At 43.6% G+C, this 124886-nt stretch overlaps 1 protein-coding gene across 2 annotated transcripts; it reads left to right on the forward strand.

The window, feature by feature from the left end:
- The first annotated feature begins 12666 nt into the window (after nucleotides 1-12666).
- On the forward strand, nucleotides 12667-75004 carry LOC126234530 (brachyurin-like). 2 transcript variants are annotated; one of them, XM_049943224.1, is made up of 7 exons: nucleotides 12667-12714; nucleotides 19154-19229; nucleotides 30135-30276; nucleotides 36087-36265; nucleotides 50129-50227; nucleotides 58003-58145; nucleotides 73897-74203. In XM_049943224.1, exons 1-7 carry the CDS (start codon nucleotides 12670-12672, stop codon nucleotides 74068-74070), a joined length of 858 nt encoding a protein of 285 aa, XP_049799181.1. In that variant the 5' UTR covers nucleotides 12667-12669; the 3' UTR covers nucleotides 74071-74203. The 2 variants fall into 2 exon arrangements, with proteins under 2 accessions (XP_049799181.1, XP_049799182.1); XM_049943225.1 differs by lacking the exon at nucleotides 58003-58145 and having other exon boundaries at nucleotides 73897-75004.
- The last annotated feature ends 49882 nt before the right edge of the window (nucleotides 75005-124886 follow it).

Consider the following 124886-nt stretch of genomic DNA (forward strand, 5'->3'; position numbering starts at 1 on the left):
TTTACTTTACCTCTGGTAACCTCAAGAGAAAGACGTTATAATTCAGAATCCGCATTAAACATCACGTTCCAGCCAGCCGGAGTGGCCGAGCGGTTCTAGGCGTTACAGTCTGGAACCGCGCGTCCGCTACAGTCGCGGGTTCAAATCCTGCCTCGGGTATGGATGTGTGTGATGTCTTTAGGTTAGTTAGGTTTAAGTAGTTCTAAGTTCTAGGGGACTGATGACATCAGAAGCTAAGTCCCATAGTGTTCAGAACATTTGAAACATTTTTGGAAACATCACGTTCCTTCATTACCAACTGGGCAGAGCCGGTTTACGTTGGGAAATGACGTAGGCGGAAGTCATGGTAAACAGAAATACTGTCTCCACTAAACTTACTTACATTACAAAATTTTATTTTATTTGATGAACCGATAGCCATTTAAAGGAACAGGGCTATTATTTTACTTGTGCTTGATTAAACTACGGACGTTGAAAAATTTGGGGCTGGACTGTGATGTCAACTCGTATCTCCTCTCTCGAAGATCCGAATCTCTCGGAACAGTTTAGTTCAGTCATTTCGTTCCTTTTCCCAAGACTGCAGTCTCCTCTAGGTCTCCTCCAAAGGAACGTATGTGGGTCCGAATCCTGATCCAGTACGAAAAAAATTCATAATTTCATTTCGAGCCCTATCACGGGCACACCGGCCTGCTAATGAAAATTAACATGCATTTTTAATGTCTGTTTATGTGTTGCCATCATTTGCAATAGGTGTCGTTATTTGTGGTCAAACACGCACACATGTTACTGTTGGTGAGTAACCAATCGATACTTAAGCTATATTCGTGGATGATAAAGAAAGACGGTAGGTGTGCGGTTCGATTGTCGCTCAGCCACAAAAATTTGTATCCTTATATTAGATTCAAACACCTAGCAGCTGGTAAGAAAAACCGGTACATAACATTTGATTTTAATTAGTTAACAATCCGATTACGCGTTGGGTTCGTATCTCCGTCACAGAACTTCACATCATGCACTTCATCTTTAAATGCATGCACACTTTGTTACTTCTGAATGGAGGTATATCAGACATCTTTCGTGGTTAGTTAACAGACGCGAAAGGATCTTGATAGGAGACACGGTTTATTACAAAAACTGTGGTCTTTAATTTCAAATTTAGATTAAGTTACTGATATTGGCGAAAATTTCGGTAATTCATGACTCTTCATGGCTAGTCAGCAACATGATTAGATTAGATTAGATTAATATTTGTTCCATAGATCATGAATACGACTTTTCATAATGATGTGGAACGTGTCATTTTAATGAACGATTTCTTTATGTACCATGATGCAATTTCTTTACAACAATTATTTACTCTCTCTCTCATTCTTTTCTATATTTATCTCTCTGTCTCTCTCTCTCTCTCTCTCTCTCTCTCTCTCTCTCTCTCTTCTCACATCCCCCCCCCCCACACACACACACACAATTTTTTATTTTATTTTTTTGTTTGTTGTGCTCGACTATCGACCAGGCACGAAAACGTCCATGAATGAGTTTTTTAGTTTTGAGTACACTTACGAAAGAAATGTAAAAACCACTATGAGAGCTATTGATTTATGATGCTTAGTTTACAGTCAGTTCTGAGTACTATTTATAGCTACGCCCCAGTTCCTAAGCCTAGTAACAGAAATTCAAATCAGACGCATTCCAGGCCGTGCCAGCCGCGTCTTTGAGATGCCAGCTATGGTCACTTCCCAGCCCTCTGCAGGAACACATCGGTTCGTCTTCTTCCTGCTGGTACTGTAACTGAGATTTGGCAACAAGGCAAGGTATGTTTGGCAACTCTGTGACCGACGAGTTACGTCCTGGTGTGTACGGAATTAAGCCTCAAAGTTCGCTTGATTTTTCCTGTCATTTCCATTGAATAATCTGAGTTATTATCGCTTGAGGTGTAGCAAAAGATTGTAAATTTACGATTTTCAGCCCAGGAAAGTCGTGGAAATCGCAACTAATCTTCTCCTTTAAATAGCGATTTACGAGTTCTAGTCACTATTGGCCTCGTAATAGGAATCCCAGATACATACTGCTTCGCTAGCTCTGTGGTAAGGCTGATCTATGAAAAAGTGTCTGTTCTTGTTTGCAGTTCCAGTCTCGCTGACTGTGACGTTTTTATCCCTTCTGTGAAAGAGCTACAAGCAGTCAGATCAAACATCGATAAGGAAAACGCTAGAAAATACTTTCGGCACATAGTGCAATGGTGAAAAACTTAGAATGCTGCACAACAGGTAATGCCTCTTTCCGTTGCTGACATTCAAATTTTGGGTTTCTAGGAATACATAACTTCATTTATGAAATGCTACATTTGCATACCTCTTCAGTATGACACAGCATACCAATTAAACACAGACGCAATCGAAATCTAAGCGAATAGTATTTTACTAATTAGGTTCGATAGAGGCACCCTTGTGTACAGATACTCAGCTTGATTAAAACAGACTTTCGTCGGAAGGTTATTGTGGGTAGTTTTATTTCATTTCTTATAATACAGTGCACAATTTTCATTGGGTTTCTTTTAGTATTGATTAAACAATAGTAAATATGAGAGAGAAATTAACCATCAACGACATATGTGAATTCCCTGATGTTATGTATAACAGTCTGACAATGCACACGTAGGTTATTGATTACATGCATGTAGAAAACTTGTTCTGAGTTATAGCTGTCAAACAAAGTTTGAAGAAGAATAAAATTTCACTACCACACGACAGCTAACGTAGAAAATACTTTTCTGACGTATTTTGGCACGATGCGCTTTTGCCATACATAACACAAAAGTTTCGAGGTGCAGCTTTTTGTTGCCTGGGTGTCCATTAAACCTGAAAAGAACAAAATGTCACAGTAGTTGGTCCTTTTTCCACATGCGACTATTTTGGGTTGAGAAGTGAAGGGAATTCAAATTTCCCTTAGATTGATAACTTCAGCAGACAGCAGAATTGCGTTTTAAAAAACGTATCAGTGAATGTATCTTAGCTCGTGACGTTTTCTTTACGCTGCACTACACTTGTCGTTACACTACTAGCTGAACCGTAGCTACACCACCTCCAGAAGTCAACAACAATTCCTCCAGAACTTCCGCATTCCACAGTGTTGTGAGATAACGCATGTGGTCGGATGTAGACTTTGAGAAACAGACAGTTACAGCTTATCTTTTACACTGCAAGACGTTTTCAACAAACAGATAGATCAATAGAGTAGCTGAAGTGGAAAGGAACACTTCCTATTTAAGTTTCTGCATCCTACACTGTTGGCAATTCTGTGTAGGTGGCACTTACCTGATTTTATTGCGGTGATTACAAAATAGAGTCGAATGTATGCACTGGGTAGCCAAGGCAGCTAGTTCATGGCTATTCGGTCAATCAAGATAATTAATGTACTGCAACCCACTACAGGGAGCCTGTGTGTCAGAATTCTTATCCAGAGTGGCGCAACGGCGTTACAAAAGAAAAGTGAGTCACATAGGAGAGAAATTTGGTGGTCTGTTGGATTGCTGGTAGATTCATATACCCATAGTCTAGGTTCGATTCCGACTTCTGTTGATGATTTTTGATAGGGAGAGACAGATTCTATTCTCTTCTGGCTACGCTATGTGAAGAAGGTATAATGGCATTGTGGTCTGAAATTCAGATTAAACATGATATTCCTTCTCTACCAAGCAGACATTAGGTTGAACCACAATAAAGGCAGGAGTGGCAAAATGTAGAAACTCTATCACCAGTAACCTTTCTTATACCAGTTATTTATTTCTAGTGACGAAACAAACGCTATGTAGGGTCACAGCACACTTATTCCATCTTTTATTTGAGCTTCTGTAAGTCGATAAAATTGGTTCTGAACTGGGAATGCAACTCAGACTGCCCTTAACGTGGAATTTCATCCCTTCGTGACAATAAAGCTCGACCACAATTTGTTGTTTGTTAAAAACTGCAGCTTCCTCAACATCTCCACATATTGCGCGTGAATGGGTTCGAAACCTGGCCCAGTACTAAAGTTTTCATTATGTATTATCAAGCTCTAGCATGAGAACACCTATATACTGGTGGATAATAATTTTAATTTTTAATGTCTTTTCATTCGTTGGCAACACTAACGATATCTGACGTTGTTGACTCCCAGTGAGACACACAACTATTTGCGAGATCGCTGTAAGTTCAAGGATGTTATTCCGAGCTGCTGGTGGAGAAAAATTCGGTAGCTGACGTCTCTTTGTGTGTAGTCAACAACGGTATGTCTGGGGTTCAATTACCAGTCAGCACTGAACTCTTCGTCGTAGTATTTCTAGTTCAAACATGCTCACATGTCGCTGCTGGTGTAACAAACCCATGCTTAACGTTCGTGTTCTCTAGAATATAAGAGCGATAGCTGCCAGGTTGGAGTCCTGGGAAGTAAAAAATTAATGTTTCGTCTCGTCATTTCAGTTAAAACATCTTGCTACTGCCGAGAAAGTCCGAAATGTCACAGTTGATTGTGCTTCGATAACAATCCGATTAGGTTCTGGGTTCGAATTCCTGTCCAACACAAAGCTTTACCTCACGGAATTTCAAGTACGTTACTTGTGAAGAAGCAATATTTAACATCTCTCGTAGTTCGTTGACAGGGACAATAGACGCTGGGTTGGAATTCACGTCCGTTAAAAATGTTTACGTTATGTAATTTAAAGTTTATATTTATTAACTGATACTGTCTAAAATCGAGATATATCACTCTCTGTATGCCTAGTCAGGAATGACTGTTAGTTTCCGTCAGTCACTAAATCTTTGCTTAGTGTGCATGACCTTGGTTTGAATCCACATGCAGAACGAGACAGTTCGTCGTGTCATTTGGAGTTCATAGATATTCACAACTAGCAGCTCTTGAAAAACTTAAATTTTTAATGTCATTTTGTGTTAAATAATAAGTACGGTATGTTACCTTGAAGAGCAAATCATGAGTACGACGAACTTACTACGTGCGTTACCTACCTGACGTCATAATGAGAGTGGTAACATTTTAGGTACGTCATTTATTGTAATAAATGTGAGCTTACAAGCCTTAAGGACAGTCTTATCTGTGATGAGGTGTTCCCTGATATTTGTAGTATCGTGGTATTACTTTACATCTTGAGTTATTGCGATACAGGGCAGTGTTTTCTAGTGGTGATTTCTTTGAACCATTTTCAGTGGTCAAACGACTGTACCGAGGAGCGATTAGAGGACCTGCTTGACAGCTTCGTTGTGAGGGTTGTATGCGAATCAGGCGAAATGCAATTCAGGTCGTTCGGATACTTTTGAGCACGACTGTACATACAGGGTCCGGCAAAATGACCTCCCTTGTTTGCAGAGGCCATTGTGTGTCTTATGACAGAGGTACTGGTTTGAAGGGGGTACCGATCGAAAGCGGTGTAGATGCTATTTTCAGTAGGTGCAATGGTTTTGCTAGATGAGCATCGTGCATTTGCTGTGGAGGAGGACAATCGTAATGGTGGTTCTGTGAAAACTACCCAGCGAGCATTTCACATTCGGTTCGAACTTGGCTGACATTATTCTGTTCCTGATAGAAAAACTATTATAGGCTGAGTATGAAACTTAGCAGCTTCTAGGTCTACACTGCAAAGAAAATCTACTGGACGACATCGGACTTTACCAACGCCGGAAAATGTGGTGCGTGTGAGAGTGTCCGTCCAACAGTCTCCAAACCGTTCAGCACTTAAACTGAAGCTGCCCTGGGATTGCTTGATAGTAGTGCAAGAAGAATACTGTGCAGAGATCTTCATATGCACCCATGCAAAATGGCTGTTACCCATGAATTAAGTGAGAGAGATTTTGAAACTCGCAGAGTTGTGTGGAGGAAATTCTTCAGAACATTCCCCTTGGTGCTCTTTTGACTTCTTCTGATGAGGCCCACTGCTACTGTAAATAAATAAAACTCCGCTGCGAGGGACAGAAAGCCCTCAGGAGTCCCGCGAACGACCACTTCACATCTACGGTGTGACCGTTTGGTGTGGCGTTGCTGAAAACTGTTTGTGGCATTATTTTTTGCAGAAGATGGCGTAACGATAACGGTTACTTCAGATCATTACTGTCACATGATAGAGACCTTCCTCGGACCTAATTCAGACCAGTTTGTTAGGGACTAGAAGTCTGGTTCCAACAAGATGGAGTCACGGGTACACTTTTCGGCGTTCTCTGGAAACTTTGAGGGAACTGTTTCTTGGACGTTTCCTCTCGTTAAGAGGAGGGAAACTTAAACGGACCAGTGTACAAAGATTGCACCACAGCCCTGGAAGCACTTAAGCAGGAAGCCACCCACGAAGCGGCTGTCACTTCATCGGAAACGACACGAAGAACTATGGGCAACTCCACGGAAAGGCTTTGTCATTCTGTCACCATTGGAAGACACCATTTACCGGACATAAGATTTAAAACGAACTAACGTAAAATGGTACAGTATTTTCTGTTCACAAGTAAAAATATATTCTCTGTATCTTTCTTTGTTTGCTTGTAACTACCTTTGGAAATACGGGAGGCCTTTTTGCCGGACCCTGTATATGTTTGTACGGTGAATGTGTATACACATAGCATTAAAGACTATAGCGCTACGTATGCTTTTCAGGTTACGGGCTAGAGGGACATGTTGGCAGTTCAAAGGCTCCGTTGAGCGACGCACCGCAGGTCCAAGTTGGTCGGATTAGCACTGCTTCAGCTTCATTACCTGCTGATTACGCTTCAGCTTCAAGCATTAATTACGCAAACGACGCTGGCCTACATACTGGAGCTAAACTTTCAGGCAAAGGACTTGACACCATACTTCAGAGTCAGTGGGAACCTCCTGCTGAATACAAAGTTTCCACATTCATATCGCAACAAGGAAGGGAAAGTTTAAAAGCGATATTCGGAAAAAGAGCACATAAATACATAGAAATCATGGTTAGCTTTGTCACCGTCACACAAGGATTAGTTTGCAATGCATGTTGTTACTTTCGCGCCTGCTCTTACTCATCACGGAGGAATGAAGCTGAACACACTAGTGATCGTACTGCCGACAAAATTCTCTAAGGTTATTAGGAAAAGACGGTGACTTGAAACAAATACCATAGCAAAATGCTTTATCCTCGACAAGCATTTGAACGTGCTGACGAACTTATGATTTCTTAAAAAAAAAAAAAAAAAAAAAAAAGGACACCCACAGAGTGAAAAGAGCAAAACGAAACCGAAAAAAGTTGTAATTTTCTTTGCAAATCGTTATTTTCTTGGGAGGCAGAACATACCTTTTAGATAGCATCGTGACGATGACGCTGTTTTCTCAAAATAAATCTAGTGAAGGTAACATAAAGAAACTGATGAAACTACGTGTCGAAGAACGTGAAAATACGACATTAGCGACACAGTATAACAATGATAGCAAAGGATGTATATTTCTTAGTAAAACTGCACAAAATGGCTTGATTGAACGCCTTGGGGAACAAATTGTTACGCAAATACAACCCTAGAAAACGGATTCTACAATGTTGGGATTGATGGCACCAGTAGTCACAAAACTCTGCGACAACTTTTCTGGGATATATTTGCCAAGATATGATTAGAGAAGATTTCATAGGTTTTATCAGTACAACAGAGCCAGAAAAAAAATTGTGTAAACAAACTCCCAAAGTTCACCACAAACGAAAAGTAGGCAAAGGACTTCTAGTGACAGTGATCAACAGGAGTCTGTTGAATATGACAAAGATGGCAATATTTGTGACAAATAGAAAACAGACGAAGAACATAAAAGTCCCTGAAAGGCTGGAGTAAAATTAGGTAAAGCTGTGTTAAACTCTCTGAGACGTCTTGACCTTAGTAACTGCATTGGTATTGCAACAGATGAATGCTCTGTCATTAGTTCCGAAGTTGTGGGAGCAGTTCCTATAGCGAGGAAAGAATGCAACAATGCTGAACGAAAACCTTGTTTTTTTTATCATTCTTTAAACCTTTATATTTTCAAGTGCTCTGACATGTAGTTTGTGCAAGTATTGCGAAACTCAGAAGAAGGAGGTTAGTGTTTAAGGTCCCGTCGACAACGAGGTCATTAGAGACTGAGCACAAGCTCGGATTGGGAAAGGATGGGAAAGGAAATTGGCCGTGCCTTTTCAAAGGTAACATCCAGGCATTTGCCTGAAATGATTTAGGGAAAGCACGGAATACCTAAATCAGGATGGCCGGAGACGGGTTTGAACTGTCGTCCTCCCGAATGCGAGTTCAGTGTGCTAACCACTACACCAGCTCGCTCGGTAATAAACTTAGCTGGGATGATTACAGAGGTTATCCCTTCATGTATGGCTTCGCGAAAAAGAAATGCTGCACTCGCCAAGCATGTAGGGAACCAGCTAGTGAAACAAGATGAGTAGAAAGGCATCTGTATGTAGACAGAGTTGAAAAAATCGTGCCACGCCTTGAGGAAATTTCGCAATGGTCACATTTTTTTCAAGTAACAGCTCAAGCTTAGTACCCTTTATATTCAATTAGTAATTGGGAATTCATCGTAATTTTCGTGTGCCCTGCTGATATGCTCAGCCCAACATTAACTCTCGACGGGTTATCAAAACAACTGAGATTCCGACAGATACTTCCTTGGTTTGGAAATCAAAGCAAGAAAATGCGGCTGGCGAATTCATCCTGTTGTACGATCAAGCTAAAAAACCGAAAGCACCACTCAAACACCCAGAATCACATCTCGACAAGTTAAAAGGCCTAACGCTGCCCTATCAAGTACGGAAATTTATTTTAGAATTAATGTTTTTATCCCTGTTCTTGACACAATAAACATCGATCTAGAAAATAGACTCTCTAAAGATATCTTACAGTCTCAACACATTTCTACTAAAATTCAACCCATCTTCAGAAAGGCCCATGGAGTCAGTGATTAGCGACGCAAAAGCTCTGGCTACGAAGTACTACAGCGTTATTTCGGGGGGTGAACGTGACAGCATTTCTAAACAGAGGGCAGAGAACAAGCTGTGGTTGGTAAAAGGAAAATGGAAGATGTAAACAAACACGTCCGCCAGGTTATGCAGTTGAGTCTTTGCAGTTTTGCTTTCCAGAAATTTACCCTTCAATTAGATTTTCAATGTCGATCATTTCTTCCCTTTCTATGTCAGCTGCAACAGCAGAAATTTCTTTCTCGACAGTGAAACTCGTTAAGACTTGGTTGAGAAACTGTTGGGGCAAAACTGCTTCACAAGACTTGCTTTGTTGTATATCCATGGAGACATCACTATTAATAAACAAAACAATATGTGCATATAGGTGTTTATATTGAGAAGGGCAGAAAGAACAGAAAAGATATTATTTCTTAATTACAGGTAACATAATGCCAATTGATCTTCCGTGATTTGAAAGATAGATTAATTAACATTCACACTCTTAAATTACTCTTCAATTTTTTTAAAAAATTAAGAAAGTGTAAATCATATGGTAATATGCATGAAACACCTCTAATATATACTGTACGACTAGATAGTTAGAGAGAAAAATATAAACACTATAATTGTTTTGTAAAAGTATTCTTTATGCCAGATTTTAACCACACATTGTGTTAAAAACAAAGAGTATCACATTAAAATAACTGTTTTATGCATCTTCAATTAAGCTTTGAGTTAATTTAACGGTGTAATGTCATTCACACTCTTTACATTCTCCTTCTTTCGAGATATTAAATTTATTAAATTTTTGTTTGCACTAGGTTTCAAGATGAGTACATGGGGACTACATAGTAGGCCTCAGACCACACAAAACGCTAACTTGACTGAACACTACTGAACTTTGGACATTAGCTCTGCCGTCAGAATGGGGAGCGAACCTTGTTTTTACGTTAGTCGAGAAATCCAGGATGATCTGGAGACCGTGGAAAAACACGTGCTCCGTAAAATGAACACGAGAACTAATGGGTTGCAAACTTGCTCTACAAAAGATTAGGAACTTAACAAGTGAAAGTAAAATGCAAAACATCTGCATCACAGACAATCGAGGGAAACTTTTGTTCATAGGAAAAACAAAAGAACGATGATGAACACCGCAGTGCAGTTAGTATATGTTGTTGCAGAAGCGGTGCTGGTCCAAGAAGTCCGTTTGGATCGGGAAATTGGAAGATTGCCTTTGTTCCGTGCCCTAGAGCCAGTCCTTCACAGTTAAGGGAACGTTTGGGGCGAGTGTTATTTGTCAGTGCTACCAACCCCTAAACTGAAGCTACGCTGCTTATTAGCGAAAATATATCGCACGTTCGGTGCACCAGGATACGAAATGCACTGGCAAGCATACTACGCTTGCGTCAAATTGCGTGAAATGAAAGCTACTGGGCACCAAATTTCGTTTGGTGTCCTGGGTATTCCGTAGAACATTTCTACGAACAAAGATTCCACTCGATTGTTTGTTATGTAGATGTTTTGTATTTTCCTTTTACTTATTAAGTCACTAAAGTTTTTTAGAGCAAGTTTCCAACCCATGACTTCTCTTGTTCAGTTTACGGAGCACGTGTTTTTCCACGCTCTTCAGATCATTCTGGGTTTCTCGACTAATCTTCAAAACAAGGTTCGCTCCCCATTCTCACCTCAGAGCTAATATCCGAAATTCACTAATGTTCAATGAAGTTAGCGTTTTGTGTGGTCTGAGGTCTACTATGTTGTGCCCATGCACTCATCTTGAAACATAGTGCGAATAAAAATGTAATATCTCGAAGAAAGTACAATGTAAACAGTGAGAATGACATTACACCGTTACAATAACTCAAACACGTAAATCCACTTCATTTAGTGGATATTTCGTGGAGTGTCCCTAATGGACAAGTTTCAGGGTCATCCAACTGCGTCAGCGTTGTAGGAAACCAACGCCTGTCGCCAGGCTGCACCCTCGGCAGCAATGTTGAATTTTTACGCTGATGTGAGGTTAGAGAAACTTTTCACAGTGGGCATGACGGCGTTCAGGACATTAGATGCTGTCCAGAGTGTCTGCACCTGTTTCAGAGATGGTGCTGTGACACCTCTTACCCGGTAAAGCGAACTGCAAACCGGGTCAGTGTAGGAATACCGTCGTGTTTATCCACGAAAACACTGGGGAGGAGTTGTAATAGAGCACATTCCAACACTCATCCAGTAATAGCCACACTACACGTCTATACGACAGTGCCCTGCATCCACAATAATTAAACACCGAGACGTTCTTCTTTTGCAACATTTTTCATAGTGTAATGTTTATGAGTCCACGTTTTGTCTGAATAAACCACTGTTTCTTTATTTCTGATGCTTCATGTCTTCGAAGACGTTGAATGTAGTATGCATTTTGGAAACTGGCTCTAACCACTATGGGACTTAACATCTGAGGTCATCAGTCCCCTAGACTTAGAACTACTTAAACCTAACTAACCTAAGGACATCACACTCATCCATGCCCGAGGCAGGATTCGAACCTGCGACCGTACCAGTAGCGCGGTTCCGGACTGAAGCACCTAGAACCGCTAGAACACATTTTGGAAACTGTATTGTCTTTTACGCACACATGGCATCTCTCATCTTTAGACCTTAAAAACTAAATCTTGTAAACAGAATCTTCTCTTTTTTTCTCTCTCCGAGTAACCTTACTACGAGGAGACTTCGAAATGTGAGATACGCATGTCCTCCCACGCTAAGTGGGAGGACATGGGTGGCGCATTGTCAGAAGAGAGTGTTTCATGCAAACACAATTCTGCAATTGCAGATTTTCCAACAACGAGGACATTTACACACACTTTCTCGAATAGATCAGTGACCAACGATCAGATTTCTGTCGTCGAGGAACTGAAAGATTGGTGGAACGCTCCAATTGTTGTTTACCGAGAGTGGGTGGTTATATGAAAAGTAGTGTCATGTATCTATGTGTCACTTTAAAGTCTAGTGCACCTTTCAACAGAAGTTACTTGGTCTGCGACAATAATGTGTAACTTACTTTTAAAGAAACCACGTAACTTTAAAGTCCAGTTCTCACAAAGTTATTATTTCTTCGTATTATTGGTAATCGCAGAAATTTCTGCCTAGTAACATAATTGTTCATATCCTTAATGGAATATTTGCACTATATGGAACATCTCGTACAAGTTTCTGAGTTTCATGCCATTTTTTAAACAATGTACCTAGTAGTCAGGAGAGGGGACAACGGGGATTAGGCCTACTGAGACGCTAGTAACGAAAGTTCATCTATGCCATGTGTGTAGCTCCGAGTACTGGTTCAAATAATCTAAATTTTAGTTGGTTGTGATAAATCTGATCTTCAAAATGGTGAGTAAGGTAAACGTTTAACTGAAATAATGCAGTATGGACTTAATTTGACGCTTTACTTGTATCTCAACATTTTTGTTGTGCGACTGGCACACCTTACAGAAAGAGCGTCATGTGCTTGTCATAGGAATGTGCAAATGAACCTTTGGTCTTTCTTATCATGTGTTGCAACATCGGTGTAACTAATCGATGTGTCAAGATGCGTGAAGACGTTTTCAAGATCCTCGTATTTCTCAAGTACCTACTCAATAGTATCTGTTGTTGTTGGCGGGTTTTTACCGAAGGCCAGCCATCTGTGTAAAGAGATTTGCGATTCGCCGCACACGTATATAAAGCTAACAGCGCGCCCGACCCGCGCAGTCGCCGCAGCCATGAAGACGACGCCTGTTCTCGCACTCGCGGCAGCTCTTGTCCTGGTGAGTGCGGCGACAACAAGCCCGTCATGTCTAACTGTTCTGCAGTCGCTGTCTGCTGAGGACGGCAAATGAAGTGTTTAATGCACAGTTTATTTTGCTCTTAAATCAAACAGTCCTCATATACAATGAAGAGCCAAAAAACTAGTTCACCTGCCTAATAACGCGTAGGGCCCACGCGAGCAAGCATAACTGCCGCAACACGTCGTGTAATGGACACAACTAATGTCTGAAGTAGTGCTGGAAGGAAATGACACCGTGAATCTTGCAGCGCTGTCCATAAATCCGTAAGAGTACGAAGGGGTGAACAGCACGATGCAAGGCATCCCAGATATGCTCAATAATGTTAATGTCTGTGGTGTTTGGTGGCCAGCGGAAGTTTTTAAACTCAGGAAAGTGTTCCTGGAGCTATTCTGTAGCGATCCTGGACGTGTGGGATGTCGCATTGTCCTCCTGCAATTGCCCAAGTCCGTCGAAATGCACAATGGACATGAATAGATACAGGTGATCAGACTGGAGGCTTACGTACTTGTCACCTGTCAGAGTCGCATCTAGACTTATCATGGGTCCCATATCACTCCAACTACAAACGCCCTACACCATTACAGAGCCTCCACCAAATTGAACAGATCCTGCAGACATGCATGGAGTCATGAGGTTGTCTCCATGCCCGTGCAAGTCCATCCGCTCCATAAAATTTGAAACGAGATCCGTCCGACCAGGTAACACGTTTCCAATCATCAACGGTCCAGTGTCGGTGCTGACGGGCCCGGGTGAGGCGTAAAGACTTGAGTCGTGCAGTCATCAAGGGTCAAGTGTGGGACGTCGGCTCCGAAAGCCCATATCAGTGATGGTTCGTTGAATGGTTCGCATGCTGACTCTTGTTGATGGCCCAGCATTGAAATCTGCAGCAATCTGCGAAAGACTTGCACCTCTGTGACACTGAACGATTTTCTTCAGTCCTCGTTGGTCACGTTCTTGCAGTATCTTTTTCCGGCCGTAGCGATGTCCGAGATTTGATGTTTTACAGGATTCCTGATATTCACTGTAAACTCTTGAAATGATTGTAAGCGGAAGTGCCCATTTCATCGCTACCTCGGAGATGCTGTGTCCCATCGCTGGTGCGCCGACTATAACACCATGTTCAAACTCACTTAAATCTTGATAACCCGCCACTTTAGCAGCAGTAACCGATCTAACAACTGCGCCAGGCACTTGTCTTACATTGTATTTTCGTACTGAACCCACATGAAACAATTACCCTGATATCCAGAACAGGGAAATATGCTCTCTAGTAATTACTTTCAGACACAAATATTGTAGTCTGCATGAGAAACCAAATGTTTTATTCTTGAAACGTAAAAACATCTGCATATGTAAAATAGGAAAAGGCCTAAAAAGTATTTTCCTCACTACAACAACACAAAGGCGAAGTTTTAAACGTACCAAATATATCATTTATTTTTGTTAATCGTAGTTCAGTCCATCAGCCCCAAAAAGAATGAGAATCAGAAACTCCGTCTGAGCAGGAAGGTCTAACGGTACCGACGACTGCCGTGTCATCCTCAGACAACAGGCGCCACAGGATGCGAATATGGATGGGCGTGTGGTTAGCACACCTCTCTCCCGGCTGTTGTCAGTTTCCGTGACCAGAACCGCTACTTCTAAGCCAAGTAGCTCCTCAACTGGCCTCACAAGGGCTGAGCGCACCACGCTGGCCAACTGGACGCGGCAGACCCGGACAGTCACCCGTTTAAGTTGTAGCCCAACTCCACAGCGCTTAGCTTCCACGATCTGATAGGAACTGGTGTCACCACTGCGGCAAGGCCATTGATATAAGAATCAGAGCAACATATTACACTAATCGCCATTAAAATTGCTACACCACGAAGAAATGCAGATGATAAACGGGTATTCATTGGAGAAATATATTACACTAGAACTGATATGTGATTACATTTTCACGCAATTTGGGTGCATAGATACTGAGAAATCAGTACCCAGAACAACCACCTCTGGCCTTAATAACGGCCTTGATACGCCTGGACATTGAGTCAAAGAGCGCTTGGATGGCGTGTACAGGTACAGCTGCCCATGCAGCTTCAACACAGTTCATCAAGAGTAGTGACTGGCGTATTGTGACGAGCCAGTTGCTCGACCACCATTGACCAGACGTTTTCAATTGGTGAGAGATCTGAAGAATGTGCTGGCCAGGGTAGTAGTCGAACATTTTCTGTATCCAGAAAGGCCCGTACAGGACCTGCAACATGCGGTCGTGCATTATTCTGCTGAAATGTAGGGATTCGCTCGAATGAAGGGTAGAGCAACGGGTCGTAACACATCTGAAATGTAACGTCCACTGTTCAAAGTGCGGTCAATGTGAACAAGAGGTGACCGAGACATGTAACCAATGGCACCCCATACTGTCACGCCGGATGATACGCCAGTATGGCGATGACGAATACACGCTTCCTATGTGCATTCACCGCGATGTCGCCAAACACGGATGCGACCATCATGATGCTGTAAACAGAACCTGGATTCATCCGCAAAAATTACGTTTTGCCTTTCGTGCGCCCAGGTTCATCGTTGAGTACTCCATCGCAGGCGCTACTGTCTGTGATGCAGCGTCAAGTGTAACCACAGCCATGGTCTCCGAGCTGATTGACAGTCCATGCTGCTACAAACGTCGTCGAACTGTTCGTGCAGATGGTTGTTGCCTTGCAAACGTCCCCATCTGTTGACTCAGGGATCGAGACGTGGCTGCACGATTCGTTACAGCCATGCGGATAAGACTGCTAGTGATACGAGGCAGTTGGGATCCAGCACGGCGTTCCGTATTACCCTTCAGAACCCACCGATTCCATTTTCTGCTAACAGTCTTTGGATCTTGAGCAACGCGAACAGCAATGTCGCGATACGATAAAGCGCAATCGCAATAGGCTACAATCCGACCTTTATCAAAGTCGGAAACGTGATTGTACGCATTTCTGCTCCTTACACGAGGCATCATAACAACGTTTCACCAGGCAACGCCGGTCTATTGCTGTTTTTCTATGAGAAATCGGTTGGAAACTTTCCTCATGTCAGCACGTTGTAGGTGTCGCCACCGGCGCCAGCCTTGTGCTCTGAAAAGCTAATCATTTGCATATCACAGCATCTTCTTCCTGTCGGTTAAATTTCGCGTCTGTAGCATGTCATCTTCGTGGTGTAACAATTTTAATGACCAGTAGTGTAAAAAGCATTGTCGCCAAACAAAGTGCTGTTATGAGATAGTAGCTTCGCACCACGGCGGTACACACTGTTGCACAGTTACACACACACAGATATATATGCTGTGAGTATTCCTAGTTCCTTTAATAAGTGCCTGCAAGATGATTTTGGCTGGGTTCCAGCTATTATTCTGATTGCAAACTTTTGTTCAATGAACACTATTTTTCCTTACTGATGAATAATCTTAAAATGTGATGCCATAAGAAAGTAGCAAGTGAAACCTGGCATAGTAAACTAATTTACTGATACGTTTCTCACCAAAATTTCCAATAACCCTAACTACGTAAGTAGGTAAACTCAAATGTTTCAGTAGATCATCAGTCTGTTTCTTCCAGTTCAATCTCTCATCAATGCACACATCCTAAAATTTTGGATTGCATTGCCTAACCTACAGACTTCTGGTCTCGCTCTGTATTTGTTAATGGTGTTACGCCATTTACTTTACAGAACTGTACGTACTGTTTTTCATTAAAATTTAATGAAAGTCAATTTGCAAAGAATCACTTAATAATTTTCTGAAATACATTAATTACAATGTCCTTGGCTGATTCTGGTATCTGACTGTGATTACTATACTTGTACCATTACCAAAAGGAACTAGCTTTCCACCTTCATGAATACAGAGCGGCAAGTCATTAATGTATATTAGTTAGCAGGAAAGGGGTAATAAATTAAAACGACATACATGATGTGCTAGTTTTTTCACGCGTCTCAGTATTTGGCGTCGTATCTCCTGAAGAATGTGTCGTACAATGACATATTTTTGTAGGTATATTTAGTGGTATATGTAAATACTGTTTGCATAATTTGTCGCTAATACAGTCAGCAGTAAAGAATTAGTAGCTTAAAAGTAAGGCTCAATGCGATAGTTTCACTTTATGAACAGCGCATATTTAGTAAGCGATAAATGTTTTTTTTTTCTTTCTAACGCGCTACCACTCGTTTCTTGTGTGTGTTTTGTTCAAGTGTGGTTTTCGCGAGTACTTTTCAACCTCTCAATGTGGAGTTTCGAGGTAAGCGGGTAGGGAGACCTATCAGTGTTAATGTGTGCAACGGAGTGACTCATAAATACCCCCTGTGGCTAGTGTTAGAGCACAAATTAAAACAATCATCCTATCAGTAAAAGAAGGAACAAGGATAAACTATAAAGCTACTTTAATTTAAGACGACCTTGAAATCTGGCCCTGTCTTCTATAAATAACCCCTGTGGTTAATACTAGAGCACAAATTAAAACAATCATCATATCAGGAAAAGAAGGAACAAGGGTAAACTTTCGCATTTATTATATATATAAGATTTACTCTATGAAACTGATATTGTAATGTACAAGGGCGATCAAAAAGTTTTCGTTCTAAGGCCACAATAACACGTTGTCTATATGTCGGTGCTCATATATCCATATGAGTCACATTGGGTTACATACCGATTGCAGCGAAGTGCTCAGACGGAAAGTTATGGCATTAGATCAAGGTGGCTATTTAGTTTCCTTTAACTAAGAACACGAATAATTCATACGATCTACACCTACATCCATACTCTCCAAACCACCGCCAGGTGCATGGTACAGGATATGTAACGTTGTACTTGGTAATTCGGTCTCTGCTCGTTCCATTTATGGATGGTGCACGGGAAGAGTGACTTCTGAAATCCCCCTGTGCACTCTATAGTATGTCGGGTGCTTTGGTACGTTCCTAGATTCCTCAAGCAATACTGGTCCATGAAATATTGTAATGGAAGCTTTCTGGGGACAACTGGCATCTAAACTGAAGCATCTACGAGATCAAGTTTTACAGCGTTTTCATGACGCTCTCAATCGAGTAAAACAAACCCTTGACTATTCGGCGAAGCGGGGTGGGGTGGGAGGGGGGGGGGGTGAGGACTGATTCCCTATAGTTTATGTACCTACAATGTTTCCGCCGTTTTCTCTAAGGTATCCAGCTTGCTTGAATAGTGGCCTCTCATTTAGATCTGCACGAAATTCGACATAGGAAATTGTATTCGAGGTAGTTAAGTATTGGTAATCACTGAAACTGACTCACATTTCATTATTCAGTGGGGATTAATTTATTCCGAATAGACATAATTTTACCTAAGTTTGGAAATGAAGGTCGCTTAACAATATGTGTTATAAAGTACTGAACATATTACTGTCTTAAATTCTAGTGTCCTTACCGAAACATTCCACATTTAGAACCAGTAACTATAATTTGCTAACAACTTTTGTAAATTACAGAAGGCATTGGACCATATCTGCGTCTGATGTGGCGTCAATCTTGAAATCTCTCTCTGTATTATTTCGTCGAATAACTAATATTTCTTGATTGGCGACTCCATGGCGTGTTGTGTGCATCACGACCAAATAGTGGATAGAACTGGAAGGAAAATCAGCATTGGCCGTATTTTGTTGTTTTATTGTCAGCAAAATCGATTTTTGGTCAATTAGTGACCATCCTCAGTGTTGTAATGTACAATAAAAATTGGTAGGCACTGGTATAAAGCTATAACCACAAGCTTAGAGCGATCACATAAACATAATGTGATCGCTCTAAGCTTGTGGTTGTAGCTTGGTACCAGTGCCTACCAACTTCAATTGTATATTACAGCACTGAGGATGGTCACTAAGTGACCGAAAATCGATTTTGCTGACAATAAAACAACAAAATACGGCCAATGCTGATTTTCCTTCCAACTAATATTTCGTTATTTGACTAAGTTGATTTTTGAACAGTCTCCTCTCACAGTATCTCCTCTCACAGTACCAACTGCCACTGTACTTTCAAACTATCTGCTATGTACAAATAAGGGAAGATGTTGCCAAGATGCTGGTTTGCATGAAGTAATTTCTTGGAACCGTATCGCAGAAACTACCATTTTCGCCTCAGTTGTCTTCATTTCTTCTGAGCTATTTGCGCTTAATGATGTCATGGAAAACAGAGTAGCCTCTTATGAATTCGACCTCAAGATATTGGAACACTCGTAAGTTAGTTACTTGCGAAAGACTGCTAATGAACAACGTGTTTGCACCTGTTACGAACAGACGAAGATCACATTGCACAGTGAGAGAGAGAAGATTGTTTTTGTGGATTATTTGCACAGCGAGAGAGAGAAGATTGTTTTTTGTGGATTACCTGCAGTGTCCTGTGCTGACCGACAACTCTTGCGTTGCAGGCCTCCGACGCCAGGAGACTGGAGGCAAATGCACGTCCCAGGAAGCTCCCGTTTTCTGCTGCCAGGAAGGCCCCAGGTAACAACACACTTTTCGCACATAACATGGTTCACACCTTGTCTCGTGCAGTTATCTCTAGACATCTAGATACGCTGCCTCACAGCTGTTAAAAATTATTTCTGCAAGATTTAATCATGTACTTGGAGGCATATTTGATTATTTCATCGAAGTCGAGGTTTCTAGAGAACTGGCGCTCTGCCTAAAGTGATTTGTGGAAATCACAGAAGCCAAAACTCACTTCGGCCAGACGATGATTCGAATACCGCTTCTACCTGATACGAGTTCGCTTTTCCAACTACTCCAACATATTCAGATCACAGCACCTATAGAATTCAAACGTCTCTCGTTCTTTCTGTGAAAAACCATTTCTTGCTCATTTTTTTCAGGGAACAACGTGAAATTTACAATGATGTCTTTTCCTTATAATGGCCGACCTTAGGCCAGCAGTGTATGTATTGTAATTTCTTATAGGCCTGCCCTTGAACCTTACTAAATATTTTACTTTTAATCAGTCTTTATAAAAACAATGTATGTATTAAATAGGCCATGAATATGTATTATTTCTTCCCAGACTAAAACCTAGCTTCCACTGCTCCCTCGTCAACACGAACGTCAGTAACTGTTGTCTGTATTATTCAGAAAAAACGGGAATTGTAAATTATTGAAAACGCGCTGCATTTGATATCTGCAACTGAGAAAGAAAACTGGATGCGAAAGAACCAGTTCGGATGCGCGGGAATGCATTAGAAGAAGAGAATAAATGAAAAGACTTAAGGAACGTAAGTTCCAGGTTAGGAAAACGAATGACGAAAAATGTGTTACAGCGTCACGTGCGATAAGATAAAGTAGTAACAAATTTTATTTCATTTTACACAATTACAAATAATCATTCTCGAAGGTGTTTTTTTATGTAAGAGGGCGTACTGGAAAGTCTCTGAATTTTTTATGGGAAAACTCTTAAAAACATTTAAAGAAAACAAATCGTACTAACATTGTACAATGTTGTTCATGGCTACGAATTTGTTTCTCAACATAGTCACCCTAGCGACGAAAACATTTCTCTCAACGAGAGGCCTGTTGACCCCGTCAGTGTAGTGTTTGACTTTCATAACGGAACCGTAACCTCACGTCTGGGTGCACCACTTCATCACTATCAAAGTGAAGTCCTCTAAGGTGTGCTTTAAGATTGGCAAACAGAAGAAAATTGGATGAGGTCAAGTCGGAGCTGCAAGGGGGACGATCGATTACAGTGAATGCCGGACATTTGCCACACTTGCCCCTTCGCCAGGTAGCTTGAGTAGCGATCCCTCAGGTAAGGGACGCCCATCCCCGCACTACCTCTGTCCGCTTTCAAACCGCAGTCTCCTCATCTTACTCGATACAACCAGTACGTAAGGGACCTTCTTACTCGACATCTTGGCCAAATATAGAGCTTCCTTTCCGAAATCGAAATATTTATAACTTTTGGAAAGCGAAAGCAATAACGGCGATTATGTCAGTATGTAATTAGTTCTGCCAACTATGAATATAGATTCTTCTGTCTGTACGGTAGCTTCCGTTAACGCTTACTGATTGCAATAGAAACAGCCCATCGGCATGGGAGCAACAAGAAAGGAACGATGTAACGAGAATGCGAATGAACGCTAATCATTTCTTTTTCATCACTGCATTTGTGCCTACTTTAATTACTACAACTGCATACCCAAAAGACAATAGGGGAAGAATAAATGGGTATGTGAATGTTTGAAAAGAAGAACGACATACTCCATATTAATTTACTCTCTAAAAACATTAGTTAACAACGTGTATGTTCAAAACATAACTGAAAACACGTTCACTAATTAGAGATAAGAACATCTGTGATTGACATATCATATAAAGTCTACTTACAATTTTAAAATGTTAGAAATAAGGAAATGAAGTAATACAGAATGCTACGCTTGTAACGTACGTTGTTGTTCTACATTATTTAGCTCTGGTATTTACAGGGTCACAAAGAAAGCGTCTTAGCCTCTGGAGGGAAAAGCCGTAATTGTAATTATCTGCACTACTACAGAAACAAGAAGGACAACTTAAGGAAAAATAATGTAAACTCACAATCGACTTTGAAGCAGATAGTTCCTGTGACTTAGTATGGGCAGAGGTTATATTCGACAACCGGAATAAAGTAATAACTGGCTCCTTTTACCGACCACCTGTGTCACATGAAATAGTTGCTGAACAGTTGCTGAACTTGAATCTCATCACAAATAAGTACCCTACTCACACAATTATAGTTGGCAGTTACTTCAATCTACCTTCTGCATGTTGACAAAAATACATTGCCGGCCGCGGTGGTCTAGCGGTTCTAGGCGCTCAGTCAGGAACCGCGCGACTGCTACGGTCGCAGGTTCGAATCCTGCCTCGGGCATGGATGTGTGTGATGTCCTTAGGTTAGTTATGTTTAAGTAGTTCTAAGTTCTAGGGGACTTATGACCACAGATGTTGAGTCCCATAGTGCTCAGAGCCATTTGAACAAAAATACATTTTCATACCCTATTGTAAATAGAAAACAACTTCCGTAATTGTTCTAAATGCTTTTTCAAAAATTATTTTTAACAATTAGTTCACGAGACCATTCAAATTGTAAATAGTTACGAAAACACACTTGACCTCTTAGCCACAAATAATCCTGAGCATCACGACGGATACAGGGATTAGTGAACATGCAGTCGTACCGAGGCTCACGTCCGTAACAGAGAAATTCACCAAAACTAAACGCGAAATATATCTATTTATAAAAGCAGCTAAAAATTCGGGTGACGTCTGTCTAAGAGATAGTCTCCAATCCTTCCAAACTATGTAAATGAAGACCATATGTGGCTTTAGTTCAAAGAAATAGTATCAACAGCACTCGAGATATTCATACCAAATAAATTAATAAGAAACGGAACTGATCCCCCATGGTACACAAAACACGACAGAAAGCTGTTGCAGGAGCACCGCAAAAGGCACGTATAATTTAGACGAACGCAAAATCTCCAAGATTGGTGAAGTTTTACTAAGGCTAGAAATTTGGTGTGGATTTCAATGCGAGATGCAGTTAATAGTTTCCACAACGAAACTCGCTCTAGAAATGTGGCAGAAAATCCAAAGTTATACTGGTCCCATGTTAAGCAAACCAGCGGAAAGGCTCAGTAAGTACCTTCACTGCGCGACAGCGACGGTAATGTTACTGATGACGGTGCCACTAAAGTAGAGTTAGTAAATACATTTTCCGAAATTCCTTCACCAAAGAAGATGAAGTAAATATTCCAGAATTCTAAATGAGAACAGCTGCAAACATAATTTAGAAGTAGATACCCGTGGTGTTGCAAAGCAACTGAAATTACACTGTCAGTGACAGAGGAAATGATCAAATATCTTTTCAAAAAGTCTCTAATGTATAAGAAAAGTAGGTCTAATACATTTGTTTCTGATGTTCTTTAGTAACAATTAATTTTCAGTAGTAAGCGCCTTACTTTTACTGACCTCTTTAAAGCCAATCAACAATTTAGTAAGAAATTTTAATTTTTAAAAGACTTTATCTAAATGTACTTAAGCAGATTACATCTACTATAAATGTTAGCAGCTAAACTTAAATAAAAAATATTTGAGGTGCCAAAATTGTCAACCTTAGGATCAGATCAGTTTTGGGATGTCAATTTAGGTGCAATTCAAAGGTTCAGTGCCCATTTTCTTTTACAAAAGCGTATACTATCAGTTTAACAAACCATGATATTTTAGGTGATAGTTGCGATTCTAAAGCTTCAGAAAATTATTTTAGAACTCACAATTATTTAATAGTATGGCCATAATATTGGAAGGTAGAAAAAAATTATCTTAACATGACAACAATAGGGATACTTTTGTGAGGCTTGAAACACTTTTTAATTTTTACATTAAAGGCTGATTCTCATCACACTTTGCACAGGCTTTGGACCGTGAAAATGATAAATGACGATTTACCATTCTGGCGTGTGTAAAATCAGCCTAAACACGCTGAACTAATGTACACTCTATTTACAATTACAACTTAATATTAGCTCCCATAATGCTGCTTCAGTGTTTTGATAATTTTATCTCAGTAATCTGCGAGGACTCAGTGGTCTTCATAGTTTTTTAAAACATTATTTTTAACATATTTTAGTCCAGTTTCTGAATATGGGCAATGGCTTTCAAGCAAGGGCTAATGTTGCCAGTCTCTTCATAATTCTTTATGATTCTATCCTGTCGTCCAGCTTCAAGTACTTCTTCTTCCTCTTCTTACCTTCAAGATTCATTTCCAGTGTCATGTACATGCAGTTTGTGAGCTCTGCATCCTTTTTCAAGCACTCCACCAAATAGTTGATTCCATGGTGAGGGTTTCCAATAATACTATTTATTTTGTTGTGCCACCCTTCAACAGCATTCGTCGTTCGGTGCCTTTTTCTGTAACAGTCCCACATTTCTATTGCGATATCCTCATTCTCTAGCCAGTTATCCACAAAGTAGTCAAAAAATTGAGAGAATCTTCCGTTATCAGGAGCTTCTGCATGAATCTCAATCCATCCATTGCTTATGTCCTCCAGTTTTACAACTGCCAGCGCTGCACACGTGCTGACGTTAAGTCTTAAATCCTCGTTCTAGCGGTACTCCTCAGTTAGACCGAGAACTCGAATTCTTCTCCATAAACTCTTCTTCATATGGGCCGGCCGCGGTGGTCTCGCGGTTCTAGGCACGCAGTCCGGAACCGCGTGACTGCTACGGTCGCAGGTTCGAATCCTGCCTCGGGCATGGATGTGTGTGATGTCCTTAGGTTAGTTAGGTTTAAGTAGTTCTAAGTTCTAGGGGACTGATGACCACAGCTGTTAAGTCCCGTAGTGCTCAGAGCCATTTGAGCCATTTTTTTTTCTTCATATGGAAATAGAATCCATTTATTTCAGTTGTGGGAAAAACTTGACGAATGGCCAATATTGCAGCTGCCTCAAAGTCCACTTTTACTTGTTTAGGACACCACTCAGAGACTGCCTATTTTATCAGACGAAACAAACGAACATACGTGTCTTTCTTCTTATTAGGGAGCAGTGCAAATACAGTAGGAAGAATGTTTGTTTCTTGAATTGGGCCTCCTAAGTCTAAATGTATGGTGTATATCTGTGCAAACTGCTTGCTGCATCTCTTAAATGTTCCATCCATAAAAAAATGGGAACATGTTTTTAAATTTTCTTTTCCTTTGCTTCCACTAAAAATCATTATTCTCACCTCTAATCTATCGTCTTCCAGAAGAAAACTACTGCCATCTCCATTTTTAATAGATCTTCAAGAAGATCAATTTCATAAGAGTTCTTAGGCTCTTGTTGGTTCCCTCGCTCTTGACTCCATCGACGACGCATGGTTCTCTTCATAGATTCTGAATTAGGCATCAGTGTAACAAAGTCATAAACTTTATTATGTAGATTTCCCATTTCATCCTCGTGTATCTCCGATAAGTGTGTAGTTTCTTCTCGAGACCTTCTCTTCGCCCTTTCCTCCTGCTTTCTCACATTCAGAGCCGCATCGTCAGGTGGTCCACAGAGATGTTCTAATACGTTCAACACTTCTCCGTTCCTCGAAAGCAGCTTTCCCTTGCAATGATCCGCTTTTCGGCGTAAGCACATCCATGTAACAACACCTTCTTTAGATTCCCTCTGTTTAAGATACGTGTAACCTTTGTAATGAGCAGGAGGCCTGCCCTTGTTCGTTGTAATAACTTCCATACTGATGGTCACGTTAGGAACTTCGAAAGCAAACTGGGCGGGCGGGTGAGGAGCAGGAGGAAGAGGACGAGGAGGGGGGGGGGGGGGGGAGAGACAAGGGACCCAACCCTCCGGAGCAGGTATAATCGTGACAAATGTCCGGACACCATTACAGTGACCCCAAGGCGTCGTCTGCTGCAGATGTCACAGGGCTCTTGTGCGCTCTGGCTTAAGAAGACGGTGCTCCACGTGTGGACGAACCCTTCGAATTCGTATTTCCCTTTTCTGGGTGTCACGTAGTACACCACTTACATAGTTGCTTTACACACCGCCATGTTACACGCTACAATTCGGAGCCCTCTATCAGTAGTGGGTTGCATCTTGTCAACGAACCGGGAAAGTTCATCGAGCAATATTCATGACACGCGATACCTCAACTGATACTGAGAACACAGCAAAAAAGTCGGAGTCATTAGTATTTACCGCACTTACTAATAGTAACAAGCTTTTCATTACGTATTAGCAATGCTCTCAGAAACAAAGCAAACAAAGTTCTATTCGCTTAGCATCGACAATATCTACATGTTTTTTAAGAAAGTCGAACTGATTACTGGCATATCTTCAATGTAGATGAATCTCGTGACGTGGAGCACTTAGTAAGGCACTGGATTCGCACTCGCGAAAACCAGTATTCACATCTACACACATCGAAAAAAGTTACGAGAGTTCCGGAACCTGTACAGAAAATTGGAATAGAGATCGACATAAACATCATTTCCGCCCTTTTTATTGCTCATGAAAACCACACATTCCATGTTGTACCACCATACAGCGAGACCTTCAGAGGTGGTGGTCCAGATTTCTGTACACATCGATACCTGTAATACCCAGTAACACGTCCTCTTGCATTGATGCATGCCTGTATTCGTCGTGGTATACTATCCACAAGTTCATAAAGGCACTGTTGGTCCCGATTGTCCCACTTCTCAACGGCGATTCGGCGTAGATCCCTCAGAGTGGTTGGTGTGTCACGTCGTCCATAAACCTTTTCAATCTACCCCAGGCATGTTCGATAGGGCTTATGTTTGGAGAACATGCTGGCCACTCTAGTCGAGCGACATCGTTATCCTGAAGGAAGTGACTCACAAGATGTGCACGATGGGGGCGCGAATTGTCGTCCATGAAGACGAATGCCTCTCCAATACGCTGCCGATATGGTTGCATTGTCGGTCGGAGGATGGCATTCTCTTATCGTACAGCCGTTACGGCGGCTTCCATGACCACCAGCAGCGTACGTCGGCCCCACATAATGCCACCCCAAAACAGCAGGGAACCTTCACCTTGCTGCACTTACTGGACGGTGTGTCTAAGGCGTTCAGCCCGACCGGGTTGCCTCCAAACACGTCTACGACGATTATCTGGTTGAAAGCATATGCGACACTCATCGTTGAAGAGAACATGATGTCAATCCTGAGCGGTTCATTCGGTATGTTGTTGGACCCACCTGTACCGCGCTGCATGGTGGCTGCAAAGATGAACCTCGCCCTGGACATTGGGAGTGAAGTTGCACGTCATGCAGACATTGCGCACAGTTTGAGTCATAACACGACGTCCCAAGGCTGCACAAAAAGCGTTATTCAAGATGGTGGCATTGCTGTCAAGGTTCCTCGGAGCCATAATCCGTAGGCAGCGGTCATCCACTGCAGTAATAGCCCTAGGGCGGCCTGAGCGAGGCATGTCATTGGCAGTTGCTGTCTCTCTGTAGCTCCTCCATGTCCGAACAACATCGCTTTGGTTCACTCAAAGATGCCTGGACATTTCCCTTGTTGAGAGCCCTTCCTGGCACAAAGTAACAATGCGGACGCTATCGAACCACGGTGTTGACCATCTAGGCATGGTTGAACTACAGACAACACGAGCCGTGTACCTCCTTCCTGGTGGAGTGACTGGAACTGATCGGCTGTCTAACCCCCTGCGTCGAAAAGGCGCTGCTAAGGCATGGTTTCTTACATCTTTGGGAGGGTTTAGTGACATCTCCGAACAATCAAAGGGACTGTGTCTGTGATACAGTATCAACAGTCAAAGTCCATCTTCAGGGTTTCTGAGAACCAGGGTGATGAAATATTTTTTGATGTGTGTATGAATTACTCTGCTTGAATTTAGGGGTTATTCGGTAGTTGCACCGCAGAATTCCTTATTTCTCTCTACAGTTATATTCTACCCCTAAAGCCCAATGTGTCTAGTGCAACTTAAACTCGAACTTTCATTCCATCGTCCGTCCAGTAATCAAATTCAACTGGCACTGAGAGATGCTTCCGTAGGCGCTGTGGTATCAGATGGGATGAAATGAGCTACCATCAAAGCGTTTGCCCAATTCTGGTAGTTAGTGCCTTAAACACTAATATTACGATTGCCTTAGTAGCGTGGTGGTCACTACTAAAAAATGAAGTAGCTGTGTTCGGTGCCGTATCGTTGACTAAACCTTCAGTGACGTGTTTGCGAACAAGCGTGACACCTTGTCTACATCTACATCTACATGGATACTCTGCAAATCACATTTAAGTGCCTGGCAGAGGGTTCATCTAACCACCTTCACAATTCTCTATTATTCCAGTCTCGTATAGCGCGCGGAAAGAATCAATACCTATATTTTTCCGTACGAGCTCTGATTTCCGTTATTTTATAGTAGTGATCGTTCCGCCCTATGTAGGTCGGTGTCAATAAAATATTTTTGCATTCGGAGGAGAAAGATGGTGATTGGAATCTCGTGAGAAGATTCTGTCGCAACGAAAAAAGCCTTTCTTTTAATGATTTCCAGCCCAAATCTTGTATCATTTCTGTGACACCCTCTCCCATATTTCGCGATAATACAAAACGTGCTACCTTTCTTTGAACGTTTTCGATGTACTCCGTCAGTCCTACCCGGTAAGAATCCCACACCGCGCAGCGGTATTCCAAAAGAGGACGGACAAGTGTAGTGTAGGCAGTTTCCTTAGTAAGTCTGTTATATTTTCTAAGTGTCCTGCCAATAAAACGCAGTCTTTGGTTAGCCTTCCGCACAACATTTTCTATATGTTCTTTCCAATTTACGTTATTCGTAATTGTAATAACTAGGTATTTAGTTGAATTTACGGCTTTTAGATTAGACTGATTTATCGTGTAACCGAAGTTTAACGAGTTCCTTTTAGCACTCATGTGAATGACCTCACACTTTTCGTTATATAGGGTCAACTGCCACTTTTCGCACCATGCAGATATTTTTACTAAATCGTTTTGCAGTTTGTTTTGATCTTCTGATGACTTTATTAGTCGATAAACGAAAGTGTCATCTGCAAACAACCGAAGACGGCTGCTCAGATTGTCTCCCAAATCGTTTATATACACTACTGGCCATTAAAATTGCTACACCAAGAAGAAATGCAGATGATAAACGGGTATTCTTTGGACAAATATATTACACTGGCACTGACATATGATTACATTTTCACGCAATTTGGGTGCATAGACCCTGAGAAATCAGTACCCAGAACAACCACCTCTCGCCGTAAAAACGGCCTTGATATGCCTGGGCATTGAGTCAAACAGAGCTTGGATGGCGTGTACAGGTTCAGCTGTCCATGCAGTGCCAACACGATACCACAGTTCATCAAGAGTAGTGACGCGTATTGTGACGCGCCAGTTGCTCGGCCACCATTGACCAGACGTTTCCAATTGGTGAGAGATCTGGAGAACGTGGTGGCCAGGGCAGCAGTCGAACATTTTCTGTATCCAGAAAGGCCTGTACAGGACCTGCAACATGCGGTCGTGCATTATCCTGCTGAAATATAAGGTTTCGCAGGTATCGAATGAAGGGTAGAGCCACGGGTCGTAACACATCTGAAATGTAACGTCCACTGTTCAAAGTGCCGTCAATGCGAACAGGAGGTGACCGACGGGTGATACGCCAGTATGGCGATGACGAATACACGCTTCCAATGTGCGCTCACCGCGATGTCACCAAACACCCATGCGACCATCATGATGCTGTAAATAGAACCTGGATGCATCCGAAAAAATGAGGTTCTGCCATTCGTGCACCCAGATTCGTCGTTGAGTACACCATTGCAGGCGCTCCTGTCTGTGATACAGCGTTAAGGGTAACCGCAGCCATGGTCTCCAAGCTGATAGTCCATACTGCTGCAAACGTCGTCGAACTGTTCGTGCAGATGTATTGCGAAGTCCCCATCTGTTGACTCAGGGATCGAGACGTGGCTGCACGATCCGTTACACCCATGCGGATAAAATGCCTGTCTTCTCGACTGCTAATGATACGAGGCCGTTGGGATCCAGCACGGCCTTCCGTATAACCCTCCTGAACCCACCGACTCTGCTAACAGTCATTGGATCTCGACCAACGCGAACAGCAATGTCGCGATACGATAAACCGCAATCGCGATAGGCTACAATCCGACCTTTATCAAAGTCGGAAACGTGATGGTACGCATTTCTCCTCCTTACACGAGGCATCACAACAACGTTTCACCAGGCAACGCCGGTCAAGTGCTGTTTGTGTATGAGAAATCGGTTGAAAACTTTCCTCATGTCACCATGTTGTAGGTGTCGCCACCGGTGCAGAACTTGTGTGAATGCTCTAAAAAGCTAATCATTTGTATATTCCAACATCTTCTTCCTGTCTGTTAAATTTCGAGTCTGTAGCATGTCATCTTCGTGGTGTAGCAATTTTAATGGCCAGTAGTGTAGTTACGTAATTGTGGCAAATCAGTAAACTCCCATGCTACCCAATCGTTGACAATCAATCGAGCAGATAATTCTTACAAGACCGAAAGGTAGGGTAAATGTTGATACGCATCGTGATCATTGTAGTCATTATAGGCTGCAACGTATCATATTGACGAAACAAGCACTACGAAATTGCAGTGCCTGTGTTGTGAAGAAGTTCGATGCGATATTCTTTCGAACATGTGGTGGGGCTAGCCATTGGCCGTGGTCGGGTAGCTGAGGTTAAAGCGACCGCGACTGCTCGCGTAAAGCGGGAAATCCGGTTTCGACTCCCGGACCAGTACAATTTTTCACTGCTGGAGGTGGCTCATACTCGCAACTGCTAGTACATTTCAGACGGGTTACAAGGTCTTGCTATGTACTGCACTGACACTTGCCTTGCCCAGACTGAGACTCGCCCTGCCTGCAGGGGGTCGCATCGTTGGAGGCTCCGACGCTGCGGAGGGCCAGTTCCCCTTCCAGGCGGGCCTCATGATCGACGGCGCCGGTTTCTGCGGCGGCTCCCTCATCTCCACCACCGCCGTCCTCACCGCTGCGCACTGCGTCGACGCGTAAGTAGACACACTTTTCTCTATTTCTTATATTTTCCTCATGAATATTCTCAGAAATTGTATACTCAAATTAAGGCCTGTGTTTCATACCGGCAGACTTCTCTTGGCTAGGAATGACCACTTTTCCCTGTATATCCTCCTTGCTTCGTCCGTCGTGGGTTATTTTGCTTCGAAGAATTCCTTACCTTCATCTACTTGGTAACCAATTTTGATGTAATGTGTTTCGCTATTCTCATTTCCACTGCTTCTCACTACATTCGTCTTCCTCCAGTTTACTCTCAATCCATTTTCCGCACTCATTAGGCTGTTATTTCCATTCCACGTGTAACCTCCCCCTCACTTGTCGACCTTAATGACAGTAACAATTAAACCGCGTGTACCTAACAGAAATTTGGGAAAAGCAATCGTCACCGAAGTTAACCTATCGGTAAAGAGGGAGGAAAGGGTTACATGTAAATGAAAGGAAAAATGCAAATCAAACTGGTGGAAATTAATATTGAAAAGGGGTAAAGTTAATAAAGAAAGTAAATGTGCGGTCGTTACGTTAACAATTAATTGGCGTTAATTAGATATTTGAGATCTGGGGAAAATTACGGTCGCCAGTCCTATGGACAACTACTATAATAACTGAAAACGAAAGATTAATGCACATATATTTAGCACTAAAAGCGTGGCAACTGAAGGTTGACACGTGTTGTGTGAAAACTGAAAGTTTGTCAGAAGTAATAAATTTCGCTACACTCTTACTTCATTTAGCAAAAGAATTAATAAAACCGAAAAATTAAAAGTTAATTTAGTGACTGAAATTAATAGTGAACTTTGTTTCTGAAGCACTACGAAATTCAATAAAAAAGGTTAGTCTTGGGCTACCTCAACAATCATTTCAAAAGCTACTTGAATCTACGCAATTTGGAAATAAGAGATTTAACTTTGAACTTGAATTAAATGATTCTGAACAATTAAAAATAGTAAAATTTAGTACGTACCAAGCTGAGCTGCAGTCACAGGTAAGCTAAAATATGGTAACAAAACTCGCACTCTTAATTTGTGCTTGTGTAATATAAATATTGTAGCCAGCTATGAATACCTTAACTGAACTTTGAAATTAAAGCAGTGAAATCGAATGATATTACTTTAATCCTGGCGTTTGAATTTCAACGACACTCTAGTTCATTTCGGAAAAGGGAGGGACCCTGCTTGGTAATGCAATTGGAACATTGAGCAACAAATGTTCATGCTAAGTTGCTGTATTTTAGTGATGCTAATGGAATAGTTTGAAAAGCTGAGGTCTACCATACAGTTCTAAAATTTTACGTGCTTTTAGTCTTCCTTGTTGGTTGATTGAAGGTTTGAAGTCGTCGATCGAGGAGGTAGCGACAATCACTCATTGTCGGCCGTAGTTGTTGCAGAAGCTGGCTGTTGGCGCGCCTTCTTCTCGACACGGTCACCAGGCGAAACGGGCTCTTGATGTGTGCCTGCTAATGTTTCCCGTCCGCGACACCGTGACAGAAACTATCATAGCAAGTCGAGCGCAATTACATGCAGCCAGACCCCGGAAGCGCGGCAACTCGCAAGAGTGTCATTCAACACACCTGCTCCACCGCCATACTCCAGCCAGACTCCGCTCTGCCCGCGCTCCACGCAGCAGAGTTGACTCTACCAAAGATCCTAAATACTTTGGTTCTCCACACGACCTATCAATGTAATCATTCGATAGCATAGTTTTCCCTAGGCAAGACCCAGCGTAAAAATACAAATAGTATTTACGAAACAAACCAATTATACATCGACATAAATGCATATATATACAATTACAATATATAAAGACACAGAAACGTCATATCTTCAGGTAACAAAATAAGGAAAAAATTTATAGTACAATAGATGGAAATAGGAGGATATGCATTTCCTGCGTTACACACAGATTCTGTATTTCTTCTTCACTTTCACCAACGATAGAAATGGCATCAGCGAATCTTATCACTGATATTCTTTCATCATGAATTTTAACCGAATTCATGGACCGTTCTTTCATTTCTGTCATTGCTTCATCATTCTATAGACAGAACACTAGGCGCGAAAGGCTGCATCCCTGTCTTACACCCTTTTTAATCTGATCACTCAGTTCTTGGTCATTCAGCCTTATTGTTCCCTCTTGGTTCTCGTACATATTATACATCACTCATCTTTCCATGCACTTCACTCCTATTTTCTCAAAATTTCGAATATCTCGCACTATTTAACATTGCCTTGCGCTTTTTCTAGGTCGGCAAATGCTATGACCGTATCTTGACTTCGTTTCAGTGTTAGTTCCATTATCGAGCGCCAAGTGAAAACTGCCTCTCTGGCTCCTTCATCTTTCTTAAACCCAAACTGATTGTCATCCAACAGAACATCATTTTCCTTTGCCACTCTTCTGCTTTAGTACATGAGATGCTATGCTGATCGTGCGGTAGTTTTCGCCCCTATCTGCCTTTGCTATCTTTGGAATTGGGTGAGTGATATTTTTTCAGGAGTCTGATGGTATGTTGCCGGTCTCATAGATTCTACACAAACTTGAATAGTCGTTTGGTTGCCATCTCCTTAAATATTTTTAGAAATTCCGATGATACGCTATCTACCCCTTGTTGACTTCAGGTCTTCCAGAGCTATTTCAAATTCCGTCTATAATATTGGATCCCCTATGTCTTCCTTATCGACTCCAGTTTCTTCTATCACGTCATCAGCTTCGCCCTCTCCTCATAGAGGCCTCCAATGCACTCTTTCCATCTATCCGCTCTCTCCTTTACATTTTACAGTGGAATTCCCATTGCACCCTTTATGTTACCACCCATGCTTCTAATCTCTTGGAAGGTTGTTTTGACTTTTCTATATGTTGAGTAAGTTCTTCTGACGATCGTTTCTTTTTTTAATTTCTTCTCATTTTTGGTAGCCATTTCGCCTTCACTGCCCTGCGTTTCATTCCTAAGTGTTTTATATTGGTGTATCGCTGTCTTGCCCTGAACATTTTTGTACTTCGTCCGGTCGTCTACGGACTGAAGCACCTCCTCTGTTACTCAAAGTTTCTTCGGAGTTACCTTTGCTATACCTATGTCTGACTGTCCAAAGTCTGTGAGTGTCCTTTTTAGAGATATCCACTTCTCTTTAACTGGACTGCCTACAGTGATATTACTCATCGCAGATCCACGTCATTAGCGAACTTGAAACGCATCTCATCATTCCTCAGTACTTTAGTATCCCACTTCATGCCATACTGATATTCTGTACAATTCTGTATCACTGCAGTCTTGTGATCTGAGTCCATAGCCGAACATGGGTATGCCTTAAAATCCAATAACTGATTTCGAAATCTCTGTCTGACCACGAGCGCAGGAAACTTCCCGTGTCTCGTGGTCTTTTCTAAGTATACCTCCTGCTCTTGTGATTCTTGTACAGAGTTATTTGCTATTAACATCTGAAATTTATTGCAGAGTTCAAATAGTTTTTCTCCCCTCTCGTACCACATTCTCCCGATTGCTTTCTACTATTCATTACCCAACAATGGTGTTCGAGTCTCTCACGAGTACATCACCAGTTGCTCTCTCCTAAACTACTGTGCAAAAGTTCAACAGTGCATATACTATCAATTACTGAACGATTTCGTCAGGTTACAAAGAAGGGTCTGCGCTTTTCATCGTCCCTTAGAGTTATACTACACCAATGCTTATTAAGCTCAGTCAAAATTGGGACATGACATGAGCAACAACAATTTGCCCACGTTCTAAATCACTTAGCTCCGGCATAATGCAGCCACAACCACGCACTCACTGTTCTGACCATGACTGACACTTGCAAAGTACTGAGAACATTGCCCAGTGTGCCGTTTCTGGTCAAATACAACAGCGCAGCCTGTAGGCTTGGCTATCATCTAAAAATGTGTTGAAGCTTGTATTTCCATATTTTTGTCCAACACTGTTTGTACCGCGGGGGTAACTTCGAGATGATAGGGGGCGCTGTGCTTCGCTTTTGAAGGATGGAGGCGTTTGAAAGATAGTATTAGGGCACTGGGAGGATCAACAGAAATGAGACTGAAGACAGAGCAATGAAACAGAACTTCGGCAACAGCATTGACATTCACTTCAGTATCTCCATATACACTATTCCGTCGATGACGCAGTTCGTTTCTGTATCACAGTAAAAATGGAGTAATCACAATTTTCTGGTTATCTTTTGCGTTTGCATACTATTCTGTTTCGATTGTACACTACACTACTTACCTAGATCCGTGGATGCGGCCAGCCACGAATTCTTCTCCTGTACTAGCCTTTTCATCTCAGAGTAGCAATCTAAGTCCTCAATTATTTTCAATCTCTGTCCTTCTTCTACAGTTTTACCCTCTACGGCTCACGTTGGTACGATGGAAATTATTCCCTGATGTCTCAGAAGATGTCTTATCATCTTTTCCCTTCTTCTCGTCAATGTTTTTGCCACATGTTCTTTTCTTCACCGATTCCACGGAGAACCTCTTCATTCCTTACCATGTCAGTACATCTAATTTTCAACATTCGTCTGTAGCACAGTTTACAGTATTAAGTCTAAGAACCTGAGGAATCCTTTCAACATCTAGAATACGGATACAACGTGTTGCTTAAAAAGTTCTTTTTTCTCATGTATTACTCGTGCTACACAAAAGCGTGTGGCCTACAGTGTATGATGGATGAGAATATGGACTGGAATAAGCCACGACCAAAGTACGTACAAATATTATGCCATGTTGTCCTAAAATTATCCATATCGTTAAATGGCGTTTAACGTGTACATGTCCGTCGGAACAGTACTGCGTTAGGGGTAGCCCAGAGGCAGACGTTAATCCTTAAAACTTCATCGCCCTGTAGCGTCGTTAGGCGAAGTTTCTGGACATGGGTTCATATTCTTAATTTGTTCCTCAGAATATCCATTGTACTCCTCCAATATTTGTCGGTGTCATTTTGTTACACCGTGTACGTTTCGCACAATGGTCATGAAATTACGAGTAGAGAATTTTGGGTTCATACAGAGGGGTGTGCCGGCCACCGTGGCCGATCGGTTCTAGGTGCTTCAGTCTGGAACCGCGCGACCGCTAAGGTCGGTGGTTCGAATCCTGCCTCGAGCATGGATGTGTGTGATGTCCTTCGGTTAGTTAGGTTTAAGTAGTTCTAAGTTCTAGGGGACTGATGACCTCAGATGTTAAGTCCGTTAGTACACAGAGCCATTTTTGAACAGAGGGCTTTTCCCACACATAACCCATGAATGGAGTATAAGAGGTGGAAATGTTATTGTATTCTACGAGGATTAACTATTAAGTTTTAATTACCATCCCGGAAAAAGTTACGTAATCAATTTTTTGTACGACACACAAGGAAGTCTCTGCGCCACAGCACCGTGGAACGCCGCTAGAGAGCCCAAAACTAAATGACAAAGCTCATTGATAAAGCGAAGTACCATGCAGTTTTCGACAGCAGAGGAAATGACACGTCAGTACAGAAGGTCGTAGAAGTCGTGCTACGGGCCCGGGTTTTCAATGTGTATCACGACTGCAGACATATACCGGCTAACAAACAAATATTAATTATGTAACAATTGTTTCCAAGTGATATTTCACCTTTATGATTAGTCCTCGTACGTTCACTCCGTCATGTGTCTAATTACGGCACGTCGAGTAAAGTGGAGCTGTTCCGTTACAATATGTAGGACTGTTTGTGGTTATGAACCTAAGCATAAACAAATACATAATTAGTGGCTTGTAATCCCGCGGAGAGCAGCGTGCGTGTTCTGACGATGCCACCTTGCAGCGGCAGCTACTTCACGGTGCTGCTGGGCTCGACGTACTCGCGCCCCACCTCAGGAGACAACAGCCAGTCGTTCGCGGCGACAGACACGGTCAGGCACAACGGCTTCTACACGCCGGACGACAACGCTGCCTTCTATGACGTCGGCCTCGTCAGGTGGTCGCAGCCCATCACCATCACGGGTGAGTACACGGACGCTCCTGTTGATGGTGCAGCTGCATTATGTGAAATCATGCCAAAGTGTTAGTTGGCAAGCCTCGAGGCACTGCCTAGGACACAACGAAAATAGAATGTACCTACGAATGACATTGAGTACTGAAGGTTTGTTTGGCGTCTCTTGTACTGAAATACACTCTATATATCTATCTATCTATCGCTTGATCCCTTATCCCGCGATTGCGCAGGATCGGCGTGCTTAGGTACGGATTTGGCAATGTTAAGGGGTTGCTGGATGCCCTTCCTGCCGCCACCCGCCACCCCATACTCCCCCCCCCCCCCCCCGGAAAGAATGAGTGATCCTCAGCTGGTGTAATCCATGGAATAGTGCAACCGTGTTCAGATGTCTGCGAATCGTGTAACTGAGGTGAGACTTGGGGACAAGCCCGGTATTCACCTAGGGGCATGTGGAAAACCGCCTAAAAACCACATCCAGGCTGGCCGGCACACTGACCCACATCGTTAATCTGCTGGGCGGACTCGATCTGGGGCCGGCGCACCTACCAGTGTCCAGAAAGCAGCGCATTAGCGCTCTCGGCTAACCTGGCGAGTACTGAAATACACTCTAAGAAAATAGAAAGGACTCACCACTAAGCGATTATCCGAATGGCACGGAAATCGGTAGAGGTGAAGTACTTGTGCAGACAAACAAATGATTACCATTTCAGAAAAATTGGATGACTTATTCAAGAGAAAGAGCTTCATAAATTGAGCAAGTCAATAGCGCATTAGCCCACCTCTGGTCCTCATTTAGGCATTTTTTTCGGCTTGCGATCGATTGACAGAGCTGTTTGAGTCCATCTGAAGGATGTTGTATCAAATTCTGTCCAACTGACGCGTCAGATCGTAAGGTCCCTGAGCTGGTTGGAGGGCGCTTTCCATAATGTACCAAACGTTGTCTGTTGGGGAGATACCCGGCGACCTATCTGGCCAAGTTAGGGTTTGACAGGCACGAAGACAAGCAGTAGTAACTCTCGCCGTGTGCGGGTGGACATTACCTACATGAAATGTAAGGCCGGGATGTCTTGTCTTGAAGCGCTACAAAACAGACTGTAGAATATCTTTAACGTGCAGCTTTATTGTACAGGTGCCGTAGACGTCGACCAAAGGGCTCCTGCTATGAAATGAAATCGAACGCCGGATCCTCACACCTGGATGTTGCGCCAGCCATATAGCGGACGATAATCAGCTTGGTATCCCATTCTTACTGACTGGAGTAGAACTGCCTTCAGTGACGAATCCCGCTTCGAATTGAGCCCCGACGACCATCCAAGACATGAAACTCCCTGGCAGATTAAAACTGCTAGGCGGACCGAGACTCGAAGTCGGGACTTTGCCTTTCGCGGGTGCCTAGAAAACTTAAGCTTGTCTTGATGAGTTACACAAAAAAAATCCCATATGACGTAACAAAACGAAAGTACGCATAATATTCTGGATTTATTATTTTTGCGTCACCTGTGCCTGACAACATTCGCACTGTGAACAGATATTTGTTTAGGCCCTTCAGCAGTTCTGGGTATGCTTATCCAGTAAGAGTTACTATCAAGCTGAAACAATAAGAATTTAACTCTCTCAACGTCTCCTAACTGTATCTCATCATATTTTAAGCATGTACTGGTGGAAAACCTATTGCAAATTGTAAACTGCATGGTGTATTTTTTCAAACTTTAGTGATAAGGAAATGAAGAGGAACCATTTGTTAGTGTCTATGAATTTCCATTAACCGATCTAAAGATCGGACAAAGACATTGCAAACAGGATAAACGACCCTATTCGTTCCCCAGTAGTTATCCATACGAGGGAAATATAAGACCCTTTTTAACAAGATACCGAATTGCGATTGCACGAGAGTCAATTTGTATCGTTCACAACAAAAAGTATGATGCGCATTTCCTTAACACAAGATAGAGTGCTCGAGAAATTATTTCGCCAGATGCACCATGCTTCAAACCGAAAGAGCAGATTTTAAAAGAAGTTCTTCTGAAGTTAGAGTACAACACAGAGATACGACATACGCATACATTGACAGAAGGATTCTGTTGCGGAGTTATGTATTCTGCTTGAGCGTCCTGAGTAGAGCGGCGTACATCAAATCGATACTCCATTTCCTCCCATTTACGCGATAATTGTTCAATGTTAGTGATTTCACAGCGGCGTCAATGTGGTGTACGATGGCTATTTTCTTGGTTATGTTATGGGATGTGCTAATATTTGGAAAGAAAAATGATATATTTGAAGAATTTTGGTCAGATAAGCAGTTCTTAGGCAACCGTACCTATGAAATTTCCTGGAAGATTAAAACTGTGAGCCGGACCGAGACTCGAACTCGGGACCTTTCCCTTTCACGGGCAAGTGCTCTACCGTCTGAGCCACCCAAGCACTAATCACGAGCCGTTCCCACAGCTTTACTTCCGCCAGTATCTCGTCTCCTACCTTCCAAACTTCACAGAAGCTCTCTTGCGAAACTTGCAGAACTGGTACTCCTGGAAGAAAGGACATTGCGGAGACATGGCTTTGCCACAGACTGGGGGATGTTTCCAGAATGAGATTTTCACTCTGCAGTGGAGAGTGTGCTGATATGGAACTTCCTGGCAGAATAAAACTGTGTGCCAGACCGACACTCGATAGGCGGCACACAGTTTCAATCTGTCAGGAAGTTTCACATCAGCGCACACTCCGCTGCAGAGTGCAAATCTCATTCATCGAAGACATGTCTGGAGGCGCCCCAGTCAGCGGTGGGGTAGCTGCATGACTGTCGCCCGCCATATGGTGCATTTTGAAGACATAACGCACCTATTGGACAGAATTTGGCACGATATCCCTCAGGAGGACTTCAAAGAATATGTCAGTGGCAAATCGAATAACTGCTAGCATAACTGCCAGAGGCCAATCAGTACGTTAAAGACTTGTTCAATTAGCGGAACTCTTTCTCTTGAATAACTCGTCCAGTTTTTCTGAATGTGTAATCATGTGATGGCCGCACATGTCCATCACATCTACGGATTCCCGTACCATTCGAATAACTCCTTCGTGGTGCATCATTGTTTTTGCCTTAACGTATATTTCACAAGTGAGCGGGAACCTTCACAGCTTCGGAATAGACGCATACATCTTCATCCACATCCGTACTCTACAAATCACTGTGAAGTGTCTGGCAAAGGATACTTCCCATTGTACCATTTGTTAGAGTTTCTTCACGTTCTATCCAAGTAAGGCCTTCGGGAAGAATAAATGTTAAATGCCGCTGTGCATGTTGTAATTTTCTAATCTTTTCCTCACGATACCTACTGCTGCTGTGCATAGGGAGGAGTAGTATATTCCTAGATTCACAATTTAAAGCACCTTTCTCAGGATATAAGAAAAATATTCGCGACTGTGAATATTATCAGGCTCCAGCTGCACAGTGAACTGATAAAGATGAATGCATACATACATGTCTAGCAGACATTGTAGAGTACATCTTAAAAACACATGCACTGTAAGATGGTATTTCATGCCACGACAAGGCCACGACAATAATCACAAGTTGGTACGTAGTATGTAATTTACAACAGAGAACTATTTATACACAACTGTTTATACGTGGTAAGAGACACAGCAGAAAATAGATCATTATTTTTAATCGGTTATATTATGTAATAAAAAGTTTTCCTAAAGCTAAATTTCATAAGGTGTAGCTCCTTAATGATTGATATTGAAATGTTTCACTTCTCACTAGAAGTAAATTGGTATTCTCATTACTTATAATTCTGTTAATTCCAATGCCTTATCATTTTATGTAAAAAAAGTGTTCCCAATATGCACTGAAGTCTAGTAAAGTTAAAATTGTTCATATCATATCACATTGTTACATCATCTATAGAATTCTATTGCAGCACTCTCATTTATAGATTAATTGTGTCTAATACTGTTTGTTATGCAGTGATCAGTCTAAGTTAATATTCCATGACGAATATGCGTTTACATAACAAAATGACAGTATATGGTGACGTTTAGTAATCAGAGGTATCTTGTATTTCAACAGGTGAATGAGAGGCAAACATCACTTCAGGAAACTAAAAACAAATTATTAACATTATAGAAATCCTTTCAGTGTGTGGAGTTTGTCTAACATCAGAAATGGCTACTATTGAAGTAATAATTGAGCTGGAAGCACAAGATCATTACTCTTACTATTCCTGTACAAGCCATTAGTATGTGGCCTAATGGTTTCTCAGTGCCACGGTCAGGAAAAGTATACATCGTTTAACTAAATTGATGAAAGAAACTTAATGGAAATAAAGGTATGAGATTCTCTTTTTACTTGTGAATATTGAAGGCTAAAGAATACGTATGTTTTACGTAGAAACAATAAGATTAATACTACATGAGCCATTTGGAATATGAGCCAATACCACACAAAGACCTGCTCTACTGGCTAGTAGTGAAAAATACAAATTGCAGAACGCCTTTTGTTAATGAAATACTGACTTTCTGAACTGGATTGCTGTCGAAAACAGCATGTAAACAGAACGTAAACTGGCTCACATTAATCATAATCACATACCACTCCGCAGTTCGTTCTATTTTAGTAACCTTGAAATTTTCCTTTTCAAATTTGGCACACGTAATTCGTAAATTTACAAAACATTACACATAGAGAAATGTTACCTACAAAACTAAGTATTACTTCTTGCGTAGAAAAGTTAGGCGGCTTTCATACATCACTCTCCATATTTCTCAGTATAATTCAATGCAGCCCACTCTAATTAGCACACCATATCGCTCACAAGCAAAAGAACACATTCACTCCAGAACAGAGTCAAAAGGAAAGGAATGAAGGAGATGGTTTTATTTTGCTTCACACTTGTATTCCATGTGAGCCTTAGCAGTGCTCTCAGTTCCCAATGGCTGTGCCCGCTCTTGCCGCAAAGGTCTTGACCAAGACAAACTAGTATAGCAGAAGCACCACTAAGTACACGGAAAACTGATCAATAAGTGGCGCTATTGTAGCAAGGATTGCTTGCGAGTAGAAGATTTTGGAAGTTGACAAATTATAACAACTTTCAATGTCTCAGCATAATGAAAGCCCAACCAATCGTACATGTGTATTAGTGAATGCCCACGCAAAATATTTCCCTGTCACTACCGTTAGTCATAAAAGAAACAAAGAATTTATGTAGTTGGAGAAACAATAAACTTTTTCAGTGTAAAGCAATATTTAATTTTTTTCCTACTTCTGGGAGTCACCGTCATATGGAATTATCTAAATGATGATGTAATCGCCATCTGACTTGTTTTATTTCCTTTTCGGCAGTATTCCAGCTATTTGTCAAGTGTTCCTTATTTTCAATAGGGTAGTAATGAAGCACATGAAAAATGGCTGCATAGGCGAAATTTGAATAGTGGCTGAAAGGGAACAAATTATCATTATATAACATTTCAATAAGTCAACTAGCCCCAGGAATAGTGATTGCTGTTACCCTGCCTTAAAATTTTGTTATTTGAGATTGATAGTCTAACAAAAGCAACTACTAAGGAACGAAATGCTGACTTCGAAGTATTAAACGTTCGGCAATACATGATTATTACAGACACTCTGTTGCATTACCTTTTTTGACTAGAATCTGTCTGAAAAGTTCGGACGCACACAAAATTACCTAGCGTCAGCAAGAACACTCCACTACTTTCTCTTACAAATTTCTTTTGTTGGAAAGGATATGTGCCTATGTGCCTATCTGACTGCTCACCCCAAGTGGATGTTTACAAAAGTATTCTGACAAATAAAATTTTTCTGGCTATTGCTGTTATAAATGTCTCAGTCTTAGAAGCATTGAATAGGGGTTTGAAATTTGATCCACTGCCTGCATGTATACTCACGAGATCAGATACCATACACTACCATCTTATCTTCTCTTTCCCGTCAAATAAAGACACTGAAAATTGTTTCCACCACTTGAAATGGCTATTGCCTTATCAATGAACACCGTACTTTCGTCAATTAGCAGTCAGCAAGCCGGATATAGTATCTTATTGATACTGTGATAGAATGAAGTGGCATAACCACAGAGTATCAGTTATATACAGTTCGAATTGTAGCTCTCGATTCAAAAGTAGGGCTATAATACTTATAAAAAATTTGTCTCAGCTAGAACGGAATACTACTAATATCACTTAGATCCATAACAGCTTGGACTAATACAGTTCATGAAGATTGTATAAGGACAGCGTGAGTGTTGACAGACTTGCCGGGTTTTGCGAGAGGGTTTTTGAGGTAATACTGAAAGGCAGAGACTTGAAGAAGGAAACCGTATACTCGTATATCACGAAAATCTGCTAGTAAAGGCCGCTGGACCTGATGGGATACCAGTTCAATTTTATACAGAGTACGCGAAGGAACTTGCCCCCCTTCTTGCAGCAGTGTACCGTAGGTCTCTAGAAGAGCGTAGCGTTCCAAAAGATTGGGAAATGGCACAGGTCATCCCCGTTTTCAAGAAGGGACGTCCAACAGATGTGCAGAACTATAGACCTGTATCTCTAACGTCGAACAATTGTAGAATTTTGGAACACATATTATGTTCGAGTATAATGACTTTTCTGGAGACTAGAAATCTACTCTGTAGGAATCAGCATGGGTTTCGAAAAAGACGATCATGTGAAACCCAGCTCGAGCTATTCGTCCACGAGACTCAGAGGGCCATATACACGGGTTCCCACGTAGATGCCGTGTTTCTTGACTTTCGCAAGTAGTTTGATACAGTTCCCCACAGTCGTTTCATGAACAAAGTAAGAGCATATGGACTATCAGACCAATAGTGTGATTGGATTGAAGAGTTCCTAGATAACAGAACGCAGCATGTCATTTTCAATGGAGAGAAGTCTTCCGAAGTAAGGGTGATTTCAGGTGTGCCGCAGGGGAGTGTCGTAGGACCGTTGCTATTCACAACATATAAAAATGACCTTGTGGATAACATCGGAAGTTCTTTAAGGCTTTCGCGGATGATGCTGTAGTATATCGAGAGGTTGTAACAATGAAAAATTGTACTGAAATGCTGGAGGATCTGCAGCGAATTGACGCATGGTGCAGGGAATGGCAATTGAATCTCAATGTAGACAAGTGTAATGTGCTGCGAATACACAGAAAAAAGACTCTTTATCATTTAGCTACAATATAGCAGGTCAGCAACTGGAAGCAGTTAATTCCATAAATTATCTGGGAGTAGGCATTAGAAGTGATTTAAAATAGAATGACCATATAAAATTAATCGTCGGTAAAGCAGATGTCAGACTGAGGTTCATTGGAAGAATCCTTAGGAAATGCAGTCCGAAAACAAAGGAAGTAGGTTACAGTACACTTGTTCGTCCACTGCTTGAATACTGCTCACCAGTGTGGGATCCGTACCAGATAGGGCTGATAGAAGAGGTAGAGAAGATCCAATGGAGAGCAGCGCGCTTCGTTACAGCATCATTTAGTAATCGTGAAAGCGTTACGGAGATGATAGATAAACTCCAGTGAAGAACTCTGGAAGAGAGGCGCTCAGACGCTCAGTAGCTCGCTACGGGCTTTTGTTGAAGTTTCGAGAACATACCTCCACCGAGGAGTGTAGCAGTATATTGCTCCCTCCTACGTATATCTCGAGATGAGACCATAGGGATATAATCAAAGAGGTTAGAGCCCACACAGAGGCATACCGACAATCTTTCTTTCCATGAACAATACGAGACAGGAATAGAAGGCAGAATCGATAGAGGTACTCAAGGTTCCCTCTGCCACACACCGTCAGGTGGCTTGCGGAGTATGGATGTAGATGTAGATGTAGAGAACCAGTTTCAGACCCTGGTATACAACGTTGTCCAGAATCCCTACATATTACTCCCTCGAGACAGTGAGTAAGGTTAATTATATCTCGCCCAGAGGCATCTATGCAGTTATTTTTCCAACGTTACTTCGATAAATGGACTTTTAACACATAAGTAACTTTTTCCATGCATCAGACAGTAAACGTATGTTCAGGTACGATCTGTGTTGCAGTTCGTCTATTGTAGAGGTAGTTATAAGAGAGTGGTATGATAAGTTGTAAAGTTCACCCACAACAATTAGCGACCCACATAAAAGAGCACGCTGGTCACTTTGGAGCGCTGTGGTGGTGTAGAATTGATACCAGAAGGTCATGTGACCCTCAAACTTGATGTGCCATGGCAGTGAAGCAGTGTGTATGTGCCACTCGATTGCATGACATCAGACGAGACGGCGTGGAATCATTGCAGACTGGTTGAAAGGAGATACCGTGATTCTACATGCCATAATCAAACAGTGAACAAAAATTCCCAATTTGTTTATGTATCACTGAAAAATTTTTAGCATGTCCTCAAGGGATGGTGCACCAATTGCAGTGATGTAGCATTTCCTAAGACCAGTGGTTATAGAATAATCCTAACTGGCAGGGGACTGGATATTAATGTCAGAAGCAAAAAATTCCTAGCCCGACTAACATTCTCCTGTCAGTAAGTGCAGGTCCATCTCAAGCAGTTCTTAAGCAAATACTGTGAAGAAACTCCATACAACAGACATATGAAGCCGGGAACCTCGCAGAAGGAACTATTGCTCACTCTGGTACCTAAAGCTGCATGAATTCAATGGGCTAAACAACCCATAAACTGGAGAGAGGCCGACTGAACTGTTTGGTCCTATCTAATAAAAGTTAATAATACCAAAAGAATCGATATTTAGAGTTTGCTGTGTAATGTCTATACTCCTATTCCGGTTCTGTATTGTGCTAAATTTTGGTGGCAATTATGTATGAGGCTGACCAGATTACATGATACACAGTGATGGCAGTGATCAGTGTGAAAGAGAAGTAACAGATTAACATACGGTCAATTGTTACATGGCACTTTTTCCCCAAAACTCTCACAGAACATATTTCATGATAATACATGCCATCCCCTTTGGTCAATATAGTAGATTATAGTAGATATCTGAATGCTGAAGATAACGTGGGTAGATCACGTAACTAATGAGGAGGTATTGAATAGGATTGGGGAAAAGAGAAGTTTGTGGCACAACTTGACTAGAAGAAGGGATCGGTTGGTAGGACATGTTTTGAGGCATCGAGGGATCACAAATTAAGCATTGGAGGGCACCGTGGAGGGTAAAAATCGTAGAGGGAGACCAAGAGATGAATACACTAAGCAGATTCAGAAGGATGTAGGTTGCAGTAAGTACTGGGAGATGAAGAAGCACAGGATAGAGTAGCATGGAGAGCTGCATCAAACCAGTCTCAGGACTGAAGACCACAACAACAACAACAGTAGATATCTTGATCCGCATGTAACTGCAGACAGTATTTAGTACTACCAGTGACTGCCGAGTCAATTGCTTCTTTCCTTCCTTTCTTTTATTATGATGAGGTCTTTGTTATTTTTTCTGCAGGCCTGAAAGATGGGGCAACACAGAACTTCACTTAAGGCCGCTGGGAGAAATGTTTTCCGTGCTGAGGGTTGACTTTCAGTGCAGGCAGTCGAAAGTGGAATTCGCTATATCTGCCAAAAAGCAGTATTGTTCGAGAAACAGCGAAGAATCCTTATAAGACAGATAAAAATCTAAGGCAAGTGCAGCCCTTCAGAGGTGATGCAACATGAGAATCACCATTTGCCTTGGCACCCATGCCACGGAAGAACGTTCATTTTACATCGTTGTAACAGGCTTTCTGACTGGCTCATAGTGTTTATTTCTGTTGAGTTCACGATTTCTCGTGTGTGTCTTCTTGTATGCCTTTCAATTAATCAGCTTCAGAACTTTGCCATAGAGTGGGAGAGTTTTTCTGGCTTCCCCATCACACCACACCACTGGTTAATAATAGTAAGGTCAGACCTCGGGAAGTCTGCTGCTAGGCGTCGGCGAGATTCCTATTTTGCCAGAAACAACTAAGTTTCAGAGTGTTAAGTCAGGGAACAATTATAGGCCACTGATCAAAGAGTAATGATTTGCTGCTAGAGGAGACTAGCTGTAGTATAGAAGGATGTAGTATAGTAGTGAGTACACAGAGTGAGCTGGACAGAATTCCCAGTCGTTACTGTCACTGCCTTCCACCTTCGCACTCCATGAGTGTAGTAAGAATGGTCGCCAATACGGTAGGAGCACGGTATTAGTTAATTGCCATCAGTGACTAACTGCGCAGTTTTAACATTTCGCAGCCAGTTCGTTGCTTCCATCAAGCACACTGCCGACCTTACTGGTGTTCGTATTTGTCTTTCCAGGTTAATTCTCTAAACCAATAACCATTCTTTCAATCATTGGCCATATCGACGATTTATTCTCATAATCATGTTTTTATCGTACTCATTAACCTGTGCCAGAGTTAGATTTCACAGTTACAATCCATAGTCTGTTTTTGAAATGTTCGTTTGCTTATCTCAGTGGGTAATTTATATGTGGATGATTTATGATAATAAAGATGATTCTGTTTCTATTATAGACAGATGATCCCTTTCTCTCTCATTTATATATACACGACATCAAACTCAGAAGACTAATTGGAATTCGTCAGTCTGCTACATTTTGGTCGATGCAGCTGAACGTCAAGAGCAATCATCTTCTAAGAGCCTGTCATTGGCCTCGAGTCACGTACCAGTAGACGTTTTTTGACTAAGGAAATAATTGGGGGAGGGAGCAAACATTATAATAGTAATAACAATAATAACGATTTCATGATTCAGTGGTGTGTCACCACCTGTGAACAATGACGTACACCAGAGGGCCTGACGTAAGCAACTTTCGCATGATGTGTCACTGCCAAATAACATAGCTTGACCAAAAGTGGACAGCGCATAGAAAGAACTGCTACAATATGGTGTGTAAAGTATCTGAAAGTAGTACGCAATGAGACGAACAGAAATTACACTTTCATTCTAAGACAATAGTTTCACTGATCCACCGCGATTCATGATAGTTCCCTGGAAATTACAAAAGGCGGGACATGGTTCTTAATAGGGTGTGTGATCATCAATGGCAGAAATGAATGTCTGCAACGTGCTCTCACGCTAGTCGTAAGGTAGGTAAGAGGTTCTTCTGGCAGGGCGTTACTTTTCCTCAACCACTACGGTTGACAACTGTCCGGCGGTCGTTGGTCCATGTGGAGGTGCTGCAGTAGATTGTTCCTGCGTGCAATAAATGAGGATACATTCACCACTGTCGACGATGATCGTTTTGGTGGTGCAGGTGTTAACAGTGTGGAGATGCATAAAGTTGCGTGGGGGTACTGACCTCCAAATCTTTCAGCATGCACTGCTGTCATCGATGATCACACACGCTATTAATGATGATGTTCCGCCTTTTTAAATATCCAGGGGTCCGTCATGATTCGCGATGACATCAGTGAAATTATCGTTTTGGAATACAAATGTAATATTTGTTCCTCTCATTGCGTATTTCTTTCAGATACTAATAAATGAAAAGCACTAGTTTGCTTTTGTTCTACAATATTACTTTTATTGTGTTAACCGGTTTTTGGCTTACAAGGCCATCTTCAGACGTTTACTGAGAACTGTCACCAAAGAAGTTACAATATTTATAAACATCATTGGAAGAGAAGTTACACGTCTAAATTGAAGCGGAAACATTCAGTAAGTAACATCTTTGATAGTTTGATGGTAATGCAATATAAAAAGTAAAACATTTGAAATGTAAATAAATAAAAATAAAATCGTAGTAGACAGGTAAAAAACTTTAACACAAAGTAGGAACAATATGCCAACATGACAGTTTCTATCAATAAACAAAACTAATAAAATAAAATTAGTACTTGACAAGCCTACTTCAGGAGGTGTAAAACATGGTGAGTGCTACACAAACCAATTAAAAGAAGAAAGACTTATCAATGTAGCTACAGAATATATAAAGAACTTAAGCAATATCAGTAAGATAAAGAGAAACGAATAAATGCAGGAAAATGGAGGAATGTGAGGGAACACACCGTTAATGCAATCTTTGAGAGTGTGGTGGTACCGCATTAAAAAAAAAAAAAAGAAACTGAGCAATACACGAATAGAAAAGGAGCAAACAGGAAAAACATTAACATTACACTCAAAACTGTGACTATGTAACAGTTTGCATTAAATAAATGAACCAAGTAAAATAAAAAAATATTTGATGAGACAACTGCAAAAGGTATTAAACATGGAAAGATTAACGGTTACCATTTAGAAGAAAGCCTTAACAATTGACATAGATTACGTAGACAGTTTTAATAAAATAAAAGAACTTAATCAACATTGGAAAACTGGAATATGTAGGAGCAGACAGTGTGGGAAGTAATGAAACACAGAGAGGATTCTGGCCGGCCGCGGTGGTCTCGCGGTTCTAGGCGCGCAGTCCGGAACCGTGCGACTGCTACGGTCGCAGGTTCGAATCCTGCCTCAAGCATGGATGTGTGTGATGTCCTTAGGTTAGTTCGGTTTAAGTAGTTCTAAGTTCTAGGGGACTAATGACCACAGCAGTTGAGTCCCATAGTGCTCAGAGCCATTTTTAGAGGATTATGTGAAGTTTAGGAGAGGGGAACTGTTGAGCTGTGTCTTATCATTTAGGATTAGATCAGGACTGTGAGCTACATGTTTGTTAATTCAAAGGCTTGCAGCAGGTTGAGTGTTTGGCCTTTGTTTGCTAAGTGAGGGACATGGGAGTCTGGCTGGTTGTTGTGACCCTCACTCAGAACATGCTCAGCGAATACGGAGTTAGAATTCTGCAACCTCCAGCTGCGTTTGTGTTCAGCCAGGTAGTTGATATGCCTCTTCCTGACTGGCCAATGTAAAATTTGTCACAATCAGAACAGGTAATTTAGTACACGCATTGTTTGTTAGTAACTGGATCTTATCTTTGCTATTGAAAATACACTTACGTATCTTATTGCAATAGTTCTTTCTACTCATAGTTCACATTTTATCTGGATATGTTACCTGGCATTGGTATATCATACGAAAATGACTTTCGCCCTTGAGTTTTGCTCATCTGTGCACTTGTAGAGTATTTGTATCGAGGGGTGTGAGGTCAGTTCATTGCGTTCCTGGTCCGCAATATTCTCTTCCTCAAGTCGAAGCCCCTAGTTCTTCAAATATCTCCTGAATTCCAAAATAAATCTTTCGTTATGCATTGAAGTGCACGTTGTTTTGAAAGTTCATGGCAGATTAAAACTGTATACTGGATCAGAACTCGAAATTTTGAGGTTTACAGCCACCGCACACACCGCTGCAGAGTTAAAGATTTACTCTGGAAATAATATCCTAGGCCGTGGCTACCCTTTTTCTCCGAAATACCCTCTATTTGAAGAGTACTAGTCCATTAGGTTACGCAAGAGCACCTCGTTAAGTTTTAAAAGCAGGTCGCAAATACTGGTGGAAGGGAAGTTGTGGGGGTTGGTCGCGATTCGTGCTTGGATATGTCAGTCCGTATGAGGACTGTCCGCGAAAGACAAAGTAGTGGGTTCGTGTCCGGGTCTGGCACGCAGTTTCTGCCAACAAGGTTCGATTGTGCAGTTGTCTTCGTGGCGGTCAGTGCAGCTTCACTTAGTCCACACACTAACCGCAAATCCATCGTACGGGTCGTGCGAATCGAACTCTTGTTTCTTACATGTTATAATCAAAGACGCTAACTACTCGGCAGGACGTAAATAGTCTAGGTCACGTTAGAAAGGGGACTGTTGAGAAACGTTGATTACGGAATTTCACAAAGAACAATTACCAAATATATTTCGATGTTTATGTCCCTGTAGTTTATACACGAAACTGATGCACTCTGTTTCCCGCAGCAAAGCACACTAGAGTCTAATGACAACTTCTTAGTTTCTTCTCTGCAGATTACGTGACACCGATCAGGCTACCGGCGAAGGCACAGGCCAGCGAGAGCTTCGCCGGCTGGGACGCAATCGTCTCTGGTTGGGGCCTCACAAGCAACGGTGAGTATGGAGTGCCAGCTGTAACGCCTGGCGCTACGCTACCACTCAACACTTTTCTACAGTTCTTCGATAAAATTATTTATTTATAAAATCCACTTTGGCTAAAACACAGAGACTGGACTGTGTTCTACCTGAAATTGGTCAAAGGATGATATTTCAGACGTCGACTTTATAAACAACTAATTTAACAGACGAAGCTAACTATGATATCTTGTAAGTGTTGTGCATTCCTGTGAACATGATTCAGTACCAAATAACCACCTTCCTGAAGCTCTAAGCCTAACTGTATAGTTCTCACGATTTGAAAATGTCATTCAGTGTGTCTCATGATAAAGGTACATTCATAGGAGGAGCTTGGACCAGCACTCTTGTAAATAGCTAAACAAAGAGACGTACGTACAGATTCCTTTCATGTAAATGGTCCAATTCACAGTGAAACGGCAGGAGCTTGCACTCCAAGCTGAGAGGTGATCGCTGCTTGTAGGATGTGTTAGGTTCGTGCATAGGACCGTAGCGTTTCCGTTTTGCGTGTTAATATTCCGCTTACTATGTGTTTATTTATAGTGTTTACATATTGTCAATTTCAGATAGTGAATGAAGCTGTAGGTGCTAGAAAATGGAGTGCCAAATGGAGAAATTGGAACATTTCCGACATTTTCTTCCCATTGAGTTCAGTAGAGGGGTGACAACAACGGCGCCCTTATGAGGATAATACCAATAATCTTGTTCATGCACCACAATTTGATGAGGAGTTTCAGTGCTTAACACTCTCACATTGCAATGATTAACCTTTCCAGATAAATGGAAGGCATTTCATCATTGAATATGAGCTTGGAGACTAAATGTTCTGTCTCAAGTGCTACCTGCATTGTGATGCAAAACAGAAAGTGCTATTTTAAACTGTTGCATGAGCTGCAGACAGTGCAGTATGAAATGTTACCACCATCAAAGAATCTTCCCCAGAATTATCTGTGGTATTCCTAGTTCGTGACTTGCATTTGCCGCTGATTTTTTTAGGACTGCGGAAGAGACTTTTCCTCACTCTCTTCATGGTTGCATCTGGAACACTTGGTCAACTAGTAGTTTTTTGTTTACAGAGACAACCAGTGTCCGTAAACTGTTGATACCAATGCACAGTGCTCTGGTTGCATGGCACTTCTTTTCGATAATTCCTTGTGAATGAAAATTGCATTGTTGTAACACATAACCATCACACATATTCTAACAAAAAAACTGTTTTCGTGCTTTGTCATCATTTTGTCAAGACACCGTCATATCGCAAACAGTGGACACAGTGTAAACTCTGTGATTTTACCATTTTACTCATGAATCAATCATATTTGAACATTTAATATTTTTGAAAATAGTGAACTTTGTAAAAAATGAATAATTTATATTAGCCCTGTACATTACAGCTATATGTATTTAAACTGAATGATTACTTTCTCTCTACAGTACCTGTTCAAAATGTCAACAGTCTAGTGATCTCAACAAAATTTATAGCTATGTCTCATGAACTGAATTTTCCCATTACAGGATATTCGCGTAACTCTTTGGCATATTTTGAGCTCATATCTGTGAACAGTTCCTATAGACATGCTAGAGGGGCAATAACTTACTAATTTGAAACGATTTCCTTTATAAACGGTGTTGAAACGTTGGAACGACGTTGGAGCGCAAGAGACTGTCACCGTTTGCCAGTGACGGTACAGGTAAAAGGACCAATAGGACTCTTCTCCTCGAAAACATACGGTCCTACGATAAATACCCGCACCACACAGTCGCCTTCGCAGAATGAAGTACTACCGTTTGATGTGTGAGAGGACTTTCAGTTGCTCATATTCTGCAATTCTGCATATTGACATTCCCTTGGAGATGGAAATGGGCTTCGTCTGTCCATGGATATTCATTGTCCACTTCAATGCGAGCAAGAAAGTCCTTAAAGAATGTTTGTATCGCTGGTAGGTCAGCAAAAAGGAACTCTGAACATGGGTAATTTTGTATGAATAGCAGTGCCGAATGTTTCGTTGGATTTTATGTACTGTGCTCCAAGGCATTTCCAACGTTGGGCCATATCCTCGTGCACCACATGTTTGGAAATAAACGCTCGATCCCTCCTGCAAAGCTGTGGGCACATCTTTGACTGACTTCGGATCAACTGCTTTTTCCCTCTGCCACATGGACTTGAAAAGAACCTCTCATTTCGAATTTTGTAATCATTTTCTCAAGAACTCAGCAGACATCAGACCAATACCTGTTTTCATGTCCTTGAGTGTCCGGAACTTCTGCCGTGCAGCCACTGACGCACAATTACCGTTCTCGTAAAAGAACTTTACCAGCAGCGAGCGGTGCTTCATGGAGACAGCCATGTTGGGCGTCTCGCACGCAAATTGAGCACAAACACAGGAACGAAATTAGAATGAAATCCAGGCCTTCAGCTGCTTACAGGCGTTGATAAATATCAACGGGGACAGTTGGAATTGTGTGCCACGACCGCGACTCGAACCCGGGATTTCCTGCTTACATGAGAGACGCTCTATCCGTCTGAGCCACCGAGGACACAGAGGATAGTGCGGCTGCAGGGACTTATCTCTGGCACGCTCCGCGTGAGACCCACATTCTCAGCTTACTGTCCAAACACTACGTTTGTAGCGCTCCTGCCACTATACTCATCAATCAAGGCAGTCAATCTTCCGATTCCCGTAAGAGTTCGGGCAATGTGAGTGCATCCGCACTGAAGAAGATCATTGGCCGGAAAGCCTTATCTACACTACTGGCCATTATAATTGCTACACCACGAAGATGACGTGCTACAGACGCGAAATTTAACCGACAGGAACAACATGCTGGGATATGCAAATGACTAGCTTTTCAGAGCGTTCACACAAGGTTGGCGCCGGTGGCGACACCTACAACGTGCTGACATGAGGAACGTTTCCAACCGATTTCTCACACACATACAGCAGTTGAGCGGCGTTGCCTGGTGAAACGTTGTGATGCCTCATGTAAGGAGGAGAAATGCGCACCATCAAGTTTCCAACTTTGATAAAAGTCGGATTGTAGCCTATCGCGATTGCGGTTTATCGTATCGCGACATTGCTGCTCGCGTTGATCGAGATCCAATGACTGTTAGCAGAATATGGAATCGGTGGGTTCAGGAGGGTAATACGAAACGGCGTGCTGGATCCCAACGGCCTCGTATCACTAGCAGTCTAAATGACGGCATCTTCTCCGCATGGCTGTAACGGATCGTGCAGCCACGTCTCGATCCCTGAGTCAACAGATGGCGACGTTTGCAAGACAACAAGCATCTGTACGAACAGTTCGACAACGTTTGCAGCAGCCCGGACTATCACCTCGGAGACCATGGCTGCGGTTACCATTGACGCTGTATCACAGACAGGAGCGACTGCGATGGTGTACTCAACGACGAACCTGGGTGCACGAATGGTAAAACGTCATTTTCTCGGATGAATCCAGGTCGTGTTTACAGCATCATGGTGGTCGCATCCGTGTTTGGCGACATCGCCGTGAACGCACATTGGAAGCGTGTATTCGTCATCGCCATACTGGCGTAGCACCCGGCGTGATGGTATGGGGTGCATTGACGGCACTTTGAACAGTGGACGTTACATTTCAGATGTGTTGCGACCCGTGGTTTACCATTCATTCGATCCCTGCGAAACCCTACATTTCTGCAGGATAATGCACGACCGCATGTTGCAGGTCCTGTACGGGCCTTTCTGGATACAGAAAATGTTCGTCTGCTGCCCTGGCCAGCACATTCTCCACATCTCTCATCAATTGAAAACGTCTGGTCAATGGTGGCCGAGCAACTGGCTCGTCACAATACGCCAGTCACTACTCTTGATGAACTGTGGTATCGTGTTGAAGCTGCATGGGCAGCTGTACCTGTACATGCCATCCAAGATCTGTTTGACTCAATGCCAAGGCGTATCAAGGCCGTTATTACGGTCAGTGGTGGTTGTTCTGGGTACTGATTTCTCACGATCTATGCACCCAAATTGCGTGAAAATGTAATCACATGTGAGTTCTAGTATAATATATTCGTCCAATGAATACCCGTTCATCATCTGCATTTCTTCCTGGTGTAGCAATTTTAATGGCCCGTAGTGTATATGAAAATGGTATCTGTTCTTTCAAACATGTCCGAAAGAACAGATACCATCTTCATATAAACTGAGGAACAGCTGTGTGCCTCTCGTGTATTGGTACACATATTCTGACATTTACAGCCCCGTCTCTTGGTCAAATTTTCGTTAGCTTTTTTTCCCCTATGATGTTTCCACTGCTCCTACAGAGATATCATTCTCAGCAGTGGCTCTCTTTCTACAGGGTTTTGAAACTGACTCTAAATAATGAAAAGTGTGAGGTCATTGGTATGAGTGCTAAATGGAATCCGTTAAACTTCGGCTGCACGATAAACCAAATCAAAAGTCGTAAATTCAACCAAATAAGTAGGAATTAAAGTTACGAACAACTTAAATTGGAAAGAACACATAGAAAATATTGTGGCGAAGGCAAACCAAAGACTGCGTTTTATTGGCAGAAAGTAAACGTAACAGATTACCAAAGAGACTACCTGCATTACGCTGGTCCGTCCTCTTTTGGAGCACTGCTGCGCGTTCAAGGATCCTTACCAAATAGGATTAACGAAGTACATCGAGAAAGTTCAAAGAAGAGCAGCACGTTTTGTAGAATACCGAAATAGAGGAGAAAGTGTCACTGACGTGATACAGGATTTGGGGTGGACATCATTAAAACAAAGACGTTTTTAGTTGTGCCCGGATCACCACCTTCCTGCACCGAATGCGAAAATATTTTGTTGACGCCGACCTACGTAGGGAGAAACGTTCATTGTCATAAAATAAGGGAAATCGGAGCTCGCAAGGAAACAGATAGGTGTTCGTTTCTTCCGTGTGCTGTTCGAGATTGGAATAATAGATAAGGTGGTTCGATGGATCCTCTGCCAGGAACTTAAGTATGATTTGCGGAGTATTAATGTAGATGTAGAACTGTAATTATTGAAATCCTGTACATTGATATTTATATGTCGTGTGATTAAAGATTTTTATTCTTTTGATTTTAAATCCCATGTGTACAAGAAAACTTCGCGCGAATTTTAGTTGTGGTTAAGGAAAGTAATTCTACAAGTTATCTTGCGGAAATATACCATCACCACTAGGGAAGACGTTAAGCATGAATTGAAGCAGGTGTTCATCAATTATGTCCACGTACTGCACAGTTGTCACGGTGCCGTCGATTACTACGACGAAGCCAAAGTAAATGTCGCTCACAGCATAATACTGAATCCACTGGCCTACACTTGTAGCACAGTGCATGGTTCATGCAGCCAAATTTCTGGATGACAGCGTGTCCAAATACCATCATCTACGTCTACATGTACATAGATAATGCGCAAGCCACCGTAAGGCGCGTGGCAGAAGGTAACCTGTACCAGCACTCGTCGTTTCCCGTCCTGTTATACTCACAAATCGAGCGAGCGAAAAACGACTATACGCATCAGCCCTAATTCCTCGTATCTTATCTTCGTGGTCCTTAAGCGCGATGTATGTTGGCTGGAACAGAATCGTTTGGCAGCCAGCTTCAAATGCCTGTTCTCTAAATTTTCTTAATAGTGTTGCCCGAAAAAAAACGCTGCCTTCCCTGGACTGATTCCCATTTGAGTTCCCGAAGCGTCTCCTTTACACTTACGTTTTGTTCGAACCTACCGGTAACAAATATAGCAGCCCTCCTCCAAACTGTTTCGATGCCTTAATTCAATCCGACCTAGTACGGATCCCAAACACTTGTGCAGTACCCAAGAATAGGTCTCCTCTGCAGGTGAACCACTCTTTGCTACTATTCTCCTAATAAACCGAAGTTGAGCATTTCCCTTCCCTACCATAGTTTTCACACGCTCGTTGCACTCATATCGCTTTGCAGCGTTACGCCCAGATATTTAAACGACTTGGCTGTGTCAAGCTGGACACTAGCAGTACAGTATCCGAACACTACAGGTTTGTTCTTCCTACTCATCCTCATTAAGTTACATTTTTCCACATTTAAGACTAGCAGCTATTCCTCACACTAACTGGAAATTTTGTCTAAGTCGGCTTGTATCTCAATTTCGACACTATACGCACACCACGACCTGGTATAACAAGAAATGTGATTCATCCAACCAGGTGACAATTTTCTGTTGATCCGCCATCCAATATTGATGATTCAGTACCCTCTGCAGCCATTATTGACTATGGCATTGGGTCAATACGGGAAATCGTTAGGGTCGTTTGCCGTAGAGCTGTGGATCCTGTCGTGAGATACGCCGCAGAACGCCGCCAATCCTGCTACAGGAGCCGGGAAAGCCTCTGACCCCCATGTTTCATAATGAGAGGTAGACGTCTAATTTACTGTAGCTTATTCGTTGTTGAAACCTCCTTCAACCACTTTGCACAGATGTGCACGACAGTAACGCGCTAAGAATGGACCGGCTTCATCCTTTCCAAGCTCCAGGCCCAGTCTGCAGTTTGTCAGAATCACATACGTCAGTGTATTCCCCATTTACAGCCGTATCGTCCGGCCACAACTGTGTGAAAAGGCTCATAGTACTAGAACAAATGAAATATTAGTTCACTTTAATATATAAATGAATACAAGATTTACTTAACTTTGACACACTTCTTGCAGTAGTAGTACTGGATAATTTACAGATGTCATGGGCTAGCAAAGCATTACTTGAGGCACTAATTAACAAAACTGTTCTCTTTGATTACAATGTTCAACATTGATAAAGGTATACGACCATCGGAAGCTTCATGAACACTGTCTACTCGGTGTTGTTGATTCCTAAAGCTGAGGTCTCGAACTGTGCCGAGCACGACACTATATTGACCTCAGTGCGAGTGCGCTGCCGTACTGAGAAGGGAAGCGTGGTCTTGAGGAGCGCCTCCCATACGTCGTTGCAGAATGCAGAGAACGATAGCTAAAGTTTGTGGTATCGACGCGCATTGTCAACTTTAGTGTGGCAACACGATCTCTAGACGCTACCAGAATAATGATTAACCTCTAATTTCTGCTCTTCTTATCTGCTTTCCTCATCTAGCCACGCATAGCTGCACCCACCATCAGTAGACAACTTACAACTCAGCCTGAAAGGAGCAAACAGTTTGATGACCACAGGCACCAGTTATACGGTTACCAAATAAGGCAAATTACAAAACTTTTAGACGAGCCACCTAAAATATGGCGAGAAAATATATGACGAAACTGTATAAGTAGACGTTAACAAACGCTTGCATCTGTTTACCATCCACCGTTCTCGACATGGAGAGCGCTTAATAACTTGAGAAATGGCGTTACGCGGTGCAATACTAACCTGAGAAAGTGGGGATATAATGAGAGAGATTCCTTTCAGTGTAGTGGAATACAAGATCATCAACATCTAGTAATATGTCAAAAAATTGGCAAAACTTGCAAGGTAGCAGGTATTATCCAAGCAAATGACAAAGCCATCCATGTGATTAATTATTAGAAATATGCGGTATAGCTGATGCCGGTAACAGCACCAGGCGGCATTAAGTCTTGAGGTAGGGTTAGTCTGTCATCATAATGATTTGACCCATCTGTGTAGTTAAGACTGCGCTATTGAAGTTTCTGGATGCCGTTTTCTTGTATAGCAGTTGCATGACAATCTCTACACTGCATCAGTTGCGTGTCTTTCCAGTATGTACACGATTCTGTCTTTGTTACAGATGCGTGGACGGTTAGTTCGTACCTGAAGTACATCAATGTGAAGATCTGGACAAACGCTGACTGTCAAAATATCCACGGTAGCGACCTCGTGGACGACAATGCTATATGCGCTATGGGAACACAGGGTCAGCTACCATGCAATGTAAGTCCTACATCGATAGAATTTTGGCCTTTTCGTGGCGTTCCTAGTTAAGACAGTGACGCAACCAGATTCATCGTTGGCTAAATACTATCACATAACAGCAAGTTCATAAGTAATATTCCATTGTAGTATAGGAATTATTCTAAATAGTTGACATCAACATTAATTTTTATTTATACTTTACCAAAATCATCTTTAGCAAAAGGTTTTGCTAATAAAACGCTGCAGATAGAGTAACAGTTAGGTTCAGTGATATGATCGAAACACATAACGAATGTGACAACTGAAGGTTTGACAGACCATTTGCTTCAACTGACATTATAAGCGCACATTTCTGGAGTGTGTTTCCTCTATGTACTATAATGCAAATCAAAATATGTTAGAAAGGGTCAGGTACAACATAAACCATTCTAGTAATGTTCGTCCTCCATTCTTGAAGCGAGTTAAGGCCTTCGCTATAGAAGTAGACTCTGTAAGTGGGTCGAGCAAAGCCTACCGAAACGTTTGTCCATTTGTAATAACTGGGTAAGTCCGTCGAAGAAGTATAAGAGCTAACTTCAGTGTATATGACCGAATATTGACTGACCGGCCATCATATTTTTATGAATGGAAATTCTAAAAGATGAGAAGAATTATTTTTATTTTTAGATTCCTGTTTCAATCCAACTTACGTGCAGATGAAAATTACTTTCTATTTTAAGTAATAATAATTGCATCAATATGTCGGCCAATAAGAAAGGTACACAAGTTTTCTGTACAGAAAAATACTAACCCTTTCGCCTAATACCAGGTCTCCGAAAATATTGCTTCGCAATTTTGAACAGTTTCAGAAAATCACCATGTTGGTTACAGAAATATCCTTTAGGTACTGTTGGCAATTTCTCGAGAGTGCATGTTTTAAATACCAATTTAGAGAAGTAATAAGAAACGAACCTTTCCCGTCAAAATAAACGACTTGTAACGAACACATATAAATCATAGCGAGCCACCATTTGAACACACATGTGTTGACAGGAAGACTAAGGGCGTCACATTACACAGATGATCCACCTTAATGGCGAAAACCTACAGAGAACCTGAAGAACAGGTTTCAATTTGAAAGCAATGAAACTTAAGAATTGCATCCGTCCATGGATGCAATGAGTTCTCCAGCAAAGCCTGAGAGAGAAGAATAGTGCCACAGACAGCATCTTTTAACGTCATCAGAGGAGACAGGACCAATTCCCAGCAGAAAAAAGGCAATCACTTTGTCTGTTCACAGCTGATGCGTTTAGACATCAACGATCACCTACAGATGCAGTAAGCAGCACTGAAGTTCAAATAGTTGTAGGTACAGAGAGCTGGCTAAAGCTGGAAATAAGTTCAGCCGAAATTTTTTCAAACGATCTAACAGTGTTCAGAAAGGATAGATAAATGCAGTTGGTGGTGTCAGAGGAAGTTTGCCTTGTAGCGAAATTAAAGTAGATAGTTCGTGTGAAAAAGTATGGGTAGAGGTTAAACCTGATAATCGGACTAAACTATTAATTGGATCGTTTTACCGACTACTGATAGCCTTGTGAGAGCCAGCCCTGATAAAACTTTACCATCTGGTGAGCAAGATGTATGACACAGGCGAAATACCCTCAGACTTCAAGAGGAATATAATAATTCCAATCCCAAAGAAAGCTGGTGTTGACAGTTGTGAAAATTACCGAACTATCAGTTTAATAAGCCACGGCTGCAAAAACTAACACGAATTATTTACAGACGAATGGAGAAACTGGTAGAAGCCGACCTCAGGGAAGATCAGTTTGGATTCTGTAGAAATGTTGGAACAAGTGAGGAAATACTGACCCTACGACTTTCTTGGAAACTAGATTAAGGAAAGGCCAATTAACGTTTTCAGCATTTGGAGACTTGGGGAAAGATTTTAACAATGTTGACTGGAATACTCTCTTTCAAATTCTGTAAGTGGTAGGGGTAAAATACAGGGAGCAAAAAGGCTATTTACAATTTGTACAGAAACCAAATGGCAGTTATAAGAGTCGAGGGGCATGAAAGGGAAGCAGTGGTTGGGAAGGGAGTGAGACAGGGTTGTAGCCTCTCCCCGATGTTATTCAATCTGTATACTGAGCAAGCAGTAAAGGAAACAAAAGAAAAATTCTGAGGAGGAATTAAAATCCATGGAGAAGAAATAAAAACTTTGAGGTTCGCCGATGACGTTGTAATTCTGTCAGAGACAGCAAAGGATCTGGAAGAGCAGCTGAACGGAATGGACAGTGTCTTGAAAGGAGGATATAATATGAACATCAATAAAAGCAAAACGAGGATAATGGAATGTAGTCGAATTAAGTCGGGTGATGCTGAGGGAATTAGATTAGGAAATGAGACACTTCAACTAGTAAAGGAGTTTTCCTATTTGGGGAGCAAGATAACTGATGATGGTCGAAGTAGAGAAGATATAAAATGTACACTGGCAATGGCAAGGAAAGCGTTCCTGAAGAAGAGAAATTTGTTAACATCGAGTATAGATTCAAGTGTAAGGAAATATTTTCTGAAAGTATTTCTATGGAGCGTATGGAGATAAAACATGGACGATAAATAGTTTGGACGAAAAGAGAATAGAAGCTTTCGAAATGTGGTGCTACAGAAGAATGCTGAAGATTAGATGGTAGATCATATAACTAACGAGGAGGTATTGAATAGAATTGGGGAGAAGAGAAATTTGTGGCACAACTTGACTAGAAGGAGGGATCGGTTGGTAGGACATATTCTGAGGCATCAAGGGATCACCAATTTGGTATTGGAGGGCAGCGCGGAGTGTAAAAATCGTAGAGGGAGACCAAGAGATGAAGACACTAAGCAGATTCAGAAGGATGTAGGTTTCAGTGGGTACGGGGAGATGAAGAAGCTTGCAACTAGAATACAAATAAGCTGCACCTGTTTTCGCTAGTGAGCACAACCTATGTACACTATGTGATCAAAAGCTTCCGGACACCCTCAAAAACATATGTTTTTCATATTAGGTGCATTGTGCTGCCACCTTCTGCCAGGTAATCCATATCAGCGGCCTCAGTAGTCATTAGACATCGCGAGGGAACAGAATGGGGCACTCCGCGGAACTCACGGACTTCGAACGTGGTCAGGTGATTGGGTGTCACTTGTGTCATACGTCTGTGCGCAAGATTTCCACCCTCCTGAACGTCCCTAGATCCACTGTTCCAAATCTGATAATGAAGTGGAAACGTGAAGGACAGAGACCGCCGGCAGTTGAAGAGGTTCGTAATGCGTAATAGGCAGTCCATCACACAGGAATTCCAAACTGTATCAGGACCCACTGCAAGTACTATGACAGGCAGGAGCTGAAAAACTTGGATTTCGTGGTCGAGCGGCTGCTCATAAGCCACGCATCACGCCGGTCAATGGCAAACGATGCCTCGCTTGGTGTAAGGAGAGTAAACATTGGACGATTGAAGAGGGGTAAAACGTTGTGTTGAGTGACGAATCACGGTACACAATGTGGCGGTCCGATGGCAGGGTGTGGGTATGGCGAATGCCCGGTGAACGTCATCTGCCAGCGTGTTCAGTGCCAACAGTAAAATTCGGAGGCGGTGGTGTTATGGTGTGGTCGTGTTTTTCATGAGGGGGCTTGCACCCCTGTTTGTTTTGCATGGCACTACCACAGCACAGGCCTACATTGATGTTTTAAGCACCTTCTTGCTTCCCACTGTTGAAGAGCAATTCGGGGATGACGATTGCATCTTACAAAACCATCGATCACCTGTTTTTAATGCACGGTCTGCGGCGTAGTGGTTACTCGACAATAACATACCTGTAATGGGCTGGCCTGCACAGAGTCCTGACCTGAATCCTATAGAATATCTTTGGGATGTTTTGGAACGCCGACTTCATGCCAGGCCTGATCGAGCGAGACCGATACTTCTCCTCAGTGCAGCACTCCGTGAATAATGCGCTGCCATTCCCCAAGACAGCTTCAAGCACTTATTGAACGTATGCCTGCGAGATGGAAGCTGTCATCCAGACTAAGGGTGGGCCAACACTATATTCCAGCATTACCGATGGAGAGCACCACGTACTTATAAGTCACCTTCGGCAAGGTGACCGGATACTTTTGATCACTCTGACTCGTTGTTTGGATAGAGGGGTGCCTCGCATATCGATCAGTAGCGCATCGTTAACTATCCTACTGAGTATACGTTTTCCTCTTTTTTTGTTATTGTGTGTAGCTTCGGTTGATCCTGGTCCACGGCCTTTCGGGAGGAGATGGTCTTTTCGTTGTGTACTGTATTTCTAAAGTTGGGTGAGAGTGAGTGATCCTCATTAAATTGGTTACTTTTCAAGCATACAAACGATTCGGAATTACGTTCACATACGGGTGCGTGGAAATGTACTTTTGGGTTTGCCTGTTTTTCTCAGCGACTGTTGCGGTTTAGTGAGCAGGTGATTCTCGACAGAAAGCTGTACAAACACTTATGGTTATTATTATTGATTACAGCGATGTTATCCCTCAACGTCCTTCTGAGGAAAACTCACGGTGCCTGGTACTGGATACGAATGCCAGTGTTCGATATATCTGTGATGCGCAACACCTCGATCATACACTCCTGGAAATTGAAATAAGAACACCGTGAATTCATTGTCCCAGGAAGGGGAAACTTTATTGACACATTCCTGGGGTCAGATACATCACATGATCACACTGACAGAACCACAGGCACATGGACACAGGCAACAGAGCATGCACAATGTCGGCACTAGTACAGTGTATATCCACCTTTCGCAGCAATGCAGGCTGCTATTCTCCCATGGAGACGATCGAAGAGATGCTGGATGTAGTCCTGTGGAACGGCTTGCCATGCCATTTCCACCTGGCGCCTCAGTTGGACCAGCGTTCGTGCTGGACGTGCAGACCGCGTGAGACGACGCTTCATCCAGTCCCAAACATGCTCAATGGGGGACAGATCCGGAGATCTTGCTGGCCAGGGTAGTTGACTTACACCTTCTAGAGCACGTTGGGTGGCACGGGATACATGCGGACGTGCATTGTCCTGTTGGAACAGCAAGTTCCCTTGCCGGTCTAGGAATGGTAGAACGATGGGTTCGATGACGGTTTGGATGTACCGTGCACTATTCAGTGTCCCCTCGACGATCACCAGTGGTGTACGGCCAGTGTAGGAGATCGCTCCACACACCATGATGCCGGGTGTTGGCCCTGTGTGCCTCGGTCGTATGCAGTCCTGATTGTGGCGCTCACCTGCACGGCGCCAAACACGCATACGACCATCATTGGCACCAAGGCAGAAGCGACTCTCATCGCTGAAGACGACACGTCTCCATTTGTCCCTCCATTCACGCCTGTCGCGACACCACTGGAGGCGGGCTGCACGATGTTGGGGCGTGAGCGGAAGACGGCCTAACGGTGTGCGGGACCGTAGCCCAGCTTCATGGAGACGGTTGCGAATGGTCCTCGCCGATACCCCAGGAGCAACAGTGTCCCTAATTTGCTGGGAAGTGGCGGTGCGGTCCCCTACGGCACTGCGTAGGATCCTACGGTCTTGGCGTGCATCCGTGCGTCGCTGCGGTCCGGTCCCTGGTCGACGGGCACGTGCACCTTCCGCCGACCACTGGCGACAACATCGATGTACTGTGAAGACCTCACGCCCCACGTGTTGAGCAATTCGGCGGTACGTCCACCCGGCCTCCCGCATGCCCACTATACGCCCTCGCTCAAAGTCCGTCAATGCACATACGGTTCACGTCCACGCTGTCGCGGCATGCTACCAGTGTTAAAGACTGCGATGGAGCTCCGTATGCCACGGCAAACTGGCTGACACTGACGGCGGCGGTGCACAAATGCTGCGCAGCTAGCGCCATTCGACGGCCAACACCGCGGTTCCTGGTGTGTCCGCTGTGCCGTGCGTGTGATCATTGCTTGTACAGCCCTCTCGCAGTGTCCGGAGCAAGTATGGTGGGTCTGACACACCGGTGTCAATGTGTTCTTTTTTCCATTTTCAGGAGTGTATTTCACCATCATGTGCACAGCTATCTTGACTGCGCGCACAAAAACACAGAGATTTCCGTACCTTCTGTCTTCTGTACTGCCTTGTCAATGAACAGTGTCCTTCATATCTGTCACTGGCTTCAACCCTCCGAAAAATACGGAAGAAATACCAATTCGCAAAAGACCAAAATCGTTTTTGTCGCTCCATGCTTTAGCTGCCTTGTCAAAGATCTTCTCAGTGGCACGAACTCCTCTCTGGAGCAGCCCCCTACATTACATTAGAGAACTAAATAACATCTCCAGCTTTAGAAGACCGGCAGAGACACATCTGCTGCAGCAACAATAAGGAATACCCTTGCCCTTGAATCCATTCGTTATCCTTGTATATCCCTCTTCCCAACCTCATCTTCCTCATTTCCCACTATTCTTAGCCGATGCAGTCTCCTTAAATTTCCATTTCCCAGAATTCGCTGTATCAGAAAACATGTATTCTGCACACATAAATTCCTCTTATATCTGCCACCGTCCAGCGCAATGCAAATCCGTGTTCACAACCTTGGTGCGCAGAGCATGAGACATACGCGATAAGGATAGTCTGCCTCCGAACTGCTGCACTTGAGAGAAAAACCTTTCGTGGGAGCGGCTATCATAAGACGCAGATAAGACGCGCTTTCCAGCCGAGCAAGAAGAAAAGATAAGACACTAAGCGCACGGCGGTCCTTCCGTACGCTGGGCCGCCCACACCAAAGATTTACAGGATATTAGAAAAGAGCAATATTGAAACCCTCTTTCGTTCGTAGGGCAAAATCGCGAATATGCTGGCAAACAGTAGATCGACCAGACGCACCGAAGTAAATCGCAGCACTGCTCAGAATACGCAAGGAGCGATCGCCTACGCCAAAAGGAGAAATCTGCAATGGCGGAACACAGTCTCAACGTAAACCATATGTTTGATTTCCAACAAACAAAGCTGCTGTGCAGGGCGAACGGTTTGTGGGATTTGATATTTAAAGAGGCTGTGGAGATACGGGTCCATGACAACCTTGTCGACAGAGAAAGCGGTTTCCAATTTAGCACCGCATGAGATGCAGCCATAACAAAAATATGACAATAACGCTCCGATGCGAAACCGGCGAAGGCAGCGGACTGAAAGAACAGGGCCCACCTGTACGCGACGCCTGCTCCCGTCGGGATTGGCGCTGCCGACGCAGACGAGGCAGAGGACCCTGCGGTCCAGAGGCTATAAAGAACCGGACAGAATACGAACCCAAAAATTCGCCTGAAGATGACAAATAGGAAACTTGTTGAAACCTGTCTGCAGAACGACGCCTTGACTCGTGTGATAGCCCGAGAAGACTTCAACAACTGTCATTAGTGTTATTAAGGTCACAATTATTGTTAGTACCACTATTACTACTACTATTATTATTATTATTATTATCGTCATTATCACTATTGGTGGCAGCAGCTGCAGTGGTACAGGTAATGCCAGTATCAACATCATTAGTTCGTAGAACAACTTACTCACTCCGCCACTTCCGACTCACATCATTGTAATACCATTTGTCACATTAAAACTGTTACTTTTAAGGTAACTATGATGCAATAGATGCTGCATGTGTAAAATCCAGGTCCGATTTAAAGTGAGGTTTTCTATCTTTGGCCCGAAAAAGCATGTTCTTTGAGAATTTTTTTCTCGGGATGTGTTATAGATATCAGTGTCAAATTTTGTCAAAATATTTATTGACGTTTCCTCTACAAACTTGAATTTTTTCGACCGGAAATGTCAAAGAGCAAAGACGGAAGTGCCGTCGGAACGAAACAAAATTTCGATGTAGACCTTCACGCGCGGTATGTCGTAGGTCAGCCGCGTCTGGAATCAAAATTGAGTTGACGTTAGCGAAGTATATAAGAGCCTTTAGGAGTTGTGCTTAGCTTAAGTTATTTGGACCATAGGAAACAAAATGGCGACCATTTGAAAAAAATAGGGTTTTTACATCGATTTTTCGAATTCGCTGGCCAAGTAAAAATATTTATGGTTGATGGATCGGAATAAAAGTGGTACAGCTCCTAGACAATTTAGTTAGCTTCGTAGGAAACAAAGAATCATGCCAATCGGTTCAGTAGATTTGAAGTTACCATACCGTCCGATAAAAAAAAGTCATTTCGAGAAAAACGCGTTTGAAGTTTTGACTACGTATAAAGCATATTATGCAACGTACGTTCAATCTGCTATTCCGGGTCCATAAACTAGTCCTTTCTCTTCCTCATAGAGGGCGTTCTACTCGATCTGAGCCATCCTGCGCTGCTCCAGAGCCGCTCGTACGACCGATGACAAGCGGTTTTCGGCCGCTTGAATCCGATGGCCGTCCGACTGCTTGGCGAACTGAGTCGAAAAGAATCCCAGGCTGACGTCCATCGTTGTCATGGTCTTCAGAATTGCTGAATGTCCTTCGTTGAAGCTGCTGACTGCCAGGAAAATCGCAGTCTCCACAGTCTTCGCACCAGAACGCAAATGCTTGGAGGCTAGCTTCCAAATACACGAATTCAAACTTTCATTTGAATTTTGTGTGTTTCCTCCCAAGCACCGGTACAATAACTCGTCCTCCGAAAGAAAAAAACTGGTGCGTGAAATAGGCCGATTTCAGGCAGGTGCATTTTTTTGTTCAACCACGAATAGCAAAGTTTTCCGTTTCGTATTCGGGAAAACCGTTTCAGGAGTGGATTCTAAACACTTTTATGGACCTAAAAATGCTATTTAAAAAAATCGATTTCTTGAACCAAAATATAGTAAACCTCCCCTTAAGAGAGGGCCTGATGCCTTAATCAGATCAGGTTAGACATACAAAATAAATAAATAAAATTAGCGTTCATCGAACGATACCGATTTGAAAAGGTATAATAGAAGAAATAAGTTATGGTTATTTCTCTGGAAGTATGAGAGGTGAGATTTGTGTAATTCTTTGCTACTGATTGGAACTGTGTTTCTGTTTGTTATCGTCGTAGTAATTGATGGGAATTGCTTATAGACAACTGGAGGCGGCGAACTGAACTGTTAGCGGTGAAGAAATTCCAGTGCAGCGGCCAGATCTCGGAATCTTACGTGAAAATAGTCTATTAACGACTGACACTGATGCTGTAAGTTTAACCGTGTCTAGCGAGTAGAAGCGAGGCTGGTGACGCTGATTTAAACTGACTTTATGCGTGTAGCAGCGCAGAGAAGTATCCCGTGTCCGTCGATAAGCGTTGTTCGCCTAAAGCTGCGAATTAGTACGTCGAGGATTCTAGCTGCGATCGCGGGCGTGATTCCGCGTGGCACCACGGAAGATTCAAAGTACGGATGAAAGGAATGTTACACTCACACGGCGATCGGGGCTTTTGAGTCCGAGGTCACAATTTCAGACTTTAGAAAGGTTCATTTGAAAGTGTTCCGTTAGCAATTATGACAGAAAATATATTAGCAACAAATGACTCACCATGTGTACCAGGAGGGAGCCAGAAAATGAGTGTCCAACAGGTCCAGAGATCAACCTTCTATGGGCCGTATGTGTTACACTTCACATAATGGACATCGTCGGCATTCAAGAAATGGGAAAAATAAATAAATAAAAACATTAACTTGCACCACGAACACCGAATGAAAAATGGCACGCTACAGTGCTCACAAAGGCAATCTTCTTGGGCGTTACAAATCGTGCAAGACGTTCAGCTAGGTATTCACTCTTTAGGAATGCATATAGAATCCTATTGGTGTAACGGGGTGATGAGAATTGATGGAATATGTTGGCACAAGGCCGGCCGCTGTGGCCTAGCGGTTCTATGCCCTTCAGTCCGGAACCACGCGCCTACTAAGGTCGCAGGTTCGAATCCTGCCTCGGGCATGGATGTGTGTGATGTCCTTAGGTTAGTTAGGTTTAATTAGTTCTAAGTTCTAGGCGACTGATGACCTCATAAGTTAAGTCGCATAGTGCTCAGAGTCATTAGAACCATTTGAACCATTTGTACATGAATGCACTTCACCTCATTACTTCCCTCTTTTCCCTTCCTTAAATCTCCCTTCCCCAAAACTCGCTATACTAGTAAACATCTACTTTACACACCAAGATATTAATGTACATCTGCACAAATCTTCATTACTATTGCCAGTTTTTCTCATGTTTATCATTATTATTTGATTTTCTTACTGTTATTATTATTGCTTTTAACATAATTTGTATGTACACCACCTGTTGTAAGAATACTGAAATGAAATGGCTCTAAGCACTATGGGACTTAATATCTGAGGTCATCAGTCCCCTAGAACTTAGAACTACTTAAACCTAACTAACCTAAGGTCATCACACACATCCATGCCCGAGGCAGGATTCGAACCTGCGACCGTAGCGGTCGCTCGGTTCCAGACTGTAGCGCCTGGAACCGCACGGCCACTCCGGCCGGCTGTAAGAATACTGCCAGCATTTACTTCATTAGGTCTTAGTCATTACTCTTTATTCATATTGTCACTAGAGTAATCTAATTTTCTTATTTAAACTATTGTCATGATGTAGCTCTGATGTGTGAAATGCTGCATGTGTGGAGCACTGGTCCGATGTAAGAGAGGGCCTGATGGCCCTAATCTGATCAGGTTAAATAAATAAATATACCAGTTTCTTTTCCGCTTCAATATGGACTGCAATTTTTCCTTTGTTTATCGTTCCTATTGCAGTTTCAACACTACTAAGATGACTACGAAGTCTTTCGCGACGGAGTCCTTGCATAAAAAGTTCTCGATTTATTTGCCGCATCAAATTTGGATAAAATCCGAGCGTTCGATGACTACCTCCGTCATCTTCGTCAGGGGTAAAACTGACTGTCGGGGGCCGGTTTTTTTTTTTTTTTTTACTTTATTGTTATTTTAAAGTCCGGACAACAGGCAGGCTGTCAGCAGCACACTGCGCTGCTCTGCAGCCATAGAATATACAAGCAGCAAAACAGGAGAAGACACATAAGTTACAGAATGGTGGGCAATAAAACAGGAGACACGGAGAGACAAACACGGAGCCGTTCACACTCGTCGATAAACCACACTGCTAACTGATGAGACGACGCACAAACACTGAAGATGACGATGGCACTGGTGAACGAGGGAGTGTGACGGGGAACACTGAACACTAAAACGACGGCACACACGAAACACTGATGGCGGTGATCTCCGGCGCGCGAATGTCCACTTAGCGTGTGCGAGTCCGGGGACCTGCCAAGAGGGGAACAGGGGTGAGGTGGGGGAGAGGGGAGAAAAGGATGCCAATGGCGGAGGAGACGGGGGCAGGAGGAGAGGGACAGGGGAGGGGAGGCCCAGGGGAGGAGGGGGGAGAAAAGGAGGAGGGAGGGAGAGGAGGGTGCCCAGAGGAGCAAGCACAGGAGGAGGGCGGGAGGATCAAAGTTGGTAGGAGGGGTAGATGGAGGGGAGGAGGGCATCATCAGGGAGGGGGAGCTGGCGGAAGCCACCTTGGGAGAGGGTAAGGAGGGTGGACAGATGGAGACCGGGCGGGACGTGGGAATACAGGTGCGGCAGCGGGCGGGGGTGGGAGAGGATCGGGGAGACGAGTGGGTGAGGAGGGTCGAGTTTACGGGAGGTGTACAGGATACGTATCCTTTCAAGGAAAAGGAGGAGGTGGGGGAAGGGGATGAGATCATACAGGATCCGCGTGGGGGAGGGGAGACGGATGCGATAGGCGAGGCGGAGAGCATGGCGTTCAAGGATTTGGAGGGATTTATAAAAGGGAGGGGGGGGCGGAGATCCAAGCCGGATGGGCATAACAAAGGATAGGGCGGATGAGGGATTTATAGGTGTGGAGGATGGTGGAGGGGTCCAGACCCCACGTGCGGCCGGAGAGGAGCTTGAGGAGACTGAGTCAGGAGCGTGCCTTGGCTTGGATTGTCCGGAGGTGGGGAGTCCAGGAGAGGCGACGGTCGAGGGTGACGCCAAGGTACTTAAGGGTGGGAGTGAGGGCGATAGGACGGCCATAGATGGTGATGTAGAAATCAAGGAGGCGGAAGGAAGGGGTGGTGTTGCCTACAATTATCGCCTGGGTTTTGGAGGGATTGACCTTGAGCAACCACTGGTTGCACCAAGCGGTGAACCGGTCAAGATGGGATTGGAGAAGGTGTTGGGAGCGCTGCAGGGTGGGGGCAAGGGCAAGGAAGGCGGTGTCATCGGCAAACTGGAGAAGGTGGACGGGGGCTGGCGGCGGCGGCATGTCCGCCGCGTACAAAAGGTACAGAAGGGGGGAGAGGACGGAGCCTTGGGGCACACCGGCAGAGGGGAAAAGGTGTAGGAATCTGCGTTATGGATGGTGACATAGGAAGGACGGCGGGAGAGAAAGGAGCCGATCAGACGGACGTAGTTAATGGGAAGGGCGAAGGTTTGGAGTTTGAAGAGGAGACCGGAATGCCATACGCGGTCATAGGCACGTTCGAGGTCCAGGGAGAGGAAGATTGCGGAGCGACGGGAATTAAGCTGTTCGGAAAGGAGATGAGTGAGGTGAAGGAGAAGGTCGTTGGAAGAGAAGGACGGCCGAAAGCCACACTGGGTAACGGGAAGAAGGCGGTGCTGGCGGAGATGCTGGTGGATGCGGTGGGTGAGGATAGATTCCAGGACCTTGCTGAAGACCGAGGTAAGTCTGATGGGGCGGTAGGAGGAGACGGCGGACGGTGGTTTGCCGGGTTTAAGGAACATGAGGATACGGGAGGTTTTCCACAGGTCAGGGTAGTAACCGGTGGACAGGACTACATCGTAGAGCCTGGCCAGGGTGGAGAGGAAAGAGGGGGGCCGGTGAGGCTTCCGCTTTTATAAGCAGTGGACGGCTTCTCATTGGCTGGATGACGTCACGGTGAAACCGGCGCGTACTGAGGTGGCGGCCTCTATAGCCATAGATTTTGTTTGCGCGCTTTATCCAGCGTTGCTTGCAGCGCCATCCATCGCAACAGGCGGAGAACTGCGAGGAATGTAAGAAGTCTCCCTCTGCGCTCTTTCTTTATCAATTGCGCGCTTCCATGCATTGCTGAGTGCATAACCGGAGTCTCTGTTGAAATTATTTTCACAGAGTCTAATTTCAACTGCTTCCCTTATGACAGAGTCCCAATAGCTTGAAGCGTGACCAAGTAGTCTTGTTTCATCTAATAAAATCTTATGTTTATTTAACAAACTGTGCTCAGCCACCGCTGATTTTTCTAGATGTCCTGTATTTCAGGTAATGCTGATGTTCCACACCGCGATCGGCGACAGTTCTTATAGACTGGCCCACATAACTTTGCCACACTCGCAAGGAATGCTGTAAATTCCCGGTACTCTCAGTCCAAGATTATCTTCCACAGGTCGCAGCATTTCCTTAATCTTCCTGGGTGGCCGGAAGACTGGTCTGATTCCCTGCCGGCTCAGGACTCTGCCGATCTTGCTGGTCGTTGCGGCGCAGAATGGTAGCCGCGCGATGTGTTGGTCCTCTTGATCTGTTCGAACAGCGTCCTTTCTTGGTTTCTTCGCCAGAGTAGATCTGATATCACGATCGGAATATCCATTTTTTATGAATACCGTCGTCAGATGGTTAATCTCGGAGCCGAGATGATCCTTGTCCGAAAAAGTCCTTGCTCTGTGTACCAAGGTGTTCAGCATGGCTTTCTTCTGAGCTGGGTTGTGAAAACTACGCGCATTTAGATATAAATCTGTATTCGTCGGTTTTCTGTACACAGAATGTCCGAGACGTCCATCTGATTTTCGCTCCACCAGCACATCTAAGAAGGGTAACTTTCCATCCTTCTCCACCTCCACTGTAAATATTATGTTCTGATGTATACCATTCAAATGATCAACAAACTGATGCAGTTCTCCACCTGTTGCGATGGATGGCGCTGCAAGCAACGCTGGATAAAGAGCGCAAACAAAACCTATGGCTATAGAGGCCGCCACCTCAGGACGCGCCGGTTTCACCGTGACGTCATGCAGCCAACGAGAAGCCGTCCACTGCTTATAAAAGCGGAAGCCTCACCGGTCCACAGCAGCCGATGACACCGCCTTCCTTGCCCTTGCCCCCACCCTGAAGCGCTCCCAACACCTTCTCCAATCCCATCGGTTCACTGCTTGGTGCAACCAGTGGTTGCTCAAGGTCAATCCCTCCAAAACCCAGGCGATCATTGTAGGCAAAACCACCCCTTCCTTCCGCCTCCTTGATTTCTATCTCACCATCTATGGCCGTCCTATCTCCCCCACGCCCACCCTTAAGTACCTTGGCGTCACCCTCGACCGTCGCCTCTCCTGGACTCCCCACCTCTGGACAATCCAAACCAAGGCACGATCCCGACTCCGTCTCCTCAAGCTTCTCTCCGGCCGTATGTGGGGTCTGGACCCCTCCACCATCCTCCACACCTATAAATCCCTCATCTGCCCTATCCTTTGTTATGCCCATCCGGCTTGGATCTCCGCCCCCCCCCCCCCTACCTTTTATAAATCCCTCCAAATCCTTGAACGCCATGCTCTCCGCCTCGCCTATCGCATCCGTCTCCCCTCCCCCACGCGGATCCTGTACGATCTCATCCCCTTCCCCCACCTCCTCCTTTTCCTTGAAAGGATTCGGATCCTGTACACCTCACGTAAACTCGATCCTCCTCACCCGCTCGTCTCCCCGATCCTCTCCCACCCCCGCCCGCTGCCGCGCCTGTATTCCCACGTCCCCCCCCGGTCTCCATCTCTCCCCCCTCCTTACCCTCTCCCGAGGTGGCTTCCACCAGCTCCCCCTCCCTGATGATGTCCTCCTCCCCTCCATCTACCCCTCCTATCAACTTTGACCCTGCCCCCCCACTTCCGGTGTCCTTTCCCTTAGGCACCCTCCCCCCCTTCTCTTTCCTTTTCCCCCGTCCCTTCCCTCCACCCCTCTTCCCCCGGGCTTCCCCTCCCCCTTCCCCCTTCCCCTATCTCCCATGCCCCTGGCATCTCTGCTCTCCCCTCTCCCTCTCCCACTCCCCTTCCTCCTCCACCTCTCTTGGCAGGTCCCCGGACTCGCACACGCTCAGTGAACATTCGCGCGCCGGAGATCATCGCCATCAGTGTCTCGTGTGTGTGCCTTCGTCTGCGTTTAGTGTTCTTTCGTCGTCACGCATCCACTGTCCACGTGTGCCGTCGCCGTCGTCCGTCTTCTGTGCGCTGTGTCAACAAGTGTTAGTGTTTTTTTCGTCCAGCGTGAACGGCTTCATGTTTATTGTTTTTGTATCTACTTTTTTTGCCCGCCATTTTTTGTATTGTCTGTGTCACCTATATATCGTATTATTGTACCCCTTAAGGCTGAAGTGCAGCGTATTATGCTGCTGCCAGCCCGCCTTGTATGAGGTGCTTAAAATTACAATAAAGAAAAAAAACGGTCCACAGCAGTCAGTTTTACTCCTGACAAAGATGACGGAGGTAGTCATCGAAAGCTTATTTTATCCAAATTTGACGCGGAAAGTAAACCGAGAACTTTTTATGTCAACACTACTAACTTTGTAGCACTGTTGTGAGCAGTTAAACTACGCTGCGTAGCCTCATGCTGCGCTCGCTATTGGATACCTTCAGTCTTGACCCCTGTTGCCTTAGCAGCTAGTGCTGTGGTTACATGGTAGACAAGATGTGGGGCCTCGACCACCATAAACATCGTTGGCCTTTTGCGACCTCGCACTCCGTGGGTTTCTTGTCAGAAATGAAGCTGCTGCAGCGCCGCCAGCTGAGCGACGTGTTGGTTGCAGGGCGACAGCGGTGGCCCGCTCAGCGTGCAGGAGTCGGACGGCCAGCGCACAGTGGTCGGAATCGTGTCGTGGGGCACGGCCAACGACTGCGAGTCCGGCGAGCCGGACGTCTTCATGCGCGTCACCGCCTTCCTCGATTGGATCGGAGAAAACGCCGGCATCACCATCTCGTGAGCTGCCCTAGCCGACATCAGCTACAACGCTCGGCTGTCGCCCTGATTCTGACCATGCATCTACGTCTGTCCATGTGGCAGAGTCACAAGCGAGAGGAAATGTGAATACTGTTGTCAATTTCAGTAATTTACATGCGCCAAAATAAAAAAATTAATAAAACGAAGGAAAAAATCAAAATAGAGCAGTCCTGAGTCAAGAAATGAAAATGTAGCTCTCATGGATAGGCTGGTCCTAGTAAAATAATTTTAGAGTGTGTAAGTTATAGGTCAAGATATGAAATAATTCAAAAGAAAGGAAGAGCCGTCATGTATAGCTAGCTTCCTCCACGATCAGTGGCCTCCTTCCTCTTGGCGTGTCAGAGTTGAGTGCTAAGTGCATCTGTTGTCTGTAGATGACTGTGACAGATCTATTGTGATGTCTCAATAGGTTAGAGTCGTAACTCACATGCTCCAAAATAATGAAAATTGAGATGCCGACGTATTCTCATATAGCTTTATACAAAGAACATAATTCACGAAACAATTATTCACATTTGGCACAACGTCCTTGAGAAAACCGGTGTTAAACTTCATGGTTAGTTTCAAAAGTCTCATGATCCGTGGCATCTTGTGAGTTTTCTCCCGTACCTCATCTTGACCAATCAGCGATTAGCTCACTCGGCGCCATTTTCTTGTGTAGTAGTAAATATTGATGCCAGTGGAGTGTCTTTTCTCTTCTGTTCAGTTATTTTGGGGAATATATTTCAATATAGTGGTGGGAATAAAACTGATTTGAGACACAAGTCATGGAAGAAAACGTTTCACCCGTTGGAGAAAGAGGAAGGCCAAGGAAACGTTCACAGCATCCAGAAATGTGGAAGCCAAACGAATGGGGTTAGAATATCCTGTTTTCTTCATTGTTTTCAAATTAAACTGATTCTTGTTATTGGCTTGATTTGTTCCTCCATGTAAAAATGTATTTGACTCTTTCTTTGGAACTTAACAGTGATGAATCGCAAATTCAATATTTTAAGTCCATTTCTGAAAAATAAACAGAACCTCACAGTGTAGTTTGTTCTATCATTATAGGTACAAACCTTCAGTGCTGCCCCAGTATCCGACATGTCAACACCGTGGAGGACCATTTAATTGCTGTTCAGTTTCTGTGAACGATATTAAAAACTTTCATGATCTGCATATCCAGTCGCAACACGATAGTTCCCGCGAAACCAACAGCTCGGTACCAAAACTCACAAAATCCAAAATGGGGATTGTCAAAACTTACATGTTCCACATCTCATTAACAAAACTCACATGATCCATAATATAACCTTAAATAATTGTAATTTCTCAATAAGAAAACATAATCTGAAATATACATAATGATTTATAGCCATTGTTCTTGCACATACTGATGTGAATATATGGGGCATGCGCACGACGCATATAAAACACGTTTTTAGCCATTTGTGAAAATTTATGTTTTTGGAGCATGTGAGTTATGCTTCTAACCTACTCTCATGTTTGTGAGATATCAAGATGAGAGGATGACGCGGTGAGATGCCCAGTACCACACATAGACTACGCCTCTCGATTAGTACCAAAGTGGCCGTCGGACGATGGATGAACAACCCTCACTCCATGAATCACTCCAGAGGTGCTTGGAATTTAACCTAGCCCACCGATCAGTGATCCAGAACTTTACACCACCAACTCTTCTCCCTCTGCCCACCAAGTACTGGCCATCCAAATTTCTTCCATCATCAGGATTGGAGCTGGCTGCCTCAGAGTTACGCGCCACTACACATGCATGCGTTACCAACCTGGGTTATGAAGGTGAGTAATTTGATGCGGGAAAGCATGTGCAAATACTTTGTTTTCCAACATTACTTTGTCATTCCTATGTAATATTCTGCCACTGATTTTTGCCTCCCCCTCAAATAAGTCTCTGGACAACCGCTTTGACGCAGTGGTAACCTCAGTTCCCATCATATCACTGAAGTTACGCGCTGCGAAGCTATGCTAGCACTTGAATGGGTCACCATCCAGTTCTGCCTGCTGGTGTTGGTCGCTGGGCTTCGCTCAGGCCTTGCGAGGCCTATTGAGAAGCTATTTGACTGGCTGTCTAGTCTCATGAGCTGCAACGGCGAGGAGAGCGGTGTGCTGACCAGTCATTCCCTCCATACCATATCCACGTTCAGTGATACCTTAGGGGATTTGGTCTGTATGTTGGGCCTTTACGACTTGGCTGGACAAATAACTTAAATCTCTGAAAGTCGTGAACTTATTCATTTAAACTTACGCCATCAAACAAAATACCTAACGATAAAAGATTTTTCCTATTCACTACAGTCCCACTTGAATTTAAGGAATTTCTTACTTACTAAATATTTATTACTAGATGTGCGAGTCTTTCAAATGTAAACATATAAAACTTAAATTCAAGTTGACATAGTAAACTCTGATCCCTAATTTCGTTCTCTGCGGCGAGCTTTAAACACCATGTTCCATTTCAGAAGAGTCGCTTTCCTAAACTTATTAATTTATGCCTCAAGTGTGTAGCCGACGTCTGGTGTCCACACCAGGCTGCCCCACTGCTGGTCAACGCTTGCAGCTATGCAGTGGTTGTAACCCTATTTTTGCCTGCTTGCTTCCTTCTTCATTGGTTCCTCAGTGACTGAATGTATGTTCCTGCTGAGGTGGCATGCATTTCAAGGGGAATGGCATTCTCGGCAGACTGCCACACGTCACGTGAGCACACCACGGCCCTGCAACAAGCAAATGCTAAAACACACTCATCATGCTGGGAGGGAAGTCGGCGTGCCATAATTTATGGCCTCTCCGGCTCGTTTGACGAACAGGTTGCGGGTGTCATCTGTGGCTGACGATGTCTCTGAACCAGCTTCAGTAGTCCACCCTGTTCCAGAGGAAGCTTTTCGGCCCAGAGAGGGTGGATTTGCTGGTAGTTGGGAGCTCCAACGTTAGGCGCGTAATGGGGCCCCTTAGGAACATGGCTGCCAAGGAGAAGAAGGGAAGCCATGTGCACTCCGTGTGCATACCTGGGGGGAGTCATTCAGTATATGGAAAGTCTGCTTCCGGATGCCATGAAGAATACAGGGTGCAGCCAACTGCAGGTGGTGGCTCATGCCGGTACCAATGACGTATGTCGCTTTGGTTTGGAGGAGATTCTCTTTGGTTTTGGGCGGCTAGCGGAAATGGTAAAGACTGCCAGTCTTGCTTGCGAGATTAAGGTGGAGCTCACCATCTGCAGCATCGTCGATAGAACCGACTGTGGTCCTTTGGTGCAGAGCCGAATGGAGGGTCTGAATCAGAGTCTCTGGCGGTTCTGTGACCGTGTAGGCTGCAGATTCCTTGACTTGCGCCATCGGATGATGGTTTCCGGGTTCTGCTTAATAGGTCAGGAGTCCAACTCACACAGGAAAGGGCTACACGAGAAGCGGATGCTGTGTAGAAAGGGACTCGGCGATTTTTTAGGTTAGAGGGCTTCAGGGAACCACAGAATGGGCGTCCGTCTAAAAGGTATTAGGTAAAACACAGTTAGTTGTAGAAACGATCGGTATTGTAGTTGTAAATTGTCGTAGCTGTGTTGGGAAAGAACCAGAGCTCCAAGCCCTAATAGAAAGCACTGAATCTCAAATAGTTATAGGTACAGAAAGCTGGCTAAAGCCGGAAATAAGCTCAGCAGAAATTCTTTCTAACGATCTAACAGTGTTCAGACAGGATAGATTAAATACAATTAGTGGTGGGGTATCTATTGCTGTCGGAAGTAGTTTGCCTTGTAGTGAAATTGAAGTAGATAGTTCCTGCGAAATAGTATGGCAAGAGGTTATACTTGACAATCGGGCTAAACTATTAATTGGGTCGTTTTACCGATCACCCCGACTCAGAATATATATTTGCTGAACAGTTCAAAGAAAACTTGAGTCTCATTTCAAACAGGTTCCCCACTCATACAATTATAGTCGGTGGTGCCTTCAATTTACCCTCGATATGGTGGAAAAATTATGCATTTAAAGCCGGCGGCAGGCATGAAACGTCATCCGAAATTGTGCTGAACGCTTTCTCAGAAAATTATTTTGAACAATTAGTTCAAGAGCCCACTCGAAGCGTAAATGGTTGCGAAGGCATACTTGACCTCTTAGCAACAAATAATCCTGGACAAACAGTGAGTATCGTGACGAATACAGGGATTAGCGACGACAAGGCAGTAACAGCTAGGCTGAATACCGTAACACCTACAAACATAAAAAGAAACGCAAAGGATACATATTTAAAAAAGCTGTTATAAATGCTCTTAACGCCTATTTAAGAGACAGTTTGCACTCCTTCCAATCGGATCATTTAAGCGTAGAAAAGTTGTGGAATGATTTCATCAAGATGGTATAGACAGCAATTGAGAGATGTATACCAGATAAATTAGCAAGTGATGGTACTGCCCCGCATGGTACAAAAAACTGATCGGATCGGTGTTGCAGAAGCAATGAAAAAAGCATGCCAAATTTAAAAGAACGCAAAATCCCCAAGACTGGCAAAGTTTTGCTGAAGTTCGAAATATAGTGCGTACTTCAATGCGAGATACTTTCAATAATTTCCACAACGAAACTCTGTCTCGAAATCTGGCAGAAACCCAAAGAGATTCTGGTCATACATAAAGCACACCAGTGCAAGACGCAATCAATACCTTCACTGCGCCATAACAACGGTGAAGTCACTGATGACAGTGCCACTGAAGCAGAGTTATTAAACACGGTTTTCCGAAACTCCTTCACCAAAGAAGACAAAGTAAATATTCCTAAATTCCAATCAAGGACAACTGCCAAGATGAGAAACATAGAAAGAGATATCCTCGGTATCGCAAAGCAGCTTAAATCACTTAATAAAGGCAAGGCCTCCGGTCCAGACTGTATACCAGTCAGGTTCCTCTCAGAGTATGGTGATTCAGTAGTTCCATATTTAGCAGTTAGATACAACCGCTAGCTCACAGGAAGATCCGCATCTAAAGATTGGAAAATTGCTCAAGTCACACCATTATCCAAAAAGGGAAGTAGGAGTAATCCGCTGTATTACAGACCTATATCACTAACGTCGATTTCCAGTAGGGTCTTGGAACATATACTGTATTCGAACATTATGAAGTACCTCGAAGAAAACGATCTATTGACACGTTGTCAAGACGGATTCACAAAATATCGTTCTTACGAAAAAATGGTTCAAATGGCTCTGAGCACCATGGGACTCAACTGCTGAGGTCATTAGTCCCCTAGAACTTAGAACTAGTTAAACCTAACTAACCTAAGGACATCACAAATATCCATGCCCGAGACAGGATTCGAACCTGCGACCGTAGCGGTCTTGCGGTTCCAGACTGCAGCGCCTTTAACCGCACGGCCACTTCGGCCGGCCGTTCTTACGAAACACAACCACCGTTTTATACGCATGAAGTAATGAGAGCTATCGACAGGGGATGTCAATTTGATTCCATATTTTTAGATTTCAAATAGGCTTTCGGCACCGTTCCTCACAAGCGTCTTCTAACCAAACTGCGTGCCTATGGAATATCGCCTCAGTTGTGCGACTGGATTCGTGGTTTGCGGTCCGAAAGGTCACAGTTCGTAATAATAGACGGGAAGTCATCGAGTAAAACACAAATAATATCCGGCGTTCCTTCCTCAAGGAAGTGTTATAGGCCCTCTATTGTTCCTGATTTTTATTAACGACATAGGAGACAATCTGAGGAGCCGTCTTTGATTGTTTGCAGATGATTCTGTCATTTACCGTCTTGTAAAATCATCAGGTGACCAAAACGAATTGCAAACTGATTTAGATCAGATGTCTGTGTGGTGCGAAAAGTGGCAATTGACTCTGAATAAAGAAATCCGCTAAATTTCGATTACTCGATAAGTCACACAAATCTGAAGGCTGTAAACTCAACTAAATACTTAGGGATTACAGTTACAAAAATCCTAAATTGGAACGATCACATAGATAATGTTGTAGGTAGAACTAACCAAAGACTGCGATTCACTGGCAGAACACTTAGAAAGTGCAACAGATCTACTAAAGAGACTGCTTACACCATGCTTGTCATCCCTATTCTGGAGTATTGCTGTGTGGTGTGGGATCCGCATCAGATGGGACTGACGGATGACATAGAAAAAGTACAAAGAAGGGCGGCTCGTTTTGATTTATCGCGAAGTAGGGGAGATAGTGCTACAGACATGATACGTGAATTGGAGTGGCAATCATTAAAACAAAGGCGTTTATCGTTACGACGGGGTCTTCTCATGGAATTTCAATCACCAGTTCTCTCCTCCGATTGTAATAATATTCTGTTGGCACCCACCTACACGGGAGAAATGATCATGACGATAAAATAAGAGAAATCACGGCACGCACAGAAAAATTTAAGTGCTCGTTTTCCCGCGCGCCGTTAGAGAGTGGAACGATACAGAGACAACTTGAAGGTGGTTTATTGAACCCTCTGCCAGACACTTTATTGTGAATAGCAGAGTAATTACGTAGATGTAGTTGTAGATGTGAATATACTCTTAACTCTAAATTCACCTGTTTACTAATTTACATTCTAATTTTCTGACATCTTTCTAACCAAGCACTTAAATTGTCGTCCATTGTCGCAGTTAACTGTGTCCACAGACATACATCTTTCAAGAAACACATTTGGTCATTACTCTCCAGAACGCAGTCAGTGTAACATACTCAGGAGATAATTCTACAGCGACCAGTGCAAATCACCACCAACACACGGTCTGTGTCAGACGTTCACAAAAATCATCAACAGCTGATTCATGCAGTTTTACAGGAATTATCGAAAACAGAGCCCCATTTTACAAGATTGGTCTGACATTGTGACATGCCTTCACGAAACTCTTCCGTATTCTCTTCCCCATACTGTTGGGGGGGGGGGGGGGGGGAAGGGGGGACGAGACGTGATGTATGCAACTTGTTAAATCATTTCTTTGGCCCAAAATAGGAATAACATATGTGAGCAAACATATTAGTTTTTTACCATTTGTCTGAGAATACACACCGAACACCTGGAATCACTAGAATTGCGGTGGTTGTGCAGCATACTATTTTCCAACGTGTAATATTGGCCAAGTTTTGTATGCGTCTTAGCCTTCCATTTTTCTTTCAGTTTCCTTAGGACCAAGAATCTTTTCCCTGTACATTGGTCCAAGTGCTCTTTACTTGGTAGGAGGTTCAAATGGTTCAAATGGCTCTGAGCACTATGGGACTCAACTGCTGAGGTCATCAGTCCCCTAGAACTTAGAACTACTTAAACCTAACTAACCTAAGGACATCACACACATCCATGCCCGGGGCAGGATTCGAACCTGCGACCGTAGCAGTCGCACGGTTCCGGACTGCGCGCCTAGAACCGCGAGACCACCGCGGCCGGCACTTGGTAGGAGGAGGTAGGCATAGTCTTGATGCTGTATATTAAATTGAGGAAACATGAAAAAATCGAAAAAGGCCTCATAGAGAGCGTTGATATGAGAGCAACATAAAAAAAAAAGAAATCCATCACTTACGATTGTAATGAGGATCGGCGTGTTCACCAACATTCACAACACCAATAACACTTTTTCAATAATCTGAAAATGCAGAAAATTTAAATAATCATAGTTCTCTAGTAATATGACATCAATGATACAGATTTTACGTTATTTAGTATGTCGTTTGCCATAATGCACAGACTTAAGCTCCAATAAGAGCAAGAATATCCACTTCATAAGTATTATTTGGTCAAGTTTACCAGTTCCAACAAGCAAATGGATGGTAACGGCTGAAATCATTTTCATAGCCTGCATAAGTCCATACCACTGTGTCCACATCCGCTTACACACCAAATATTTCAGCACAACCAATTAGTTTACAGCACACAGAAATCACACACAGTAGCTGATCAAGAAATAAAGCAGATAAGGTGTTGCTGTTCAGGAAATAAAGCAGAAAAGTGTCAGGGGTAGGCTTCACCTGCTTCTTACTTATCCCTACACAGTGGTGTGGCTTTAAACCAAGATGAACCAATTTTGATCATTGAAAGAACTATTCACCTATTTAATATATGGCTAAAACAGTGAGTGTAGAAGAGAAGAAAAGGACAAAGCTATTCACAGGGAACAAGAAATAGTATTTATATGGAGTAGTGTACTGATTCTTCAAGTGTCAGACACACACAATGCAAATCAATGTCTCCAATGTACGGTATTATGCATCTGATTAAAGATACACTAAAAAGTACACAATAAAAAAGATATGGTCACAGCCTCAACCTGAAATTTAATACAGTGGCATTTCATTATGGTGAAATAAAGGTATCATCTGAAGGCAGTACAAGTGCAGCACTTAAATATTAATGAGTAAATCAGCTACTGACCTTGAAGAAGCAAGTAGATCCACTTCAGTTGTGGATGTCCTCACTGTATATCACCTCATTACAAAGGACAGCTGGCTACGAAGTTTTAGTAAATCAAACCCGTATCTTCTCGGATATCACTGAAACCTGTATCACTAACTATTGATGTTCCAGCAAAATGACACAGACAAGTAACGCTTGATTACAAACCGTATGTTGCATAAGGCGCCATAACCAACACCATATGAGATCACTCTCTCAGCTCTATGCAAATGAAGAACAGAAAACAAATAGAAGTAACTTGGTCATTATGCATAAGTTAATTGGTTTTCAACAGAAACAATAAAGACTTGCACTGAAAATCCAGGTCAAAATTCATACATCTGAGACATGATTGTACGCAATCAAATTTTACCAGAAGGTACAAACATGAACAAAGAAATTTGACTTTAATTGAAATGGTTCACGCTGGTGGTAAAATTATAATGAAGGTAGAGCATCCTCAAGATCTACTGTATTATTTCAGCACCAAAGGAGAGACATGCAAAAAAGCAGGACCCCCGCAACATCAGATAGATAACAAATACACATCTCAAACAAAACAAGAAAACAAAGTGCAAAAAATTGTTACGAATTTCAATATCAATGTAATCAATTGGCACTAAACTTCATACTACTTAGTAATTATGCCTGGGTAGTACATTGTTGTTGTGGTTTTCAGCCCAAAGACTGGTCTGATGCAGCTCTCTATACTACTCTATCCTGTATGAGCCTCTTCATCTCCAAATAACTACTGCAAACCGAAATCTTTTTGGATCTGTTTACTGACTAAATTTCATAGCACCTAGTAATTATGCCTGCGTAGTATAGGGCAATACATTATCCTTCCATGACAGAGGATGGCAGCAGACGAGTGCCAAAATTAATCAAAGGACTTATCAAACATTATCATAGGGATTCCCACGTGAAATACTGTTGTTCACATTTACTTACTGCTTTACGTAATTTAGGATAGTAAAGAAACATTTAAGATCTAATACAAGCTTGACCTTTTTTTATAATGAAACACAAAATGACTTACTTTACTTATTTTCTGTTCAACACCTCGTACATGCTGCCTCCTTGACTTACCTGGAATATCATGAAAATGAGATGAGAGAAGAGTGCCGTAAAAGGCACACTGCATTTTGATGATCTATTAAAGTTTGCTTAGGCATACAAGGCGCAATGGAGCCTTGCAGTCGCAGCATAGATAAGCACAAGAGACTACAGCATCTGGCATGGAAAGGATAATATACATATTCTGTCCCAGGCAAGTACTGAAGAAAGTGTTGAACCAATTACTGCTAGCAAATGCATGTACCAGAAATTAAAAGCAGAAGTAATCTCGTTTTGCAAAAGAAATGTAATACATAAACCACATGACTATTTCTGCGTGTTGTTCCCATCATTCATGAAAGAGGCGAGATGGGGCTGAGAAAAGGTTGGAAATTTGTACGGGCGCTGATAACCGCGCAGTTGAGCACCCCACAAACCAAACATCATCATCATCATTATTTCTCCGTGAAAAGCAAGTGGTTTATGGCATAGCAAATCCTCAAGCACATTGTGTGTGATTTCCGCATTGATACACGAACAAACGCTTACTAGTAGATGGATATTAACATGAGATCAAGAATTTGAATAAAATTACAATAAGAAACAATTAAACTGACTTATGATCGAAGACTTAAAAAATTATTTAGCTACCAAATGCAACTGGATCCAGAAAAAAAGATGAACATTGACCATTTTGTGCAGATTAGATTCCATTCACTCAAATATCTTAGCATAATCACAGACAATACTGATGTACCTTAATGAAGCTCAGAGAGAGAAACGGAGAAAGTAAGGGAACAATAAGGTCACAACTTCATTAAATCTGTACGCAGATAATGAAAGGAATTAGCTGGCCGCGCGGGATTAGCCGAGCGGTCTGGGCCCTGCAGTCATGGACTGTGCGGCTGGTCCCGGCGGAGGTTCGAGTCCTCCGTCGGGCATGGGTGTGTGTGTTTGTCCTTAGGATAATTTAGGTTAAGTAGTGTGTAAGCTTAGGGACTGATGACCTTAGCAGTTAAGTCCCATAAGATTTCACACACATTTGAACATTTTGGAATTAGCGAGCTAGTTGATCAAGTGTGGTGGCAGCATCCAGAGTTCATGCGAAATTTTACCCGTTAAACGTGCTCTTGGAGGAGAAACTAATTTTATTGGCAGTAAAAGGACATTATAAGAAGACTACTGCCAAGGAAGCAATAAAATACTTCAGTAAATACATTGCCAAGAAATGCTGTGCGAAGAGAATTGCGTAAAACACAACGCTATTGGCAAGAGCTGTTACTGTCGAACCGTTTGAAAACTGCGTCAATATAAATTCGAGATTTCAGTCAAGCGAGTTCTATTACCAGTCGGCGAAAACAAGTAATATATTATCTATGTCTGGAAAATACCACGGAAACTCTGAAATTTATACCTTTATCCAACTGTGAAACATCATGGATGTTCTGTGATAATCATGTCTGTGATACTCTTTTTGGGATGCCATATCATGGTCTTTACTACGATTTATGATCATAGTGAAGGAAACTGTATGTTTCTGGCACATGAAACTATTTCAGATGATCACATTCATTCGGGGAGATGTGTAATGAATTTTTCAACAAAATAGTACCTCAAATGAGCTGGTAATGCCAAGATTGATTTGATGGACGGACGTATGAATGAAACAAGCGGGTTTCCTTTAAGCGACAGTAAAATGCAGTAAAATGAAAACGAAGACAGAGGAAAAAAAGTGAACTCTTTTTAATTCAGAAGTAATCTCCATAAAGTTTATTACAATTATGCCATTGTGAGACAAGACGGTCAGTGCCTTCATGGAAATACGTTTTCGGCCGCATACGGGATCACGACTCTACCAAGGTGTGCACCTCTTCGTCTGAAGCAAATCGAATGTTCTTCTTTACGTCTCCAAAAATATATAAATCGTATAGCGAGAAACTGTGACTGTATGGCAGATGTTTAAGGGCTTCCCAACGAAACTACTTCAGCATACTCGAAAAAACAAGCACGCCTGCTCCGGGAAAGTCATGATGATATTTTTCTTAGAGTGAAAGGATTCACTGCTGATTGACTTTCTGGAAAATAGAGCTAGAATTAACGCACAACGGTATGTGGATACTCTGCAAAAATTGAAGCACACCATCAGATCCAAACAACGAGGAATGTTGACGGATTGGATCATACTGTTGCAGAAAACCCCGCCCACGTGTTGACAAGGTTGTTTCGACTACAGTGCAGAAGTTACGCTCGGAAGACCTTATACATTCTCCATACAGCGTTGATCTCTCCTCACGTGATTTTTTGTTTTTAAATCCATTAAGCAAAACGTTCGTGGTCGTCGATTTTCTTTGGACATGGAGATGCACGCATGAGTTCTGCAGGCAACAGAAAACAGTTTTCCATGAAGGCACTGACCACCTTGTCTCACAGTGGGACAAGTGTATTAACATCTATGGCGATTACCTTTGAAATAATAAACAGTTCACTTACTTTATTTCATCTGTCTCGTTTTCATTTGACTGCGCGTTATACTTTCCTTAATTGGTGGATTATTCGTCTGTATTTGAAGAGACAAAATCTAATCACTTCGTCTGAGCCGGCCTAAGTGGCCGCGCGGTTCTAGGCGCTGCAGTCTGTAACCGCGAGACCACTACGGTCGCAGGTTCGAATCCTGCCTCGGGCATGGATGTGTTTGATGTCCTTAGGTTAGTTAGGTTCAACTAGTTCTGAGTTCTAGGGGACTAATGACCTCAGACGTTGAGTCCCATAGTACTCAGAGACATTTCAACTATTTTGAATCTTCGTCTGACTTCCTTCCAAAACAGAACAAAATCGTCGCGAGATATAGCATGCAACTTCACTGACTAACATTCATGATTCATATTACTGCCAAGAGAACTCTCAGACTGTTCTTGCCCCTTATTAGGTAGATGTTCCCCGTATTTTATAGAAGTCCTTCATTTTGGTAAAATAATGTTTGTAAGTTAGACAGTATCCATGCTCGAAAGGAGTTTGGGAAATATGTGGCATGCGTTCTGTCCATATGTGATTGACTCAACATGCAAGGTATTGAATAGCCACAGAGAATTTCGGAACAATAGTTTCCCACATACATAATCTGACATTAAAAATGTAAATTACAAGAAAAGAAAGAGCATAGACTGAGAAGAGCGCATTTGGTGACTTCAGAATGGTTTCTAATCAATTGTATATGTAATCTGTACATATAATAGATTAAAATCCGTCAGTTAAGGAGATCCTGACAACCAAAAAACATTGTCCATGGTGAGACCATGTGGATTGAGCTATGGCTGTCTCTAGATTGACGTGTCTCGCCAGTACACATCTACAAGCACCAGCTAGTTCCATCGACATAAATCAGACTGAATACGCTTGGAATGCACTAGGCCGAAAGACTACGGTCCTCACATGTCTATCAGGGGCCATTTATGACGTCCACAGAATACGTATCTAGAAATGGAAGGCATTGCCACAAGTCATTGCTCCTCAGTGCAGTTGTCAGCAAGTCCAGTGCGGGCAGCCATTGTGTGTGATGTGACAGAAATGCATCCGAAGTCTAGGGGCAGACGGCCTTTGGCAGTGGTGAGGCGCGCACACCTTGTTTGTGTCTCGCCTGTTGTGTTGCTTGCGAGCGAGCGCGCGTTTGTTTACTTCCTCGTAGCGGCTTGTCTCAGAGTCCGACTTCATCGACCATCATGGCCCTTTCTTATAGCCAAGCCGCAACTAAATTAACTTCTTCCTTAGATTACAAACGACCGAAGGCGTTTGAAGTAGAACGTTTTATACGGGATAAAATCCCTCTCCCGCCACAACATATATTCGGAATTCATTTTTCGGTCCTCTGGACTACTACATACACAAAGCTGGAGATTGACGAGCTGTGCTCTGGCATCGTGCGGCGTCACGCTAACGATCTCAAGTTCCGATACTCTGACGAACATAATAGGGACTATCGTGGTTGATCACGCTGGTTTTGGCCTCCCCACGTTGCCTGTTTTCGAACTCCTGTTTGAAGTCGGGGACCGTTCGAGGCTGTTGTGGCCGCCTTTAAACTTTCAACAATGTCGTCAGTCACTGGCTGAAATGCAAAAAACGTTCGAAACTTAACGTATCCTCAAAGCTGTCCTCAGATAAAAACTGAACTATGGAAACACTTGCTTTGCTCCTGCTTGTTACCGGCTGCAGGGCAGTCGTCATGTACGACGGCCAGCCGCGTACCTGTTCCGGTTGTGGTCGGGACGGCCTTGTCTGTTCTGAATGTCTCCGACGTAGACTGGATCAGATACCGATTATCCACCTCCCTTTTCTGCCATTTGGCCACATGTCGGACGATAGTCGCCCGCCATCCGACGCGGAAAGGCGTGTTGGGAAGCAACGGTCGCCGAGGAAACGGAAGAGATAAAGCCGTACACCTTCCGATCACTGCCTCCATCAGATGTCCGCACACAGTAACGACCCTCTTACTGTTGGAGTGCTGTCCTCAGACGCCCTTACACATGATGACGCGACGTCCTCCCCCACCTCCTTTCTCAAGTCAGCTTTCACCTGCGTCTAATGCGGTTGCGTCTCTTTCTGTGTCTGACGCTACCTGTGGGCGCTTCTCTAATAGTGTTCCACTGGTTCAAATGGTTCAAATGGCTCTGAGCGCTATGGGACTCAACATCGGAGGTCATCAGTCCCCTAGAACTTAGAACTACTTAAACCTAACTAACCTAATGACATGACACACATTCATGCCTGAGGCAGGATTCGAACCTGCGACCGTAGCAGTTGCGCGGTTCCGAACTGAAGCACCTAGAAACGCTCGGCCACCGCGGCTGGCAGCGTTCCACTGAAATGGCCCAGTGAGAAGTCTGTCTTCTGGGCGGATGACGTCGATGCTGAGGATGGACAGTCTGCAGGTGTACAGAGTGATGGACCCACTTGGTGGGGTCGGCTCCCTCCCCGTCACAGTGATGTGCCCGTCCACGGGGGTCTAACCGGGAGTTCCCTGTGCTTCCCCCGTGTTTTAATCGCCTGTCCTCCTGGCGATGGCAGCTTTCCAGTTTCATCACATAGCCACGGTCAATATCAACACCATTCGAGTACGCCACAAACTGGCTTTACTCCACGACATGCTGTGTGCCGCAGACGTAGACATTGCTCTCGTTCAGGAGGTGCATGTTGCAACTTTCTGTGCTCCCCATGGTCTTACAGCACATGTCTCTCATGCATCCACTAATGGTAGTGGGGTGGCGATCCGCTTACGTGACGGCATCCTCGCTGATGCAGTTGCCTATTCCCTGATCCCAGACGTATGGCTCTTATGTTTAGTGGCGTCAGGGTCGTCAATGTCTTTGCGCCATCTGGTTTTGGTGGCCACCGTGAACGTTCCATCTTCTTCTCAAATACAGTAACGCCTCTCTTCCTGGGTCGGCAGGATGAAATGATCACGGCAGACAATTTCAGCTGCACCCAGGCACCTAAAGATAATTACCACGTCACTCTCCGTGCGCGGCGCTAGCGACAATTCCCCAGCACCTCAGCCTAGTGGATTCTTGGGAGCATGTTCATGGCGATCGTCCAGGGTTTACGCGTTTCACTAGCCTTTTTTCCAGATGACTAGATAGTGTTTACATCTCCTCCTTTATATTGTCAGTTGGGTGCAGGCTGCTGAAGTCTGACCCCCGCGCTTTCTCTGTCCATGACACATATATCTGCGCAGAGGGAAGGAATATGTGATGTGGAAAACACTCACAAGAGGAAGGGTCACGATGATAGGACATCTTTTAAGACATCAGGGAATGACTTCCATGGCACTAGATGGAGCTGTAGAGAGTAAAAACTGTAAAGGAAGTCAGAGATTGGAATACAGCCAACAAATAATTGAGGACGTAGGTCGCAGGTGCCACTCTGAGATGAAGAGGTTGACGCAGGAGAGAAATTCGTGGCGGGCCGCATGTATCCAGTCAGAAGACTGATGACTCAAAAAAAAAAAAAATATATGCCGGGGAATCAAATCTCATACTGGTGTTCTGTATAGTATCAACAGAGGTACACCATATACTCTATGGGATTATTCATGAATCACAAATTATGAATGATTTCTGGCGCACCTGGTGTATGCATCAATGTCACGATGTTACCAGACCAGCTATCCGATCATTTGCGCCATACCTCAAGCTGTTTCAGGGATGTCAAACATCCCTTGCCTTTCAATTACGAATGTGCGTTTGCATGTGTCAAGCAGTCTTTTCCACTCTACGTAGGACCCCCACAAGTCTTTATATCCGTATGTAATTGGATAAACTTGAAGATGACGTCCTTCGAGATGAGACGCAGACCTTGGTCCATCTGTTCTACTGGGCTGTAGATAACGGGAGCTCTACCCATTCTGTAACTCCTACAGCATATGGAGAGCTGTGCCTAGAGCCCGTGAGTTAGGCCAGCCATTTTCAATACTGCCAACATTTTCTCTTAGATGACGATCCTTATACAATTTCTGTGATAATTATTTATAAAGATTTTCCTGTCGAAACCATCATGTGTTTTACTAGACTGATTAGCGTTTAACATTCTGTTGGTCACCAGAAATACACCTCAGTCTCGGATTGAGCTAGGATAAAGAATGAAATCGGTCTCACTTTTTTAAATGAACCATCCTGGCATTTTCCTTAAGCTTAGTCCGGAAATCATAAACCAGGACAACCTGGCAGGAATCTGAACCTTCATCGTCCTGAATACGAATGCACTGACTTACTACCTTGCTCCGTACAAGCTGTGTAATTATTTTTACAATTTCATTCTAGTTTCGTGAATTTGACCGTAATAATGTTACACAATTTTTTGGATAAGCCATCAAATGTTTCCGCTAACTTTGAAAAAAGTGTTTTATCATATATTGCTCTCAAATGTCCAAGTGAAAAGAGTGAAATGTGCAGTCTAATATAGTTACAACAGAATCGTTTTATGGGTACTTAGCAATACCTAGGTATCAAAAACTTCCAATTTAAATCTAAAGAATTTTTTGTATTATTATGAATTTCACTAATCAGAGGTTTACTTCACTCAAAGGTTTGTAAACGAAATTTTCGAGATTCTTTTCTGGCAGGTACACATTTAAAGGTGTGCACCCTATCATAACTGACCCCAACGCTGTCCCTCATTCAACTCCCCCCCCCCCCCCAAATCTGGAGTACATTTTCATTCATAACAGAATCTAACCATAACACATATTGAGTGTGAGCTGTGGCCGGCTCGCGTTGATGCCGTTTGTTCTTTGGCAGTTTGTGGCAATCAAATGCTGTCTTTTTTCTCCCTGAGTTACTACCATAACGAGTTGCTGACTTACCTCCTCCATCTTTGGTGTGACCGCTATATTTCCATGTGGTGGTGTGTGTGGCAGTCGGTCGGTTGGGACAGAGCAGCGAGGAAGTCTCCACGGTGCGAGGTCAACCCGGGACTGCTGGTGGCATGCATGCGAGGTCGGATTATGAGATGGTATCTGCGAGAGCTACAAAGTTTGTTGCCCACCGAACCTCGACACTGAAGTTGAGTGATCAGTTAACCTGTTATGAAAACTCAACTGCTGTCACATCTCTTCGTTCATTGTCGGTTGTTGCTTCCTGGGCCATTCCAGCTAGCAGCAATGTATGTTGTGTTGGAGATGGTGAAATTTTGTAGCCGTCTTCCTGTGTGGGCTGTAACTATTAAATTAGTTGTTACTTATCAGTGAAGTGCACCAGCGGTATTTCTGCCTTATTTTTGTTAACGCCCCGGTTACCTGCCCTGTTTGTTAGTGTAGTTTTTCGGCAGTGTGTTTTTCCTCGCCGTGTTGATGCTGTCAGGCACAGTGTGTTGTTGAACAGCATTTTAGTTGTTGGTTCATATTTTCTTCTTAAGAGTGGTTATTGTGCCTTGGCTGTTTTTAGACGCCAATTTTGAAGACGTAGTGCGGCGGGTATCTTCCTCTTTGTCTGATATTTCCAGTCGTCGTACCGTTGGTCGGGCGGAAGGGAATTGATTAGGTTGTTGGTTGGTCCTTCAGCCCTCCCTGGGTCGGGTTGCAATCTGATTATTTAACCTTACTCTTGGTTGCCTGTCTCACCTCACCTTACGTTAGAGCTACCTCCTCAGGCCGACCCTTGGAACACTTCTGAGCACCACTGTTCTGTTGGTTTTAGATTGTGATTTTCATTTTAGACTGATGTACTGTGTGAGGCCTTCAGCCGTCTATTAATTTAGTTTGTTGTAATTTTAAGATAAGGCCTTCAGCTGACATAAATTAAAGTTTGAAGATTGATTTGTTTAATAACTAAATGTTTGGAAGTTGTTCTATCTGAAGTTCTTGTTATCCGGGCCCTAAGCTCTGAGTTGTTCAGTCTTGTGTGTGGCCTTCAGCCGAGTATTTACATGAAACATTTTTTTGAAGTGAGGCCTTCAGCCGCATGTATTCTTTAAAGCAATTTTTATAACTTGTGTTCAGGCCTACAGCCGTCCTTGTTTTTGGTCTGGTTTTGGGCCTTCAGCCCAGGAGGTATCACAAGTTTTCTAAACTGGACTTTCAGCTGTCTTGTTTTAATTTGATCCTTTTAAGGCAATGTGTAATTAAGTGGTTCTTAGGAAAGTAAGTGTTTCTGTGTCTTGTGCAGCTAACCATAACCTCATTCGTTGTGTCCTACGAAACCAAATTTCAGAGTGGATAACCTTCCTTTCTCTGGAATACATAAGTTTTTTTTACATCGACTATAAACTTTATTTTTTATGTCATGACACGCATCTAAATTTATCAACTTTTATTCTTGTAGAGTCCTCTCTTCCCTCTCCCCTCCCCCCCTCCCTCCAGCTATGGACGTGCATACCCATTATGGACATTATTTCCTTGGTAATGCATATTCCATCAGTACTCTCAACAATGTAATTGCAGCGGCACACACTCATAACGGAGGAACACATAAACATTACCATCGAACAGAAATAGGTTGTTTGTTAATGTTAATACAGTTCCAGGATCTATCTGTGCTGTTTAAACTCAGTAATAATTAAGATTCTACATAAAACTGAATTTAATGCCTTAACTAACAGGTATGAACGCTTAAAATTAATTACAGACCTACTCTTTACTGAAATCTTGCTCTGATCGATTTCATGAATATCCCACACTTTACCGAAATCTTGCTTCGATGGGCTTCATAAATTTTAGCCAAAAATATTTTTATTTCTGAAAGTCAGTTTCTCCATTCACAAGACACTAAGATTTACGAACAGGATACGAAAAAGAACCTACCGCAGAACGTTAAATGGTCAGTGAAGGGTACACATGTGGTCTATCAGGTTTTGTCGGCGTGATTGATTAGTGGTGTATTTTCGGGTGTACAGCCTAGCTGTTCTTTCTACTTTTATGCACAATGTTTTCACGAAATATTGTGCATAAAATGTAGTCAACAATCGATTACACTCGAAATCACGCTATTAAGAGGATACATGCAACTGAAATTTCACATGTAAGGTAATTAGTCCTTAATACCATATACTGATCCATTCATTTATATTTACAAATTTTACTGTACCTGGAGGCGATGCGATGCTGTATCGAAGCAGCAGTTATTGTACACATCGTTCACACAGACGTTCTCCGCACGTCGCTCACACACATAGCTTCTGACCCGATTTTGAATCTTATTTGATAAACAGTTTACTACCATCCGAAACTAATTCATCAAGTTACTTACATCTTTCTAGTTTGTGTTCATACATTATACTTCGACGCCAACCTCTTTTCAGACTGAATTTGTGAGCACTAAACTGGAAATTTTCACCTTTTGTATATTCATTTACACCATTTATTCATAAAAATTGAAATAATCATAGGTGTGTAGTATATAGGTAGCACAAAGTTACATTGTTGAAACTGGAAGCGATGATATGCGGTTAACTCTGTTAACTGAATTACACTGAGGTGACAAAATTCAAGGGATACCTACCAATATCCTGTCGGGCCTCCTTTTGCCCTGTGTAGTGCAGCAGCTCGAGTTGGCATCCACTCTAAATGTCCTTGGAAGTCCCCTGCACAAATATTAAGCCACACTGCCTCTATAGACGTCCATAATTGCGAAAGTGTTGTCGGTGCAGAATCTTGTCCACGAACTGTCCTCTCGAATATGTCCATAAATGTTCGATGGCATTCATATCAGGAGATCTAGGTGCTCAAACAATTCGCTCGACTTGTGCAAAATCTTCTTCAAAATAATCTGCCGTCTGCAACAATACCCCATTAATGCCAAATTCCGCCGCGCCGGCCCGGTAACAAGGCCTATTGTCATCCAAAAAATTCCATGTTTCTTAGGAAAATCAAGGTCACTTATAACTGCAAATGGTCTCCAAGTAGCCGAACACATCCTTTTTCAGTCAACGCTCTGTTCAGTTGCACCAGAGGACCCAATCCATTCCATGTAACAACAGCCCACACCAATACGGACCCACCACCATCTTGCACCGTGTGCTGTTGACAACTTGGGTCCACCGCTTCGAGGGGTTTGCGCCATAGGCGAATCCTGCCACCAGCTCTTACCAACTGAAATATGGACTCATCTGACTAGGTTAGTGTTTGTCAGTGGTCTAGGGTCCACCCGTTACGGTTACTAGACCAGGAGAAGCGCGGCAGGCAAAGGCACTCGCCATAGCCATTAACGCCAAATTCCGCCACACTGGCCTAATGGATACGTTCGTCGCACAACCCACATTTATTTCTGCCTGTATTTCATGCAGTGTTGTTTGTCTCTCAGCACTGACAACTCTGTGCAAACGCCGCAGGTCTCGGTCATTAAGTGAAGGCCACCGTCCACTGCGTTGTCCGTTGTGAGAGATGCTTCCTGTAATTTGATATTATCGCCTCACTCTTGGCACTGCGTATCTTGGAATATTGAATTCCCTAACGATTTCCCAAATGGAATGTGGTATGCATCAAACTCCAACTGTTGGTTCGCTTCCAAAGCCTGTTGATTCCCGTCGTGCGGCCCTAATCACGTGATCACAAATGACAGATCCGCCAGTGCACTGCCCTGTTATACCTTGTGTACTCGATACTACTGCCATCTTTATATGTGCGTATCGCCATGACTTTTGTCAACGTCAGTGTTACGTATCGTCTCATCTGTGTATTTTCCCCACAGATACGAATATGCGTTGTGGCATAGAATTAGAGCTCCTCCGAATGTCATTGTGTGGAATTTCTTGTCATGGCTGAAACACACGCTACGTTATTTCGTGGACCAGGCAGGCCAATCAAAGATCTGTAAATTCCTCAAGGCTTTTGTGGGGTGGACTGTGGTTTGAGGGTCTCGTAATATCTTGCTTCAATATGCTAGTTAGTGCCGTGGCCATGAAAGCTTTACCTAGTGTCCGATACAATAACTCTTCATGTTAAATCCCAGGAGCTGGAGAGGTATCTGTCTCGAGAATCACTGCACCCCTTGATATTTCAGTCGGCAGACACTTCTGCGTTGTCCTGACCATCGCAAATGAAACCGATGCACCTCGCTGAACACCGTAGCATACCAATCACTGTCTCTGCATCACCAAAGTATGTCACGTCTGTGTGTTGTGACAAAAGAGATACACGATGAATGCCATCTCGAGAACTCAGTCCAGTTCGCAGTACTTCGTTACCTATAGCTCGTGCTGGCACTTTTCCTCTAACCTCTGCTCGTATTTCAGCTGTTGTCATTCGTCTATTCGTCAGAGCGATCTGAGCAATTATAATATCATCTCGTGCTGATGTCCTTCCTCCTTTTAGTGCTGTTGCTCTGTATTCACATCGTCGCTAAGAGTTCTGCTAGTTTTACACTACAATCAACTCCCTGTATGATCTGCTGATATGGTGCTCCCATGTCCCTCATGCTACAGATTCGAACTTTTTCGAGGTCCGAAATATGGCGATCAACTGCACGTGCACGTCGTCTGCCCATACTGTGTTGCGATTTCCACCTGTAGCGTGGAGTGACGTTGTACACAGCCAGTAGCCATCATGTCCTACCCCATTCTTCATCCACAAGAATATATTCTTTTTGAAGTTCGCCAAAAGAAGAAATTTTAAACAACAGATCCCAGGAGGTTGTAAATTAGGCAGTCTTTATTTAAACTATGTGATTAGTTAATATCGGCGACTAGCGATTTTCAGGCACCTGTAAAACCAACGTGGAGAGTATCACATTGTCTGCATACATCTCCGTACATCACCAACTTATTAGTAAGGCGTTGCACACCTCAAATTAACTTACCACTTTGCTGTGAAAATTTCCTACTTAATGTGTAATATTATGAATTATATGTCGTAATTGTCAAATTATTTTTCATCATTTGTAAAAAAATATGCGTTTTATTCCATCCTTACATTGTGAATGGATCCACATTAACGTGACAACTTTAAACATCATATTTTGAACTTTGGTCTACGTACTACAGCTTGAAAACCAGCAGCAACTGATATTTTTTGTCAAAAATACACACGCATCTAAGTATTGTAAGACTATCGATATCAAATGTCAGAGGCACATTAGATATATTGCTGCCATACCAGACTTAATTGATGTGTTGTACATCACACAATCAACGACAGAAACAGCTCAACGGCATAGAAGCAGTCATAACAAAATACTTTATGCAGTACATTAACGATAACACACGGAATAACTACAGATTTCACAAAATATTGACAATGTACAATCCAGTAATTGCTGCAGAGTCAGACTTAAGAAATGCCGTATATCAAAGATCATCCGTGTCTAAATGCTATGTGCAGACACACAGAAACCAAATTATTGACACTTCTTACAGAGGAGTAATAAATTTTATGTTTTTTAAAATATATTATTACTGATAAGCCAGCAGAATCCTCAATTTACTATCCATCAACGTATGTTTGTATGTTTGCTTTGTATTTCTCTAAAATGGGTGAATAGTGGTAGTAAATAACAAAAACGCAAAAGATAGCGAGTGTAAACGGCGTTCATTTCTGGCTACACCTTATTGAGCACATTCCAAAATGATACTCTCAAAAACATGTATATCACCTTATCACAAGCAAATACATAGTGACCCATCATATCATTTGTGAGAAATGTACAGAACCAAGTATTGTAATTGAGGAATCCTATGGAGAAATTATTCCATGATGTACAACGAGTAAAAAATATGAGCTGTTACGGATTCATTAATGAGAGAAACTACGTCTTAAAGTGTCATTTACTAACATTTTTTGGAAAATACATAACGAGCATCAAAAGAACAGAAAACATTTTAACATCTATCAAGTAATATACAATGCGAGGAAGGACGGCAACCAAATGGCACCTGTGATAAAAGTGTAAGAACCAATATCTGGTACACCATTTAATTTATGGCTTACGGGATGCGATACTGTCATAATATCAAAAAAAATAAAATGTAAATGCAAAATAACGTGGGACGATAGCGGTGAAAAATGTTAATGAATGTCTCTGAACCAGAAGGGTTTACACAAACAGTACGAGGCCACATTAAAGTGAGAATAGCATCGACATCAAACCGTACAAAAATTAACACTATACTCCTAAAATAGAAATGCTTGCGTTGATGTGTACTCATCATTCACTACAGCGTACATTATTGGATACATAAGTGAGCAGTGGTAAAATTTGCTGTTTTGAAAGGCGCGCCGCAGCGCGTAGTGTGAAGCAGTCGCCCTCCGTTTCTGGCGGTGGCGCCGCTGTGGCAATCGCAGCTTTGGTGTCTCCCTCTGGTGGAAAAGGGGAAAGGTTGCCGCGCAGTATAGAAAGGGGTAGTGGCTTTGCGGTCGACACGAGAGCAACAGGAGTGAGACCACGACATCGGGCCGGCCGGTGCGAGCCGCGACGCCATGAGACGGGAGATCGGCGCGCCTTCCTGCGTCCGTTGAAGCGGCTGGCAGCGGATGGTTCGGGAGAGCGTTGGGGGTGCTGCGCCAGGTCTTCGCCAGAGATCGCAGTTTATTAGAAGTTAAGCAATTGGAGATATGTTGTTTCATTTACTTGTTAAATTCTACTTGTTTTCTTGGTGAGGTCACCAGCCGTTTGTTTTGGGGTCCTCCCACCATTCTTCTCCGTTTGCCTACCCGCGGGAAGGTGGTTATTTATGAATTGGGTGGTCCGTTTTTCTCTTGTGGAGTAGGGGTGGGTTAGAGCAACCTGCCGCACGTTAGTAGCTGCCTCTGTCATGTTTGTCGGATTCGGCGTTAACAATTTATTGCTTAAGGTGTAAAGGCCGAATTCCTGAAATATGTTTTTATCTTGCCTATCATCTTGAGAAGCGGTATATGTGTAAAGTAGAGCAGGTTTGTACATTTTATGTAAGACTGCATTTCATGGGTTTTTATTCAAATGGTCATTTTAGTACATAAAGTTGCCACCCTTCCACCGTAAGAGTTTTCTTTTAAAAGCAAGTTACACTTTCGGTGACAAGTAATTTTTTTTTAATGTGAGTGTTTTGTACTATTTCCATCCCTCCTACGGGGTGTATAGTTTGTGTGTTGTGTGAGTTTTTAAAATTTTTAATTTAAAGTAATCTGGTGTGTTGCAGATTTGCACCAGTGTAGTCTTTCAGCGGTTGTTGTAAGCGGTTGTGACTACGGCCGTGTTAAAAGGGAGCGGCAAGGTTCTTAGGTTTTTAGGAATAAAATTTCCATTTGTTGAAAGAAATTGGTTTCCATCAGTTCCCCACTGGCAGCCACTTCCACGCTCACATACTGTGATTAAATGTGTTAATGTTCTTGATGAATCGCTAGTAAATAAAGTAAATTCTTTAAGAAAAGATTTTGAAAGTAAATCCACGGTTCAATAAGGATGCGAAAACTTTGTTCTCACATTCATGTATACGCATCTAATGTTGAGCAAAATACATGGTATGACTTTGTTTGAGGAAAGTTATACTGTAATCAAACAGCAAATTTAAGAAAGGTACAGTTAAAACCAGAATGAGATTTTCACTCTGTAGCGGAGTGTGCGCTGATATGAAACTTCCTGGCAGATTAAAACTGTGTGCCCGACCGAGACTCGAACTCGGGACCTTTGCCTTTGGCGGGCAAGTGCTCTACCATCTGAGCTACCGAAGCACGACTCACGCCCGGTACTCACAGCTTTACTTCTGCCAGTACCTCGTCTCCTACCTTCCAAACTACAGAAGCTCTGTAAAGTTTGGAAGGTAGGAGACGAGGTACTGGCAGAAGTAAAGCTGTGAGTACCGGGCGTGAGTCGTGCTTCGGTAGCTCAGATGGTAGAGCACTTGCCCGCCAAAGGCAAAGGTCCCGAGTTCGAGTCTCGGTCGGGCACACAGTTTTAATCTGCCAGGAAGTTTCGTACAGGTAAAAGTTATTGCACAAAGTACGTCGAGTAAAGGTATAAGCTAGTATAAACTACTTATTAATAGGAAACAAGGGGTCAACAGATATAAAATGCAGGGAGGGGCAGCAAACAAACATCACTTGCAATAAAATGTGTAGGAACCACTACTGGGTACACCATTTAGTGACGACATACAAGGTATTCTGTTGTCATGATGAAATATTTTATAGAAGTATGAAATAACTATAAAAACTTTTGGGGACAGTTCAATATAAGTCCAAATTGTCAAAGACGGGTGACACTGAAAAATTAAAACGAACAAAGACTGTAGTGCCACATGCATCGAAATACAATATACGAAGACTAACATAATACTTTTTTTTAAATTCTGCAAGAAAATTCCTGCTTTGCAAATCCGTTTGTGCATTTAGAACAAACTTCGGATGTTTGTTAAAATTGGCATAAATTTCCATGTCTTCATGGATATACATCGATCTACTCTTATTAGTAATATGTAAAACATCTAGCGCCACCGCTAGCGTAAAGCGGGACATCCGGTTTCGAGTCCCGGTCAGTCACAAACTTCCATTCTCGTCATTCCTTTACACAGCTGATGGTTGCGGGTTTTCGCAAATGCTAATGCGTTTCATGTATTTCACAACGGTTGTAGCCACAACAGTGCCTGTTCTTTTGGAAGTGCGTGTATGTCCGAAGGAATATTGCATAGTTCTTCTGAACAACACAAGCATTTCAAAAGCGTATTTATCCATCGACACCGGACAAGCGACTTGTGGTTAAAATGTCTCCACTGTACGGCAATATACATGATGGATGTACGAGTGCAGGTTGTAGACACATGACTGAAGACATACAAGTATCAAAGTTTGGGTCTGGTAGTGAAGCGTCCACGGATAGCATAATAGTAAGGCGACCGCTCCCGATAACCCGATAAGGGGGAAATCAGTGTTCGAATCTCTGTCAGGTACAGTTTTTCACTGTCGTCATTCCATTATAATGCTGATGATTGTCCATATTCGCAACCACGGAAACATTTCATGCTTTACATAACGGCTGTAGTCGTCGCAGTGTCTGTTCCTTCAGACATGCAAGCACGTCCGAAGGAACATGTATCATTCTTCTTAACAACACCGGCATTGCAATACCATACTGAAAAGAAGAATTACTACACAGCAGTGCGGTCCAAGGCGCTGACGAACTCAGAATATTAAGGTACACTGGGTCATACCTGATGAAGGATAACGTCATTGGCATAGCCTGACAAGTACAAATACTGGAGAAATGACGTTACTAATGTTTAACATCAAAATTACTATTTATTTACTCGCTGATTAGTTTCGGGTTTTGCCTACTTACACACGCCACCTACACTCAGGAGCAAAAGAAACTGATACACCTACATAATATCCTACAGGGCCCCCACGAGTACGCATAAATGCCGCAACATGACGTGGCATGGACTCGACTAATGTCCGAAGAAGTCTGAAGAAGGCTGTCCATAAATCCGTAAGAGTACGAGGGGATGGAGATCTCTTCTGAACAGTACGTTGCAAGGTATCCCAGATATACTCAAAACCTTCATATCTGGGGAGTTTGGTGGCCAGCGGAAGTGTATAAACTCAAAAGAGTGTTCCTGGAGCCACTCTGTAGCAGTTCTGGACGTAGGGGGTTACGCATTGGCCTGCTGGATTTGCTCAAGGCTGTCGTAATGCATAATGGGCATGAATGATGCAGGTGATCAGACAGGACGCTTACGTACGTGTCATCTGTCAGAGTCGTATTTAGACGTATGAGAGGTCTGACATCACTGCAACTGCAGACGCCCTACTCCATTACAGAGCTTCCACCAGCTTGAACACTCCAGTTCCCTGCTGACATGCAGGGTCCATGGATTCATGAAGTTGTCTCTATACCAGTACACGACCATCAGCTCGATAGAATTTGAAACGAGACTCGTCCAACTAGGTAACATGTTTCCAGTCATCAACAAGTCCAATGTCGGTGTTGACAGGCCCAGGCGACGCGTGAAGCTTTGTGTGGTCAGTCATCAAGGGAACACGAGTGGGCCTTCGACTTCGAAAGACCATGTCGATTATGTTTCGTTGAATGGTCCGCACGCTTGTAACGCTACCATCGACGACCTTAAACGGCAATCGACGCTAACGTTATACGTCTGCGAGGAATTTTTGAACAGTTAACCGTGAGATAACCTAATGGAAACAGAACAGTCAAACTGGGATTCGTTACGGAAACACTCCAGCAGAGTAAACAGGTGGTTCAGGAACAGACGTTCTTCCAGCACAAAAGCAAGTTGTAACATTACATGTTATTAATTGGACGCCAGCCTAATTAGGCATTCTTTTGTCTAGTTAAATAATAAAGCAGAAGGCAATGCTAAGGCTAACCTAACTTACTTTGACACACACACACATTAAACTCTTTTCTTACATCTGCTCCTACTACAACACAGTACTTAACCTTGCAGATAAATGTGGTAGTAAAAACAAATGGCCAATGAGATAGAAAACAGCAGCATATGCCTCTCGACAACACGTACCATAAATGAACTACGTGCAACAGTTTATAAAACCAATTACCAGCACACATGAAACTAGTAGCAATACTGACCAGGGAAAAGCTTGAATTGATTCCGAATTTAAATCAGAGGGTCTGCTAATGATCATACTTTGTTATTTCATTGCTCACTACAGGGTCTCCATGCATGTACATTAACCAGCTAGCTTTAGAATTGCTAACACAGTAAATAGTTCTTTCTTAAATTCGGATTGAAGCAACTAACCAGAAAGCTCATCTAACTACATTGGCTCTGAAGGAGCCGTGGTATTGCTCCATTAAAAAACTAGCCTAGTACTTGAGGACGCTTAAACTTTCATGGTTTGAAGAAACATGCTCATTAACAAACCTACACCAACATGTATGAGAAATGGTAAGTATTCTTATCATTAATTATCAGATAGATGCAGTCATGGCAATACTGTTGACTTCGCCCTGTTACATATCTTCCTGGCGTCGGAGTTATATTTATAGTCCCGAATACCATGCCACGATAATGGTATAATAATAATCTGAGGCCATAAATACTGCCCTTAAGCTCTTCTGGCCTCAAAACTCCAGAAATATGAGCCACGATGATCCGTTACTGCTAGCGAGGTGTTAACGACAGCCCTGCTCAGCCCAGACTTCTGACCATCACAAAGGACAAGTTGCGACTTGAGCGGCAACTACATCTTTTTCACTTTGCCAGGCTACTTCCGTAGCTGCGGGGCTTCCCCACATCTTTTACATATAACCCTACGTTACCTAGTTATGGACCAAGTCATTTATAGTACATTACACAACAATCATTTCAGTAGTTATTTAAATTCAGTAGCCCAATTTAAACAACATTGTTCAAAAAATCCCATAACTGAAACAAGTATACAGAGTCAAAGAATTTCCATGACAGATACAACATCATACATAAGCAATACTACAAACTGACACAGAAATGTCGATACAGATACAAAATAGGTCAAAAATAGGTGTTACCAGCTGACACTTGTTGATGGCCCAGCATTGAAATATGCTGCAATTTGCGGAAGGAGGAATATGATGATGTTTAGTTTGTGGAGCGCTCAGCTGCGCGGTCGACAGCTTCCTTTCCAAAGTCCAATTTTTACACAGTCCAATTGTTTTTACCCAATACAATCTAGCCACTGTCACAAATGATGATGACGATAGAATGATGAGGGCATCAGAAACACCCAGTCCCCGGGCAGAGAAAATTTGCGGAAAGGTTGCATTTCTGTCACACTGAACGATTGGTCCCATTCTTGTACGATCTTTTTCAGGCAGCAGCGATGTCGGAGATTTGTTGTTTTACCGGATTCGTGACATTCACGGTACACTCGTGAAATGGTCGAACAGGAAAATCCCCTCTTCATCGCTACTTCGGAGATGTTGTGTCCCATAGCTCGTGCGTCGACTATAACGCCACGCTCAAACTCACTTAAATCTTAATAACCTGTCATTGAAGCAGCAGTAACCGATCTAACAAATATGCAACATGATGCGTTCTGGCTACTCATCGGATATTTCCATATGGCAAACTTAACTACGTAGTTACCGCAGATTCCCACTGTGCCACTATGCTGGCGCTGGCAGTCCCAAGTTCGTGACAGAAACATATTCTGTTGGGTTTAGTGCGATAATTTATGTGATAAGTTTAAAAATTTTCATAGTTGGAAAATTTGGATCAATTTATGCAGTAACTCTGAAGAAGTCTTTGTGCATCCTTTATACTTCCTGTATTTTCGATTTTGCGATCTCTGGTAGGGAGGTTGCCAACGTGACCTGAACCTCCTCGCTTCTCCTGTACTGGGTTTGTTTTTTTTCTTAAATGCAGACTATAAAGGATGAAATTTGTGGTAGCATTCAGTTCAGGGACACTTCACTCGTCAGTTTAGATACGTCTGCTCCTTGCAGTTAGAGATGTACATAGATTAAAATTCAACAATTTTGGCGCCAAATCGAGTAAGGAGAACAATTAGATACGTAACATCTATGGAGTACAACTATCAAAGTACCGCGTTTACGCCTTATCCAACCCTCCCCAAGCAATACGTATTGTTTCTTTGAGTGTTCTATGGTTCAGACATCTAAATTTTGTCCTATGCGACCAACAATACTGGATACAGGCGTCGTCTTTTAAGGCACTAAAAACCGTCAGCCTATAGTTGGGCAGATACTTTTCAATTTTTTTTACAGATTTATGGTAATGTGTGTATATTTGAGCCTATTTTCAGTTGTTTAGTGGTACCTAGGCAGCTAAGATCGAGCCACTAACATCCGTCTCATTTCATTTTCTTACCTAACGGTCTAGTTGCTTGTTTCCTTAAGAAGTGGATCCTCGGAAGACGTGAACGAACGATGGAACAAACAGACAGAGGGGCCTTTTTCGGGCAGCAGTCTTGTCCCTAGGGATGAAACGAGTTCTGCAGTGAAGGCAGGCCACACCAAGAGGGGCCGATGTCCTGACCACTTAGCGGGAGGTATTCCCTGTCGGCGTCGCCGCTTTGTTTCTGTAGTATAAGCACTCGCATAGCCTTCAGGTCTTTTTTAGAAAGCCTAGTTTGATAACAATGCAGCGTGTCCGACTAGTGCAAACTAAATTCCATTACAAGCCATTGGAAGGGAAAAGAAGTTCTTGGTGGACCGTTTCGCTGGCAGGCCTTCCGAGGAAACTGGAGGAAGCTGGCCTAGCAAAGGATAGCGCTCACACCATTTAACGAGCTAACCTATGTAGCAGTTATTCTTTCGCCCTTTTTCTGGGGGAGGAATGGTTTCATCCAGGGGAAAAACCACGCAAGCAACAAATTTCTCTCTCTGACATGGGAAAGGGCCTATTGGATGGTCGAAAGGAATATCTACCGGGTGTGTGGGGTCTTGCCCACCATCTTGTATAGGGTGCCTTAAGGATGCTGAGTTCTCGGAATGCTGAACAACAATTCAAACAAATTCACATAAATAGTTTTTATTACAAACAAGAAGACTGACAATACTTAACTTGTATTTACATCCTGTTGTCGCAAGCGATGGGTAACATACAAAATAAATCAGAGTCCTTTGCTATATACAATATTCATGCAAGTCTGACACACAGTTTGTGGATCACTAATAACTGTTATCGTAGCGTTCTCTGCTAGGCCTGTCCGTTTTTCTTTATTTTTTCTTCTTTATTGAACTTCAGTTCCACATCCGGAGCAGGCTGGCATCAGCATAGGCACTGCTCTTTAGCCGAGAGACAGTGAGTACAGAACATGGGGACATATAAAACAACATAAAGGAGAAAATATGGTGAAAAAAGAGGGGAACACAATGGAAGATAAACATACAAAAGGGGGTGAATGTAAAATGGAGATAAAAATCTAAAAAAGGTTGTGGACACAAAAACCACCCATTATGATGAGCAAAAGAACACACTGCAAAGTACAGCTGGAGCATAAAAGTTCCGATGGGTGGAGTATCACAGAACAATCACGGACAGCAACATTATGTACAAGTCAGGCACATGATTAAAATCACAACACGTGACACCACTATAGAATAGCACCAGACACAATACTGACATAGCACACTGACAATGAAGAACAAACTGGGAGGATCTGCCAGGGGTGGGATACTAAGGAGAAGGGTAGAAAGGGGGAAGTGGGTGGTGCTAGAGGGGGGAAGGAAGGGGAGACAGAGCAGGGGGCGCGCTGGAGGGTGTCAGGGAGGGAAGGATAGGAGTGGGAAATAGCTGAGGAGGGGGTGTAGAGACTCGGGGGAGGAGGAATAATCGCTCTGGGTGAGGGAGGGTTCAAAAATGGTTCAAATGGCTCTGAGCACTATGGGACTTAACTTCTGAGGTCATCAGTCCCCTAGAACTTAGAACTACTTAAACCTAACTAACCTAAGGACATTACACACATCCATGCCCAAGGCAGGATTCGAACCTGCGACCATAGAAAAAGGATCGCCCTGGGGAGGGGAGGGGGGGGACAAGGCCAGACTACAGTCAGTAGGAAGAGTAGACGTCATGGCGAAGTTTATCATCTGGGAGGGGGAGGTGCTGCAAATTGCTCTGATAAAGAAGAAAGAGGGTGTGGACATGGAGAGAGGGACTGATACAGCAATAGAGCCATGGCAATGGGTGGGTGGGGTGGAGAGTTAGGAGGACTCCAAGGGGTGGGGGATCAATCGTGCAGACTGTGTAAAGGATGTGGATATGGTGGAGGAAAAGGAGGAAGTGGGGAAGGGGATGATGTCATACAGGAGTTGTGTAGGGGATGGATGGTAGATACAGAAGGCACGGCTTTCTAGGGAGAGCCCTATAAAAGTGAAAGGGGTGGGTGTGGAGTTCCAGGCATCACTGGCATGGATGGGATGGATGAGGGATTTGTAGGTGTGGAAGATTGTGGAAGAAGGCATGACATTCTAGGATTTGGAGAGGCTTATAAAAGTGGACAGGAGTTTAAGGAGGTACAGGCATGTATGGACTTTCTGCTAGATGGTCAGGAGATGAGGGGTCCAGTTGAGGTGACGATCAAGGGTAGGGCCAAGGTATCTCAGGGTGGGGTTGAGCTGGATGCGATGACCATAAATGGTTAGGTAGAAATCATGGATACAGAAGGAGCAGGTGGTTCAGCCTATGATGATTGCCTGGGTACTGAAGGGGTTGGTACAAAGGAACCACTCGCACCAAGTGGTGAACTAGTCAAGGTGGGTTTGGAGTGGCGGTAGGACCATTGAAGTGTAGGATAGAGAGCCAGGAAGGCGGTGTCATCAGCATATCGGAGCATGTGTACAGGTGCGTGTGGTTTGGGCGTATCGGCAGAGCATAGGAGAAAGAGGAGATGGGAGAGGACGGAGCCTTGTGGAACCCTGGCAGTGGGATAAAAGGTTTGGGAGTTGATATCGTGGATGGTGACATAGGAAAGACAGTGTGAGAGGAATAATGCAACCAAATGGACAAAACTGATAGGCAGGGTGTATGTTTGGAGTTTAAAGTGAAGACTAGGATGCAATACAAAGTCGTAAGCATTCTGGAGGTCGGGGGAAACAAAAATTGCCAAGTGGTAGGAGTTAAGTTGGAGGGAGAGAAGGTGGATAAGATTAAGAAGTTGGTCTTCAGCAGAGAGGGAGGGTCAAAAAGTACACTGAGTAAGGGGGAAGAGGTGGTGATGGATACGATGGGAGAAGAAGACCTTACTGAAGATGGAGGTGAGACAGATGGGACGATAGGAAGAGACAACGGAGGGGTGTTTGTTGGAGTTGAGGAACAAAAGGACATGGGAAGACTTCTGCAGGTCGGGGCAGAAGCTGATGGAGAGGATGACATTGTACGAATCACCAAGTACAGTCAAGTAGGAGACAGGTCATTCTCTTAGTTGGTGGTAGGTGACACAGTCATGACCAGGGGCTGTGTTGCTTTTTGACCAGGGAATAAGTTTAATGTCTTGTGCTGTGACTGGAGTGTTGATGTTGGAGGGAGGTAACTGCTCCAAGTACTGGAGACTGGGAGCGAGTGGGGTGTCCAAAGTATCAGTGCATTCCATGATGGTGGGGAAAAGGGAATAATCAAACTGGGGATCATCAGGGATGCAGAAGATCTCAGAAAGTTAGGAAGTGAAGCAGTTGGCCTTATGAGGTTGCCGCGAAGGGAGTGGTTGTTATGGAGAAGGGGGAATGGGGTGCATAATGGGAACCAGTAAGGCAATGGAAGGCTGACCAGTACTTGAAGGAGTTTATAGGGAGGGTGGCATTGAGTTGTGTGCAGGTCTGGCGCCAGTCTCAGCGTTTCTTTCCTGTAATGAGGTTCTCAATGTGTCGCTGTATTTGCCGGTAGTTGTGGAGTGTGTCCCTGTCACAGGTGCACAGGAATGAATGATAGGGGCAGTGGGATACACGGAGGAGAAGGAGGACAGCCCATGGAGGGAGAGTGGGATGGTGGGGTTCGAAGGTTTTAGTAGGAACATGGGCCTCTAACGTGTCAGTAAGGAAGGACAAGGGGTGGATGATGTCGTTGGGATGGTGATAGGTAAGAGATTAGCTTTTAACCTGGGTGGCGATGGTTTCCTGGTAGCCATACCAGTTGGCATGATGGTTGTCATAGACTACCTTGGGAAGGGGTTCAGGGTGGGGAGCCAGAGGCAGGTGGTGAGCAGACATTATGGTGAGAAGGACAGGGAGGTGTTCACTACCTGTGGGGGCAAGGATATCGGCGATACGCCCAAGGAATTGGGCAGAGGCTAGGACAACATCAGGGGTGATATTGCTTTTGGAATGGTGTTCTGGGGAAGAGGAACAAGGCACTGTGGATTGTGGGGAGCAACTGATGCCCTGATGCCACTGCAAAAGGGCAGCAGGGGAGCGACTATGGATGTTGATGTCGGTGGCAGTCACATAGGTAGAGAAGGTGCACTCAGTGTGGGAGATGAAGTCATAGAGAATAGGAGCAGTGGAACAGACATAGTTGAAGGTACAGGTGATGGTGAGGGAGGGGATAAACACGCTGAGGATAATGTGTTCAGTGGAGACATTGATGAGGAGTTGTAGCTGGACTAAGGTGGCCAACAGACCCTGAGTCAGGGACCAGGAGCATCGGTTCAGTGGAGGATATAGGGAGAGGTGCAGACAGTATGGTGAGGCTGGAGAAAGGTTTCATTCATGAGGAAGGTGTCGACCCAGTGTTGGGATAGAGTGTTTTTGAGGAGGTATCTGTTGGTGGGGAAGGAGCGGATGTTCTAGAAGACGATGCAACACTCGTGCTGTGCCATGACAGGAAGAGAGGGGAGTGATGGAGGGGTGAGGAGAGGCTTAACCCAAGGTGTTGAGGTCGGTGGGCTTGGATGTGGGAGTAAGTGGCGAAGGTATTGAGGTGAAATTCAGAAGATCTGAGGGAGATCTGTTGGAGGGTATGGGTACACTGGAAAGGGTCAATGTTTTGCAAGGCTATGATTAAGAAACTGATGATGTCTTCAGTTGTGGGGGTGGATGGAAGGAATTGTTGGGGTGGATAGGAGGTGCATGGGACAGATGGGGGCAGTAAACTCAGGGGTGGCAGGACAGCGTTTGCCTTGCATTTGTGAGAGTAACTGGGATGGGGTCCATTGTAGGTGTTACAAGAAGTAGGGGGGGAGCAAGGTTGGGGCAGCTTTTGAGAAAGTGGGAGGCCTTGCAATGGGGGATAGGTGGGGGGGTTTACATTTGGGAGTCAGGTGATCATTATACATGAGGTGCGCTGGTATAGTAGGATTGGGGAGGGGATTTGGAGGATTCAACTGGGTGGCAGTGGTGAAAAATCAGAAACCTTGGGTGAGGAGGTGGTCAATGGAAGGGACAGATTCCAAAAAGACCTGCATGAGATAAGTGGAACTGGATGCATTGTGGATATGGCAGACAGAGCAGATTTCAAGGACAGGGTGAGAGTTTAGTTCAGCCAGGACCTCATCCCCCATGGTGATCATGACAGTGTAGATTGAGGGGGTGACAGGGAGGCTGGTGCTGGTGAGGAGAGGAAGAGGAGAGGAACAGTGTCAGGAATGTTTTGGGGACAGGAGTTAATAGAGGAGGTCTGCATGAAGGAGGGGTAGACTTGATGAGGACTTAGTCCCTATGGGAAATCAGTTGAGAGATGGGAGCACCTGGGAGATACTTTCGTATCTCCATGGCGAGGGTACAGCCATCAAAGGACTTGGGGTCTGGGATGGACAGGATAAAAGTGTGTAGGCATAGTGGAGTTGTGTAGGTGCAGTGGAGGTGATGGGAGGTGCTTTTGCTTCTGTGGTGGCAATCGTGGCCAGGCATGACATGATGCAGGCGGGAGAGGCAGATGATGAAGTGACAGGGGGAGGGACAGAGGGGAAGCTGACCTTCTGGGGAGTGACAGCGAAGGCGACAGTGGAGGAATATGTGAGGGCAGTGGAGGCAGTGGTAGCCATTGCAGGTGTGGAGGCTGGGGGAAAGGAGTAGAGGTGCAAGTAGACAGCAGGGTAGGGGATGGGGGATGAGTGAATGGGGGATGGGAGGAGAGGTAGTAAGGTGCCAGGCCAAGGGCGGCACTCCAGGAAGTGATAGTGGAAGTGGGGGTGGGGGAGGTGTAGATGACAGTGGAGGTGGGAGAGCACATGGCAGGCAGTGACAGACAGATGGTGACAAATGGACAGATGGATGGACTGACTGACAGCAGGCGGTGGCAAGCACCAGTCGGCGGGTCGGTGGTAACGGCGAGCACCGGTCGACGGCGGCGAGCACCGGTCGGCAGCGGTGAACACTGGTCGGTGGCAACAAGCACCGGTCGGGGGCGGCGAGCACCGGTCGGCGGCGGCGACGACAGGTCGGTGGCAACAAGCACCGGTCGGGGGCGGCAATCACTGGTCGGCGGTGGCGAACGCCGGTCGGCAGCGGTGAACACCGGTCGGTGGCAACAAGCACCGGTCGGGGGCGGCGAGCACCGGTCGGCGGTGGCGACGACAGGTCGGTGGCAACAAGCACCGGTCGGGGGCGGCAATCACTGGTCGGCGGCGGCGAGCGCCGGTCGGCAGCGGTGAACACCGGTCGGTGGCAACAAGCACCGGTCGGGGGCGGCGAGCACCGGTCGGCGGCGGCGACGACAGGTCGGTGGCAACAAGCACCGGTCGGCGGCGGCAATCACTGGTCGGCGGCGGCGAGCGCCGGTCGGCAGCGGTGAACACCGGTCGGTGGCAACAAGCACCGGTCGGGGGCGGCGAGCACCGGTCGGCGGCGGCGACGACAGGTCGGTGGCAACAAGCACCGGTCGGGGGCGGCAATCACTGGTCGGCGGCGGCGAGCGCCGGTCGGCAGCGGTGAACACCGGTTGGTGGCAACAAGCACCGGTCGCGGGCGGCGAGCACCGGTCGGCGGCGGCGACGGCAGGTCGGTGGCAACAAGCACCGGTCGGGGGCGCAGTCACTGGTCGGCGGCGGCGAGCGCCGGTCGGCAGCGGTGAACACCGGTCGGTGGCAACAAGCACCGGTCGGGGGCGGCAATCACTGGTCAGCGGCGGCGAGCGCCGGTCGGCACCGGTGAACACCGCTCGGTGGCAACAAGCACCGGTCGGGGGCGGCGAGCAACGGTCGGCGGCGGCGACGACAGGTCGGTGGCAACAAGCACCGGTCGGGGGCGGCAATCACTGGTCGGCGGCGGCGAGCGCCGGTCGGCAGCGGTGAACACCGGTCGGTGGCAACAAGCACCGGTCGGGGGCGGCAATCACTGGTCGGCGGCGGCGAGCGCCGGTCGGCGGCGGCGAGCACCAGTCGGGGGCGTCGCGCAGCGGTCGGAGGCGGTGGCGGGAGCGGACAGACGGCAGCGACGGTGGGCTCTTCCAAAAGCGTCAATTGCACCCTGAGTGTAGCCCAGGCAGCGTAATCTTCCGAATCGTAAGTGGTCTACCTGTATACTGTTCGAATACTGAACCGATACTAAGCAGCCGAGGCTGGCAGAAGCGGCGCTTGTATTCTCCTCTTGCAGAGGCCTCTTTGTCGTGGTGCGGTCCTCATCCATGCACCATTGGCCGACGTCGTTTCATTGCCTTGTCCTCTCTTGTGTTCTTCATACTCATTGCAGCGCTTGTGGTTACACCAGAACAAGGTGGTAATTTGGAGCTCAATTTCTTTGAACGAACGTTTTGGAGGAAGGTTGGCATGAACTTTTTGCGAAGTCCCTGGGCTGTGAGAAAATGCAAAATTTTTAGTCAGTTAGAAGTCAGAGCTAAAGTTATAAGTGGTCAGAGTTGAAGCGGGAATTACAGAGGCACATACATATTTCGAGAATTAGAATGTTACTCCATGACTCATAGCTCGATGCTGCTAGCTGGTCTGGTGCTGAACCATCGATTCTAGTGAGAATAGCATGCAGTGTGGGTTGCCATGGGGTGAGACTGGTTAGATGTTTCTGATCCGTTTCTTTTAAACTTGGTCAATAATCGAGATGATATTTTGTCCTGCAGCTGTCGGTTCATCCATGACTGAGTGCGTTTATATTTTCATACAGAATCTATGCCATGTTTCTTGGTACGATCGGAACAGTTATTACATACCGTGCATGGCTTATGCATTTCAAGGAGGGAACCAATTGAAATGGTGGTCACTTTTGCTTATCTATTCCCTGTGGTAATATCTGTAATACTGAATCGAAATGTATTAACTGTATTATCTTTTGTTTTTCTTGTATATACTTCCTTTTTTTGAGTGTGTGCTCGCAAAGATTTTAAAAAAATTTGGTTAGAGAATAACTATTCATTAGGTAGATAACATTTTTTCAACGTATACCAATCAGTAATCATGACTGATTTCGAAAGAAGTGACACCCATAACTGACTTACAAGCAATAACCTTTTTTTTATTATTCGATCCACTTCATGACGAATTCCATTACGTTTCTGAGTTTATGAGGAGCAGTCTGTCTCTCGGTGAATCCAACAAGAACAGATCACATAAACGACCTAGAGGTTCGTTAGCTAAAGTCGGCGTCCTGCTACCCGATTCTGAGTACAACACCACGATTGACATACCGATATTTCGAGGTTCTGAAGAGAATGAACGTTGCCAGATCATCTTGTAGGCCCGGCCTCTGGCGTGACGCTGTGGGATCGCGTTGGATGTACAAGGATTACCTCTGGTTCGCATAGCCGGTAATATGAGAAAGTGCCGTCACATTAGATGGCCACACATGAACGGATTTCCGAGACTGACCACAACAGCTGGCCATTTCGGCGGATATCTCTGAACGATCTGGTATGCCAATATCAGGCCCATCGTTTCCCACTAATGTCCAGCCCCTGAACGTCAAATCTAGTCTCTCCTATCAGCAGGGTGGGACCTTTCGTGGGGGCAAATCGGTGGATTTTCGTGTTTTATTAGCGGATCCACGACTGCCGTGCACGTTCGACAGATTAGAGGACACGGGCAGCGGATTTCAGAAATTGCGACTATGACTCAATACAAGTTCGTCGTACAGGACGGTGTTTTATAGGCAATTTATTATTTGTAGTACATTTTCTCACGTTGAAAGTAGTTTATATCTTCGAGAGACGATGAGATACGGAGGAGATATTCAACGTAAATTCAGTATTTGTAGGAAAATGAAAAAAAGATAAAGAGAAAGACAAGTGCTGCAGTAAAGTTCAGATGGAATTAGCTAGTACATTGTTCGAAAACAAGAAGGGGAGGAGATACACGTACTTGGAAAAGTCCTGGAGACAAGAGAAGACTCCATTTGTTTTACACTGTGATTGCACCACGGAGACATAAATCAAGTGCTGGATCGTAAGGCGTACCCGGCAGCAAATATAGACTCATATACAATTTCGCCGCGCGTGATTAGCCGAGCGGTCTCAGGCGCTGTAGTCATAGACTGTGCGGTTGGTCCCGGCGGAGGTTCAAGTCCTCCCTTGGGCATGGGTGTATGTTTTTGTCCTTAGGATAATTTAGGTTAAGTAATGTGTAAGCTTAGGGACTAATGACCTTAGCAGTAAAGTCCCATAGGATTTCACACACATTTGAACATTTTTTTAACATCACAAATTCGAAAGGATGAATAATAGACTAAAATTTAAAAGAATCACCGAAACAATCAATGAGGGATGAAGTGTGATACTCAACTACTGAGACATGGAGATTTTCTAAGGCTGCAAATACTGAGATTGTGACTAACACAACAGGAAGGTCAGTTAAAGAGTAATCCTATCCCCAGAAAGGGTAATGGGATAAGTTGGACAGGTAAATATTAGCACACGAAAGGTCGCTACAAAGACGCCTTAGATAATAGAAGAAATATCTACATACATACTCCGCAATTCACCATAAGATGCGTGGCGGAGGGTACCTCGTACCACAGCTAGCACTTTCTCTCCCTGTTCCACTCCAAAACAGCACGAGGGAAAAATGCCTGCCTAATATACCTCTATACGAGCCCTAATCTCTCTTATCTTTGTGGTCTTTCCGCGAAATGTAAGTTGGCGGCAGTAAAATTGTACTGCAGTCAGCCTCAAATGCTAGTTCTCTAAATTTCCTCAGTAGCGATTCACGAAAAGAACGCCTCCTTTCCTCTAGAGACTCCCACCCGAGTTCCTGAAGCATTTCCGTAACACTCGCGTGATGGTCAAACCTACCAGTAATAAATCTAGCAGCCCGCCTCTGAATTGCTTCTATATCCTCCCTCAATCCGACCTGATAGCAATCCCAAACGCTCGAGCAGTAGTCAAGAATAGGTCGTATTAGTGTTTTATAAGCGGTCTCCTTTACAGATGAACCACATCTTCCCAAAATTCTACCAATGAACCGAAGACGACTATCCACCTTCCCCACAACTGCCATTATATGCTTGTCCCACTTCATATCACTCTGCAATGTTACGCCCAAATATTTAATTGACGTGACTGTGTCAAGCGCTGCACTGCTAATGGAGTATTCAAACATTACTGGATTCTTTTTTCCTATTCATCTGCGTTAATTTACATTTATCTATATTTAGAGTTAGCTGCCATTCTTTACACGAATCACAAATCCTGTCCAAGTCATCTTGTATCGTCCTACAGTCACTCAACGACGACACCTTCCCGTACACCACAGCATCAGCAAACAGCCGCACATTGCTATCCACCCTATCCAAAAGATCATTTATGTAGATAGAAAACAACAGCGGACCTACCACACTTCCCTGGGGCACTCCAGATGATACCCTCACCTCCAATGAACACTGACCATCGAGGACAACGTACTGGGTTCTATTACTTAAGAAGTCTTCGAGCCACTCACATATTTGGGAACCAATCCCATATGCTCGTACCTTAGTTAGGAGTCTGCAGTGGGGCACCGAGTCAAACGCTTTCCGGAAGTCAAGGAATATGGCATCCGTCTGACACCCTTCATCCATGGTTCGCAAAATACCATGTGAAAAAAGTGCGAGGTTTCGCAGGAGCGATGCTTTCTAAAGCCGTGCTGATGCATGGACAGCAACTTCTCTGTCTCAAGGAAGTTCATTATATTCGAGCTGAGAATATGTTCGAGAATCCTGCAACAAACCGATGTTGAGGATATTGGTCTGTAATTTCGAGGATCCGTCCTTCTACCCTTCTTGTATACAGGCGTCACCTGCGCTTTCTTCCAGTCGCTCGGGTCTTTACGTTGAACAAGAGATTCGAGATAAATGCAAGCTAAATAAGGATCCAGTGCAGTAGAGTACTCTCTGTAAAACCGAATTGGAATCCAATCAGGACCTGGCGATTTATTTATTTTCAACCCATTCAGCTGCTTCACAACCCTAGGGATGTCTATCACTATGTCCTCCATACGGGAATCTGTACGAGACTCAAACGGCGGTATGTTTGTACGATCCTCCTGCGTGAAAGATTTCTCAAATGCTGAATTTAGAATTTCAGCTTTCGTTTTGCTGTCTTCCGTTGCCAGGCCAGACTGATCAGTCAGTGACTGGATGGAAGCCTTCCACCCGCTTACCGATTTTACGTAAGACCAGAATTTCCTTGTGTTTTCAGCAAGATCTTTTGCTAAGGTATGACGGTGGTAGTGGTTGAATGCTTCGCGCATCGCTCTTTTTACTGCAGTACGAATCTCTACTAACTTTGCCTGTCCTCCTTCTCCCGATCTTTTTTGTACCGCGAGTGCAACTGCCTTTGCTTCCTGAGCATTCTGCGAACTGCGGTATTAAACCACGGTGGGTCTTTTCCGTCCGTAACCCACTTTTTCGGCACATACTTGTCCAATGCGTGATTTACAATGTGTTTGAAATTTGCCCATAATTCTTCCACGTCCATCGTACCGGAAGTAAATGAAGTCGATTCATTTACTAAGTGGGATGCTAACAACTGCTTATCTGCTCTTTCTAGTAAGAATACTCTCCTAGCCTTCTTGACCGACTTTCTAACTTTCGTAGCCATAGTCGTAATGACAACGTCATGATCACTAATCCCTGTCTCAACACTGACACCGTCGATGAGGTCTGGTCTGTTCGTGGCTACCAGATCTAAAATATTTCCATTACGCGTTGGCTGTCGATTTAGCTGCTCAAGACAGTTTTCGGATAATGAGTGCAAAAGTAATTCACACGAAGGCTTGTCTGTACCACCTGTAATGAATCCATAGACATCCCAGTCTATACTATGTAGGTTGAAGTCGCCTCCGACTAATATAACATGATCCGGGTACTTCTGCGATACAGAATGTAGACTCCCTTTGAATGATTCTAGAACTGTCACGTTGGAACCTGGTGGCCGGTAATAACACCCCACAATTAACTTTATTTCCCCTATCCCTGTTAAACGTGTCCAGATAACTTCACAATCACACTCTACTTCGACCTCCGTAGACACAATATTTTTGCCAACTGCAATGGAAACACCACCTCCTACGGTGTCTAATCTGTCTTTCCGATACACGTTCCAACCCTCACTAAATATTTCAGAACTTCCTATCTCAGGGTTCAGCCAGGTCTCAGTCCCGAGAATAATTTGCGCGCCACTCGCTTCCTGGAGGGCAGTAAATTCAGGAACTTTATTCCGAACACTCTGAAAATTTACTCCTAATATCTAGATAGCTGAAGTGTCTTTACACTGAGAGCGTCCTGATTTCCCTACATGCACGTCGACTGGTGAGTCGCACTACTGCCTATCCTAAAAAACCCCCATGTGCACGCCACAAGTACTCTGCTACCCGAGTAGCCGCTTCCTTTGTGTAGTGCACCCCTGACCTATCTAGGGGCGTCCTACAATGCCCCACCCTATAGCGCAAGTCTAGAAATCTGCAGTCAAGTCCGTCACAGAGTCGACGAAGCCTCTGGTTGGGACCCTCCACTCGGCCCCAAACCAAAGGACCCCGATGCACTCTGGGAACGATGCTGCAATGATATTTCAATTCATCGAAGAAAGAAGGAAGACTGAGTGTTACAGGCCTTCCGAAGACTTTCTATGAAACAATCCAGAAGACATAAACAACATTCTTTCGCAATTTCTAAAATCATTGCGGAAAAATGGCAACCAAGTGACTGTGCTGGTTGGTTTGCAGGAACTACAAACTCGAATATATGCAGATAAGTAAGAGAAATATCACACAATAAGCTTACTATCTCGTGCGTCGAAGTTGCTCAGAATAATAACACTCGTATACAAAAGAAACGAAACGGAGATTGTGTATCTGTCGGATGACGATCGGATTTGTTTTAGAGAAGGTGAGCGGTATTTTGATGTTGCACTTTATAATGGAAATATCAATGGAAATATCAAGATACGTTCACAGGATCCACCTACCTAGAAAACGCTCCTACAGCGTAAAACGGCGGAAGCTGTTAGAAATCCTCAGAAAAATATGTGTAAGCTGTAGGGAAGATGAGTAATACACAACATGGCAACATGTGGAGCAACCAAGAGGGAGCAATAAAAAGGGAAGAAGACTAAGAACAAAGTGCTCGGATCAGAATTGGTTTAGTACATGGATGTAGTCTTTCGCAACTGCTATTCAACCTGTACACCGACGAAGCAGGAACGAAAATTAGAATGTCTTTGATGAGTGGGATTATAGCTCAAGGCGAAAGGATATCAATGGTGACATTCTCTGAAGGCACTGCTGTCGGCCGGCCGGAGTGACCAAGCGGTTCTAGGCGCTACAGTCTGGAACCGCGCGATCGCTACGGTCGCAAGTTCGAATCCTGCCTCGGACATGGATGTGTGTGATGTCCTTAGGTTAGTTAGGTTTAAGTAGTTCTAAGTTCTAGGGGACTGATGACCTCAGAAGTTAAGTCCCATAGTGCTCAGAGCCATTTGAAACATTTGAACCATTGCTGTCGCTCAGGGAAAGTGAAAATGGTTTGGATCAATAATAAACCAAAGAAAGATGAAAGTAATTACGACCGGCAGAAAAAGATTTGCTATAAACTTCACATTAAAACTGGGGGTTACAGAGTAGGCGAATTGAGCGAACTCTACCTTGTTACAGGGTAAACAGTACGTGACGGACGAAGCAACAGTATAGTAAACTTTTTGCAAACCAGGAAACTGACTTCGTTCAACCGTTAATAGGACGTCATCAACCGCTACCAACTATAATGGTGGAAAAAAGTCGCAATACCAAAAAGGAGTTGTGTGACCTAAATGAGAGTTTGTAGTCGTGTTTTTACATCGGAAAAATGATGTCTACTCAAATTTCTCGCTAGAAGCGCCACTATGAGGAAGCAAATCAGGTTTCTTTTGAATATACGCTGTAACGGTCACGGCCGTTAGTTACTTTTGGGATTGTAAGTGATGCGCTGATGTAGTCCAGAATGCCTTTAAGACAACAAACACGCCATTACGAACACCTCCCTAAGTTTGAACGAGGTCGTGTAATAGGGCTATGAGAAGCTGTATTTTCCTTCTCCGATACTGCACAAAGAAGTGCCAGGAATGTAGCCACTGTACGTGATTGCTGACAGCGGTGTCATGAGAACGTACGTTCACAAGAAGGCCGGGCTCCGTGCGGCCACGTACCACTACCGAGATGGAAGACCGTCGTGATCGCAGTATGGCTCTGGCGCATCGTACAGCGTCTGCACCAATAATTAAGCAGCAGTTTACACCACAGGGAGATAATGAACCGTTAAAAATCCATTACTTCACGAACAGCTCCGAGCCAGATGCCCCGGACCGTGCATTCCACTGACCCAAAATCAACGCTATTTGCAGCTTCATTTGTGTGAGGCTAGATGTCATTGGAAGATAGGGTGGAGGTCTGTCGTGTTTCCTCATGGAAGTTGGCTCTATCTCGGTGCTAGTGATGGCCGTTTGTTGGCTTACAATCAACCTGTGTTGGGTAATATGTTTTCTTTCAATGCTCGTTACGTTGATGACATACTCATAATATTTCAAGGGAGTGACCAAGATCTGCAACTAATGTTTCATGTTTTTAACAGTTTTCACGAAAAAATGAATTTCACAAAAGAAATGCAAAGCGATGAGAGAGAACTCAATTTTCTTGAACTGAAGCTTAAGTTAATTGACAACACAATTAGCTTCGACATTTTTCGTAAAAATACTTTTTCTGATAATATTATCCCAGCAAATTCTTGTCAGCCACAAACTCACAAAACTGCCTTCTGTCACTCTGCAGTCCATCGTGCCATGAACACACCTTTAGAACAGGGTTGTTTGGAAAAAGAAATGTCTTTAGTAAAATCCATAGCTATTTTCAATGGATACAACCCTACGTTAATTGACCAGATTGTTAGGAAAAAAAAAAAACAGCTGTAAAATGTTCAACCTTAGGAGATAACAGAGCGACAAAGACTGAGGGTAATAACTTTATTTCTATTTCACTTTTGGGGAACGTATCATACAAGATATGAAGACTTCTACAGAAGCAATACGATTACAGAGTTGCCTTTTCCGTAAACAATACCTTAAAACAAAGAGTGATTCATACATTACTGGCCATTAAAATTTCTACACCACGAAGATGACGTGCTACAGATGCGAAATCTAGCCGACAGGAAGAAGATGCTGTGATATGCTAATGATTAGCTTTTCAGAGCATTCACACAACGTTGGCGCGGCTGCCGACACCTACAACGTGCTGACATGAGGAAAGTTTCCAAACTATTTCTCATACACACACAGCGTTGCCTGGTGAAACGTTGTTGTGATGCCTCGTGTAAGGAGGAGAAATGCGTACCATCACGTTTCCGACTACGATAAAGGTCGCATTGTAGCCTATCGCGATTGTGGTTTATCGTATCGCGTCATTGCTGCTCGCGCTGGTCGAGATCCAATGACTGTTAGCAGAATATGGAATGGGAGGGTTCAGGAGGGTAACACAGAAGGCCGTGCTGGATCCCAATGGCCTCGTATCACTAGCAATCGAGATGCCAGGCATCTTATCCGCATGGCTGTAACGCATCGTGCAGCCACGTCTCGATCCCTGAGTCAACAGATGGGGACGTTTGAAAGACAACAACCATCTGCACGAACAGTCCGACCAAGTTTGCAGCAGCGTGGACTATCAGCTCGGAGACCATGGCTGCAGTTACCCTTGACGCTGCATCACAGACAGGAGCGCTTGCGATGGTGTACTCAACGACGAACCTGGGTGCACGAATGGCAAAAAATCATGTTTTCGGATGAATCCAGGTTCTGTTTACGGCATCATGATGGTCGCATCCGTGTTTGGCGACATCGCGGTGAACGCACATTGGAAGCGTGTATTCGTCATCGCCATACTGGCGTATCACCCGGCGTGATGGTATTGGGTGCCATTGGTTACACGTCTCGGTCACCTCTTGTTCGCACTGACGGCACTTTGAACAGTGGAAGTTACATTTCAGATGTGTTACGACCCGTGGCTCTACCCTTCATTCGATCCCTGCGAAACCCTACATTTCAGCAGTATAATGCACGACGGCATGTTGCAGGTCCTGCACGGGCCTTTCTGGATACAGAAAATGTTCGACTGCTGCCCTGGACAGCACATTCTCCAGATCTCTCACCAATTGAAAACGTCTGGTCAATGGTGGCCGAGCAACTGGTTCGTCACAATACGCCAGTCACTACTCTTGATGAACTGTGGTATCGTGTTGAAGCTGCAGGGGTAGCTGTACCTGTCCACGCCATCCAAGCTCGGTTTGACTCAATGCCCAGGCGTATCAGGGCCGTTATTACGGCCAGAGGTGGTTGTTCTGGGTACTGATTTCTCAGGATCTATTCACCCAAACTGCGTGAAAATTTAATCACATGTCAGTTCTAGTACAATATATTTGTCCAATGAATACCCGTTTATCATCTGGATTTCTTTTTGGTGTAGCAGTTTTAATGGCCAGTAGTGTACTATTGGGGTACGGGAAGAACTTGGCAGTAAATCCGGAGTTTACAGAAATACTTGTAACGCTTGCCCCAACTATTACGTTGGACAGACAGGTAACCCATTAAAGTAAGATATAAAGAACACATGCTAGGTAAAAATGGGGAAAATGTGTACAATTCCACGTTTGCTGAACATTTATTGCTCTTACAGCATACGCCACGTAAACTGGATGACGTAGAATTGCTACACGAAGTGAGTAATGGTTACGAACTGGACTTGTTCGAAGAATTAGAAATTTTCAAACATCTATCTCAAAAAGATGGATTTATTCTTAACGAACAGGTGCAGCTTAGAAACAAAATTTTTTAGGATAGTTTCAAACCCCTTCTTGCTCTAACATAATACAGTCTGGCTGACTAGAAGCTAGTTTTCTTGTGTGTTGATACTGGTGAGATGCTCCTTTCCTGTCTTGTTGGGATTTTACGTATTTTTGATGATGGTTGTTCGCGGTTTTCGATGTGTATGTGTGGTTTAAATGATCTGTTATGTTTTTTATTCATGACAACATTTTGTTCGTTTTCGCTAGTACGTATCCTGCTCTTTAATTTACCTGAGATTCTCGCTCGTAACACTAGTGCCCTCCCTCGTTAGATGTGTTCCTTAGCGCAAGCTTCACCTGCTTGACACTAGGTCACGGGCAAATTTGGTGTTCATATTTTCTATTGTACGTAGGTGTTTTAATTGGTTCTGATAAGTTTTATTTAGTAAGACAGAAGGTTTTAATTAGGACAACCTTTAAAAATTTTGATGCGCATGAGTATGTATCCCTCGGTTTTAATGTGCGCGAGTGTCTCGCGCACACCCTCTCTCGCTGAAACTGTCTGCCCCAGTGCTTCCACACCCTCTCACGCTGGTTCACACGCTAAGTACTGATAGTATGCCGTGTTCGCATCGACGATCTCTTCGTAATTATGCTGTACAGATGGAGGTGATATTTTAATTTTAACTACTGACGACGCCTTTGGCACGATTGTTTTATGCATCTTCACTGCAGGATGTGATTTTATTAAGTGACTAAAAGTTTTTGTGCTTGTAATACTTTCGTAATTTTCATGGTTATTTCAAGCTGTAAGTGGCTGTTTCTTTCTTTTATCTCAGTTATGTTGTTAAGTTTTTTGCTAATGAAGGGGTCTTCCCGTTCAGGTTATTTTTGCTTCTGATGAAGGTATCTTTAGATATACCGAAACCTTGGCCAAGGATTTCAATAAATCTGTATCCTGCAACTGTTTGGCTGTTTTCATTTACTGTGAAGATCTTCAACAGTTGCCGCTTCAGCCGTGTTTAAAATTTTATAACAATTTAATTTTGAAACTAATTGTCGAATGCTTAACGAAATGTAATCTTACTTTGTAACGTTCTATAAATTCGCTACGATTCCAAAAACACTGAAAGCTGGCTGTGTAGCCTTCAGGGCAAAAGCCTAATATTAAGAAAGCAAAGGGAACACAAATAATATACTAGCTTAGCCAAAGAGGTTATTCCTGGCTAAAAGAAATCTACTAGTATCAAACGTCGAGTTTAATTTGAGGAATAAATTTCTGAAAAATGGTTCAAATGGCTCTGAGCACTATGGGACTTAACATATGAGGCTATCAGTCCCCTAGAAATTAGAACTACTTAAACCTAACTAACCTTAGGACATCACACACATCCATGCCCGAGGCAGGATTTGAACCTGCGAACGTAGCAGTCGCGCGGTTCCAGACTGTTGCGCCTAGAACCGCTCGGCTACTCCGGCCGGCAATAAATTTCTGAAAATATACATTTGTAGCACTGACTTGATGACGTGAGGTAAGGCGCAGTGCCCTAGCTTGCGAAATAAGGAGGTGAGTCAAACCAGGTTGCAATCCGCGCGACGGATTACCGAGCTTTTAGTAGCTTTTCCACGCTGTTTTAGACGAATGCTGGGCTGGTGCCAAAATTCCACCTCACATAATATGATACACAAAGAGCTAAAATACGATATCACATTAAACAATGCTTACACGAGTCATAGAGAGGTGGTGCACTCGACTCTTCTCCCTTAGTTTACCATACTACTATAGTGTCAGGATGTGAACCTGGTCACAAAGTTAAATACTAATAGACTGACGAGAAAAAACCACAGCACCAAAAAGTAATTAACGTAGAGTAATGAAATATCTCGCGTACATTTTTCTAGCTAACATATTCCAGCGACTAACACTGTAAGATCACAGGTTATTGTAAACCCAGATAAGCCATTGTAAATGTGAAATGCTGATAATTTAATAACTGGTAATGAAAATCTCTGAAAAGGGAATCACAGACGTTGGGAAGAGGAACATACGTAAAAAAGAGGTAACTGCTAAGAAACCATGGGTGACAGAAGAAATACTTCACTTGATCGATGAAAGAAGGAAGTACAACAACGCTCAGGGAAATTCAGGAATACAGAAATACAACTCGCTAAGGAATGAAATAAATGGGAAGTGCAGGGAAGCTAAGACGAAATGGCTGCATGAAAAACGTGAAGAAATCGAAAAAGAAGTAGTGGTTGTCGGAAGGACTGACTCAGCATATACGAAAGTCAAATCAAACCTCGGTGAAATTAAAAGAAAGCGTAGTATCATTAAGAGTGCAACGCGAATTCCATTGTTAAACGCAGAGGAGAGAGCAGATATGTGTAAAAAGTACAGTGAAGCATTCCACGAGGGGAAGATTTGTCTGATTTAATAGAAGAAGAAACATTAGTCAATTTAGAAGAGATAGGAGATCCAGTATTAGAATCATAATTTAAAAGAGCTTTAGAGAACTTAAGATCAAATAAGGCTGAAAGGATAGATAATATTCCACCATAATTTCTAAAATTATTGGGGGAAGTGACAACAAAACGATTTTTCACGTTGGTGTGCAGAATGTACTATCTCACTTTCGAAAAAATATCACGCACACGAATCCGAAGACTGCAAGAGCTGATATATGCGAGAATTATTGACAATCAGTTTAATGCTTACACATCCAAGTTGCTGACCAGAGTAATGTACAGAAGAATGGAAAAAAATTAGGATTTCTTGAATAAGGATCAGTTTGGCTTTGGGAAACGTAAAGGCACCAGATAGGCAATTCTGAAAAAAATTAGGATTTCTTGAATAAGGATCAGTTTGGCTTTGGGAAACGTAAAGGCACCAGATAGGCAATTCTGACGTTGCGATTAATAGTCGAAGGAAGACTAAAGGAAAATCAAGATGCGTTCCTAGGATTAGTCGACCTGGAAAATGGTTCGACAATGTAAAATGGTGCAAGATGTTCGAAATTGTGAGAAGAATAGGGCTAAGCTATAGGAAGACACGTGAAATATGCAATATATACAAGACCCAAGATGGAAGAGTAAGAGCGGACGACCAAGGACGAAGTGCTCGGATTAAGAAAGGATGTAAGACAGGAATGTAATCTTTCGCCCCTACTGTTAAATCTGAGCATCGAAGAAGCAATGATACAAATAAAATTAAGGAGTGGGATTAAAATTCAGGGTGAAAGGACATTAATGATTAGATTCGCTGATGACATTGCTACCCTCAGTGAAAGTGAAGAACAATTACATAATCTGCTAAATGGAATGCGCAAATGAACAGTCTAATGAGTACAGAATATGGACTACGAGTAAATCGAAGAAAGGCGAAAGAAATGAGCAGAAGCAGAAATGAGAAGGGCGAGACACTTGACATCAGGACTGGTGGTCATGAATTATATGAAGCTAAGGAATTCTGCTACCTAGGCAGGAAAATAACCAAAAACTAGCGGAGCAAGGAGACCATCAAAAGCAGACTAGCACTGGCTAAAAGGGCATTCTTGGCCAAGAGAAGTACTAATATTAAACATAGGCCTCAACTTGAGGAAGAAATTTCTAAGAATGTACTTCTGGAGCACAGCATTGCATGGTATCGAAACATGCATTGTGGGAAGACCAGAACGGAACAGAATCGAAGCACTTGAGATGTGGTGTTACAGATGAATGGTGAAAATCAGGTGAACTGATAAGGTAAGGAATGAGGAGGTTCTGCACAGAATCGGAGAGGAAAGAAACACTGACAAGGAGAAGGGTCAGAATGATAGGACATTGTTGTGTTGGCTGAAGAGCCAACACCGTGTTACTAGAGGAGGCCGAAATGCACGCGTTTTAGCTCACGCAGGCTGGCGTGAGGAGGGAAGTACTATACTGACGTGAGGTCTGGAACATGACAAGGAATTAGAGTTCAGAAAGCGGACATAGCTGGTTTGATACTTAACTTTAATCCATTAATGATAAACGTCGCTCTTGACGGTACATGATTCACAATATTACCTGTTCAGAAGACATATAGTAAGTGAATATGGCGCCTTCCTACGTCGTAGCAAATGACGTAGCTGAAGGCTATGCTAAACTGTCGTCTCTGCAAATGAGATCGTATGTAGACAGTGAACCATCGCTAGCAAAGTCGTCTGTACAACTGGGACGAGTGCTAGGGAGTCTCTCTAGACTAGACCTGCCGTGTGGCCGCGCTCGGTCTGCAATCACTGATAGTGGCCACACGCGGGTCCGACGTATACTAATGGACCGCGACCGATT

This window comes from Schistocerca nitens, chromosome 2, assembly GCF_023898315.1.
Source record: "Schistocerca nitens isolate TAMUIC-IGC-003100 chromosome 2, iqSchNite1.1, whole genome shotgun sequence".
Classification (NCBI taxonomy): Eukaryota; Metazoa; Arthropoda; class Insecta; order Orthoptera; family Acrididae; genus Schistocerca; species Schistocerca nitens.

Excerpts from the sequence above, each read along its gene's own strand:
- LOC126234530 (XM_049943224.1), top strand. The coding sequence starts at position 12,670 with ATGAAGACGACGCCTGTTCTCGCACTCGCGGCAGCTCTTGTCCTG. Across the intron at positions 50,228-58,002 it reads TTGGGGCCTCACAAGCAACG|ATGCGTGGACGGTTAGTTCG; the intron begins GTGAGTATGGAG and ends TCTTTGTTACAG. Across the intron at positions 58,146-73,896 it reads AGGGTCAGCTACCATGCAAT|GGCGACAGCGGTGGCCCGCT; the intron begins GTAAGTCCTACA and ends TGTTGGTTGCAG.